This window comes from Amblyomma americanum, chromosome 8 (assembly GCF_052857255.1).
Source record: "Amblyomma americanum isolate KBUSLIRL-KWMA chromosome 8, ASM5285725v1, whole genome shotgun sequence".
In the NCBI taxonomy this organism is placed as follows: Eukaryota; Metazoa; Arthropoda; class Arachnida; order Ixodida; family Ixodidae; genus Amblyomma; species Amblyomma americanum.
Window position 1 is genome coordinate 160,817,895 of NC_135504.1, and position 144,179 is coordinate 160,962,073.

The 144,179-nt window shown below is 46.4% G+C and overlaps 2 protein-coding genes and 1 pseudogene across 6 annotated transcripts in view; 1 reads left to right on the plus strand and 2 right to left on the minus strand.

The window, feature by feature from the left end:
- Positions 1–73,908: 73,908 nt before the first annotated feature.
- Positions 73,909–117,329, minus strand: LOC144102133 (uncharacterized). 3 transcript variants are annotated; one of them, XM_077635435.1, is made up of 4 exons: positions 108,250–117,329; positions 95,877–95,936; positions 79,108–79,174; positions 73,909–74,099 (listed from the first exon to the last, which is right to left on the minus strand). In XM_077635435.1, exon 1 carries the CDS (start codon positions 115,414–115,416, stop codon positions 114,448–114,450), a length of 969 nt encoding a protein of 322 aa, XP_077491561.1. In that variant the 5' UTR covers positions 115,417–117,329; the 3' UTR covers positions 73,909–74,099; positions 79,108–79,174; positions 95,877–95,936; positions 108,250–114,447. The 3 variants fall into 3 exon arrangements, with proteins under 3 accessions (XP_077491561.1, XP_077491559.1, XP_077491560.1); XM_077635433.1 differs by lacking the exon at positions 79,108–79,174; XM_077635434.1 differs by lacking the exons at positions 73,909–74,099; positions 79,108–79,174 and adding an exon at positions 90,810–91,014.
- A 14,651-nt stretch (positions 117,330–131,980) lies between these two features.
- LOC144102807 (uncharacterized) lies at positions 131,981–134,548 on the plus strand (annotated as a pseudogene).
- Positions 134,549–137,471: 2,923 nt separating this feature from the next.
- Positions 137,472–144,179, minus strand: part of LOC144102134 (salivary anticoagulant protein P23-like) — an 8,794-nt gene continuing 2,086 nt past the window's right edge. Inside the window, exons 1-4 of one of the 3 annotated variants that reach the window (XM_077635437.1) lie at positions 144,063–144,149; positions 143,045–143,115; positions 139,819–140,217; positions 137,472–137,720 (exon numbers count right to left, since the gene is read on the minus strand). In XM_077635437.1, coding sequence (XP_077491563.1) covers positions 137,503–137,720; positions 139,819–140,217; positions 143,045–143,087 — 660 coding nt within the window. In that variant the 5' untranslated portion in view covers positions 143,088–143,115; positions 144,063–144,149 and the 3' untranslated portion in view covers positions 137,472–137,502. Of the gene's footprint in view, positions 137,721–139,818; positions 140,218–143,044; positions 143,123–144,061; positions 144,150–144,179 lie in introns of those variants that run through there. The other 2 variants (XM_077635438.1, XM_077635436.1) reach the window with 2 other exon arrangements.

Below are 144,179 nucleotides of genomic sequence, written 5' to 3' on the forward strand. Positions count from 1 at the left end.
AAGTGCGCCAGCACTAGTCCGTCGACTCAGCTGCTTAGCCTTTGCCTGTACGGTCATTCTGCAACCTTGAAGAGCTCGTGGCCCAGCTTGACCACCTGGATCACTTTGTGACGTCATCAAAACTTGCCCTCCGGATTTTGAGCAAACTGCCCACTGTGATAGATGGCAGCTCAGTTAAAGAGTAGCCGTTATAGGTTGTTCGGAAAGAGCAAGCTGTGTTGCAAAAGCCAGGACTATGGCCATAGAGTTTCTTACTATTAACTAGAGGGAAAGCTGGTGCCCCGCCGTTGAGAGTTTGCATGGAGCTTCCTCGAGACCACCTCAGCCACCATGGGCGCTCTAGGCATCATGGGGGGGAGAGCTACCGACTTCAAAAGCGCAACTTTTGGCCAAAAACAATGAACAAACAAACGTTGTTCGATAATCAAGAATGTCCTAACATTCAATATCCTGTCTATATATTGCAACGAACGGGCAGAAAAGCAAGTAAATTATAAGTTTGACCAAAATAAGCGATGGCTTGCTCTCCTATTGGCCAGGTATTGCAGAGCACAAAAGGCAATACTTTTTGCTTAACAGGCGCAGTTTTCCAATGAAACATGTTTTCAAGAAAAAATGTCGTTGCTTAAACAATTTACGAGGTTTCCAATAGAATTTTGGAAAACAAAACCCTTTATTGGCGTCGCGTGCTGTTGCGTTTTTGCTACTATGAATTTTGCGCACTACGTTTGCGCCAATGTCGTCTGTGCCGTGGACGGAACGGTACATATCAGTAGCGCCACTCTCTGTTCCTGAAAAAAAAAATCCGGCTGTCCCGCACCAAGTAACTCATCGCCCCATAATGCTTTCAGCACCCATGATGGCTGAGGTTGAGCGCCGCCAGCTTTCCCTCTAGTTAGTAGTAAGAAACTCTATGCCTATGGCAGCATGTGCCATCGCAGGATACAGGGGCATCGCTTAACCGTTGAACCACCGCACGAGGACTTCTACGCGGACTCCCAGTGATTTATGAATGTAGAGAAAAGTATGACCAATTTCTCATATATGCATTAACCCACTAACGCTATCGCGTCATACCCTTTTGGTGGAGCTTAAGTGGTCCCTTCAATGCTAATGCGCTAGCTCGAAGGCTTTGATTTCGCCGATCTTTGCCTGACGCTTGCTTCACCTTAAAACCCGAGCCTCGACCCGAAACCAAACTTTCAAACCGAAGTGACATGGCCGAACCACGCTAAATCGTCCGTCATTGTTTTCACTACAGCTGCCCGCTGAATTTTTTCACTGCACTGTTCTATGCTGTGGCGCTTAGTAGCACTCCTGAGCTGTCCTGCTTTTAGTTCGCCGTGCTCCTTTGTCGCTTTGCTGCTTTTCACTTTGCTAGATTTTCGGGCTTGCTGTTTTGTCGCGTGTTTTTATGCGACCGCAGAAGACTATCCGATAGTATTGCGTTGGCGCCGTGATGCTACATCAGAGCCCAAGCAGTATGCAGTGGCGTTTTGGTGTATCGGGGGGCCCTGATGCTTGATTTGTGGCGAATGTGTACTTCTCTCTGTCAAATTGTCAGTCATGACTCTTCACATAGACCGTAATTCAGATCACTATGCCGGAAGTAACGTCCGCTAAAGCCGAAGTGACGTCAGAATATCGGAAGTTGATCGCGTGAAGGCGTCAAGTGGCGCTATGCTATCGCATCGCACACAGAATGAAATTAATTTTCGCACAAAGTATTTCTTTGTGCTGTTCTTTCGCCGTGCCTCATCTTCCAGAAATAAGAAGACACTGGAAGATGCGCTGAACGACGGCCGCGAATCTGCATTGGCGTCCCAAGGGGATCCTCTGCATCAAGGATGGTAGCGGAAGCGTAATATCTCCCACTAGATGTCTTCGCTTCCATGAAAGATATGGGTGCCCATCTCCGGCATGTAAAAAAGAGAAGAAGCCCTTGCTACACCGTGTCCAGATAACCCACAGAAGTTCTGGCTTTCTCCGAGCTGTGCATCTCATGCACCTCCCTATTATTACTCATTCATTTGAATTGCTGGTTCCGACCTTTTCTTTCTGGACATTCTCGGCTCTATAGATCAGGCTGTTCACACCAGGTGTACATGCAAAGAGCGGAATGCCACAGGCTACGCTACTGCAAGCTGCTCTGACCTACTCAGTTGACAAGCGCTCTCAGGACACCCACATCTTCACTGGTGGCTGAAGTTCTCAGGAGACCTCCTTATGTGGCCTTCATGTCTCCTCAACAAGCAGAATGCATTCCTATCTTCTCCACTGGAATGGATTCTCCACGACAGAAGCGTTTCATCGCGATAAAGAAGTTGGCGCCGAGCCCCCGGCCGATGGATGCTTTTCTCAGACTCCAATAGAGCACTGTAAACGCTGTCTAACCTGCTGAAGACAACCAGTCACCGGCCAGTTTCTCGCGACACCGCATACCTACATCACTTGGCTAATTCCGCAAGAACCCTGTACGACATTTCAGTCGCTACGAGCTGACTGAAGCATCCTGGATAACGAAGCGGACGTATGAAGCAGCGCGCAAAGGTCTTCAGCGACGCAACTGCAACAGGAATTTCTTCCACGCCACCTAGAAACTGTTAACCATCGGCTTTGTCTGAATGTGCTTTTACAAACTGCCGACTGTATCGTCTCGGACAAGTGAACAGTCCGCATATTTGATAGTTTTTCCTAATCAAAACAGTGTAGTAAATTCGATTTGAATGCCGTATGCCGACGTGCGCGCGCATTATGAACGTAGTGTGAAGTAGTTCACCCATGAGCCATTAACAGTGGACTCTGTATTAGGTCCTTTAGCCTGATTTACGTAGAGGACACGAACGATTAACTCTTTTTTGTCCGTTTGTATACTGTCTGTCGACCAGACAAGCTTTAACACCTTCACTGTTTCATCTTTGGGCACTTTTATACAGTGAACGTATTCAGCCCAATTGCTGGACGTTTCACTCAACCACTTACTATATTTTATCATTACTAAATGATGCATGTGAGCCTATGTTCAATGGCCAATTTTTACCGAGATTTCTTTCTCCTGAACATTTTTTGCCCCCCCCCCCCCCCCCCCCGCATTACGGTCTTTCTCTCCAATTTCTCTCCAACATGCTCTTCAAAGCAGCTTGTCAGCGATTTAGGCCTGATTCGTGGCTTTTCATTAAAAGGTTTCTCTCTCTCTCTCTGCAACGCGAGCGTTTGACTGAAACTACTATGAAGAAATAATGTTACGCTGCAGATGGTTGTTACTAAGTCGCCCGCTTGCCCCTCCCTCCATATCGTCCTTGCCATGTTGTTCGTTCGTATTAAGCAGGAATGAACTATCCCATCCCTGATCTTCTTAAAAATTACCTTTCAAAAGAAACAGTACATTAAGGAACTATATAATGCTGCCGAAAGTAAATTGAATTGGTATTGCAAAGTTAGAGGAGGGGGGTGGGGGGTCTGGTTAGTCCTCTTGCTCACAGACCATGAAAAACTTGGCTGTTATTTTCACCGAAAGATTTTTCATGGCCATCACGCTTGCCAATTTCCCATGAGCCTCTATAGTTCCTATTTTCAAGCAATAGTGATGAAGATTGCAACAAGGCCCTGTGGATCTCGTTAAGCTGGGATGTGTATTACCGTCTGGCGCTTACCCAGGTTCTGGCTGAAGACAAAACAGGTCTCGCGATTATTTTAAGTAGTCAGCTGAAAATTAGATGAGCATTTCAGCAATGGACAACAAGCTACTATTGAGGAAGTGCGCAGGACGCGCCACCGCTGGTTCAAACTCATCGCCTTTACACAAGCGTCATCTAGTTGTCCGAGAATGACGTGCATTTCGCCCGCCAGGGAGCCCTCATGTGAGAGAGTCTGCTCTGGCCCCAAGAGCCCACACGATGAGCCGAAAGCTTGTGCCATTCGCGGTGAATGGCGCCGCTCTTGTAAGATGTTGGCAAGGCGAATTTCCTAAATGTTACAACCAATCTCCGACGACAACCCGTTCTGGCAGTTAGAGATATGGCACTAAAAAAATACAGCGCCTTCGGTGACACTGTCCTTGTGAACTCTCGCGCGTACTTACACTCCTGTTCCCGATACTACATACAAATAAGTCCTGAGACACTTGCCTTGCGGCATGCATAAGGATTTTGGCAACGACTATCAGCGGAGATTAATAAGTTCTAACATGTGCGACAACGTACTTTCAACGCACTGGTAAGGTTGCACCGTAATTGTGCTGTGTTGTCTTCATTGCGTTCTTGCGCCCTCGTATTTCGGGCTCTGTTTTCGCTGCCGAATGAATATTCACCTACAAGTCCAGCTGGCGGTTGTCGCTCTGGCTTACGAAGGTATATTATTACAAGCATTAGGTGGCTTGACACGAAACCGCGGTGTCGTCCAAAAACTCGCAGCATTACAAAACTCGCGACTGGCCGAAACAGTGTCACGTACTCAAAGGTGCGAAAACGCGAAAAGCGAACCAGCATTATCCAGTACTAGTACTTACATCTGCACCAGCTGCAAAGGAGCCGTATAGTGTTAGAATAGAATTTGAACAAAATTTGAATAGAATTAAAACACAATTGTAATGCTTTCGCTTTCCTCACACCAGTTTTTATTTAGGGCAACTGTAGCGTAGTGATCATGAGTGAGGGACTAAAGCCTTCATTCAGCGCACATTTTTTTTTCCATTTTTGGCTCATTCAACACAACGGGCTAGAAAAGCGGAAATGGGACGGCAGTAAGGCATCTAGCCAGGAGTAATCTCCGGCCTTCGCGATATTGAAGGAGATTTAAGAGAAGTTCTCGCTGAGCTTCATCAGCTCTGGGGAATGTTTTTTGGCAAAGCGAAGGTGGAACACTCTCAGATGAGGTGCGATTCTGTAGCCGAAGTGTTACGTGTCTGGTGTAGTGCCACAACTTACATTGTGAAATAGATGAGCTTTCTCTGCGAGGAAGAAATGGGCTTGGGCAGGGCATGCAATGCGAAGGCAAGATAACCGCTCGTCCTTAAGGGTAAAGGTGTAGGTTCCAAAAGAAAGCAAGCGTAAGGTGGCGTAAATTTAGGTGGCCGATCAGAGTTTGCGCGGATATGGTGGCCGCAGCTGGCACAAGACATCGCTAATTTGAGAGACATGGCAGAGGTCTTTGCCCTGCAGTGGGCGTAGTCAGCCTGATGATGACGGTGATGAATCGCGGTCGTGTCGAAGAGCTTGAAGCTTTGTTCATGTTCTTGCTTTCCTTCCAGTCGGACGGTGTTTAAGTCGTAGAAGCCTTGCAGACGGAAGAACGAAGGCAGGCGAAAAAATCTACCGCAGGTAACGTATTAAGGGATCGCAATCCTCCAATTGCTGGAGTTGAGTTCCTGTGAGGCCTGCATGACTCGGGATTCAGAAAACTCTCAGGGTAAAAATTTTTACAACAGGGTTTTGGCCATTGTTGATAAGGGAGATGGGTAAAGCTGTAGAGGAGTGCTTTTGCATCCGTCGTCGCGAAAGTAGATAATAGGTGTCTTTCCAGTGCTCACTTATTGTGCTGGAACTTGGAGGCGAAAGAAATAGTTGGAAATAAAATTGAGGATAAAGCATCGAGCTATGAATAGGAAAATGATAAGGTAATGTAACCAAAGAGAGGAAGAGAGCAGATTGGGTCAGGGGATAAAGTGAATAATGTCGTTGACAAAGTTAAGAAGAGGAAAAGTACATGGACCGAGCACGTAATGCAGAAATCCGAGAAGAGGTATTCAATTAAGCTGCATTCACAAGGGTGATGATCACGTACGTGCATCACGTGACAGAAACGCTATGCTTTTATGCTTTCCAGAGGCGGATCGGTTCTAAGAGGGTGCACATAAATAGTCGATTAAAAAATGCGCCGTATACAGATTTGCAGGTTATGTAGGAGGACATTTTCATTCATTGAGGAGATTGCAGCGAAAGAATAACTCGTTACTTACAAGCCGAAGCTTGAAATGCGTTGGCGAACACTGGCAGGACTACGAGAGTTAGACACGAGGAGAGCATGTCGAAGGGTGCTTGACAACGATGTCAAAATCAGAGGGCCTTTCACATTTCGTGGCCGCATTCTCTCCGTCATATATACCATAGAAACACATGTTGTGGGATACCGACATAAATCAACTCAGGCTGCATTTCCTGCACAAAGAAAACCAGCTGTGTGTAATTCTCTATGTATCTAGAACCATGTCACTCGATAAGAGAGTTTGAAGCTGCTCATGTTTTATATATTATTAACACGTTTGTGAAGTGCGGCCACTTACAGTGGAAAAAAGGAGGTTAACTTTGTGTGGGAAACGAAGGCGTTGGTAAGCAGTCTAAGCAGAACTATCCGCTTAGGTCTAGGATAAGTAAAGGGCATATAAAGGAGGGTGCTTGTCGGCAATGGCAAAATTATGTCGGCAATGGCACCACCACCACTTTATTTGTGGTGGTGGTGCGGTGCATATGATATCGTCTATGAAACGTGAAAGAAGATGAAAGTATCAACAAAAGCGGTCAATTATGGGCCACTCCTGTCCATAATGCAATAAAAGAACTCAAAAACAATTTGAAGCGATGAGTGGAGCAAAATTGCGTGAAGTATACAGTAAAAATGTACAAAGTCCAATTTGAGGGGAAAAGAGGCTGTCAATTCTCCACTTTGTAAACACGCAAACGGAACCCTAAAGAATATCTTGCGGCACAGCCTCTGCACTAAGAAACATGGTCGCACTTTATGTCATGATTCTGTCGCACCCTAGAGACTTGGCTTGACTCGCCCCTAGGGAAACTGATTTATTCATAGCAGGTAATGAAGTGATGATCGGCGAGTCAGGAATGAGAATCTGAACAGCTTCTACGAGTACATATTTTTTTTTGTCAGCAACCGCAAAGAAGTCACTACACTTTTTCCTTCGCAGACGATTCCCTCTCGACCACGGTCCACTTGGCTTGCACGCAACACTTGGCGCCACTTTTCAGCTTTGCTTTTTGTGGCGCAGTTGCAAACTGGCACACTCTTGCTCTTCAACACAGAGCAAAACTGCATATGTAGTCACCATCGTCTTCAACGCCGTCGTCATCCTTCGCCCGTTTGTTCCACACCGTTGTAAGGTTTCTGGCGACAGCCGGTGGTCTGATTCAGCTGCGTATTCAGCCCGGACACCTGCAACCGGGGTCACTGCACGGCGATAGGCATCTTGGTTCCCACGGCCGGTCCTCGCGTGGTTTATTGGACTCGAGACGGAGGATTCCACTGCCGTTTGAAAACCTTGTTCCCGGAAGATCGACCGTGCGGCACGGAGGCAGTTAGCGACCGCCAGAACCGAGCAGGGGTGACTCACCCCCTCAACTGTGCCTGCTCGTCGGCGCCTCGCCCATTCGGACTTCCCGGAAGACGTGTCCGACTTCCCAGCGTGAGAACTGTCATTCGGACGCGAAGACAACGCTCTCTCTGGTGGGGGCGATTGTCCAGCGGCACCCTCTCTCTCCGGCGATGCATGTGACGGGGGCGTGTCCCTATGTGTGTGTGTACGACAACGCAAGCTAGGCCACGCCCAACCTGGCGAAGACCTCCTCGAACCTGGGCAATCCTAGGGACCGGAACCTTTTTAAACCGGACGACGAGTGCCGTGAGGGAGGAATCCTCGATCATCCTCAGATCTTCTCAGATCCTCCGACCTTCCACCATCACCCTCCAATGGGTTCCAAAATCTTGTAAAATATGTAAAATAAACCCCCTGTACAGTTTCCTTCATAACCAAGTCCGACAACGTCATTCGGAGATGGGACCTGCGGCGCTGAGTCAGCTCACTCAAGGACCCCTCGTCCCCAACACCGTCTAATGCCCGGTGGCGTGGTTCTGGAAGACTGCAATCGAGTCATACAAGTGAGCAGCTGTAGGTAACGTCTTGTAGATAGAGGGTGCTGCGCAAGTATGGCGTTAGTTGGGAATGCGATTTCGGGCGAAAGTGGAGAAAATCAGTTGGGCCTGGAGAAAAAGCTGAGAGCTGTTTTCAGATTAGCATTACGTGCTCAGGGCAAAAATACAACCGAGGCAGTGCAGTAGAATAAGGGCTGGGCATCGTCTGAGCCCGTGAAGCACAAAGTAAAACATTGTACAAAGGGAACTCGACGAAACGAGAAGGGCTGGTAAAGTTTTCAAGTACGTGAACACAAAGGCAAATGATTCGCCGGGGCGCAAAAGGATTAGAATAGCAACCACTTTGTGCGCATACACAGGTTTGGACGACTACAGCGCGGTCAATACACGGAAAAGAAAGGTTGACACAAACACAGGCGCTGTTGTCGTCAATATGTGTAACCAACAAGCCAGCCACTACATATTAGGCAGAAACTGAACTGGGAAATAAAGAAATTCAAACACTGGGTAAAAAAGAATAAGGGCGAACGGTGGATTAATAATACAAAAGGCGGTCTATGGACCGGTACAGATATTGGAAAATTGAAAAAGTAAGAAATCATTCTATGAATATTCAAGTGCAGCGCCGGACTCTTTGAAGCGAGGTCAGGGTGCCTTAGAACAGAAATCCACAAAAAGAAATTTAACCAATAAAATGACAGTTAAGATTGGAGATTCTTCGGGCTCCACCAAAGATGCCCCACCGTCCGAGACGGTATAACAGACATCAGGGAACACTTGACTTGAGGGAAGGTAAACTGAAGCTTTATACAGGAGTTTACATATTTACAACAGACTGAGCAGCGACCAGAACAACATTGTACTGGCTAAGGGAAAACTTTCCCTCTTTGGCATCGCCGAAGATGCAAGGGATCTATATCTAGCTCAATACAATTTTCCAGGCTCCGCGGCCCGGTTTTAATGACCTAGGATACTGGCACGCATTTTGCATCACTAAATCACCATAAACTCAACATATGATTGTTTCCATGGTAGGACTTCCACTTTCCGCAAGGTTCACAACCCTCTCCTTAAAATACACAGTGCGAAAAGGACATCAATATTGCAAGAAAACACATAAAATACATCAAAAACACTCCCACGTGTCGCCGGCTTCCTGAAGACTCGTGACCTTGGCGGCTCCCACCTTTAGGGCAATTATCGGCCTCAAACGAGCCGCTGCCGCCGCGAGTAACGAACGGAAGCGCTGAACCTCGTTCCCACGCTGCTCGTCTTCACAACGACTGTTGACCGGCATCCCCTGAAATCAGAGAAGTGGCGAAAACCCTCTCGTTGTGTATGGCGGCATTCCTTTTGTCCGGCTGCGTTTCGTTAGGTTACCTCTTTTCCAGAGAGCTGTTGACGTACAACGTCCTCGGGCGTTGGAGCCAATAGAGAGCCTGCTAGCCGCGTCGTTGAAGACATTACATCACGCTTAATTGCTTATGGCGGCTTCAGCGGGGTAACCGCCATTCTTGGCGCCTCTGGCACGAAGCAACTCCGTGGAGGGCAATTAGCAAACCGTGCAACCCTACCCGCGTCTCCGCGCGCAGCCGCATCTTTCCCGCACGCGGGACCTCAGGCGGTTCAGGGAAAAAGTGCCTCCATCCTTCCCCTTAACTCTTTCGCGGCCTTGGCGGGTCAACGTCTGCCTGCCTCCCCCTTTTTCGCTTTTTCGCTTCTTGCCTACACACACGACGAGGGTTAACGAGGAGGTCGCCGCTTCAGGGCGCCGGGACAGCAACAAAAGGACGAACGCTCCTGACATCGCCGCGGGCAAAATAATGCAGATGCGGAGTGTGGTAAATCGGTAGAAACAATTCAACGTGTTTTATTACAATGCAGTACTATCCATTACCATGTCGACATAAGCACAGTCAGCTTCGCTGAGGCCTTAGATCTGATGTGAGCGAATCTGTGGTAGAAATCATTAATATAATTAGCAATATTCTGTTTTACTCCTAGATTACCCCACTCCAGGAATACATGTCAGCTGTTCAATGTTTTGATCGCATCCATAAAAAACCAACAAACAAGAAAGGCTGTGAACAATGAAACCTTTAAGCGCTTTTATTAACGCGACAGCATTAAGGAGGCAGCGTGGTGGAAAAGCCAGCGTGGTCGTCAGCGTCATTGACTGTGAGCGAAAAATCACCAAAAGTACAACTCGGGTGAGTCACATCGTTCACGTAACCTTGTGACGTCATAATAACCTGTCCACCGGAGTGTGAGCAAACTGCCGTCTGTGGTAGGTGTCAGTCGAGTGAATGACTGTTCGAGAGAGGCTGCTCGTGAATAGCAACCTGGATCACACAAGCCCGACTAGTGGGAGCACCTGCCATCACATGGTAGTGGCGCATGGCTCAACCACAGCACCACTGCGTCATGAATCCTATCAGGACTGCCACTTATCTATGAATGGAAAGTAGAAAATGACCATTTCTGCATATATGGATATTAACCCATTAAAGCACACTGTCCCGTCTTACCTTCAAGGCGCAGCTTAAACGTGCAGCCGTTGTCCTTTGTTGTTCTCTTCGTTGCGTCATTCCTAAGCACCCAGCGATGACGTAGCGTTTACGACATATCCACTTAGAATCATCGACTATACCGGCGAATCAGCGCAAGCATATTTTTTTATTTCATTAATATCATGTGCTTCAGGTGAGGTCGATGTGGCGGAATCAAGGAACGGGGACTTTACTGTTATAATTTGCATATTTATAAATCTTTTATGCACACGACGGACCACCGAGATGCGAAGGATCTATCACACTTACATAGGGTAACGCGGGCGCTACAAGTACATGTCACCGCGAAGAAAAGCGCGTGTAAGGCAGGCTACGAACGTGTGCTCGAAAAAACAGAACACAACACAAAAAACACTGCGCGTTCTAGAAATCTGGGGGACAATTAACTACTTGGCTTTCACTTTGCATGTCTCTTCGCAGACATGGATATGGACGGAGAAGACACACGGCGTCTCCTTTCAACCAAGTCGAACGAACGTGCCTCGGTGGCCTAGGTGTAGCGTGTCCGGACCGGGATCTAAGGGGCGCGCGATCGATTCGCGCCCTCACCCCAATTCTCTTTTCAGTGAAATAAATTTTCTTTGCATTCTCACATGTCATAATGGCGTTCGAGACAAGTTCCTACCTTATCATCATCAGCCTGACTACGCCAACTGCAAGACAAAGGCCTCCTCTATATCCCTCCACTTATCCCTTTCCTGTGCCAATCTGGGCCTCCCTATCCCATAAAACCTCTTAATCTCTTACGCCGACCTAAGTTCCTGCCGCCTCTTGCGACCTTTGCCTCCCTTTGGAGTCCAGTTCGTTAGCCTTAAAGAGCATCGGCTATTTTGCCTTCGCAGTATGTGCCCTGCCAAGCCCCTTTCTCCTTGACTCCGACCAGGATGTCATTAACTCACGTTGTTCCTCAGACCCACTGGGCTCCCTTCCTGTTTTTTAACATTACACGCATCATTCTAATTCTATGGTTTAAAAGGATACGCTGTTCTGTTATGAATATAAACGAACCGGGAAATCAACATACCAGGGACATCCGACAAGTCATGGACTCCAAACGAACACACGGATAGACATTTGGATATGTACATCACTGCCGTTCAAAAGGATATCCTATCATCGTATGCAAAACCAAAACCAAGAGCGGTCAACAACAACCTCTCGTCCGAAGAACGCCAGGCCCTTAACTCTTTAAGTCGGCGGTCCGACATCATCATCAAGCCTGCGGACAAAGGTGGCGCGATCGTCGTTATGGACAAGACCGAATACTTAAAAGGAGGTTTCCGACAATTGGAAAATAAACAATTTTACACCGAACTCACCAGCGACCCCACAGAAGACTTCGAAGTAAAAATTAACAGTGAGATAAAATCTCTCCTCCAAAAACAAAAGATATCCCAGGACATGTTTAAAGCAATGAAGCCGGTCAAACCAGTCCCTGGGCGGTTCCACCTCCTCCCGAAAATTCACAAACTAAACCGTCCCGGTCATCCCATTGTCTCAAGTAATGGCACACTCACCGAAAAAATTTCTGGCGTTCTCGACTTTTTACTCAAGGACATTATACCAACTATCCCCGCCTACGTTCAAGACACTAATAACTTCCTCAGAGTGGTGTCTAATATTGAAATTCCCGATGAAAGCTTATTGGTCACAATGGACGTGACGTCTTTATATACAAATATCCCGCACTCAGACGGCATACGCGCGGCGGTGGATGCATACCTGCGGACGGATCCTCCGGTTCACCTGGATGGGGAAACTCTCGCAACTATTCTGGGTTTAGTACTCAATTACAACCACTTTGAATTTGAGGGAAGGCACTTTCTTCAGGTGAACGGTACGGCGATGGGGACCAGGATGGCACCTGCCTATGCCAATATATTCATGGCGGATCTCGAAACACAATTTCTGGACACTCAACCTTCGAAGCCACTCCTGTACAAGCGTTTTCTGGACGATATCTTCCTCATCTGGCCTCACGATGAAGCTAGCCTATTAACATTTATAGGGAACTACAACAAATTTCACCCATCGATATCGTTCACCCACAGCATCTCCAAAACATCTATAAACTTCTTGGACGTGACAATACAGAAAAAAGGAAACGTACTTAAGACAACGCTCTACAGAAAGCCCACCGACCGCCCGCAGTATCTACATTTTAAGAGCAGCCACCCACACCACTGCAAGACGAGCATACCTTACTCTCAGGCTCATAGATATCGACGGACATGCTCTGAGCTCGATGACTTTGACCGCCATGCTGAACAACTGAAGACAAATCTCTTACTGACAAAATATCCCGCTTCCATCGTGGAAGACGCTATTTGGAAAGCTCGCGGCCTAGACAGAAATAAAATACTGTGTCCCCAAAACTTCCAGCAAGGTGAAAGGCAAACCAACCTCGTTCTCACACATTCATCAAACATGCCACGCGTGAACAAAATCCTCTCAAAACATTTTAACATTATCCAGCAAAGCAGTCACCTGTCCCGCATTTTTAAGCAGCCACCAAGAGCGGTATACCGGCGCAGCAAGAACCTCAAGGACATTTTAGTTAAATCCAGAACATCGCCCAATGCTAACCCAAACCCCGGGTGTCAACCCTGCCGAAAACCACGCTGCAAGGTTTGCTGTCACATTGCTGTCACATGCTGACAACAGGAATTGCAAAAGGTACCTTCTCTGACTTTACTTTCACAATCAAAGAAACTCTAAATTGCGACAGTGCAAATGTTGTCTACATGCTTCACTGCAGCGTGTGCGGCATGCAGTACATCGGCCAGACAGAAACTCCGTTCAGGTTGCGATTCAACAACAACTAGGCCCACGTTCACACACTGCCAAACCTACCCTTTTCTAAGCACCTATGTCTGCCACAGCACTCATTTGAAAGCATCCGGGTCATCCTCCTACAGTCGGGTTTTCAAACCGGCCGCCAAAGAGAACAAAGGGAATCGTATTTCATACATAAATTTCGGACATTAACCCACGGCATTAATGAGAACTTGGGCAATTTTGCCTTCCTCAAAAACCTTTCCAATTGAGAAAGAAGCTCCCGTCTGTTATTTTCCATTTGTTTTCCTTTTATCCTGCTCACCATGCGCCCCCCCCCCCCTCTTCTTTACTCCATGCCGGTTTCCCTTTTTCCTCCTTGTCCTCCAAGCTCCCTTCTCGGAATTGTCAGCGGTGGGACGCGCGGCGCAGGCGCCCTCTGACGAACGGCCGGTGGTTGCTTTCTGCGGCGGCTAGTTGCGGGATCGGGTTTCCACACGGCGTCTGGACGACCGCTTTTCCGCCGCTGAGGCGACACGCTGCCCTCGTAACGGTCACTGGTGCCTCTTGAACAAGGCGTAATGATGCGGCCTTGACAGCTGACAGTAAATTACATTACAAGAGTTCTTAACATCTGCACCGCTGGGGAGCGGGTCATGCTATGTGCGCCTTTGTGTTTTGTTTCAGTGTATTCTGGTGTTTTCCTTTTTGTTCTTTTCTTGTTTTCTGTGTTTTCGTTATTTTCCCCTTGTGCTCGAACTTCTCGCTTCCGCAGAGGGAAACCTTTCTTGCTTTAGTCTTCTCGGCGAAAATCCAGCTCTGCTGCATGTCTGTCACCTCTGTATTTGAACTAGCTTTTTTTAACTTGTTTCGCATCCATTCTCCTTTCCCCTTAGTGGACGCCGACATAGAGAAAGAGAGAGAAAGTGCCTCCTCTCCCTCTGCATTTAGGACCGTAAATGCGCACATCTGTGTATTCATTCGACTTTACCCTGATGAAGGACGGTCCACCGTCTGAAACCGTTGGTGAATAAACCTATAAACCTAGATAATCGAACCAGTTGTGACCTTTTCACTGTGCAAGTTTTCACTGGCCCGTTGAGCAACCCTAACTGCTTCCACTTCTACTACAATGGCTGCCAGCATCCACACAACTGAACGGCTATCTATCCACTTTCCAAAAAATCCTATTAAGACTGCAGTAATCAGAGACTAACTCTTTAAGCACGTATATAAATACTTCGATCCGGCGCAAGAGGGCACCCCCGGCTTCATCATCTACCACTCAGCGAAATTTTCGGACCTCCCCGCACTATTGGAGTACCTGCCCGCCACCATCGACAGAGTGATAGTTCACATCGGAGCTGCCGACATCGCTGCAGCGAACGCCTCTGCCGCCCTGTCCATCATGAAGGCGGTCATCGGCAGAGTCAGCCGCGAGCGACCCTCGATCAGACTATGCATGAGCCTGCCACTCCCGCGCGCCCTGAACCGTCGACGCGGTGGAGCGAAGAGAAGATTTGTCACGTGGTTCAACGGCCAGACGCAGAACTTTGCGGACCAGGTGCGTCGACTGTGCCACCGACGACAGTTTGGCAGTGGAGTGACGTACCTCAACCATGCATTGCATGAGCTGCCACCGTGGAGGGTTCTCGCGGCTGATGGATATCATTTGAGTTTTGAGGGCGTGGCCGTCGTGTGCGATCACCTCCGACGCGTACTCTGCGCCACAGCCCCCGCGACAAGATGGAGCTCCAGTCAGCGTCCGGTGGCTAGGACTCCAAGAGGCGGCTGGACAGGCAACAGGACAGAAACAATGTCTACTACTCGCCCCCTGGTGCAAGGGGTCGAGTCACCCCCCGTACCCCCCCCCCCCCCCCCCCCGCCGCCGCTACATGATGAGACGGGCCTGCGCCGAGATGGCACGCCACGCCCCGACACAGCGCAGCGATTGACTGGCCACACGTATGACCCGCTCCCCAATAACTCACTCACCCTCATTTCTGAAACTGCGAAAATGTATCGAAAAACGGATCAGGTATGAAGCTCACGGAACAACACTAACACGATATTCAGAAGAGGGAAACGTACCCAAGGGCTTGAGGTTGCAACTAACCCCAGCGATGACCACCCTTAATGCTGACGAGGAGGCTGAGTGGAAAGGTATTCTGCACGACAGTTCACTACGCCTTGTGGACCTAATTATACGGCACAGTCAACGAAAAACTATTGAATTGAAGCACATTGAAAAATGCACCCGTCTCGAACCGGATCTAACGGCGACAGAAATAACGGAGCTAAACGAATTCGAAGAACGAAAGACCAGAGAAACAGGCATGGAGAAGCTTAGGAAACTCCGGCGGGACGGTGTTGCACCAGCGCCCCGTTCGATAATTCCGTCTCCTACTACAAATACGTTAGCCCCTGAGCAAAACTGTGCGCCTACTACTGGTCAGCCTTCCATTAGGGCTGACAACGTGGTGAACGTGTCGAGCCTGCCTCTCACTTCCTCGGAACGTGCGTTACTCGCTAAAGGGCTAACCTTCTCCCCCACGACCGGAAAATTCAATGAATTTCTATTATATCAGGATCTAGATAACTTCGCAAGGAACTTACGTCTGCGTGAGTATTTTGAAAACCGCGAAACGAACCGGGAAATCAACATACGAGGGACATCCGGCAAGTCATGGACTCTAAACGAACACAGGGATAGACATTTGGATATGTACATCACTGCCGTTCAAAAGGATATCCTATCATCGTATTCAAAATCAAAACCAAGAGCGGTCAACAACAACCTCTCGTCCGAAGAACGCCAGGCCCTTAACTCTTTAAGTCGGCGGTCCGACATCTTCATCAAGCCTGCGGACAAAGGTGGCGCGGTCGTCGTTATGGACAAGACCGAATACTTAAAAGAAGGTTTCCAACAGTTGGAAAATAAACAATTTTACACCGAACTCACCAGCGACCCCACAGAAGACTTCGAAGTAAAAATTAGCAGTGAGATAAAATCTCTCCTCCTAAAACAAAAGATATCCCAGGACATGTTTAAAGCAATGAAGCCGGTCAAACCAGTCCCTGGGCGGTTCTACCTCCTCCCGAAAATTCACAAACTAAACCGTCCTGGTCGTCCCATTGTCTCAAGTAATGGCACACTCACCGAAAAAATTTCTGGCGTTCTCGACTTTTTACTCAAGGACATTATACCAACTATCCCCGCCTACGTTCAAGACACTAATAACTTCCTCAGAGTGGTGTCTAACATTGAAATTCCCGATGAGAGCTTATTGGTCACAATGGACGTGACGTCTTTATATACAAATATCCCACACTCAGACGGCATACGCGCGGCGGTGGATGCATACCTGCGGACGGATCCTCCGGTTCACCTGGATGGGGAAACTCTCGCAACTATTCTGGGTTTAGTACTCAATTACAACCACTTTGAATTTGAGGGAAGGCACTTTCTTCAGGTGAACGGTACGGCGATGGGGACCAGGATGGCACCTGCCTATGCCAATATACTCATGGCGGATCTCGAAACACAATTTCTGGACACTCAACCTTCGAAGCCACTCCTGTACAAGCGTTTTCTGGACGATATCTTCCTCATCTGGCCTCACGATGAAGATAGCCTATTAACATTTATAGGGAACTACAACAAATTTCACCCATCAATATCGTTCACCCACAGCATCTCCAAAACATCTATAAACTTCTTGGACGGGACAATACAGAAAAAAGGAAACGTACTTAAGACAACGCTCTACAGAAAGCCCACCGACCGCCCGCAGTATCTACATTTTAAGAGCAGCCACCCGCACCACTGCAAGACGAGCATACCTTACTCTCAGGCTCATAGATACCGACGGATATGCTCTGAGCTCGATGACTTTGACCGCCATGCTGAACAACTGAAGACAAATCTCTTACTGAAAAAAATATCCCGCTTCCATCGTGGAAGACGCTATTCGGAAAGCTCGCGGTCTAGACAGAAATAAAATACTGAGTCCCCAAAACTTCCAGCAAGGTGAAAGGCAAACCAACCTCGTTCTCACACATTCATCAAACATGCCACGCGTGAACAAAATCCTCTCAAAACATTTTAACATTATCCAGCAAAGCAGTCACCGGTCCCGCATTTTTAAGCAGCCACCAAGAGCGGTATACCGGCGCAGCAAGAACCTCAAGGACATTTGAGTTAAATCCAGAACATCGCCCAATGCTAACCCAAACCCCGGGTGTCAATCCTGCCGAAAACCACGCTGCAAGGTTTGCTGTCACATGCTGACAACAGGAATTGCAAAAGGTACCTTCTCTGACTTTACTTTCACAATCAAAGAAACTCTAAATTGCGACAGTGCAAATGTGGTCTACATGCTTCACTGCAGCGTGTGCGGCATGCAGTACATCGGCCAGACAGAAACTCCGTTCAGGTTGCGATTCAACAACCACAAGGCCCACGTTCACACACTGCCAAACCTACCCTTTTCTAAGCACCTATGTCTGCCACAGCACTCATTTGAAAGCATCCGGGTCATCCTCCCACAGTCGGGTTTTCAAACCGGCCGCCAAAGAGAACAAAGGGAATCGTATTTCATACATAAATTTCGGACATTAACCCACGGCATTAATGAGAACTTGGGCATTTTTGCCTTCCTCAAAAACCTTTCCAATTGAGAAAGAAGCTCCCGTCTGTTATTTTCCATTTGTTTTCCTTTTATCCTGCTCACCATGCGCCCCCCCCCCCCTCTTCTTTACTCCATGCCGGTTTCCCTTTTTCCTCCTTGTCCTCCAAGCTCCCTTCTCGGAATTGTCACCGGTGGGACGCGCGGCGCAGGCGCCCTCTGACGAACGGCCGGTGGTTGCTTTCTGCGGCGGCTAGTTGCGGGATCGGGTTTCGACACGGCGTCTGGACGACCGCTTTTCCGCCGCTGAGGCGACACGCTGCCCTCGTAACGGTCACTGGTGCCTCTTGAACAAGGCGTAATGATGCGGCCTTGACAGCTGACAGTAAATTACATTACAAGAGTTCTTAACATCTGCACCGCGGAGGAGCGGGTCATGCTATGTGCGCCTTTGTGTTTTGTTTCAGTGTATTCTGGTGTTTTCCTTTTTGTTCTTTTCTTGTTTTCTGTGTTTTCGTTATTTTCCCCTTGTGCTCGAACTTCTCGCTTCCGCAGAGGGAAACCTTTCTTGCTTTAGTCTTCTCGGCGAAAATCCAGCTCTGCTGCATGTCTGTCACCTCTGTATTTTAACTAGCTTTTTTTAACTTGTTTCGCATCCATTCTCCTTTGCCCTTAGTGGACGCCGACATAGAGAAAGAGAGAGAAAGTGCCTCCTCTCCCTCTGCATTTAGGACCGTAAATGCGCACATCTGTGTATTCATTCGACTTTACCCTGATGAAGGACGGTCCACCGTCTGAAACCGTTGGTGAATAAACCTATAAACCTAGATAATCGAACCAGTTGTGACCTTTTCACTGTGCATATATATATATATATATATATATATATATATATATATATATATATATATATATATATATATATATATATATATAAAGATATCTGGTATATATCATAACGATACTGGTAAATACTTTTTTCTTGAGGGATATTTGTAAGCTGCTATTCAATGCCTGATAGTACCTGCCAAATGCGCTCTCCCCATTCTCCTATTTATTCCACTCTCGTGATCCGGATCTGAGCTGACTACCTGCCCTAAGTGAACGTATTACCTTATAACTTCAAGCAACTCGCTACCAATCATAAACGGCTGTTCCTTTCCTAGAGTGTTGTACATTTTTTTTTTTTGCACACAAGTGTTCAGACTCATCTTGGCTCTCTAAGTCATTGATCATTCTTTGGAATTTATGCCCTGAGCATCTAGCAAAGCCACAATCAGTTAATCGTACATTACTAACGTATTCTCTATTAACTGTTTTCCCCATCTGTTCCCAATCCAGGTCTCTTACTACATCTTATAAACAAGCCGTGCATAGCACTAGACAGAGAGTATCTCTCTGAGTGACACCCTTCCTTCTCGGGATTTCATTGCTCAGCGTATGGAGGGCAAAGGTAGCTGTGCAGCTGCTATAGATATCTTCAGGACCTCTTCTGTACGGCTCTTCTAAACCCGCATTCCGTATTGTCTGCACGACTTCTCGATTCTAGTGAGTAAACTAATAATTGGTCTTTTGGGGAAAGGAAATGGCGCAGTATCTGTCTCATATATCATTGGACACCTAAACCACGAAATAAGAAAAGGGGAAAGGAGGGAGTGAAAGAAGAAAGGAAGAAAGAGGTGCCGTAGTGGAGGGCTCCGGGATAATTTCGACCACCTGGGGATCTTTAACGTTCACTGACATCGCACAGCACACGGGCGCCTTAGCGTTTTTCCTCCATAAAAACGCAGCCGCCGCGGTCGGGTTCGAACCCGGGAACTCCGGATCAGTAGTCGAGCGCCCTAACCACTCAGCCACCGCGGTGGGTGCGTAAACTCATTCTAGGTTCTCGCGCTGAAAACTAAATGGCAAGAGTGGTAGCGAGGGGGAGACAACGAATAGGTAAAGGCAAAAAATTGTACTTTTCTTTTTCTAAGATAAGAGAAAACGCTGCTATTTTTGGGTCGCGTGCACTAAGGGCTTGCTAATATACATCGGTGGCTCAGAGCTATCTTTGCTGCTTCAAAGATCTCTCGTTCAAGCCTTCCTTCATGCTGTCCTATTAGTCAGCTGTAGGTGGCATTTGCAGTCCTTACAAGGGGTGGGGATTCCAGCCGTTATCTATTGAATTGTCATGCTTCCTTAATTGGTCGTTTAGACAGCGACCCGTCTGACCGATCTAGATTTGGCCACAGGTCAGACGGATAAAATAAACAAGACCTTCATTACACGGAAAAAAATCCTTTGATGCTTCTTACCCAGGACGGAAGCTGGTGTCTTTAAAGCGGCGCACAAAATTCATGGCTGCGTACGCAAAGAACGAAGGTTCGATATTAGGTGGTATTTAAAATGGTTCAAGTTTATTTATTTTAGTACCTTTTCTAGTAGCGTTGATGAACGAAGGCACAAAAACTGTGGACACGGGGCGGCGAAAATCCGTACGCTTAGTACATTTCTGATAACTTCATTTATTGATTCGTTTTAAAATATATACTCCAGCAATTCGAGTGCTTGGACAACTACGTATTTTTTCGGACTTTTAAACAATTTAAATTTCTCATACACGCACAGGCATAAATGTGTGCAAAACGGTTTCCTTTCGTACATTATTACACTGCACGATATTCCATCCATTGCCCCTTCTGACCCCAAAAGTGGTCCCTATTTGTCATCCTGCCACGCAGTTCAACGTGGATGTGCATGATTTACTTCTTCCAGCTGCAGCAATATCACCTGTACTTGTTTTTTGTTGTTTTTTTTTTTGGTCGGTTTAAAAAATACAGCAGTGTAGAGGAGAAAATTATCAGCTTCTCCGCACGTGTACAAAAGTGTGTACGCGGCAAAATGCCTACGCCACCGCAGGCTCGAATACAAGAAGGAAAAATCTCAGTACATGACTTGCTAGCACCACTTAATTACTCCTGAGTGAGTGAGTAAACGTTTACTGAGGAGGATGGTGGCTGGAGCACATGTGGGTGGGCCCTCAGTGAAAGGCTCCGGAGGCTTCTGCCGACCATCTGGCGATGAGAATGAGAGCTGTCGGGTCGTCGTTCCGTGCTCTGGTCAGCTTCAAATAACACTGCTCCAGGGCCGCATTGCGCGGCTTTAGATGAGGGGCTTTCAGGCACATGTCGATGTGACATGTGTTAGCGTTGGGTGTCGTCGCACCATGGACATTTGTCTTCGTAAATTGTTGGGTGTAGGCGATTTGAACCGTGTAGGTTGGGATAGTTGTTTGTTTGACAACGCCGTAGGAAATAGGAGTCTTCAGAAAAGAGGGAGGGATGAGGAAAATGGTAGAGGCCTCTATTGAGGCGTTGAATGTCGAACCGGGTGGCGAAATTGGAGGAGAGAAGGTACAGGGAAAAAGAGGATAGCCCCACTCGGTGAACAAAGGTGTCCGCCCTGAATTTGCTATCAAGGCCCTCGTGGTAGGGCACCCAAGTGATGAATGACATGGGTTTGACGAAGAGTGTGTCCCAGGATGTGTAGCGCCTGTCGTGGGGCACGGCTGCTTCTAAGCACTCAACAAGCGACATGACAGTCTTAATATGTGAGTGTTGTTGGAGTGGGTGTCACACATTTTTATGGCGAGACCGATGGCGGTCGCTTCAGCGGCGGTTGAGTCTGGGGCTCGGACAGAGGCTACCAAAAGTGGTATGTTGGTGCTACCTACGGCAACACAGGCGAGAGAGATATAGAGCAGTGGTGGATGAAAGGCAGGAAGGTTAACCAGTTAAATGTTCCGGTTGGCTACCCTGCACTAGGGGACCGGGATGAGGGGGGCATAAAAAATAAGAAGTTGAGCAATACGGTCCGTAGCAAGCACGACAGACAGTGACGCAGGCACTGTAAGCCACAGGCTGCCGCTGACGTAGCCTGCACACCTTGAGAACTGCCGACTGCTGCGACCTGAGTAGCACAGATCGAAGGCCCTCCATCACAAGGCAGCGCAGACGTTCCAGTGTCAAAAAAGGCTGCTTGCCGTTGCGGCTGATAATCTTGATGACAACGTAAGCATCGGACTTCTCATGAGGATGAGGCTAGAGAATGCGTTGTGCCAGCTGTTGGACACCTGCAAGCACTAGATTCAACAAATCCAGCATCTGCAGTGCATTCTGTGCAGCTGGAATGTGCAATCTGGAAAGCAGCACACGCATGACATTCACGATTGGCTTCAGCATTGCAATCACTCGCTCATCTGCGACCTGGGCCGGTTTCTGACCTACTACCAGACCAGCAGTATTCTCAACATACTCGGTGCGTGGTGACTGTTCAATCATTGAGGGTGTGCAGTGCTTCGGAAGCGATGGCCAAGTCACTTGCCGGTCCCGGTCTTGGATCGGAGCTGGGACTTGTGCTTGATTATCATTAGGCTCGGTACTCTGAGCACGAAATACCTGCTTGGTCACTGCGGGTGTGTGTAGCTCAGGCAGGGATGGCCAAGGCCCGTCTGCGACAACCGTCTGTGCCTCGCTAGTCATATGGCTCCCAATCTTTAAAGGGGCTCTAAAAGGGGCTCTAATAAACTTGCAGTATGACTGAGTCGTTAAAGCACGCCTCTTCACGAATAATGTCAAGCAAGATATTTTATAATGCGCTTTGTAGAAGTTCAGTTATCTGCAGTCGAAATTTCAGTTTTTGCGTCACTTTTTGCCCGCTGGAAGGTCCGCTCTCTTGCCGCCAGCCCCACCTCCGGGGGAGAGCTTCCTGGCCTGCCGGAGCTACACGGCTAGTTGGCCTTGGCTGCGACCTTGGTAGCTGCCTGACCTCTGAAATAATCTAACCAATAGCCGCCTCTCAAAATGTATACGTAGATGCGAGCGACGGAGGATGGTGCGAGCATGAAAAAGTCGCTGGGAAGGGCTCGTCAACTTTCGCGTATGATTTTGGGTTTTATCCTGCGTGCAGAAGAAGTGTATTATTTGGCTGAGGTTTTCATGACAACACAATGCAGTGATTGAGCGAGCTGATGTGCTCTCCCCAGAAGGCGTTTAAGAGCCCTTTTTATGTAGTATGCGGAGGGAGAGGACAAGTTGCGGAATTTCTTGGACGATGCTTTCCAATGCTCGCTACACATTTAGAAGGTCTGTGACGAGGGCGACGACGTCGTCGCAGCTTAGCGGCAGCTTCTCTGTGTGTGGAATTGTCTCTTGTCATTTGCTTGAGTATCGCTCTTTTCCTGCTCAGGCGAGGACAATCTTTTGAGGCAGCGTCTTGAGGGCCGCGGTAATTGGCACACGTAAGGACTGTTGCCCGGCAAGAATCGCCGTTGTGTGGCTTAGTACACCGTGGAAACACGAAGAGGAAGCTGCACACACTACTCACGTGTCATATCTTCATGCAGTTCAGGCACTGGAGAGGCTTCGGGACGAAAGCGCATCTCTAATGTTTGGGCAAATATTTAGCGGAATTTCCGAATGTAGTGTAGATTTGTAATAAGGCAGTAATTACTCATTGGCGTCCACCCAAGTGCAGCCATACGGCTACATAGGAAAGCTACACAACTTTCTAGGAAATTTCGCAGTTAAAGAAAAATTCGTCCCCGTCCGAACCAGTACGAACTTTTCTTTACTATCGAAGTTTCTGGAAAAGATGTATCCTTCGTAGCCGTACGGCTGCGCTTGGGTGGGTGCCAATGAATAAATACTCTCTAAAAACAGGTCAGATGGCTGCAGCTTGCTCTTGGGATTTCGTGGGGAAAACAGCATTGCTGTCATGACTGTCACAGAAGGCAACACCTCGTGTGTTTAGGTGCTGAAGCACGAGCAGGAGCTAGTATCTTTTTTTCGCTATGCCGTAGTCCAACTCAGCGCTGGCCCCTTCCACCAGAGCAGGTGCCACCTTTCAAGGCATGCGTTTCTGACGGCACCATTTGGTAAAACTGTGTCATTCTGCCTGCAATGCAGCCCTTTTTTATTGGGCACATGTCTGGATCCGCACGTTCTTTCAGAAGGCCGGTGTCACTGCCATTACACTTGCCGGTGCTGCGAGAAGCTCTTTAATCACCGCGCTTACTGCAAGCTTGAGTTTTCCTACTAGTCTACGGCACCTCTCCATTCGTTCCATTACGCCGGCACGGTTGTTCGTTCTATCTCGGACGCAGTCGCAGTGCCTTCATCCGTAATTCGACGGTCGCACTGTTCTCGCTCGTAATAAGCGTGCGTTCCTTATAACTGCGGCCGTTATAAGTGGGCTCGACTGTACATGACACAGTTCGGCAGCAGTGCGCAAGCCGTTCGCACATCGCTCATTGTTCCTGCTTTCTTCGCAGCCTCATCTGTGGAGACCGCTTTCTGCCTGCCAGCGCGTGGGACCAAATGGCTGACGCATCGTCGGCTGAAGACGGAACTGCTGGAACTGCATGTAGCCCTCTTCCGGTGATCAAGCGCGTTTAACGTTGTACTTCCGCACCAGCTGCCTACAAAATATGTCCCTGCAAGAGGCTTCCACACAGTTCGGCAGCATTGCGCAAGCCGTTCGCACATCGCTCATTGTTCCTGCTTTCTTCGCAGCCTCATCTGTGGAGACCGCTTTCTGCCTGCCAGCGCGTGGGACCAAGTGGCTGACGCATCGTCGGCTGAAGACGGAACTGCTGGAACTGCATGTAGCTCTCTTCCGGTGATCAAGCGCGTTTAACGTTGTACTTCCGCACCAGCTGTCTACAAAATATGTCCCTGCAAGAGGCTTCTACACAGTTCGGCAGCATTGCGCAAGCCGTTCGCAGATCTCCCATTTTCGTTTGTTTTTGACTTGGTCAGTGACCCAAACTTCACCCTGTTATTATACATCTTTCATTGTTCATGCTTCCTTCGCAGGAAAGCGCTAGTATACGCTATTGCTACTACAGCTTTTATTATCCGCCCGTGCACTGCTTCCAAACTTCGTTTGCCTTGTAAATTTGCTGTATGTGTGTTACTTGAACCTTCCTTACCATGACGAAGGAAATATCGAAGGCCCTCGAAACTTTCAAGCGAGAAATGAGAGTGGAATGACATTCACTGAAAGATAGTACAGAGTTTTGCAGTGACACATGTGACGAAGCAAAAACTATTAGCTCGGAGGTCAAAGCACTTAGGCAACAAGTTAGTGAATTGCTAAACCTTAACGAAAATTTGAGAGCCGAAAACAAGCGTCTACGCTCAAAGGAGCTTGAACAATAGAGCCGCTCGAACAACTTGGAAATAAAGCGGTGTGAAAACTGTCGATGACCCTGCTGCCATCAGTAAGACAATTGGCGATACAGTTGGGGAACCGATCACTGACTCAGATATCGACATATCCCGCACTGTTAACACGCAAAACTCTGGAGAGCAGAACATTGTTAGTTCGTTCTGTCCGTCGGGACAAGCGGCATGCTATCCTGGCAAAAGGCAAGAAGCACAAGATGACAAACAAAACGCTCGGCTTTGCAGATGATGACGAAGTCTATGTGAATGATCATTTGACTCCAGCAAACAAGAAGTAACTCGGCGCTGCCGTTGCGTGCAAAAAGCATATGAAGTGGAAATTTGTGTGGACAAATGGTGGAAAAATTTTTGCAAGGGAGTCTGAAGGAACCGATGTCCTAAGGATTGTCGATCTTGACGATTTAGACAAAATGACCTAAGTAAACTTTTCCGTGTACTGACTTCTATTTCTGCTCTAATTTTATCATGCGGTATCATTCAAGTTTCGATTACTACAGCTTTGACGATTTGAATTCCTGAATGAGGTTAACTGAAACTTTGTTTCGGCTATGCATGTAAATGTTCGGACATGCGTAACAAGGGTGACTCTATTAACCTCCTACTTTCGTCACTGCACACAAAGTTTGATGCTGTTTTGTTTTCTGAAACCTGACTCTCCACGCAGTATGAATCTCTTTACCTTGATGGTTATAAGTACAATGGTTTTACGAGGCTTCATGGAAGAGGCGGGGTTCTTGCATTTTATGTGAAAGACTGCTACATTCCTACAGTAATGGAAGAGTTTTCGACCATAGCTCCCAATTATGAGTGCCTCTTTATATCCTTGTCGCACGTTATTATTGTTGCATTGTACCGACCCACCCCCCCCCCCCCCCACCCCCACGGGTAATAAGCAACTTTTTTTTTAATTCCTGGAGCGCCTGCTTGACTATCTAGCTTCTATTAAACTTTCGTTTATACTTGTGGGCGATGTGAATATAAATCTAATGGCTACAGATTCCAATGCATGCGAATTTAAGAGTATCTTGTCATCTTATGCTTCCTGTAACTTCATAGCTTTGTCTACAAGAGTGACTACGGAGACAGCCCACTGTGCTAGATGTATGCACAACCAATAAGATGTCCCCAGAGCCCCTATCGGGTGTGCTACTGCGGATATTAGTGATCACCTGCCTGTATTCTGTTTTATTCCTTTTAAACTAAACAAGATAACTCTAAACAAAGCTGTACCCAATTACAGAGACATCAATGACTCCAGCCTTCTTAGATTTAAAACTCTAATATATAGTACAACTTGGGATTTCAAAAGAATTTATAATGCAAATATAGCCTATGCCGCAATCATCAAGCTCCTTCTGGCGTGTTATAACGATGCCTTCCCTCTTCGTGTAAGAACGGTTATTCGAAAGAAGTATAAAAAGCCCTGGATGAAACTTACTGTACCAACGCATTCTGGTTAGGAGTAACGTGTACCATGATTTTATTAAGAGCCGTGGCATAGCTCTACGAAAAGAATTTAAGAAGTTTAGAAAACACTTAATACCGATCTTAGGGCCCCAAGACTAACTACTACATCGAGCGGTTTAGAAAGTCCAAAATTATCAGGGAAAAGTCTGGAGAGAGATAATCTATTCACTATAACTTGCTCGCGAGTTGAATGAAATTATAACTTCAGATGTTGCGCTCAGTGGTTCCAGCTTGGCAAAAGCAATGAACGAGCTCTTCGTCACAGTAGGCACTCCAAGAAATGATAAACCCGAACTTAGCAGTGACTACCTGATTACCATTACACCATTGCCTTATTCTGTAGTGTTTGCGCCAACAACTCCAAATGAGGTGGCAGCATTATTCACTAGCATTAGGAATTGCGTATCGCCTGGGTATGACCACGTAGCAGCTTTACCGTTAAAGTACGTCTCTTCATCTATATCTGGCGTGTTGGCTCGCATTACAAATATTAGGTTTGAAACGGGGGTGTTCCCAGACGGCTTGAAGATTGCACGCGTGTGTCCAATCTATAAAGGCGGTGACAGGAATGAAATCTCCAACTATATTCCTTTTTCACTATTACCTGTTTTATCAAAAGTATTTGAGGGTGCGATTAAGAGCAGAAAGCAGAACTTCTCCGACAAACATAACGTTATAGCTTCTACACAGCACGGCTTCTTAAAGAACAGGTCCACCGAACAAGCACCGCTCAAAATTAAAGACAAAATTATCTATACTATTGAGGAGCAAATATACACCTTGGGTTTGTTTCTTGATTTTCGCAATGCACTTGACTGCGTACGGCATACCATTCTACTCAATAAGTTACAAGGTGCATGGAATAACCCTGGATCTCCTAACTATTTGGAAAACCGCTTAAAGTATGTTCGAATAACTGAGAGTTGTTCCGACAGGGTAGCCATAACCCAAGGTGTTCCGCAAGGTTCTACATTAGCATATACCTTTATAATTCCTAGTTTACATTAATGATATATCCCAAATATTAAATTCACCTGATCTTGTAATGCACGCAGACGACACGAACCTTTGTTCTCACTGCCCCTTCACTGCCATACGTGGAAAGTATTACCTATATTTACCTAACTAGATTACATATGTGGTTGCAGGCAAATAGTCTGACCCTAAACCTCAAGAAAACTACCTACATTATATTTAGGCCCACCAACGTTGTTTAACGCTACGCAGTCAATATTCATTACGGGAACACAATAAATGATAGAGTCACCAGTCTCAAATTCCTCGGTGTCTGGTTTTCGGAAGCACTTTCTTGGAATATTTACGTCACTAATCTTATATGTGATGTATGTAAAAAAAGTTCGTTGCCTTTATAGAACCTCCCATCTCCTACCTAAATGATTGAAGTTATCTATGTACTATGCACTTTTTTATACCATATTTTCGTATTGTTGTCTTGTCTGGTGCACTACGACTAAAAGCAGTTACAATAAATTTATACTTGTACAAAAGAAGGCATTACGAGCAATCTAAGGGTATCACAGTTATCCCCTATATTTGGCTACAGCACCTCTATTTCTGAAACACAGTTTACCTAAAGCAGATCAGGTAAATTTTTATCGTTTGTTCCAACACATCTTCAAAAACCGGCTGTATCATACCATTCCAGACCATTCCTCATCACAGTATAGCCTCCCAGCACACAGTAAAATAGTCCCTAGGACGCGTACCAACTACGGGAAACAGAAAGTGACCTAGTAAACACAAGAGGCGGTACTCCTCCGCTGCGCCCAGACTGGCCAGCTTCTGTCGCCAGCAAAGCTCAACCTCATCAACCCGCACTCATACCCGACCCCTCAATGCCCGGCATGCCCGGCCAGAGGCACGGCCGAACACCTTTTGTGGCGCTGCCCTGCTTTTGACGTGGTGCGGGAGCGAGCACTTCAGTCCCTGGGCGGGCACCAACCTGACATCTTGCAGGAATGGGTCGATCCACCATTACACATCGGATCATCGGACGCACTCCGGCTCTGGCGGGCTTTTCTCCTATACTTCAAGGCAGCAGAAGGGCCTGGCCGTTTCTTCCTCCCCCTCCCCCACCTCCAGCCCCATGAAGCCCCTCATTTCTGCCGCAAGGCTAGGCCTATTTTATGCAGAAATAAAGACGTATAAAAAAAATTAATTTTTTGGTGATCTTGGTTTTAGAGTTTCTCTGAAACATTTTAACACAATAACCAAGCGCTACTAAATGAAAAAGGACATGTTAAATCCTTAAACGTTTGTGCTTTGACGTTCTGACACAATCTTAGCTTACCTAATAAATACAGCCCCTTTTTGTGTCTGAGCAGTATAATTACCGTTGAAAAGTCTTGTGCATTTCACCAATTTATTTTCTGTGCGCAAGCTAAGTGAGGTTTTATGTCATTTTGTTGCTCGGCTGTGACCACATTTCATGCAATGTGCGAGTCTCCTTCTCTTTGCATTGCTTTGTAATACGTTGAATGTTTGTTTGATTTGTAACATGTTCAATTTTTTTTTACCGCTTTGCTGTACTGCAAACTGTACAAGGAAGCTGGGGCCTCGTCAGGCGCTATACGCCTTCTGCCTCAGCTTCCTCTTTGTTTGTAAGAAAAAAATAGTCTTTGAAGTTTGAAAATGGTCGATCTTTAAGGATAAGTTCAACTGGTTAGCAAATAAATATATCACAGCTGTCAACTTTCGCCCCAGTAACCAAAAGCCTTGCTTTAATGAGCATGTTTAAAAACTCTTGAAAAAAGAGAACCATCTTGACCGAGTGGATAGAAATAACGGGAACTCACTTCGATGGAAAATCTACTACGAAGGGGGAACAAGTATCTGAATAAGATCCGCAGATAAAAGCCTTCCTTCTATTATATTAAACTCCAAAATTTGATGCGCACTAAGCAAAGAAAATTTTTGCAGATCGTAAACCCTGAATCCAACTCAAGGGTTTACGCACCTATGACTCGCACCACGTGGTCGCCGGTACTGAATGTGCAGACGCCTTTAACTATGCACTGAAACAGTGTTCAGGAAGACAACTGAACCACTTCTTTCTTTTTCTTTGCTCAATATTGAACGCATGATGCCATGCAGTATATCTTATACAAATGGATTTCATCAATAATCCAGGAGACTAAGCTATCATCATCATTTGGAAATGACGATATTAACTCAACCTTTATGAAACACACGACACATGGCTGCGTCATACTTGTCCTTGATGTTTTCACAGTCACTATCTTGAAGAACCATGCCAGATGATTGTAGAGTGCGAAAGGTAGTTCCAGCCTACAAATCTGGTAACAAAAAATCTCTACTCAATTGCCGTCCTATCTTGCTAACCAGCTTCCCAAGGATGATGGAACATGTCATTTACTCTCACATCACTGCTTTCTGAGACTGTAATAACGACTCTTTTTAGCGCCTATAAAGAGGACACAGTAAAGGACGAGGAAGACAGGACAGGGTGCTACTTGCAAGTGTTTTATTCAGAAAAAAAGCGCCTGACTTATATACATATAAAACGGGAAAGGAGGATCAGATACATCGGCACATGCAGGGCAAAAACCACAGAAGGCACGAAGGAGAGGCGAAGACGACTCAACTCTTATCTAACATATCTTGAAACGAAAAAATTGGCTGTGGTTTAGCTTTGGTTAAACCTGGAGTGACGCGATAGCTACAGCTGGCTGAGTGAAACTTGGTCACGTGATGAACCACGTGATCAGCCACGGCGCCGCGCCGCTGGAAGCTGCTCCGCACCACGTGACCAACCACGTGGCAGGGTGGCGGCGCAGCCACAGGGTGGCGGCGCCGCCAAGTTGACGGCTCGAGATGCTACCGTAATGTAGCACGCTACAAAAATCTTTATCATACAATGCCACAGATGACGTACTGACACATGCACTCCCAAAATTCCTAATATGGTAGGCCTCAACCATCTCCCGTGCAAGCATGGCAGTGCACCTGCACAGGATGCTAGTACCTAGGAGCCTTACATCGCACGATTGCTTTCTGCTCTTTATTCTTCTATTTTCTACACTCAGATTAAGACAATTTTTTAGGTCACACAAGAGGTGAAAGGGGAAAGTGGAGGAAAAGCTGTTTGAACACATCTTGACGAGAGCTCCATCTCCCGAAAGGCAACAGTAGCAGCTTGCATGCTACGCGTTACAATACCACAAGACTACATACAAGACTAAAAAAGACCGCCACCGTCTGGAAGACGTTGAAGTAGCGAGCGTTAGCTGCTTGGTTTACTAGACGAAGAAAACGAAGAAGAACACGCCACTTTTCTCGAGAAACGGAAAGTAATGCCCTTTGAAACGGGGCGGATTGCCACCATGGTCGGCTACGCATGCACGCACGTACACCGCCTAGCGGATGGATGGATGGATGGATGGATGGATGGATGGATGGATGGATGGATGGATGGATGGATGGATGGATGGATGGATGGATGGATGGATGGATGGATGGATGGATGGATGGATGGATGGATGGATGGATGGATGGATGGATGGATGGATGGATGGATGGAAGGAAGGAAGGTAGGAGCGCCCCCTTTGAAACGGGGTGATGGCCGTTGCCACCACGCTCAGCTTTTTTCCCTTTATTTTTGTTTAACTGTGTTGTAAGTTATTAACATTCGCCATTTTCTTTAAATATGTCTTCCTAAACTTTCAACCTTAATTCCCCTCTCTGCTTTTGAGCCACCAATCCTCCAGTCACCTTTTGCTAATTTCCACCGCAGATTTATTTACATGACTATTGTTATTTCTAAACCCTAGGGCTGCAGGAAGAATCGCTGTGTTTGCAACGAGATCGGGATGGATACCATGACATTTTAGTATGAGGTGCTCTATTGTTTCTACAGGTTTACCACAGACAGCATATGTGTCATCTTTTTTTGTTAAATTTCTTTCTGTAGCTGCTTGTTCTAAGACACCCTTGCCTAGCTTCAAGAAGTACGGCACTGCCCCTTGAGTTATAAGAAAAAGCTTCCTTCCTCATCTGCCTTTTCCAGTATCGCTATTGTTCTACAATATGCTTTCTTTATAGAATTTATCCAATTTTTTGCTTTCCGCGCTCTTAACTAGTCGTTTAATGCTTTTTTGTTTCTCTGTCCTTGCGTCTAGCATACTTACTGGTCAGCTTCCTAGTTCTCTTTAACCAATGAGAGTCAGCGCCAATGTTCTGGATAGGTATTTAAATACCTTAGCTCCCCACCTGTTATTGTCCAATTTCCACAGGCGTTCTTCGTATAGTATTTTACTCTGAGCTTCTCGTGCTTCGAACGATGCCCAGCCCATATCCCCCTTTACTGCCTCGTTCGTGGTTTTCCTGTGGGCAATTAGTGCTAATATTCCAACAACTCTCTCATTTACTTCCAATCTCGACTGAACTTCGGCCCTTAAGCACAGAACCGCATTTTCAAAAATAAGCCTCGGCACCACTATTCCTTTCACATACCTCTCAGTACTTCATACCTGATGTACCCCTACAATGCCCTATGTTTTATTATTCCGGCTTCTGTTCGCCCTGTGGCTATGAGAGACTGCTCGTGCTTTTCCGTGTATATCTGCCCTCCGTTTGCATATACCCCGAGATTAGGGAGCCTACATGTCGCGCCCCCTCCCGGCTTAGGGTGGTGACTTCCTTTGACACAGCACATGCCGCCTGCCGCTAAGACCCATGTTGCCAGCGCGTGTGTTGTCATGGTTACGGGAAGACGCCGCGCCATCTTGTTCCCCGCCGTGCATAGGCGCGCATTAGCTGCTGCAGCAGTTGCGTCTTCATCGCCGTTCATCGTTGAGTGGGACAGTCATATGTTGTCGGTTGTTGCACTAAGTGCGCCAGGAAGCTTACGCAGCAGCAATGCCCGGGTGTTGCGTTCCGCAGTGCTCGAACCACTGCAGGAAGGGCACACGGATGTTTCGTTTCCCGGCTGACTCCAACCGAAGAAAACGTTGGCTGGCACAAGTAAAGCGAGACTGCTGGGAACCCACTGCTGCTTCTCGCATATGTTCTGTGAGTACCGTACCTTTTTCTCTTTTGTTACCTGCTCGCTTGTTATGTTTGGTGTACTGTGCTTCACGTTTACGATAATTAAACCACGGCCGCCTCGAACGGCGTGCGCGGCGTGGGTTTGATAACAGGCTACGCATTGCAGGCGTGGGTGCAATCTTCTCGTTAGTTTTTAGATGCGCTGGCGGCGTGTCTCGAGCACCAAGGGCGAGAAGCAACGGTTCGCATTCGCCCTCGCTGACTGTAATTCTCACGCGAGTGCACTCACGATATATAGGCGCCCGCTTCCTTGTTTGCGCTGTAATACATGCGCCAAGACTCATGTCAGAGAACATGACTGAGGTAGTGAAAATAAATTTCTACATCTCTCTGACATTGTACGCGTTCGCTGTTTCGTGAGCGCTGTGGTCGGAGGAACTTATTTTCAGTCAGGTCTGGTTATCTAGGCACCGTTCTGCTGTACGACGCTATTCGGTAGAAAAAGATTGGAAACCCAAGATCAGACTAAAAGAACACATTTTGTATATGCCCGGTTACTGGCATGCATATGAAGCCTTTAGGAAGCCCTTATCCAGTTTTTTTAGCTTGGCACTATAGCCTGGTAAAAGACAGCATGTGAAAACATTACAGCAGGTAGAAACAGCTCTGTAGTTGTAACGCTAGTCATGTTCCGGTTTGCAGCATTTGTCACAGTTATGTGCAGGTATGAATATACTTCTTGATGCTTATGAAGTACTTGCTGCCATTCATTTCAGGCACATTTTGAAGAAACAAGTTTCGAGCAAAACAGACAGGATGGCTTAAAGAAGCTAAGGCCAGATGCGGTTCCCACACTTTTTACTTATCGAGGTAAGCTTCTAATTTTGATCCATCTCTTAAATACAACTCTGCCTCATTCATATGAAATGTTTGCAAAGAAATTTGTCTACACGTATACGGTAGTGCTGTGGTTGCTTTGTGCAAGCTCAAAAATGTGCGCTCATCTGCTTTTAGAAGGCTGCAAAGAAAGGTTCATCACCATCAGCATTTCAAGGTCCATAGCAGGACGAAGCCTATCCTACTGACTTCCCTTTAACCGGTTCCTGTGCCATCTGTGGCCACATTATCCACACAAACTTCTTGGTCTATTGATATGGCTTTTATATCCAAGCATTCCTACAGCGCATGTTTGCATCAGCATCTAGATCCCTAGCTAGAAATTTGTTGGGATCCATGCAATTCATTTCTTGTAAAACTAAATCGCGGGCATAAAAAAATATGTATATTGCACGTTATTGTAGGATCATGCATTCGAACAGCACCTTCAAACATAAAATCACCTTAAGCCGTTTTTTAACGGCTTCTGCATTACCTCTGGCTCATTTTTCACTGTAGATTGAAAAAAAATGAATGAATGACAATTGAAATCTTCCGTGTAAGCCATAAAGGTATAAAGTATGGCACTAAACAAAACTTTTGCCACCTAACTCTCTGCCTACCCCTACTATATTTGCTTTTCTTGAACACCCACTGCTTCCCTAAGGGACTACTGTTTATCTTCTCTACACATTGAATGCACTCATATATATGATACTAAGATCCAAAACGTAACACACAGATATAGCCTTGTATTCAAAGAGCACAAGGCCACCTATAGTGTGTTTATACTTTGTATAGCATCGTTTTTTCTTTATAATTCACCCGACGCCTGCGAGAAAGGGGGCGTCTAGAATCAAACAAATATCCTAAAGCAGACTGCATACTGTGCTGTCTCATTTGTTCTATGTCACCTGGCACAGAAGCTAAAATGGCAAAATTCAGGACGATTAGTAATTCTAGTTGCATCAATGGTACCTCAGCTGCTAACACAACCTGCTGTTGAGCACAATTTTGCACGACTGAATCATTGCCAGTTGTAGCATGCTTTCCGACGCTGTTAAATATGCACTGGCGGTAAGAAATCTAAAGCCCCCCAGTACAGCTTTGGGATCTTAAAACCCAACTGATATTACTACTCCTGAAGTTTATTTGGAAGTTTTATGCAGGTACTAGGTTGCTCTTCTGTAAATGCAGAATTTCTGCAGTTCTTGAGTGTAGTGCTACCCTATTGACTGAATTTTTTATTTCAGCCATCCCGAAACACCGGAAGCCTCCGAAGAAGCGGTCTTGCTTTCGTCCGGCCACGCCAACGCAAAGCCCAGTACTTGACCCCACCGGAAATGAACCATGTGGTAGTGCTGCTCTAGAGCCTGTCTTCGCATCAACAGCCGAACAAACACAAGACTCGGCTGTGAGTGACAGCATGAGTTGCCAGGACACTGTCAGTCCACTACAATGTGCTCAGGTACCAGGGTATGATCTACCTTTAACAACCACCTTGCTGCCGCCCAAAGCTGTCGACACTGTTATCTATGCAGACAGCGTTGCCCATTCCTTTCTGAGAACAGATAAAGCCAGTGGGGAAGATTCCACTGATGCAAGTCGACTTCCTCTGCCCGCAGCTTCACCCATGGAGGCCGAATCCTTAAGCGCTGAAAGGTCACAGTATAGTAATGAGCGATCAAGTAAAGAAATACCTCAAGCTGCATTCACACTTGGTTCAAGTACGGCTTCAACTGACTTGTCTCTTCAAAGACAGAATGCTGAGCTGAGAAAGAGAAATAAGGACTTGGCCCAAAAGTACAGAAACCTACAGAGGCTTCACGAGCAAACAAAGAGAAAACTGCGCAGTCTTGTAAAGAAGTCACAGTCGCCACAACAAAAATTGATAACCTTGGAACAATTACCGTTCCTCAAACACGACCAGAGAAGGGCTTTGACGGTGAAAACTACGAAGGGCCTTAAGTGGTCTGAGAAGACTATTCGAGAGGCCCTTCAAATAAAGCACGCATGTGGAACAGCAGGCTATGAATTATTAAGATCATTATCATATCCACTGCAATGCAATAGGACATTAATACGAAGGCTTCAAAATATTAAATTTTTGCCTGGAGTTCTTCATGAAGTTTTTAATGTCCTGAAATCCAAAGTAGCCACAATGCAAGACATAGAAAAAGACTGTGTGCTCTTCATGGATGAGATGGAAATCTCCCAAGGATTTGACCACGATCGCTCGCTTGATTGCTTTTTTGGGAGCACTACATTGCCGGAGTCCGCTACAGATGTTGCCAACCATGCTCTTGTGTTCATGGTTGGTGGCGTGAACACGAGATGGAAACAGGTTATCGCCTATCACTTCACTGGAAGGTCGATAGATGGCTCTATTTTGAAGGACATTGTGTTCCACTTGATTGAGCTTTGTTTTCAAATCTCGCTTAGAGTGCTTGTTGTCACAAGTGACATGGGAGCTGCCAACCGTGCAGTTTGGCGCCTGCTTGGCTTGTCCAACCACATAAACTCACAGACTGTCTGCTGTATTCCGCACCCGCACCTCCGTGGCAGGCAACTATTCTTTATGGCTGACCCCGCCCACGTCTTGAAGAACATCCGTGCCCAACTACTCCGAGTGGGAGAATTCACTCTGGGTGAAGAAACTGTTAAGGAACAAAGTCTTCCTTCTGGCACTGTCAAGGTGGAGCATGTTGAAGCAGTGTTGAAGTACGACTGTCAAAGTGAGCTGAAGATTGCAAATAGGCTGTCGGAAATCCACATCAGCAGTGGACATTTCACTACCATGAAAGTGAACATTGCTGTGCAATTGTTCCGTGAGGCTCCTGCTGCTATCCGATATTTAATCCAACAAAAAATTTTGCCCCCCGAAGCAGAGGCTACAGCGTGGTTTTTTAACCTCGTGAGCAGGTGGTACACCCTTATGTCGGCCAGACATCCGGTTGTTGCTCTGAGCGATATAGATCCTTCAAAGCATAAAGAGGCCACTGCGCTTTTGGAACTGACGTGCAGCACTTTCCGTCAAATGAAAATGGGAGCAACGGCACATTGGAAGCCTTCACAAGCTGGCCTTCTGGCATCGACCACTGTTGCTCTAAGCCTGTCGCAAGACCTCTTGGACAACCAAAGCTACAAGTATGTGCTTCATGGCCGGCTCGTACAAGATTGTCTCGAAAACATATTCTCTGTGTTGAGACTCAAGAAGCCGGTCCCTAGTGCATACGACGTTAAGTGTGCACTGAAGCTGATTTGTGTTGGACAGTTCATGCACACACCTACAAATTCTAGCTACGAGGTTGATGACAGCTTGCATCTAGCTGACCTCCTTGACCCAACTATCCAGAGACATGAAGGACAAAACCAAGAGCCTGAAGAGCTAGAAAACCTGTTTGTGTGTGCTCTCACAGAAGCAGAATGTGACATTCTTGCTTATCTAGGAGGATTCCTGGTCAAGTCTGTCATGAAGTCCATTGGTAACTGTAGTGACTGCAAAACTGCCCTTGTTGGAGATGCTACAAATCAGTATAGCAATCTTATTAAGCCTAAAGAGTACGTGAAAAATTCTGAGAACCTCATTTATTCAACGCAAGCAGTGATTAATGTCCTTATAGAATGTGAGGAGCAGTTTAAGACTTTTGCAGATATGAAGGAAATCATGGTGCTCAAAACCCCATTTGCTAGCATTCTGAATGCCCTGTGCAAGGCTGTCAAGTTGAACTTAGGTTGCTGTGAAACACATCATGCTCAGGCAGGGAAGTCCTCCTGATAAAATATGTGAGGACAAGACTGAGGATCCATCTACGACAGCAGCATGCACAGAGGGTGGATGGAATGTCTAGCAAAACATGTGCCGCAACAAACCTGGTCTGAACTCTGAGAAGGATGGTAACATCATATGCTTAGATGCTTGCAGTCAGCTAGTTAATGATTTGGCCTTGCTTTCGTTGTTTTTCTATAGTTTGACACAACTCAAGAAAATAGGGGAGATGTCCTTAAAGAATTCTATCCAGCCAATGGCGCCAACCGATTTTCATGACACCATGTTTAATGCTGGGAAGTTGCATCGCTGGGAGTGGCAGATGAACGGCAGTTAACCGTGGCTTAATCGGATTGACCGCGTTGTCATGAAAATCGGTCACTGCTATTGGCTGGAGGGAAACGGTCGGGGGGCATCTGCCACTACTTCCTTGGGTTGTACCCGAATATAGCACTCTGACACTTTCACTGTGTATGTCGTGTGTACTTTGCTCGCCTGTAAATTGTTCACGTCTTTCAGCATATTTTTATGTCACCTCTCTGTAGCAAGCTGTTGCTTGCAGATTGTGTGCACTAACCAATGAAGCTGCTTTGCTTCAGTCAGCATTTGGAAATAGCAAACTGATTTACAGTGCGTGCCACTAGTGTGTTCATCAAAGGTGAAGTTTTTAGGAGCAAGTGTTGGAACTAGATGCAAATGTGTAAACCACTGTTTCAAGTCTTTTGTGAAGTGCGTAACAGTCTTATTTTTGTGGCTGGAGCATCACTACCATGCCTTGCATTATTTAGGGGCTGTAAAACATACGCTCCCACAGAGTTGCCGTGGTGTTTCTCATTATCATTTGAGTTGTTTGCATTACTAGTCCTGCTAATTTAGCCCATTTATTATGTCCTCTGTACTGCACTCATGCAATTTGTTCATGGCTATCAGTATATTTTGTTTTATGTAGAAGTGTTCATTGAGCAACGAAGCTGCTTTACTTCGGTCAATGTTTAAAAATAATAAGCCTGTTTGCAATTACACCATCAGTGTGCGCACCAGATATGTTTTACAGGAGTGACTGATATGTGTACAAAAATTTCACTGGTTTCACAGATGCTGATAATGGAAGAATGTAATTTCATATGCACTTTAGCTGGCTGCGGATGCTTATATATTCTGTCAGTTTGCTTGAGAAAGAATATGAGCACCTCCCCTTTAATTGACAGTTGCCAGAAGTGTGTCGGCAATAAAAGAAGCTTCTTGAATGTTTACACGAAGGCGTCTGAAAATGTCATTTGGTTTCTTGATTTTAGGTTTTCTCACTTGTCCCATTGTTTGTATTGCTCCTCTTTCTCTGATTCCATTCCAGCAAGTCTCATGTTACACTCTGAACATTTGAGCCTCCTACTGAACACCCTGTGTAAGTTAGTTTCTCAGCACACGTGGAAAAATGGTAGGCAATGTGAAATGAAGCACTGCTTTAATGTTAACTCAATGGCAATCTGTACAAAACTAAGACGCTTACAACACTCGATCTTAATTTGTTAACATCAGCCTCAAGATTCCCTAAATTTTTTTAAGTATGTTTATACCTTTTGCTGAAGCTACAGTGTGCTAGTATGGGGTTGCATAGCTCATTGCGTAGAGCATGTGTAATTGCTCACAGAAGAGCAAAATGCACAAACTAATGGTACATTGCACACGCAAATGCCATTGTGATGTCGGTAATAGAACTACTGGGGCACTTAAGTCTCTTCCCGTGCTGTGAATGCATAAGCATTAGGTGCTACTGTTTTGCTTCTGTTGCGTGGTTTTATTTTGAACCTACATAGACCAGCGTTAGCTCGGTTTACCGTTACATTTTCGATTCTACTCATCGAGACCTTTCAACGATATATGACGATGCTATAGCATTAGGTTCAATTTTAAATCAAATAAATAATTAATGGTAATTAAGACCTGCGATTACTCCGGTGGAATTATACTCGACATAAGCTATCCAACGATATATAGCTTGATGATGGAGCATAACGATTGATTTTTAATCACGGTTATCTAATTAATGGTCGGTAAGACAAGATTAGTTCAGTGCAATTGTACTCAACATAAGCTATCCAGCGACTTAGTGATGTAGCGTAAATTTCAATTACATTACAATTAACTAATTACCGGTAATTAATTCAACCTACAATTAGTCCGGTGCAATTATACTCGACATAAGCTATCCAACGATAGAACACTTGCGGCGATTATGCCCGACATAAGCTACACAGCCACTACGGCCACATTCTGTACAGGCCGCGCATGAACCAAGTAATTGATAAGCATTAAAAAGTGGGCCTGCGTAATCTTTTGATTACCGTCATAACATTAAATTCTGAACGCCCAACACCTAAGCTCGGTTAGTGCTCATCGTGAGGAGGAACCCTTTTTACGTAATTGATAAGCGCAGCCTTTTGGCGCGATGACGCGCGCAGAGGAGAGACCCGTTCGGAGTGTAATGCACCGTCGCTGAGAACTGCTCTATGTCGTCGGAACGGCGTCATCTGTTGGTACTAACTTCGAAAGAAACGCCGATAAACTAGAATATAAACTAATGTTGTAGATCGCCCCAGCAACCACGCCACTGAAAGCCGGGGATGCTCTCTTCAAGGGGAACAACATGGCTGCCCGTCATGTTTAGCGGCCGTTTTCGGCAACACTGGGAGAGATGTCACCACCCTAAGCCAGGCGGCAGGCGGCATGTATGTAGGCTCCCTACCCGAGATCGACGACTAGCGCCATCTATCAGAAAAATTATTATGCACGTATACCCGTTGCTGAGTTACACTCCCGCAAGATGCGTCCCAAACGGAATTTGCTTCGTTTGGGCGGTCGAAGTGGGCCTAGAATTCGGCTTGCAGTGCGATATGGTTACGCTTCAATTAGTGATTGCATGTATAAAATGTTTACTTATTCTTTAATTGTGGTTTTATTTCTATACTACAACCCGTAGGGTTTTATTTGCCTACCAAATTCGGTACAGAACTGTCCCCGGATGGGTGCCCCTTGTTGTCGGAGTATATATAGCGGACAAAATGTATACATATCTAAAGCGGTCCCGTAACGGGACAGTTTTCCTACCCGTTGTAGGATATCTTTTGGTGAGGGGGGAAAAGGGATAGGGGGGCAAAACCAATTTTAATGGCCGCCATCGTGGATTCGAGAAAAGAAACTACGCTGCCATTTCGTCTCCTGGCGTCATACTCATATAGTTCCACATCTATCCACCATATTGTACCGCGACGTCATCATTAGCACGCGGCAGGTGGTTGCTTCTACAATACTATTGTAGATGGCGCAACAAGTCTCAGTGTGAGATGTGCTGTTTTATACTTGCTGCCACAGATGACGCTGTGATCGCAGCGCGGTAGGCGACCCCACGAAATCTCGAAACGTAATGAGTAGTTGTTTCCACAGATGGCGCTGTGATCTCAGGGTGGTAGCAGACCCCACGAAATCTCATGACGTGTTTAGTAAGAGCTAACGCTCTTGAAATTTCAAAGTTAGAGTTGCAGGGAAAAGAACTCTACCAGCTTAGAGGAGAAAGAGTGAAGTGTAGTTATTTCCTAAAAAGCAAGATTGGATAAATTACACGGCCCATCGAGATGACATCCGCCACAAAGCCTCCTATCTAGAACACCTCACGATCGAGATCATACCGAACGACCACGTAGGGAACAAGCAAAGCATCTTCCTCAGAAATCTGTACAGCAGCTCTAAGGATACCAGGCAAGGGATCAGAGGCATTCTGGGCAAGATTGCGCACATCGCCAAATATAGTCCGCTGATTGTAGGTGGAGATTTTAACGCCCCACACCAGGCATGGGGCTACGCGTATCCCTCTAGTAAGGGCGATCGTCTTGAAACGACAACCTCTGATCTCGTCTTCACGCTGATCACAGACCTGGAAACTCCAACTAGATGTGGCACTTCCACATGTCGAGACAACCCACCGGACCTCACCTTCGTCCGAGGCCTTGAGAAATGTGCCTGGCACAACTCGAGCATAGACCTTGGCAGTGACCACTATATTCTCCGAATTGATGCAGAGATACCGGGAAAGAAGCAAAGGGAGTACAAACTCATCGACTGGGAAAAATTTCGTGCAATACGGACGCAGCCATCCGACTCATCAGGGGCAAACACAAAGCACACGATAACGAGCTGGACCGAGCAGCTCAAAGCGCACATCGTAGCCTCGGAACGAACGATTACTACGGATGCTAAGGTAGAGAGAATGGACAGTCGTCTAGCGAATCTTCTCGAAGCCAAATATTCCATTCTAGCCAGGTGGAAGGGTCAACGTTTCAACAGAAGACTACGAAGAAAACTTGCCGAACTTAACAAGACCATTGAAGAATACTGCGTGGTTCTCTCCCGACAACAATGGGATGAAGTGTGTAACTTCCTCAACGGGCAAATACGCCGAGGAAGTGGGTGGGTGTTCATAAAACACCTCCTCGATGTAAACGGAACAAAGTCTAAGTCTATGCAACGGATCAGGCTAAGCAAATTAGTGCACCGTGCGATGCAAAGCTGTACTGCCGAAGCACTTCTGGATGACCTTTCTAAACGGTACTTACCGCTTAAATCGGGGACACCTAGTAACTTACAAAGGACGAACTAAGACGGTGCCCCAAACTCAGAGCTAGATAAGGACCAGAAAGTGAAGTACGCTTCGCAATTCACGAACTAAACAGTAACTATGCGGCAGGCCCCGATGGTATCACAAATCGGGCTCTCCGAAATTTAGAGGACAACTCGGTCACGTTCCTAACGCAACAAATCAACGAAGCCTGGAAAACTGGCCATCTACCTGCAGAGTGGAAACATGCCAACATGGTCCTCATCCCAAAACTGGGCAAGCCGCTGGGCCTACCAAACTTGAGGCCAATCTCACTAACGTCCTGCCTAGGAAAGCTAGCCGAACACGTCATCCTGAATAGACTACATAGAAGAAAAGGAGTACTTCCCCTACAATATGATCGGATTTAGGCCGGGCCTCTCAACGCAAGACGCTATGCTACGAATCATGAAAAGTCTGCTGGATCACCCCACACGGGACACCAAGGCGCTACTCGGACTCGACGTGGAGCACGCTTTTAACAACATCCACCATCAAGCCATTCTCAAAGCCATATCTGACCACAATCTCGGAACACGCTTCTACCACTACGTCAAGGCGTTTCTGGAGGATCGAATGGCCACTCTCCGGATAGGCGAGCACGTCTCGGAGAGCTTTGATCTGGGCGATAAGAGAATACCACAAGGCTCCGTACTTTCACCATTCTTATTTAGCTTGGCGATGACAAAGCTCTCTCGCGCACTGGGTGAAATTGCCGATGTGGAGCACGCCATATACGCAGACGATGTCACCATCTGCAGCACCGGTGGCAGCGATGCGGAATTGGAAGCTCGCATGCAAGAAGCCATCTCAGTTACCGAGGCCCATCTCACCCCAATGGGACTTCGCTGCTCTTCTAGAAAATCCGAGCTGCTCATATACCACGCCACAAGACCAGGGCGTCCGTCCAACGACTGGCGCAAACACCACACTCCATGCAAGAGTTACACATGGACGGAAATCGCATACCTACGGTTGACAAAATACGAATTCTAGGACTAATCATCCAAAGTAACGGCCCCAACTGGGCGATGCTGGACAGCATCACGATCAAGATTGCGAACGCGATCCGAATGTTTCGGCGCATCATGAATAGACACAGGGGACTGAGCGAGGACAACGCCATTAGAATGGTCCACGCTTTTGTACTCTGTCACATCACATACGTGGCTGCAATGCTTAACTGGAAAAAAGGACATCGGAAAAGGCTCGAAGTACACATACGCCGAGCTTTCAAGACAACGTTGGGGCTCCCCGATAATGCCTCCACTGATCTACTCTTACAGCTAGGAGTCCACAATACCCTTGACGAAATCATCGAGGCTCAGCACACGGCACAGATCTCAGGCCTATCAAGCACCAAAGTGGGCCGAGAGATTCTCGTCAAGCTCGGCCTGAACACCATAACAGGAAGGGACAACGTCCTGCAGCTACCTAAAGTCATGCGAGACGCAATTAAAGTGCTCCCCTTCACTAGAAATGCACACCCGGTCCACAATCAAGGACGAAGACTTTCCCGCGCCAAAGCCCTCGCTGCGGACGCAGCAAGGTTTCCCGACGAGACAGCTTTCGTGGATGCAGCCTCCATACCGGGAAAGCATGCCTACTCGGTAGCAGTAATCGACGGGCACGGGCGAGCGCGCAACTCACTCACGCTTTACACCAAGAAGACAGAGGTAGCTGAACAAGCAGCCTAGCACTGTCTACAGCGACTCTAGAGCAGCCACACGAGCTTTCGCCAAGGGCGTAATAGACAAGACGACACTACGAATCTTAGGCAGAAGTAACATCACCAATCACTCCATCGTATGGTTCCCCGCACACATGGGTAGCTTAGGGGGTGGTCTGCGGAACCTCAACGAAATCGCACACGAGGCGGCGCGAGGACTCATCGACCACGTCCCTCCGGTTTCATCCGCTACCCCACATATCGAGTATAGGGATCAGTTATTCACGCACAACGAGCTCACTAAGCACTTTTGTTTAGGCAGACGACAGTTTCCCCTCCCGGATAATAAATTAACCCAGAGCCAGTCGGTCACGTTACGCTTGCTCCTAACGAATTCATACCCCAACCCCTGGCGCATGAAGCACATCGACCCAGACTACGACGGACAACATGTCTGTGAACAGTGCAGTGAACGTGTAGACTTGAACCATATGCTGTGAGGTTGTGCATCGAGTGAGGCCTACACCAAGAACAAGGATCATTGGGACAAAGTGCTAAAGAGTGCTTCACTTCACGATTAGCTTCGGGCTGTCCAGGAGGCCCGCGCGGCGGCGGAGAGCTTCGGGCTCTCTGTGCCGACGTAGGAGCTGCCCTCTACACCTGGCGCCTAGCCGAGTATCGTTCAGGACCCCTACTATGGGATATAAAGTTTTACCACCACCATCATCGAGGTGGCTCAGTGGATTAGGGCGCTCGGTTACCGAGTCGGACATCGCAGCCGCGGCGGCCGCGTTTTTATGGAGCCGAAACGCAAAGGCGCCTGTGTGCTGTGCGATGTCACTGCCCGTGGAACATCGCCTGGCTTATTTCTTGTAATAAATAATTTCACGGCATTTCTAGCCATCTCCAGGAAAAATAAAAATTTAATGCCACAGCATTTATATTGTTTTCCAAAAGCTACTGGCGTTCTTCGAAACAAAATTCCCTAATTGGTCGCGACGGTTGTGACGCAATCAGCACTGGCAAATTGGAATATAGAGGACGAGAATGTTTCAGTACCTTCCACTAGATTGTAGAAGCGCTGCTTGATGGGCCAGTTGGTGCATGATAGCGGAAAAACCAGCAGAAAAGGATGCGATCACCACAAGAAGGAGTAGACAGGACTATGCTAGTAACACACAAAAATTTTACTCGGTGCAAACTCTCACAACAGAGCCGGGTGCACAAGCACGTAAGCTGCAGCGCCTAGAAAACATAAGAAAACAAAAAAGACAGTTTTTAGTGCAGGTCTGTTAACTCAAATGTGAAAATCTATGTCCCCTTCGTAAAATAGAATTATCTTGATTAAAACCACGCCGTCTCGTACAGTGCTGAATATCATGTTTTAAATGCTTCCAGGATTTCTCGCTCTATCTGCGTTCTTCCGCAGCCGATGATTGTGACATCTTTGAAGAGGGAGTTACAGTCTTGACAATAATTGCAATGTTTAGGCAGATTGGCAGTGCTATCCGGTTGCAGCGAGGGGCGGTGCTGTCTTAAGCAATCTTTAATGCATTGCCCAAAAACAGCTATATACAAGGCCGGAGGGCTCGCCTGAGTGACGTAGGGTAGGTCAAGTAGAGGTTAAAAAAGCAAGCTCCTGCGCACCACAGTAAAAAAGGATTGCTCTTAAGTCGGATTAAAAAAGGAAATGCGAAAGTCTTTCCCCTTCTTCTCTTTTACCTTCCCTTTCTTATTTTTATGTTATGAGGAGTAGGCTTAGCTATGTCGACGTCCTTGGCTATTGTGACGTCCGTTTCTAAGACGAGCAAACTATGTCGAAGTTGATGGCTTTCTAGACGTCCGAACGCCCTTCATGGGGCTCGAAACCACGACTTTTGCGGGACTCAAACCCAGGACTTTTTGCTATCGCTATCGTCACTATTAGCATAAGCCTTACCATATTCACCGCTATCACCTCCTGTCACTATCGCCATTATCATCACTATCATCTTCACCATCATCGCTGTGATCATGGCTATCACTATCTCTAGCACTATCATTATACATATCTAGCCCTATCACTATCAGTATTTATCATTATCACTATCACTATACCATCACTATCACTATCTATCTCTACCATTAACTATCATTATCACTGCCATTATCTATATCTGCACTAACTGTAAGTGTCCGTAGCTATCCTCCTCCTCCTACTATCACTAGTATCATTACATATATGTTGCTTATGAACTGTTGCCTAATCAATTTTCACATCATATATTAATTACAATACGAAGTAGGATTGAGAGTTCACACGGACACTTTTGCGGACATCTTCCGTCTACAGCTTCCTCCTGTCGTGTCAACCAGTATGAGGCCGGGATGAGGAAAACATCGGCTGATTTATCGCCGGTAGTGCCGGTTATTTTTGCGCTGCCTTCATCTAGCCGTAACAAACTAGCGCGAGACTCCAGGACAAGGAAAAGGCCCTACCAGGATGCCCCTCGGTGTCGTCTTCACCATCGGCCGCTGCGATCTGTGCTATGTGAGACCGATGCTACTGCTACAGCATGCCCGCTCCACCCTCCACCCCCTTCTCTCTGCTGGTGAAGGAGCCCGGTGAAGCTGGGGGACGGAAGGAGATAAGTCGCTCCGGTGGAGCATCAGGGGAAGATGGCCTCTTTGGGAGCCGACGGTACGGGGCAGGGAATCCGCACAGGAATGTGCACTGGGGGAGAACGTCCTATATAATGGCTGGCTTCAGGCCGTCGATAGAAATGCAGTCAGGACGTTCAGCCTTTTTCAAACGTTTAGAGCCAAGTGGGTTTGGTTTAAAGCCTTGTAGTGGGACTCCTACAGCATTCGTGGATGTCTTGCACGTTGGAGGAGCCTGGACCAGAAATCTTCACAACTTCAGGAAAATTGGAGCACTGGAAATGCATTACGAACCACACAGTGTGTCTCAGAAGCAAATAACCTGGCCTACAAACTTTTGGCGAACACGGTGGGTGAACGTTCACGACGAAAAAATTCGACTGCATTTCGACAACACAAAACGGGCCGTCCTAGGGACGCCGAAGCGGTTGGCGCACGCAGTCTCGCCGGACGAAAACGTGAGTGCAAGCTCAGGAGGCACGTCCGAAGATGGACGAGTCTGGTGTATAGGTGCAGGAGCTCTGAGACCGTTGCTGCTGCTACACGTCCACGCCACTCGTGAGCCAAGAAAGGCGCTCGCCTTAATAAATGTCCGTTCTAGAAGCGCGCCGTCGACGATACGAAGGACGCTTTGAAATGTTAAAGATGAGATTGCGCGCCATGGACACGAACCACGCCGTGGAGAAAACGAACGACGGTTTGAAAAGATGGTGAATGAGTGCAGACGCCGTTGTAGCGCTCCTGCGCGTTTCAGCGCTTCCAATAGAAACCAGTCATTGTTTTGAAAGCTATTTCTTCTAATACCTGTCAATGCTGTTTAACGACACCACACAACATCGGTTTTCCGTGTGTTCTCGTTCGTCTCTCGCAGAGGCTGTGCGCAGACACTTCTTTCGTGCGTGGGTTTCTTAGCGCGAACAAAACACCTGTGTCCATTAATGATTGCAGGACACTTGGCCATGGCCAATAAGGGTTGTGCGCCCAATTGAGATTGTATTTATTCATTAGGCCGTAAATCACGCATGCACGATTCCCTGGGGACGAGGAACGGCATCAACAGTCGATACGCCCTATACTTCGTGAGTTCAATTCTTTGAAGTATTCCAGAGTGAGTAGCCTCACACGACTGTTTATTGCTTTAATAATAATAATAATAAAATTTTTATTTCCACCTTTCAGTACAAATGCGGGCCTGCCAAAGCCTTAGAAGGCTTGAGTGGCAGCGCCCGGCAGCAGACGGCACAAAAATCATGCACCGAGCACACAAACAAAAAACAAAAAAGGGGAGTGATAAAACTAAAATGAATTCGAAAAGCGCGGACGCAAAAATGCACTCAAGCGGAGAGAAAACAAATAAAGAAAACGAAGAAAAATGTAAAATAGTATCAAAACATAATGCTGGAGCTAATAAAGTAATTTGTCAAGGCAAGCTTTCACTATTTTTTTAGAGTTAGCAGGAAACATTTCTTTAGGTAACCGGTTGAGAACAGAAGGAACATAATGTTTTCGCAGACGCTGGCAGTACCGGGTTCGCAATCTAGGCATAAGAAAACGATCAAGAGTTCGCAGATCTTTGAGCGGAATATATGGTGTACAAAAATCGCTTGCCCAAATAAGCTTAAAAAGTACTGATTCCGAAAAAAGTTGAGAGAAGTCAGGAATGTGTAATAGTTCAAAAACGCTACTGCCTTCATTTCGCGCCTTACCATATAAAACTGATTTAAGGATAGATTTCAGAATGCTGTTGGCCTTCTTTCGCCAAAAGGCGGAACAGAAATAAAAGCAGCGAAGACCATGACTTAACGCACTGTAGGCTAACGCGTATACAATTTGCTTGCGTACAAACATAGGGCAAAGGGTCTTAATAGAGTGCATCAAGCAAGCAATTTTCCGAAGCTGAGAACAGACGAAAGACAAATGGGTATTTATTCCAAGACATGTCGGAATCAAAGAATGCACCTAAGCATTTGACCGTTGACACAGGTATAATTAAAGGGCATTTGCATGGGCACAATTTGGTCTGTGCAAACGAATAGACACATCATAAGGAATTCTGTTTAAATAATTATTAAAAAATACTCATTGAGATTTTTATTGTTAACATTAATTAAGTTATTCCTGAACCAGTCCATAATCAGCTCGCTGTCGTGTTGGATGAGAGGTAATGCTGTCCTAAAGTCATTATGTCTAGCAAATAATAGTGTGTCATCAGCGTATTGAAAAACACGGCACGGTTTACAGACAGAGCTCAACTCATTGACATATAAATTAAACAAAATAGGTGAAGTATAGATCCTTGAGGAACGCTGGATTTAATCCGCGAGCAGGCCACTTCTAAATTTACCTACTGCAACGAGTTGTGAACGATTAGATAGATAGTGAACAAGAAGAGACAGAAAAGGACCCCTAAATCCATAATTGTTTAGTTTATCTAACAACACAACATGATTAGCCGTGTCAAACGCCTTGGACTCATCCAAAAATAAAGCACAGGCAAATTAATTTTCTTCAATGCAGCTATTTAGAAGATCACATAGTTCATCAAGCGCGTTCAGCGTACCACGACCCTTAATAAACCCGAACTGATTGCCAGAGAACACGTCATGAGCGTCAAGAAAACTGACCATCACCGTCGAAACGCGTTTTTTTATTACAAGCGCAATGCATGGTAGGATCGAAATACCACGATAATTTTCAAGTTTATTTTTTACTCCATTCTTATAGATAGGGATAACCACCGCCTTCTTCAAGCCCTCAGGTACTATTTGGGTGGCGAATAAACCATTAATAATCGCGAGCAAAACGAGCTTTATTCAAAATTTCTAAAAAGTGCATCGACTGAGATACCGTCCCACGCTGGAGATTTTCGCCTGCTGAAGCCACAAAGAATGCAACGTAGATCGTCTGCAGTGCAAGGTGGCAGAAATGCTGATTCAAGCACAGATTGCATGCTGCGAGATGGTAGACTGGGAACTTTTGAATGCACAGCCAGACCAGCAGCCGAAAAAAAGGCATTGAACTCATCAGCAAGTGTCAGAGAATGCCCCAAAGTTACGGGAAATTGAATCAGCCACATTCCTAGGTGCACAGCCTCGCAAGCGACTAACAACATCCCATGACTTAGCTGGCTTCCCTTTCGACGCCACAAGCCTTGCTTGCAAATACTGACGTCTTTTTGATCAGAGTAATGCATTAGCCCGGTTGCGGGCTGCCCTCTACACCGCCCTCAATTGAGTGTTCTTAGGTGAGCGCCTACAACGGGCCCAAGCCATTTTCCTTTCTGCAATAGCCGATAAAACGTCGTTGTTAATCCACAGAAGACCACACTTTCTTTGCTTTATGATTGTAGTTTTTTTACACGAATCCATCAACAGCATAAAGATTTCAACAAATGAATCGTAAAGCGCGCTTTCAGAAGTGCGAATTGGGAACAGATCCCAGTCGTATTTTTCCAGAACGGAGTCAAGTCGAAGTCTGTCAATGACTTCGGTTGTGTCCAATTTATCTAGCTTCATAGCCCTTAACCCAGTTTGTGGAAAAACACGACAGTCAACAAATAAATGGTCCGACATTTTTTGTTCTATGATAAATGAGCAGGATTCATTGTGTTCAAGGAAAACGTTCACGTGGTGAAGGCATGACGATACTAGTTTACTACCAAACATTTCAGCACGTGTAGGAAGGTTGATTGTGGCATCAATGCCGGCATCAGCAAGTGTGTTTAAGTAATCGACAACCAATCGTTTTTTAGTTTTTAGAAGGTCAATATTGATGTCACCAATCATACATATACGACCCTGTGGGAATTCTTAATTCTTAAATGAGCAACATGCAAACCGACCTTTATGAGCTACTTTGCCTGTCGTCTAAGTAATCAGGAAGTATCCGAGGAGATTACCCGTGCGTTCGGTGAGGGTCCGAACGCAAGTGGCACCAGACGGGCATGGAAACAAAAAATCGCCGAATATTTAACCCGGTTAAACTTGAGGAACCAAAACGAAAGCTTGAATATTAATCCTGGTAACGCTTGGCTAGACTTTGTTTTTCCTTAGTCGTTAAGACTGATGCTTAGCCAGGCTCAACTTCGCAACCTCTGAGACGCAGACCGCTCACGCGGCGTCACGCCTGGATCACCCACGACCACTGTTGCGGTTAAATTGTCGAGAGCTGTTGCAATCTGTTCGCACCGGCTGAGAGACAGCGGACGCTATCTAGACAGAAGAGCGCACGGCTTCGGCATACCTGCTGTAGAGTGACGTCATGGTTGTCACATTACTAGGCAGAGGCGAGCGCTCGGATTCCGCGGCGTGGCGGCGGCGGCTGAGTGACGTGTAGCTGCCACGTGGTTCCTCCTCGGTTCAAGGACAAACTCATGCACACGGCGCACACAGCGAAGGAGCTACGGAGGGGAGTAGTAAAAGCTTCCGCTTTTAAAATTACAGGATGTCACTTAAGTCTGCTTAAGAGCTCAAATGCGGAACCATTTCCCTGTCCGCTGTTTCTCCCTCCATTTTTCATTTATTTTTCAGTTTCACTCTTTCTTTACGTTCTTATTTTTCTTTAACTGTTATTTTTCTTTTCTATCTTCACTTTTTTGTTTTCGTTTCGCTTTTGTTTTCTTTCTTGTTTTATTTTGTATTTTGCATCTTTTTTGTTCATTCTATTACATATATGCTGCATATAAACTGTTGCTTAATACTTTTAAAGTAATTTTATTTACCAGGCAACATATCATTGACATTTCATGCGGACCACTTCCGTCCACGCCAGTGATAAGCCACAAAGGCTTATGGTTTGATATGTCGCGGCAGGAGTGCACGATTTGTTCGTAAATAGATATCGTGTGAACACGAATTCAGATATTCTCTTTTTATTTCAGCTTTTGTATCCTAGTGTTGTTCAAGCGCCCAATGCAATCAGGGTCACGCGTACTCGAAAACCATCTGCCGCGTGGTCTGTACGTGCGCCATTCGTAAAATTCGTAAAATTAATGCTGAGTCGGCGCAAAAATCCAGCAACTGACACCTCGATCGCAAGGATGGTGAAATTCGCGCGAACCGTGGCTTCAGAACATCGGGCGATAACCTCGTTGCGCCGCCGCCGACGCGCGAGAAAACAGGAGAGGGCATCACTCAGCACGCTGAAGGCTACGCCCTCTCCGTCGACAATGGGTACATTTGACTCAAACCTTCTCGAATAATCGCGGCCCGAGCGCAGACGTTTCCTTTGGCGCCTCGCCGGCGAGCATAGTGGAGAGGGCAGCAACGCACAGAGGGTTGATGATGATGATGGTGACCTCAGGCTTAATGGCACATACCCACTGGCCAAGGTGCGTTGCTGATAGAAATGCCCTCATGGGCAAGAAGTGGAGGAATTGGACAATTTTTTGTCCTAGACACGAATTTGGGAAAGAAATGAGAAAACAACGGAAATGATGGAGCTGTGAATTCACATTCTACAATAGGAATCTACCTGATGCAATTTTATATTCGTGAATATAATCGCACATTGATTTCAAGGCGCTTGCCCTGATGGAGAGGTGAGTCGGAATAGATTGACGACGCCCTAGTCCAGCGAGGGGGATCTCCAAATAAATTCTGCGGAGAGAAGCGAACCGTCGGCAAAAGAGGAAAAGGCGATCTATGGACTCAATTTCACCGCCAGGCACGCAGAGGTTGGTCAGAGAAAACCCCGATAGACGTAAATAGAGAGTGAGTCTCAGTATTCTTCAGCGCCAGAGGGTCATGGATACCTCATATTGCCTTGAACTGCGCACACGCACACTCCAAGGAAATGCCAGGTGTTGAAAATCCCCTACAGCAAGGAGAGGCTCATGGCTAAAGTAGTGGAAGCGTGTCAGGTAGATAGGTTTGGGACGAACGGGAAAATAGAGCCACGAAGGGAGACTTTGCTAAAACATCAGCCCCTTGCATTAGAAGCAATGCCACTGTGCCCTGGGACCGAGTGAAAGCGTGCTTCTTTAATATGTGGTGGAACAAAAAATTGAAGGGCCAGGCTCTTAGGAGTATCCATGGAATTTTCTTCGAGGGCTGTCAATAGGGAAAGGCTACCTGAAACCATAATAACCTGAGGGATACCTAGTCGCTCTGCGGGGTTTCCTTCTCCACTTTTCTAGAATCCTGTACGATGCGCTGGCGAGATTGCTTCCGCGCTGCGTCGGTTTCCCGAATATGCGTCGAATTTTGTGACACATGGGCATTCTAGGTAATTGGACGCGCATCCTCTTCAGAGTGATAATTTGTTCAGATGCGCGTGGCGAAACTTATTTCCCAGAGGAAAGCGCGACACGCCGAACTGAAAGTTATGGGGTTATGACACTTTGTACGAGATTAGAGACAGTCTGTAATTTTTTACTGATATTCAATAAGTCGAGCTATTTTTAAGACCTTTGCAAAGGAAAAGCAGCCGCTCTTAGCCGCATTACCTGCCAAAGGCCTCCAAGCGCAATGCTATCACTACAGGGCTCTTGCCGGGTTTCCGATTTTCCGAGATAGGGATCCTTACAAGAGGCGACGACCAAGGACACCTTGCCAAAAGTAATGTTTCAACACCCCAACCTTCTACAAGAATTAAATGGCAAAGTTTTCACATCGCCAGAATAGTGCTTTGGGAACTTTTCCACGGATCTTTAATGTATCTGTGTCTCGTCTTTGAGAAAGGGTATGTGCTTTCAAAAAGGGGATAAAGGATAATGGGCAAAAATTGCAGTCGAACGTGTGAAGAACAAAAAGGGCAGGTTTCCTTTGAATGGCCTCAGCTTTGTTAATTGCAGGTTTTTTTTTTATATCGACTTCTGGGTACAGCTGCATACTCACACAGCGGGTAGACGATGGAATTATGTATTACAAGCATTGTTTCCAGAGGAGCTATCGATGCAGTGCGACTTAACTTGCCAAGCTTACTTCACGCTTCACAGCATCAGGTAGCAAAGAGGAATGACATTGGTTTGCCCTGATGTCCGAAATGGGCAAAAAATGCATTTTCCTACTCATCAGTGCGTGGAATAGCTTTGCACTGGTGCTGTAATCCACAGTTCCAGTATCTTTTTTCTTTTTCTGAGCTTTAGTGGAGCGTTTAATGACTGGCCTCTGCCGCGATGACGACAATTGCGAATTTTAGCTCTAAAATCGCCACTGCTGGTAGCGTGCGCACACTCTTGGCATTATGTGGCATATGGCGGGTGCCACGTTCGCTGCACTGCTAGTCGAGAAAGTAACATTCAATAAAACAGCAGACATACGGTACAGCAGTGTAAGGCCGCGCCCAGGGATAAGGGAGAGCTGGACGACCTTTAAAGGGTGCGTTTTTTTTTTGCAACAAAAGAAGGTGGCATAACGAAGTGGATTTTTATTTGCCTGATGATGTAGATGAAATTGTCGCAACATTTCCCGCATCTCCCTTAAAATGTATTCACATGAACACGCGTTCTGTCAGAAATAAGGTGTCATCCCTGGAGGAGTTATTTACTGGTTTCTCTTTTAAATTTTCGGTTATTATGTTAACAGAGACATGGAGCACTAATGAATGTGATATTTTTAGGTTGCCTGATTATAATACCCACTATCTAAACCGGTCGGACTCTCGAGGGGGCGGAGTGTCATTGCTGATCACAAATGATGTAGAATGTCAGATCATTGATTCTTACACAGTGCTTTCACCAGACTATGAAATGCTGACCCTGTGCACTGCTAGACATGTATTTTCTGTGTGCTATCGACCACCGAATGGGGATTTGCCTGCGTTTCTGCAGTTCTATGATCAGTTCCTGGCTTATGTGGTTCAAAATCATAACTCTAAACCTCTAATAGCTGGTGGAGATTTTGACGTCGACATGAGTGTGAACAGTCCATCACCAAATGCTTTCAATATGATCATATTATCGAATGGTTTTGCTAACTTAATTGACACACCAACCAGGATTACACATGAAGGCCAGTCCACTCTTGATTTATTTATTACCAATTCCTTGGGGTCGAATTTTAATCTGGAGTTTTGTCATGTTCTATCAGCGATCATTTGCCAGTATTCTTGTGTGTAGAATCAAGCAGGTCAATAAGAAAAAAATCCCCACCAATAATGTACCAACTAATAACAGACACAACACTGAATTCCTTTCGTGACGCCCTGTTGTCAGTGGAATGGGACACGATCGGTAATCTCACAAATGTCAGTGAAGCGTACGATAAGTTTATGGATATACTGACCCAACTATACCACAAGAGTTTCCCGTCAAGAACACGCAAAAAAAGTAAAAGAACACGCAAACCATGGCTTACTCCTGAATTACGGAGTGAAATGAAAACGAGGGACAAGCTATATAAACATTTCCTTCATACGCGATCAGCAGATGATCTTGTCCAAATTAAAAAGCATCGTAATAAGCTAACAAAGAAGTTGCGAAATGCACGATCAGCATATTATTCATCTTTGTTGGATATGAGTGCCGTCAAAACAGTCTGTTATGGTCGAGGTTGAACACCATCCTTAATCGTGGTCACTGGCATAAGCCTTCATTGAAATTACAAGTTGACGGAAAAGAATTATCCGGTGCAGAACCAGCTGATGCTTTTAACAATTTTTTCACTAGTATCGCTTCTGCTCCCTCTATATCCTCTCATGCTAGCAAATACGTTTCCACTTATATTAACAACACAGTGTACCTTCAACCCGTAACAGTGGGTGAAATCATAACCGTTATACAAGCCTTAAAGAACTCTAGCAGTTGTGAAATCGATGGTCTTCAAGTACGCCCAATCAAACATGTAATTGATATTATTGCTCCCATCCTCACCCGCATTTTTATTATGTGTTTAGAATCAGCAACTTTCCCAGCGAGAATGCAGTGCGCAAAAGTTACTGTTCTGTTCAAAAAAGGAGATTGTAATGAGCTGGGAAATTACAGGCCGGTATCTATTTTACCGATCTTTTCAAAGCTGTTTGAAAAAGTCTTGTATTCGAGGATGACAAATTTCATTGAAAAACATAATCTGTTAACACCACACCAGTTCGGTTTCCGTAAAAACAAATCAGTTGAATTAGCGTTGCTAGAGCAGAAAGAATATATATTAACGGCGTTTGAAAACAAAGCAAGAGTTGTTGGCATTTTTGTGGTATTTTCTAAAGCCTTCGATTTAGTTAACCATAACATTTTGCTGGAAAAATTAAGTAAGTATAGAATACGAGGACAGCCACTAGCTCTTATGAAATCCTACCTATCCAATAGAGCTCAAGTTGTGAAAATAGGTGCCTTTGCATCGAAAGCTAAAGCTGTTAGTTGTGGAGTGCCGCAGGGAAGTATTTTAGGACCTTTACTTTTTAATCTCTATCTGAATGATATCGTCACTATTAACCCTAAAGCAAAATTTATTATTTATGCAGATGACACTAGTATTTTTTTTTTTGCTGGGAATGATATTAATCTTCTTGTTGAACAATATAACAGTGCAATGAAATCCTTAGAGGAATTGTGGAGAGTAAATGCAATGAAGGTAAATGAAAGCAAAACAAAAGCGATTATATTCAGGCCGAAAAACAAGCACATACCTCAGCATCAAGATATTATAATAAACTCACGATGCATCGCTTTAGTCGAGAATTTCAAATGTCTGCGTGTCACCTTTTCCGCAAATATGTCCTGGGATAATCACGTCAAGCATGTTCTAAGCAAAATAAGTCAAATAACTGGTGTAATAGGTCGTTTAAGGTATATCCTTCTCACACGCATCAAACGTTTGCTTTATCATTCACTCTTTCAGTCACACTTGAACTACTGTCAATTAGTATGGGGAAACACAACATCCACTAATATAGAACACATCCACCTGTTACAGAAAAAGTATCTCCGACACACATATAATGCTTTTTATACTGCTTCCACCTCAACTTTTTTTAGCAACTCTGGTGTAATTCCAGCTCACAATCTCTATAGATATCGCTTAAGCCATGTATATAAACAAGAAGTCCACAGGAATATCAACAATATACGTAACCTATCCCAATTACAAGACAGAACTCCAAGTTACCTTACAAGACACTTCGAGGATTGGTCAGTACCAATGTCACGTTCAAGTTACGGGAAACAGTGCCTAAGTACACAATACCAACACTTTTGAATTATTATAATTCTGCCCGTTTTGACCTCTTCACGGCAACGTACAAGGACCTCCGGCAGATGTATTTGGTTGCTAGGTAATGTTACCTAGCCTTGCTGTTGCTTTCGTTTGGATTTGTAGAAGTGAGTTCCGCTGTTGTTTTCTGTTCTTTTTGTTTTGTGTTGTTTTCGTTTATGAGTACTAAGTCTGTATCATAATAAATATGTATGTATATGTTTGCATATCAAGAATATGTTACGTGTTGCCGCCGCTCTGCCAAAATAAGGGATTGTGGACCCGTCAAGCTGTCCAAGGACAGCTTTCTTTCTACAATCCCCCACTTGGCATTGGCGACGACAAAGAAGCACACCGACTGAATATACCGCTTGCATTTTGCAGATTGCACGAGCTTATTCTTTAGACGGACGAAAGCCCTGCACGTGCCAAAGCAAGCGACGGAAAGAAGCCATCAAAAACCGGCTGGTGTGTACAACGCTACCAACGGCAAGCCAGGGGATATCAGCTCTGACGTCACAGCTGCCGAAGCTACATAACCCGCCACCGCCTGCCGGAGGCCCTCAATTGGCATTGGCGACGACAAAGAAGCGCACCGACTGAATATACCGCTTGCATTTTGCAGGTTAGTGTAACGACTTTATTTCTAAACCTTATTGCCCTTCTGGTCGTCGCCATTGCCAAGTTGATAGCAGCTGTGTGTGTCGCTGTGCGTGCGTGCATCAGGGGGTGTGTGTGTATCCTTATCTGCTGTAGCGAGCCTAGTCCCGATGGCAAAGGAACTAGCCAAGATAAAAGAAGAGCTAAAGCTAGAGTTCGCTCAGTTAAAGGAAAACTTTCAGCAGGAAATTAAAACTGCACGCTTGTCGCTCGAAAGGGACGTACGAACTGATATCCGAGAGCTTCGAAATGAGCAAAGAAGTTTGACCGACAGTCTTGATTTTGCGCATGCTGAAATCGAGACGCTAAAACAACAACTTGCAAAAGAAGTGGAAAAAAATGCGAATCTGAGCACTGAAAAAGCCACTTCTGAGGCAAGATGTGCGGTTCTAGAAAAAAGAAATGAGGAACTTGAAAAACGTGTAGTGTTACTGTAACAGTACTCACGGAGCACGAACCTAGAAATTCAAGGAGTAGTACAGCAAGCAGACGAAAGCATACCATCAATCCTTTCCAAGATTGGAGATGCTATCAGTGAAACCATCTCTGAGAATGATATCGAAAGATGTCACCGCGTCCCCGCTTGTGACAACCACAAAAGAGGGAATATAATCATTCAATTTAAGTCTCGTGCTAAGCGCGACATTGCACTCGCAAAAGCCAAAAAGACTAACCTAACGAACAAAGACCTTGGATTTGATGACTCTGAAACTGTGTATATTAATGAGCACCTCTGCCCTACCATGAAGAAGCTCCTTAGCTTGGCAAAAAAACAGAAAAAGGAACACGATTGGAAATTTGTGTGGGTTCGTGATGGAAAAGTATTTGCGCGGAAACATGAAACATCAAAAGTTCTTCGTGTCCAATGTGAAAACGACATTCAAAAGATTAAGTAGAACGGAAAGTACAGCCTGCCTATACTACTTCATCGTTCGAAATGGCTTCACAGCCTGCTGAGGTTGGCGATCTTATCAAAACTAGAAATATAAAGGGTATCAAGTGTTTTCACTTGAGTATAAGATCAAGCCGCAAGAAAGAAGATGTCCTGACTACATTTCTTGCTCAGTTTAAGTTTACTTTCGATGTTATTATGCTAACAGAGACGTGGTCTACTGCAGACTGTGATGCCATATCAGACAACAATTATCAGACATTTGCCTTGAACCGCTCCAAATCACGGGGTGGAGGAGTACAACTGAACATAAAAAAATACATTCAGTGTGACCTACTTAAGCAGTTCACAGTAATTAATGACTGCATTGAATGTTTAGCTGTAGTTAATGAGCCATATATTTTTGCTGTAGCGTACAGGCCGCCACATGGGTGTGTGGGGGATTTTATAGATCACCTTGAAGCCTTGTTCGAATTCACTAATAAAAATAACTACACATTAATTCTAGGGGGAGATTTCAACATAGACTTACTCAACTCGTCTACCTCGGAACACTTATTCCAAATAGCACTCGCCTCTCATGGCTTCAGTAACATGATTCACATGCCCACAAGGATAACAATCAACTCAAGTACACTAATAGATTTATTTATCACAAATTTACCTGAAGATGAAGTATTAGGAGGAGCACTTTCGTGCAATATCAGTGATCACTTGCCGATATTCTTGCTTAGCAAAACGTCCCCTAAACGTACCCATACCATAACTTTTCCGGTTAGAAAAATTCAAAACATTAATGAAGTAACCATCAAGGCTTTCCGTTTTAAATTGACTCAAGCAAACTGGAGTCAAGTTTACAGTTCGTCATCACCAGATGATGCATATAATAATTTTCTTAGTATCGTACTAGAAGCATATTCGCAATCATTCCATCTTGTTACCGTAAGAAACTCACAAAAAACACGTAAGCCATGGATTACTAGGGAGTGTTTAAAAATGATAAAAAAGAAAGATAAACTCTTCAAAAAATTTTTGAGCACACGAGACACTGAGGATTGGAAACTATTCAAGAAATGTAGAAATAAAACAAATGCCATACTGCGGAGTCAAAAACGGCAGTACCTATATAACTTTTTTGAAACAGGTCATAACATGAAATCAGAAATCATGTGGAAGAGGTTAAATGAACTACTTAATCGAAAATCTTCTAACCAAGATCCCCTTGAGGTAATCTTAAATGGGGTAGTTATTGATGGACAGCAACTAGCTGAAGCATTCAACAACCATTTTGTAAATCAGGTAACCAATGCTCATTGTCCGGAATCAGTGAGAACTATGACCAGGAATCCAAACAGTTTCTTTCTTTGTCCTGTAGACGTCAGTGAAGTATTTGAAACATTTATGTCCCTACGTAACAGTTCTGCGTGTGACATTGATAGTTTTCAAGTAAGGCCTATCAAGTCCGCACTGGACCTGCTAGCTCCACATCTTACCTATATCTTCAATCACGCCCTTACCACAGGCGTTTTCCCAGCTAAGATGCAAACTTCCAAAGTGATTACAGTTTTCAAAGGTGGAGATCGGAACAATTTGTCTAACTACCGTCCGATATCGCTGCTACCTATTTTTTCAAAAGGATTAGAAAAAATAATTCACACTCGCATTAGCAAATTTGTCGAAAAGTACAACATATTAACACCAACACAATTTGGCTTTCGGAAATGGAAATCAACAGAACTAGCCCTACTAACGCAGAAAGAAATAATATTAAAAGCTTTTGAAGAAAAAGAAATCATAGTTGGTATATACATAGATTATTCAAAAGCCTTTGATCGACTCAATCACCAAACATTGTTAAAAAAACTTGAAATATATGGAATAAGAGGAACAGCTCTATCCCTTATAACATCATACCTTGAACATCGAATGCAAAGCGTTTCAATAAATGACCACCTGTCATCGCGCAGACCAATTAATACTGGCGTACCCCAGGGAAGCATTCTTGGGCCTCTCTTGTTCAACCTTTACGTGAATGACATCACTAGAATTAGCCCGCTTGCTCATTTCATATCATATGCAGACGACACCGCCCTATTATTTCGCAACAGTAACTTGCAACTGCTAGAGGCTGAAATAAACAACGTCATGCGTGATCTTCATGAGTGGAGCACTGAGAACTCCCTTGAAATTAATGCTAAAAAAACAAAAGCCGTCATTTTTTCGCCCAGGCAGTTTCAGATACCGCACACTTTTGATATTACATTAGGATCAGAGGCAATACAAGTCGTAGACACAATTAAAACATTAGGAGTATATCTGCACAAAAACATGTCATGGGACAACCATGTCAATTATATTTTAACAAAGATGTCTAAATCAGTTGGAATTTTGGCAAAATTTCACTCGTTCTTACCGCAAGCCGTGAAACTACACATATACAATGCATTAATATGTTCTCATATAAACTATTGCTTTCTTGTATGGGGTACAACAACCTCAACTAATCTAAATCGCATACATGTACTGCAGAAAAAGTCCGTTCGTCATATTGTAGGGGCCGATCCACAAGCACATACAGAAGAATATTTTACTCAGCTTAAGATAACAAGTGTGCATTGCTTATACTCACAGAGATTGGTAAAAAAATACAAACAACAACTCCGAAATAACCAGATAGAATTTAATGCAATAGCACAAATAAGCAAGTCAACAAGTTGCCGTGACTTGCGATTTTCACAGCCTTGGGAAATTCCTTTTTCCCGGACAAAGCTAGGACAACAAATGTTGCGCCACTCACTTCCAACTTTACTAAACACACTTCACTACAATCAAATTGACATCAACCGCACTAACATTTCCAAGGTAAAGGCTTTTCTCACGAACAATACTGCCCACTTTTAACTGATGTCATCATTCTCATTGCCTTATTGTATTAGGCTTCTGCTGCGGTGCAATAAATACTTTCATCGTTATTTTATTTCCTAACTTGCTTTGTACATATTCTATCTACAATTGTATAATTTCACTGTGTGAATTGTCTTGTCGAGCTTGTTCTGTGTAATTAATACTTCTTTTGCCTTGTTCCCCCATATTATTTTTATATCTACTTATTTCTATGAACCCTGCACTTAGAATTGCATATTGGCATTGTGTAAATTGTTTTGTAAGATTTTCTGTGCATAACTAACATTTTTTTTGTTCTATTCTGCAATCTGTAAATGTATCGGTTGTTTTACTAAAATTTTGTCCTCACCAAATGCCATGTAAAGGGGGCTCGAACGTAGTCAAGTGAACTTGATTCACTTTTTGTTCGAGCCCCCTCCGTTGCTTCGAACGGAAATAAACTCAATTCAATTCAATTCAATCTGTTTTTGATGGCAAATAAAGATTTTTCTTTTTTTTTTCATTTATCAACGCGCACATTTTTTTTATTCCCTTAACTTGCGGTCACTGCGGGCCTCCGGTCTACGCTCCCCCCCTACCCGCGTGCCTCCCCTCCTCCTACCCCCGCAAGCAGTGGCAAAGGCGCAGGAGGCACTGGCTGCTTGACCGCTGTGACGGCCGAAGATACCTGGCTTTATTAAGCGCACCAGGAAAGCATGCGAGGCGCACACAAGGAGCACCTAGTGCCGCTTGGTCTTAGGCAGCATTCCCACTGCGGCAAAATTCGGACCACCTCGCATTCCGCGATGGGCCTCTTTTTTTTCTTCTTTTTTTGGCATTCTCGATGGCACCGAAGCGTCGCGGTTCTCCGCCGTCTGACATTCCTGCGGCGAGCCAGTGGATCAGTGGTCATGCCAATTAGCTGAAAAACAAGTTTTCATTCTTCAAGAGGCGACGCGCGGGTGCGGCAGGGAAGGGGAAAGCATCAAGCAATAAGGGCGAGAACGCCCCCCCCCCCCAGGGAGAGGGTTTTCAGAATGTTTTCTGTGTGTGTTTCTTTCTTTTAGCCAAGCCCCGGGCTCGAAGTTGGGTCCAACGTTCAAGGGCTGTGGCTACTACCTCTATTGGTTATCGAAGCTTAGGGCGGGCCTCGAAATAGGCCCACCCTAACTTCTTTGTTTGAAAAAGCTTTAAAATTGCATGTAAAATCATTGGAGAGCAGTCTTGTCTAGTTGAGCTAGAGGCTCCGTGCAGTGGCACGTAATTGCACAGACCTAGACTCTAACCTCGGGTCGATGAGTAAGGTCTTGTCGAGTTTCTCTGTGTGAAATATTTTCTTCTAAGTTACAGTTTGACTTTCTGTGTGACTCAACTTGTAACGCAATTTGCTGATGTACATCCTGTAAATATATTTTCTCTTTGTCTCCATCATCTGGCATCAAACATTGTCTGCTCCTTCAACACCGTCGAATTCACGTTTGGAGAGGTCCTGTGCCCCTCCGAAGAAATGCAAAGAATTATCTTTGAATTTGCTAGCAGTCTTCAAACATGTTGAGCGGCAGCACGTCTCCTGGTTAACACAACGACGGAGAAAGAGTGCACCGTAAGGAGGCGCTCGCGTAAGTCGTGGCTCGAACTCTTTTCGTCCAGGTCTAACATTAAGAGACCGGAATCTGGCAGAGTGGGAGAGGGAACAAACCCAGGCTAATGACATCCTAGTCGAAATCAAGAGAAAGAAATGGGCTTGAGCAGGGCATGTGATTGGAAGGAAACAACGGCTGGTCCTTAAGAGTAACCGAGTGAATTTCAAAGAAGGCAAGGTAGCAGGGGGCGGCAGAAGGTTATGTAAGCAGTTGAGATTAAAATGTTTGCGGGGATACGGCGGGCGCAGCTGGCAAAGGACAGGGTTAATTGGAGAGACATGGGAGAGGTATTTGCCCTGCAGTGGGCATAGTCAGGCTGATGATGGCGACAGTGACGGCAGCGGATAATATATTCCGTGGGACTATGGCAAGCATATTCTCCCATGACGCTCCGTGTAGCGATGACGCAATCATCCGCGGTGTCCGCAGGAGCTTGCGCACGGAAAAAGTAGCGGAGACGCGCTGCAATGCACTTAAACGTTGTCGTGTCATGTTCCCTAAGTGTGACAAAGCTGCACTGAGTGGCAATATTACGAATCGTCGTCATCGGTGGGAGCACGCAGCTAAACACTGAGAAAGTTTTGATGCGCTAGGTAGAACATATCCTGTAGCCCAACGTGCTCTTGGTCGTAGTGGACAGTCATTTAACGCCACGCTGGAACATCGCAGCCGCTGTAGGCCACCATGTGCCTGAAGACGGCAGGCTCCGATTGCTTTCCAGGGATAGCAAGATGCTGTGACAATAGGAGAGCGGTGTGTTTGAATGCCGGAAACGTTCATGGGGTTAATGGATCAATATTCAGTAGCGGTGAGTAAAAGAATCCCGCGAAACATCTTTGCAAAAAGCACTGTACCACTACGAAAGAACCTAACGTATACGATACGAGTTACGTGACGCACACCATCTGCCCTCGTAGCTGTTTCTTCGGAGCACACTGAGATATGAGTAGGGGCGCAGAGCTTGGACCGCAATGCCGCGTTGTGCTTCCGAAGGCAAATGTTTCAACATCAGCTCCAGGGTGCTTTCACTTCTGTTTCCTTGCCTTAACTACGTCAACCGCGCTGCAAGCCGTAGCGACCGTGTATCACACTTGTCAAGCCATCTTTGTGTGGGCATCGTATCAGGCTATTTCAATGAGAATACAATAATGACCTCATTTGCACAATAATATTCGAGGCAGCGGAGTAATTATTACAGCAACTTCACAAAGTGCACAGCGTCAAAACGGACGGCTCTGGAACAAGAAAAGATCCCGAAATTTACATCCTGGAAAACAGAGACTTCATCTTCATCTCTGTGCGCGTTATCTTCAGCGCAGGGTTCGCAACAGGCGCAATTCAGCAGGACACGAGAAGTCAGCGGCCAGTTCACACCCGGATCTAGAACACTCTGCTCCAACTTCTTGAGCCGGATTGTTCAACGATGCCGAAGGGCGCTCCGTTCAACAGTGCGCCGCAGCCTCAGGAAGCGGCCCACGAGGCATTACCGGCTTGTGCGCCTCGACAAAGTGCGGCCGGGTCCGCAGTGCCCGTTGATGACGATCCCAATGCATTTCATCGCTCCAGTGTGGGACTTATTCTGTGCTGCGTAGTTCCACCCCACCGCTCGGCGCACCGGCATCAGAGAGCTGCTGATTCAGCACCGCCCCACTGTGTGCCGCCGCCACGGAGCGGGACTGGTTCTGTGTTCCCGAATACTGCTCCGCACCACGGCATACTGCCAACACATAACGTAGCAGGTTCACCACCGCCCCACTGTGAGGCGCCGCCGCAGAGCGAGACGGGATCTGTGATGTCTGCTTCAGCCCCACCGTACGCCGTGCCGCCAGCGTACAGCGGAGCTGCGTCAGAGCCGCCCCATTGTCTGGCGCAGCCACAGAGTGGAGGTGGTTAGTCGTTACGTGCTTCTGCTCCACCTCGCCGCACACTGCCAATGAAGAGTCCATCTGGTTCAGCACCTCCCCAGTGTGTGCCGACGCCATGGACCGGGACTGGCTCTGAGTTGCCGACTCCTGCTCCACACCACGGCACACTGCCAACGCATAGCGCAGCAGGTTCACACAGCCCCACTATGAGCCGCCGCCGCAGGGAGGAACTGGATCAGCGACGCCTACTTCAGCCCCACCGAACTCCGTACCGCCAACGCAGAGTGTGGCTGGTTCAGCACCGCCCCACTGTCTGCCGCAGCAACAGAGTGGAGCTGTTTCGTCGTTACGCGCTTCTGCTCCACCTCGCGGCACACTGCCAACGCAGAGTGCAGCCGGTTCAGCAACTCCCCAGTGTGTGCCGCCGCCATGGATCGGGACTGGCTCTGAGTTGCCAAATCTTGCTCCACACCATGGCACACTGCCAACGCATAGCGCAGCAGGTTCACCATAGCCCCACTATGAGCCACCGCCGCAGAGTGGGACTGGATCACTGATGCCTACTACAGTCCCATCGTACGCAGTACGCCAGCGTACAGCAGAGCTCGGTCAGAACCGGCCCACTGCGTGCCGCAGCCACATAGTGAAGGTGGTTCGTCGTTACGAGCTTCTGCTTCACCTCACGGCACGCTGCCAACACAGCTGCTGGTTCAGCACAGCCCTAGTGTGTGCCGCCGCCACACAACGGGACTGGTTCTGTGTTACCGAATGTTACTCCACCCCACGGCACACTGCCAACCTATAGGACAGCTGGTTCACCACCACCCCACTATGGGCCGCCGCCGCAGAGCGGGACTGCATCAGTGATGTCTGCTTCAGCCCCACCGTACGCCGTACTGCCAGCGGACAGCGCAGCTCGGTCAGAACCACCCTAGTGTGTGCCGCCGCCACAGAGTGGGGCTGGTTGAGTAGTGCCCAGTTCTATCCCGCCACAGAATGCGCCGCTACTCCACTGCGCACCTCGTTCAGCAGCGCTCATTTGTGCACGGCCCCCCAGCGTGCCGCTTGCAGTGGCCAGTTGTGCTCCGTTTTGCTGCTCGACGCCGCCAGTGCGTGTGGCTGCTCCAGCACTGCCTGTGGATGCACCTCCTCGTAACGTGCCTTTGCATGTGGAAAGGGGCAATTCACCACTGCTCGCAAGTGCCCATTCCTGGCACATACCGCAAGCGCATGATATGGTTCGTTCAGCACCGCCGATATCTGCATCATCTCAAAGCGTACCGCCGCGGCATATGGCCGCTACGGAACACGGTGCGGATGCTCAAATGCAAAGCGTACCACCAGCGCTAGAGGGAGATTGCCTTGCTCTGCTTTTTGATGAAATGCACAACCCTCTGATGCCAGAGACAGCGCAGTCGGCACATCGTGCGGCTGTACCGCCGTATGCCATGCGACCCCAGTTGCAAAGAAAGCACCCAGCTCGGCCCTTTGGCGCAGAAGCCTAAAACGTGCCGCCACCGCCGCAGGAGTCTGCACATACAGTACGACACGTGGGCACAGTGCTACGTAGCCTGCGTCCGCAGCAGAATGCACCCCATTTGGTGCTGCCCTATGGATATGCTGCACAGCGGCGTGTCGCCGCCACCGCGATCGGCTGCCCCTCCTCGGTACCTGGTCTAGGCAGCACAAGCACCCACTCATGATGGCCAAGACCACCCCCGCGTATGCCCCCACACCCGTAGATGGGTTCAGCCATAAGCCCGACATTTGTTTTTTTTTGCGTTTCCAGGAGACGTCAACGTAGTAAAAGGGTTCAAACATACAATAAAGGTGATAACGGTGAAAATTGTTATAGTGTAAGGGCCCCTTAGGAACTAATGCCCCATTGAGGCCTTTAAGAGAAATTAAATGATAAATAATTATCTGTGGCAGCGCATGGACAGTATCGAAGATAATGTAGCTTCGATACAGACTATCCATGATAGGTCAGGACACTTGTGCGTCCACGTTGCACATCGAAATTTCCAAGACATCCTCGTGTAGGCTCATGTCGTCGTAGTACATTGCGAATAGCGAGAGGACAGAGCACTTTAGAGGGCGTAGCGCAAGTGAGAACCCCGGCCACAGCAGACACGGCTCTTGAAGACGTGGCAACGACGTCTTTACTGCGAGTTCTCGCTTCGAACGGGAATAGAACGAGAATATGATGAGCAGGTCCTCGTTGCCATATAATCTCTTAGTATAAAGAAGAGAAAAAGCTGGCGGCCCTGCACATCATCCACTAAGGACGCCCGAGTCATGACCGGAAGATAGAGGCTTCATTTTGGCATCCGTGATGCCGAAAAAAATCGCAGCACAAATGATACGTATACACAAGAGCAAGAACGAACAATAGAGGATGGTGCTGCACTTCCAACTCATTTAACTTTATAATAATCTGCGTTTAAATACATTAAGTTCTCGAGACGTAGAATTTAAGCACTGTTCTTCAAATAAGCCCTTTCGTTCTCAAGCAACAATAGTGGAGGCTTGCTGATGCAATTGTCACTAGCCTTCATGACAACAGAACTTTCTATGATTTTAGGTTCAAGCTTGTCCTTAGTGTAAACCAGAAAGTGCGTCGTTTTGAACATGGACTTACAAGTGCACGTCCGACAGTGTAGAGCAAGATGGCCACTGATACCATTCCTTACTAGACGGAAGTGTTCTAGCGCCCTTTCGCCAGAACGACTCCCCATTCTGCCAAAGTAGTTTTTTTTTTACAAGGGATGCTATAAACGACCTTTTTAACGCACCTTATCAACTTAATGACGTGCTTAGTATTGCACGGCACCTTCTTCTTTCTTGTTATCATGGGGCAAGTTTTGGGCAGCTTGCCTGAGGCAGAAAAAGCAAAGTTGGCGTGTATCGACCGGCCATTGTTTAAAGGTTGTTAGATGATGCACAAACGGAATGGCGAATATTTTCCTGCTTAATTTCGTTATCTCCATGAAGTTTTATTTCCATTTCTTTTCTTCAGAAGACTCTCACAAACAGATGAAATAATAGCAGTAGGGAAAACAGGCATGCTCGGCGCTAGAACAGCAGGCTGACAATATCCCTAATGGTAATTGAAGGTTGCAGCGGCTGCTCAGGCAACATGGAGTAATATTTTCTATGTGTCCTCGGCTTCGGCGTCGTGAGCAAAAATTCACGAACAGGGCTCTGGAATATGGTCCCCAGAGAGCAACCTAGAAGGCAGGTGGGCCACCTATGTCAAGTGACGTTGCGGCGCCATTGGCGACACTGGCCTACATATTGGCTACCACTGTCTTCAGGATTTCGGTGAGCATGGGGGCTCTGCTACGATGCAGACCACAAACCCGCTTCATCTCTCTTTTGCTGGTTAGTTACACGTCTCTAAACGCTCGAGCGATGTTTATCTTATTATGCTCCCATGCCCACTGGTGCTTTTCGACTATTCCCTACGAGCGTTTCTTTGTGCTAACACTACTCTTACCGCGAGATGTGAAATTGAATCCGGGCCCTAATCATGGCAAAAATACCTGAGCGGCCACACAGAATTACGCACTGACGGAGTCTGAAGATAACGAGATTCTTTCATTGCTTGGTGACCTCAATGAACATACCTCTAATGTTGAGGAAAGCCAAGCGCGCATCCCTGGCTCATTTTGAACCCTGATAGGCAATCAGCCTATATTAAGAGATAAAGTTTGTGGGGACCAGCCCTGCAGCCCCCTGAGTTTGTTTTCCCGCGAGGCAGCGGCAGTCTCACCTCGAGGCTGAGCGCATTCCTTTGTCAGTTACATTAACTGGCAAGAGAGGGCGCCAGCATCGCTGCGCGGGAAACTGCCGAAGCCAGCGCGCGGGAGAGAGGGGCTTCGGCTGGGATTGTCGGCGCGGGCGGATGTGTCGCTCGCGGCTCCGCTCTTCGCCGGCGGGGCGAGGAAGCGACGGGGAGACAGGCTCCCGTACTTGTCCCATCCGGCCTTCGGAGTATTTATGTCTTGCCCTAGCGCGGGCGAACATTCGCTCGGAACCTTGCTGGTGAGTCATACGACCTTGATTAATTAGCGTACCTTGTTGCTAGCTCGCGTTATTTTTTCTGTAGAAATAAATGCCTGTTTGGGTCAGCCAATGTGTCGTTCCTTTGATCCTCCAGAGCAAGGCCCGCCGTGGTCGGCGAGCGCTCGGTAGCGTACGCGACCACGGGGTGGGGTCCGGGCGGCTTTGAACCGTGTCAGCCGCGATTAAGCGGGGAGAAACTATTTTCTCCCCGAATTAAACCCCACATCTGGCGCCCAACGTGGGGCCTGCTCTTAGAACATTGGACGACTGTCAGTTCGGTTCGAGGAACGCTCTTTGTCCGGACTTGACAAGTGCTAGGCCTAGAGTGAATTTTGATCGCTAGGACCGGCGGCATGCTTTCTTGAGTGCGAGGTGTATTGCGCTGCAGCATGCTTGAACTTTTCGACATGCTCAGCGCATTTTTTCCCTGGAGATTCTTCGCGAGAATCACTTGGTCCGCATCGAGGGAGCGCGAGGCCTAGCGCCCACGGAGTCGCCGAGCCAGAAGCGAGTGAGTACCGAAGCCGCGTGGATTGTCCGAGTTTCTGTATATATTTTCTCTACTGTCTCTTTTTCGACTCTGGAAGTCGCGGCTCCGGGAGCCGTGTGGCCTGGGGCCACGGGTGCCGCTACGAGCTCGCTGGTATTGCAGCTCGGCACCGGGTGCTCCGACACCGTCCGATGCGGTGGGCGCCGACCGCTCAGAAGCTGCTTGGTGCGGTGAGCGTGGTAGGACCACCCCACAAAGCTGACGTCTCCTCGCGGCTGCGCGCACATAACCCGTTTCGGGTCTTTGTTGTAGTCACGGTCGTTGTCGGAGGGGTAGTTAGGCCTGAGGCTTTTCGGAGCTTCCTGCACCACGTTAGAAGAGACACGACCACCGGACCGTGTCGTTGAGAGGGGCGCACGTTGCTGCCCGCCCGTTTTTTTTGTAACCTCGCACGAACCGAGCAGTCTCATTCAACTCAAGAAAGGGCTTTGTTCACTCGAACTTTGCGTTTGCACAGCCGCCGACACGTTTTGCTAGCGAGTTAGACATTGTGCCACGAGGCCCTTGCGGATGCCGTTTCCCCTCCCGTGACCTACGTTAAAGGCACGCCGAGAGCGTTTCGGCAATTTTGCAGATCCGGAGGAGCCACCCAGGCTTGCTGTCCGGTGTACATCGTCTTGCTGCCACCTGCTGCGACGGAGCGGCCTGTATCCTGTTCGCCGCATCCATCCGGGGCAGCTGTGGCGAGACCAGTCAGCAGTCACCTCCGGCTGCTGCTGCCCTGGCGACTACTGCAGGATCCTGGCCTGCAGTTTTCCCACCGGCCTTCGATTCGCGGGCCTGCGGACACGGTAGTCCGCGGGCCATGCGAGTCGTCCCAGCGGAGACCTTCACGTCGCCTTCGGAATACCGCGGAAGTCTGCGTGGACACTGTCCGCGTGACCTCCGCTGCGAGACGTGCCTCAAGGACATGAAGACCAGGAGATTCCTCCATAGCATGTACTTTCAGGCGCGTGGGTCTATTTAAGGTTGGGGGGATGTGGGGACCTGCCCTGCAGCCCCCTGAGTTTACTTTCCCGCGAGGCAGCGGCAGTCTCACCTCGAGGCTGAGCGCATTCCCTTGTCAGTTAAATTAACTGGCAATAGAGGGCGCCAGCATCGCTGCGCGGGAGACTGCCAAAGCGCGCGCGCGGGAGAGGGGAATGGGGGCTTCGGCTGGGATCGTCGGCGCGGGCGGACGTGTCGCTCGCGGCTCCGCTCTTCGCCGACGGGGAGACAGGCTCCCGTACTCGTCCCGTCCAGCCTTCGGAGCATCCCTTGCCCTAGCGTGGGCTAACATTCTCTCGGAACCTTGCTGGTGAGTCGGACGACCTGGATTCATTAGCGTACCTTGTTGCTAGCTGGCGTTATTGTTTCTGTAGCAACAAATGCCTGTTTGTGTCAGCCAATGTGTCGTTCCTTTGTTCCCTCAGAGCAAGGCCCGCCGTGGTTGGCGTGCGCTCGGTAGCGTGCGCGATCGCGGGGTGGGGTCCGGGCGGCTTTGAACCGTGTCAGCCATGATTAGGCGGGGAGAAATTATTATCTCGCCGAATTATACCCCACAAGTTGCAGGCAGTCATCAGTAGACCGGATTCTGTTGAATGCACACTTGATGCATTAGAACACTGGCGGAATGACCTTGTCTCAGTGAAAGAATTCACCCATAAGTTAAGGAGAACGAAACGCTCAAGGTACTTTTGAACGATCTTGAAGACAGGTCGGGCAGGAATAATCTAGTGCCTTACAATATTTCAGAAAAAGCAAGTAAGACAAGGCCTGAATCGTAAGAGAAAGTAAAGAACACAATTTTATATGATATGTTCATTAATGTACAAGACACCAAATTTATTCTGGTTTACGAGGTTCGCGCAGTATTTTCCGAAAAGCCGATGCCTATTATAGTTAAGTTTACTAGTTATAAAGTGAAATAAAATGCTCAATGGCAGGGCAAAATTTAAGGTGTCATACATTACGGTATCTGCAAACTTCTTACCAGGTACCAGGCATGCATGCAAAAAGATAATCCAATTCGCTGAAGAAACAGCCCACAACGAAAATTTTAGTGTGCGATGTAATAAGGTGGTCCTAAAAAATAAATGCTTCCTGTACTGCCCAACCACTAATAGTGGCCAGGAGAGCAGAAGCGCACGTGATATCGCGAGCGAGCCACAATCAAGTTCCTCTCCCTAGCTAACTGGCTTTACGCGTAGATGTACACAAACGCCCCAAAATATGTCTGTCTAATATCCGCATTCATTCGTATCCATTACTGCTTTTCCTGTGTAGCTGGCACTGCGTCATCTGGCATAATTATGTGAAGATAATTTGGGCCACAGAGTTCTGCACGCGGGAACGAACTTTTGCAGTGTCTTGCTTGCACAATCCTAGCTGCTAGGGTTAAGGTGGCCAGCCTGAGCTGTGTTCTAAATCTCACGCCCACAAGAACAATTGTAAGTCGCATTAGTGTAGTTACTGTTGTTGTCAGTGTCTGCGTGAATGAGCAGGTGGCAACGCGCAACGCCCTGACAGAGTGTAACGGAACAAATTATTACCAGCGTCATAGACAACCCTTCATGTATTGTACGACAATTGTGAGCGTCCACGTGCAAGGCGACAGTAGTGCCTCATCTGTAGTCTCGGCATCAACAGTATTCTCTTGGTCATCAATGATAAATTATGGAAACAAGCCGAAGTAAATGTCTTGAGTCCCTTCGAATTGACTTCGGCAGAGGGCGACGTCCATTTCCAAAGTTTAGACGTCCTCTCTGGACATTTTCTGGAGATCCACGAGAGCCGTGTATTTCTCTATGTAGAGCACTTGATATCCCAAAAAATAAACGTCGATTAGCTCAGGTAATCTAGGATACAAATAGAAAGCTGTCAGCGTTCAATGTGTTCATTGGTGTTGGCGTGAAGAAAGTTCTAGACTCCAATGATTTTGAGGAAAGGAACTGCGCAGACTGGTTCCCTGGGTCAATGGACGCCTCAATCGCACTTTGAGATACGTGGCGGTGTTGATAGAGAGAGATGGCGAGGTGTTCGCACTGCCTATTCATTTGCTGAACGCAATCAAAGCAGGTTTTTTGCAGTTGGACACCAACGCGACGTACTGTCAGGCGCTAGCGTGGTGTCGCTCATACTGAGCGCGATAGTACATTAAAGCGAGATTGAGGTGTCCACTGACCCAGCGAGCCAGTTATGCGCCCTTCCTTTCGTGAAAATAAAGAACCTCTACAAAGTTTATTTTCATTCCGCAGATCACCTTGTGATTCCTCAACAAAAGTCAGCGATTTGTTCTGAATCCAATCGTCAATTGACAAATTCAACTTATACGTGCGACCTTGCTTTGCACTTCGAGTGCTTCATTTCTCCACATCTCCACTAACAAGTGCATCTTCCTACCACTCCTGGAATCATCATCATCGTCCTTATCAGCTTGACTACGCTCACTACAAGACAAAGGCAGCTACTGTATTTCTCATTTAAACTGTTTCCAGTGCTATCTGCGGCCAGCTTATCCCCGCCCACCTAACTCTCTCCCATGCCTGCTACGCTTGCCTTCTCTTGATATCCAGGCGTTGCCATTAACGAGAATCGATTATCTGGAATTCGCATTGCATACCCTGCCCAAGCCGATTTCTTCCTCGGCAACAGTATGACTGGCTAGAAAGTGTGATTGCAGGTAAACAAATGAACATCTACTATTTTTTGGGGGTGTGTTTAGATATCTAGTAAATAATTGGGGGGGGGGGGGTGTCACTTGAGCTCTGCGCTAAGGATATGACGCGATAGCGTTAATAAGTTAAGGCCCATACACGCTTAATTGGTCATTACCAAATCTACCGCGGTGCAGCGGTTACAGAACGCGCCACTGCGCTGCGATGGTAGGTGCTGCCACCACCCATGTGTGTTGTACGACCCAAGTTGCTCTTCCAAAGCAGCTTGGGTTGTCCTTCGGGAAGGGTTGCTCCGCGAGAAGTTGGTCTTGCAGAGCAACTTCTCGCTATCGACCATTAAGTCTGCCACCTGCCAACGTTGCTAGCAGGTGGCACACAATCCGCGGGGTAGGTTGTGATGACCCCACAAGGTCACGTGACCTAGGCTGTCCACTTTGGTTGCTTCTCTGCGGGTTGCTGTCTGGGCACCCTATGCCACCCTATCTATCGCTCACATCGCCAAGGCCGACGCCGGGTTCTTTGCATAGCGGGGCCTTCAACGCGACAGCGTTGAATATAAAGAGCTTGTGCAACCATTCGTTTTTTGAGTGCTGGCTTATATGAGAAAATTACCTGACATGTAAGGATGCACAACGAAAATTCGTTTAACATTTGGGAGCTGACATTTCTCGACTATGCTATGCGTGCAAATTGCATAAGGTTGCAAACATATAGTTTGGGATACTTCGAGGTGATTGGGAGTGCAACGGGGCGAGATAGACTCATTCCTGTTTTGCTAAGAAAACTCACGGTCGGTAAATGTTTCATTGTCCTTCTATATAGCTGCGCGTTTGATTATAATTTCATCGGTAAGTGTGTGTAGTCTTTTTAGCCTGCAAAAGAAAAATAAAAGGATGAATGGGCGCCGAAAAGGTAATGGTACTCAAACTACAATAAAAAAGACAAGCTAGCTGAGTCGCGGCGTGAGACGTGCAGAGCCTTTAAATTTTAATTAGTGTTTATTCATTATATTAGGTGTTCGTAAATGATGCGTTTATTTATTTTATTTGTTATCTAATGCTCTTATCTATTACAGGCTGTAACAAGGAGGATAAAGTATAGTTCTGATCGAAAGTCCTTAGGCAACAGGATGAGCTCTATGCTCAGCTCGGTGGTCCTTGAGACAAGAGAAAATTTAGAAGCATAAACTCTCGGAAGGCAGGGCATAACTGTATAGGAAAAATTTGTAAGGTTTGATCCAGGTAACATGAACATAGTGCACTTGTACAAGTACAAAGGATATCTTGCCACGGGAATTCTAGAAATTTGCAGATTTCTAACAGAGTGCGGACGACATGGCGTACAAGAATGCAGATTCTCTTCGTGAATCAAAATAATAGCTTTATTCGATTTTATTCTCATTCATGTCTTGAATTATAGCGGGAATAGCTGGTTGTAGTGGTGTGGTTACGGGCACAGTGCTTCTTCTCTGGGTTAGCGAAAGGCAAGGATTCGCCAGATCAGTAATAGATAAATGGAGGTTCTGTCAGTGTGGGTGTGTCATCTCTACCTCCTATTGCCAACATTGTCACGGCCACTGGAAAGAAGAAAAAATGGAACATAAGCAATGCCACATGTTTGTTGTTTTAGTATGGAATATGCAGCGGCGCATGACCCACGTACTCATATTTAGAGACCACATCCAAACAAGCATCATCAGCACCTGTTATTGTGTAATGGCAACCCAAATAAAACACAGAGCTAGAGGGAAGCCTCAGTTCACCAGCTAAATTTTAGAGAACAGCACTTGTATTCACCTGGGAAAAAAAAGAGTCCATTTATCGAGAGTTTTTCTAATGAGCAGAGTCCTCCCTCCAGCTAGTTGTTCATTTTTTTATATAGATATACTTCAGCCTAGGTCGCATGCAAATTCAATCCAGTAGGCAATTTCACGCTCCAAGTGCACACTACCAGCAATAAATATTACACATAAAAAACCACACTGCAGCACCTAAAATAGTTCAACGGCAAAGAATGACGAAGTCACCAAGAGTGACCGTTCCCTACTATTGAGTTCCAACGCAGCTCACTACTCGGAAATAAGCTGTATTCGATAGCATCAGTGTACGCGCTAACGTAGGCTGATTATTAAGATTGTGATGCCTCTTAGTTGCTTACGGTGTATGCAACGAGATATGATAGCCTTCTGAAAGACAGCAAGCAGAATGGACTGTAAGCTGCAGAGAAGCTTCAAGGATTCAGTTATCGGGCAGGGCGGAAGCGGACTGAAAGGTCAGCGATAAATGAGATTTTCGCCCGCTAAAAATGCGTTTTTCTAGTACTGTCAACAAAGGTCGTAATATAAGTGATGGCTTTCGCGCGTCTGGAATCACATGCTGAAACCGTCCTTTTTAAAACCGCAATTCTAAAAAGGGCCGCCACTGTGGGGCCACTCTGGCGCCTATCTATGGAGTTTCGGAGGGTCACTGCTTCCCGCAGCAACCACAGTGAGCGGGCACGCATTGCATGCGTGCAATATGAGTGCCGCGAACGCTTATCGCAACAATTTCTGGCACAATGAACGAACGGACGCGAGTGGAGATCACAATTTTCTCAGTGCATCGGCTTTACTACTGTAACCGAAGAGGCATAGCGCTGCTAAAACATCCTGCGAATGCCCGTTTTCCGGGTGCGGTCGCAACAGACGATGCAGCTTTCGTTTCGGGCAGCTCTTAAACTGTAAATCTGGGTGAGGTAAGAGGGCCGTTTATCCGCACCTGTCCACACATTTCGGTATGTAGGGACGCCCTGTCGCCTCCATTACGAGGCTAAGAAGCGAAACCCCGCTGCTCGGTTGCTTTTGACAAAGGGGGGTACGCATACGTCATGTCCGGTAAGCTGCCTCATGGAACAGTACGCCAACAGGTGCACGTGTCGTGTGCTATACAGCTCTGTAAACGCCTATAACAACAGTAGTAGCTCGCTAAAAAGCACAGAGCACTGTCATGGTCAGTTTTACAACTTGCTCAGCATTTTAAGATGCATAGCCAAAGTAAAACTTCTTTGCAGTTGCAGTTTGCCTTTAAGTTTCGGGAGGGCAGCGCTGATGAGGGCACTGCTAAGAAGGTCATGTATCTCTTTCTGCAATGCTATTTTCTTAGTAGAGCGGGACGTTAGGTCAGTTGGTGTAGCGACATATTCAGGAAAACTTGGCGCCGATTAACAAAGGACGGGTGGGAGAAACACACACACACACACACACACACACACACACACACACACACACACACACACACACACACACACACACACACACACACACACACACACACACACACACACACACACACACACACACACACACACACACACACACACACACACACACACAAACGCACACACACACACACACACACACTGCGCTCGTGTGTGTGTGTGTGTGTTTTTCTCTCCCGTCCTGTTTTTATCTGCGCAAAGTTTTCCTGAATGTGCCATTTTCTTAGATCTAGTAATCAGAAGCAGGAGTGCAGAAAAAAATTCCTCTCGTCGTTTTGAAATAAATACACTACCCAACATCATTCTCTCAGTGGGATAAGTAAAAGGTAGGAAACGGTAAAAATTAGGAGAGTGCCAAAAGTTCCTCTAATTCATCACGAATGATCTCAGCGTAACAGGTTAGTCTGCCACGAAGTTTCGAAGCATAAAATGTTTTTAGGCACTCATTCTCAGCAAACTAAGGCGACCATTGCTCGGGAGCTACGGCGAATCTGAAGTCTAACAAGCTTCAGCGTACGAATGGTATAAGCAGAAAAAACTTCCCAATTGTACAGCCACACACAGTATTTGTAATCGTTCCCGCGCAAACAGAGCACTTGCGTAGTGGCTTTGAGGACACAGCCGTAGCCGTAGCGCTTATTATCTATTGTTAAGAGCGTGAAACTGGACGTGGCTGATGATAAGCAACACTTACATGTAAGACGGGTGCTGACTACCCGCTTTGAGTTGGCAGTCGACTTGATGTTCGTAGTCAGGATCCGTCTTATCTGTAAGTGTTGCTTATCGACATCCACGTTTTCTATCACGCGATTTCGAATACTTCAATCTGACACAACTAGCGCAAGCCAAAACTTTATTTGCGTTTATTATCTCTGTTGCGTGGAAGGAATACAGTCACAGAGGACCTCCTCATACATCTATTCAACCACACAGGACCCATTCTACGATCCCGTGATTAATTTTAAGGTCATTACTCCGTTATTGATGATGGCCTAGCCCTGTTAGGCCAGCATATACGTAGTGTAAGCGGAAGAATTAATATATGAAAGGCGCGCATTCAATACATGCGCCTCTTAACATGTTCTGGAAGAAGGGGTCATGCAGGGGCAAGGCGGCCTAGTGTTTTGTGCCGTGAGCGTGCTTAGACTTCTCTTTTCGGAACTATTTCCATGCAATAAAGAAAAAAAAGAGCCGTCGTGGTGGAGTGGTAGCGTCTCCGCTTCAACCGCCAAAGGCCCTGGATCGAGTCCCTGACTCGGCACAGGGTTTTTTTGTATTCAGTGAGTGTGCGGGGGGTGGACCACACGTGGTTGGCCACGTGATCGGTCACGCGGTGCAGAGCAGCTGCCGACAGCGCGGCGCCGTGGCTGGTCACGTGGTTCTTCATGCGGTTGTTCACGTGACAAGGCACGTGGTTTGTCACGTGGTGCTGTTACCAGAGGGTGCGGAGACCGGTGAGGCGCGCGTGCGCTCCGCCACGGTAGGTCTGCGCCGTGTGACGTCACTGCTCCTCGCGCATGCGCACCACAGCTCTCCAGGAGCCACATGAAACTGCTAAATCTCCGCCAGTGTAGCTAACGCTACAAAAAGTATTTGGCTTCGTACCGCAAAGTATTAAACAGAATTAGTTTTATCTATCAAGGTTAAGACCTTCGTCCGAACACTGACAGAACTCCCAGTTAAATGCACAGCCTCTAGCTCACCCCTTTTATCGGAACAGGAGACAGTGCCATCATACGCACTGGCGATAACCCTGATGTGATATTGAGATTATAAGAAGGCACGAAGATATAATGCGAATAACAGTGTAGGCACGCGAAACTGCTCAACCTCGGCCAGTGTAGCTTACGCTAGAAAAGATATTTGGCTTCGTACCGCACTGTCTTAAACAGAACTAGTTTCATCTATCAAGATTGAGAGCTTCGCCCGAACACTGACAGAACTGCCAGTTAAATGCAAAGCCTCTAGCTCACCCCTTTTATCGGAACAGGAGACAGTGCTGTCATACGCACTGGCGATAACCGTGATGTGATATTGAGCTTATAAGAAGGCCCGAAGGTATAATGCGAATAACAGTGTAGCCACGCGAAACTGCTCAATCTCGGCCAGTGTAGCTTACGCGACAAAAGATATTTGGCTTCGTACCGCAGTTTCTTAAACAGAACTAGTTTCATCTATCAAGGTTGAGAGCTTCGTCCAAACACTGACAGAACTGCCAGTTAAATACAAAGCCTCTACTCAGCCCTTTTATCGGAACAGGAGAGAGTGCCGTCATACGCACTGGCCACAACCCTGATGTGATATTGAGCTTATAAGAAGGCACGAGGATATAATGCGAATGACAATGGCAATATCGGGAACCATTTTGAGCAAACGATTTAAGGTGTGCTAATAAGGTCTGAGTTTACGAGCAGCTTTCTTGCGGACTCTCAGTAACACAGCCTTATGCCTCTAAGCAGCACATCCAAGACTGCAAACAAAATCACGGCGTAGTTTATCACAGGCCTTCGCCAACTTATCGGAGTAACTAAAGCTAGGCCTGTCTCATATGATATTTTCTCCGAAGCCGAACATGCGATATGGATATGAGCATGGATACTGCGGCCTCGAATACCAGAGTCCTGATGTGAGCCTTATTTTTGTAATATTTATAAATGATCTCACTAACAACCCTTCTTAGTAAAATCAGACTTTATGCAGACAAATGCTGTATCTACCGCATTATTTGTTCGGAAGCAGACGCAGGGATTTTACATGACCACAACTCTGCGTTTTCGTGGTGCGAAAAACCGAATATGGCGCTGTCTTTTCAAACGTAATCTCGTCCAGTTTACGAAAAACAAAAAAATCTCTAAACAGACTATTTTATTGCCAGCGCAGACATTACTCTCCGGCTTGAAGTGGCAGTCCTGCCTGGTGTGCCTGGACGATGTCGTTATATTTTCGACCACGTTTGACCAACACTTCGAGCGGTTGCGCATTGTGCTACACGCACTAAAATCCGCACAACTCACCATCAAAGCCGCGAAATGCAATTTTCGCTTTGAAGAACGTCGCTTTCTTGGTCACGCTGTCAGCGCACAAGGTGTTCGCCCATACCCTGACAAGACCGCTGCCGTCTATGGTTTTCCAGGCCCAAGTGACAGGAAGGCCGTTCGCCGGTTTTTGGGTCTGTGCTCGTATTATCGGCGCTTTGTTCAAGATTTCTCGCGAATCGCCGAGCCGTTAAACTCACTGACTCGAGACGACACGCCCTTCGTGTGGGGAAGCGACCAAGAGGCTGCATTTGTCGAGCTTCGCAACCGTCTACAACGTACTTCGATACTCACCCATTTCGATGAACACGCTGCCACGGACATGCACACTGATGCCAGCAATGTCGGCCTTGGTGCTGCACTGATCCAGTGGCAAGACAGTGCAGAACGAGTCATCAGTTATGCCAGCCGAACACTTACGCGCTTTAGGTATGTTGTATAAAATATCAATGTAAATATATAAATGGAATTGAAAAGACCTTCGTGAGTGCCTTGTAATCGTCATGTCGTGATGATATTGAATAAGCCCTTTGATGGTCTTCTGTCGTTTCGTGTGCGTATTTTCGGAATTTTTATGGCATGTCCAGTATAGAAAGTGTGAGCAAAGTGCCCGCATAATACGGATCATTGAAAAAGTTTGCCCGACGTCTACGCTTCTCTTCAACAAGACCTTTTAGCGTAGCAGACGTAGTATTTGAACCATAGGCCACCTCATACGAAGCACGCAGTGCCGAAGCGAGGCACCTCTGTTTGTCGGCTTCAGCAGCGGGCGTAGCAATTCGCCGCCGCTAAGCGTTTCCTAGGGCGATGCGTTTCGCAGAGCTCTGCTATCGACGCAGACGATGAACCGCTCTTGCTGCTCTCTCCTCCTCTGCTTTCATCCTCATGGTAGCGCTGTGTGCTACCACTTCGCTTTCCTCGTCGCGCTCTCTTCGCCATCACCATGTACTCTATTAGACCTCCCCTTCGCTCCGTAGGTTAAAGGGACGACAGCGACGCCGTTCAACCTTGGATCGGGCACTTGAGATCTGCGCTCTGCAACTTCCTGCAGGGCTGGTGCTAGGCAAGGAGAAAAGGCTTTCTAGACCCCGCCACTTAAACGAACAGAGAAAGGAGATTTCTCCCATGAAAAGCAGAAATAGCCTATTTGACTTGGCATAAAGGTGGGCTCGGTAGCTGTGCCATGTCGCAGCCTCCTCATCCACTGGTTTTCGCTACGCAGGTGCTCGCGCCTGCCTTTGCCTACATCTTCCCAGCCATCTTCGACACTTCGTGGCTTGTTCTACCGGACCCAGAGCGGCCGGTCTGCGTCGGGTACAACGGACCATTCAGTTTGAGCAGCGCAGATGCATCGGTGAAAAGAGCGCCCCCTTCCTGGACCCTCGACATCGGATGGCAAGCGCAACCGCCAGCGACAACATCGACCCTGTCAACATATAAAGAGCACCGCCTTCCGCCCGCGCTCTGTGGGCTCGGTAGCTGTGCCATGTCGCAGCCTCCTCATCCACTGGTTTTCGCTACGCAGGTGCTCGCGCCTGCCTTTGCCTACATCTTCCCAGTCATCTTCGACACTTCGTGGCTTGTTCTACCGGACCCAGAGCGGCCGGTCTGCGTCGGGTACAACGGACCATTCAGTTTGAGCAGCGCAGATGCATCGGTGAAAAGAGCGCCCCCTTCCTGGACCCTCGACATCGGATGGCAAGCGCAACCGCCAGCGACAACATCGACCCTGTCAACATATAAAGAGCACCGCCTTCCGCCCGCGCTCTGTGGGCTCGGTAGCTGTGCCATGTCGCAGCCTCCTCATCCACTGGTTTTCGCTACGCAGGTTAGTCCATCATACTGCCTCTTTTCTAAAAAATGTAGTGACCGTTGCCTGGTACAGCTTCCGAGCCTGCAGTGTTGCATTTCTATTGCTGGTGAATGCTTTTCTGTTGTAAAATATCTTCTTCTTTTGTCCGGAGATGTTGAGATGAACCCTGGTCCGGACAAACTTGATAGTGTTCTTGCTGAACTCAAGAAGTTGTCAGCCGGTCAAGGCCAAATAATCGCGGATGTACAGGACCTTAAAGGTCAGATGCGTTCTGTCGACCAAACCATTTCCGACCTGAGCAAACGCCTAGCAGACCTGAAAAGCCTCTTTCAGGACATTGCTACCCTAAAATCTGATCTAGAATCCGTCAATTCCATTGCCGCCGGGACGGCAGCTCTTGTTACTAACCTTGAGGCCCGAATAGACGACACAGAAAACAGATCACGCCGCAACAACCTGATATTCTATGGCCTTCCAGACTCCAATCCCCGCGAATCATTCATCGAATCTGAAGAAATAATAATTAAGCACTGTCAGAATAAGTTAAAGTTAACCTTAGAGCCCAGTCAGATAGAGCGTGCCCATCGCTTGGGACGCCATAACGAGGACCGCCAACGGCCAATTATAGCAAAATTCGTCTCCTTCAAAACCAAAGAAACTATCCTTTCCAAAGGTCCTATGCTGAAGGACACGAACTATAGCATTGGAGAAGATTTTACCCGCTCTGTTCAAAAAGCCCGCAAACATCTTGTCGCATTTGCAAGAGCAGAAACCGGACCGTTTTCTTTGCGGTACAAGACCCTATTTCTCGGCAAAAAACGCTACACTTTTGATGCTGCCACCGAAATGGTGAAAGAAATAGCATAGCGCTCACCGCACAATCGTCACTTATCTAATCCACGCCATACCTCCCCTCGACAGAATATTTCTTTTTCGGTTATCTATACTAATATACGCAGTCTGCTTTCAAAGTGCGATAGTGTATCCAGCCTTGTATCTTCAACAGGCTCTAACCTGCTTGTGCTGACAGAGACTTGGCTGACCGATAATGTGGGCGACACTGAAGTTCTGTGCAACTTACCTAATTTTAACCTTTTCCGTGCCGATCGCAAAGTCCCCCGAGGAGGAGGCGTCCTTATCGCTACCAGCAATCAACTACAGTGTTCCCACATTAACATCCAATCTGACCTCGAAATATTATGGCTGCTTTGTCGCGCCACGCCAGTGTCTATACTAATTGGTGTTTGCTATAGGCCCCCCCACAATAACCCCGAATTCCCTCGAAAGCTGCACAACATTCTGAACCAACTTACAACAAAACACCCTAATGCACACGTGCTTCTTTTTGGAGATTTTAACTATCCTGACATAGATTGGAATAACCCTCATCAGCCTATTTTTAGACAGCATGAATCACAGGAGTTTGTGGATGTGTGCTTAAATTTTAATCTTACTCAATTAGTAACCCAGCCTACACGCATCGCCGGAGACACCGCAAACATTCTTGACCTTATACTATCTAGCCACCCCGAATGCCTCAACTCCATTACTTATCTCCGGGAAATTAGTGATCACAAAGTCATCCATGCGTCTTTTACCTTCACTCCAACAATAAAAGAAACTTCCAAAAAAACAATCACCCTTTATAACAAAGGTAACTATGAGGCTATAAACAGGGCGTTGGAAGCTTATTTCCCATCTTTTCAGCACTCTTTCCCGGAACAAACCATCCACGAAAATTGGTCGATGTTTATTCATAAAATCAACGAACTTACTAACAAATATATTCCCAAATGCAGCTTCCGCGCAACCAAACAGAAACCATGGTTTACCAAGGCTCTAGGAAGACTAGAAAACAAAAAGAAACGCTTGTTCCGCAGTGCTAAACAGACTGGAAATGACTACGTATGGAAAAAATATTACGCTGCCGAAAAGACATACCTGGTCGCAGTAAAAAACGCTAAACGCTCATTTTATCATACTGACCTTCCCAACATACTTAAAGATAACCCGACTAAATTCTGGCAGCTTTTAAATCCGCAATCTATACGCACTATTACCTTAACTGATGATTCCGGGCGTGCTGTTTCTGATGTCGAGTGTGCTAACATATTTAATTCTGCCTTCGCATCTGTATTAACTCATGAACAGGAACCGCCCCCCCCCTCATGACAGCAAATGACCAAAGAAGTTTAATGCCAGCCGTTACTTTCTCTGAGGCCGGCATATCATGTCTCATAGATAAACTAAAACTGTCATCATCTGCCGGCTTTGACGAAATCAACACCAAGGTACTAAAAAACGTTAACCATACTTCTGCCAAATTTTTATGCCTGCTGTTCTCACAGTCTCTTTCTACAGGTGTCATACCCCATGACTGGAAAGTGGGGAAGGTCGTTCCGGTCCACAAGTCGGGTAACAAAGATTCACCACTTAATTACCGACCCATATCACTCACCAGCATACCATGTAAACTCATGGAACACGTCATTTATTCTTTAACAATGCATTTTCTGGATTCAAATAACTTTTTTCACTCATCGCAGCACGGATTTCGCAAAGGATACTCATGTGAAAGTCAACTAGCACTTTACGTTCATGACTTGCATGCCAATCTTGATGCTAACCTCCAAACTGACGCAATTTTTCTCGACTTCGCTAAAGCATTTGACAAGGTACCTCATAACCACTTATTTCTGAAACTCTCTCGCCTAAACTTGCATCCCGACATACTAGCATGGATAAAAGAATTCTTAACTCACCGCTTCCAATCAGTCGTTGTCAATAACCAAATGTCTGACCTCCTACCAGTCTCCTCAGGCGTGCCCCAAGGATCCGTCCTTGGGCCACTCTTGTTTCTAATTTATATTAACGACCTACCTGAGAAATTAGATTGCCATATTCGGATGTTTGCTGATGATTGTGTTATTTACAAAACAGTCACTAACACCTTTGACCAACAATCCCTTCAAAATAATTTAACTCATGTACAAGACTGGTGTAGTGAATGGCTAATGACACTTAACACAAGTAAATGCAAATATATGTCGTTCCATCGTCGTCGTTACCCTCTTCTGTTCCAATACAGCATATCTAACGTTCCTCTCGATCTTGTCCAATCATACAAATACCTTGGTGTTCATATTTGTCATGATCTTACATGGAATACGCATATTTCAAACATCATATCATCCGCCAACAGAACACTAGGATTCTTAAAGCGTCACCTACGCTCTGCACCTCAGCATGTCAAGCTCCTCGCATACAAATCATTAGTCCGATCAAAACTAGAATACGCATCTCCCATCTGGTCTCCAAAGCAAGCATATCTCTGTAATTCAATTGAAGCAGTTCAAAACCGAGCAACTAGATTCATTCATTCATCGTATTCTTTTGATATCAGCATATCATCCCTCAAATCACAGTCCAGCCTACCTACCCTTGCTCATCGCCGCTACATTGCTAGTTTATGTTTGTTTCACAAGTTTTTTTACTCTGAGCTACGACAGGAACCCTACATCTGCGCACCACCACCACGCATCTCCCTCCGCACCGGCCATCAGCAGCAAGTGTCACGACCTCGCGCCCGCACCACTACATTTTCTTCATCATTCTTCCCCCGGACCGCGAACGACTGGAACGGCCTTCCCCGTGAACTTGCTGCTATCACATGCCAATCATTGTTCATCGAAGAAATCACGCGTGTACTTGCTTAGTGATAATCTTATATTTGTATAACTTTCAACTTATCTGTTTAGTCTTTCTGTTTTTCATTTCTGTGTGCCCCACCCCTTATGTAATACCCTCTAACGAGGGTTTTTAAGGTATTAAAGTGAAGTGAAGTGAAGTGAAGGCCTATAGCGCACGCTGTTCATCGTCCTATAAAATAAACGCTTCATAGAAGCGCAAATAGGCCAAGACAGTAAGTAAATACCAGGGTAGTAAGTAAATACGCTTTACCATAGAATGTATTAGGCACGTGTTGAATCTGCAATATCTCCTTGAAAATATGAGCCTGCCGTTTGTCACTAAACGCCGCGCAAAATGGCTGCTCAACAAGCAATCTTAGCGTTCGAAACGTGAGTGTTGCTCCTTTGTGTTTTTGTGTGGTAAACTGAAGCTGTGTTATTGCTTATGTGGAAGACATATGCTCCTTACCTAATTATACCTAGCCCCCCTGCGACTCATTCGAGCTGTACCCGAGCTCATGAAGGGGAAAACGCTTCAGAACTTTGATTCGCGACGACGTTCCAAGAGCCATATTCTTTCTATCCTGCTCAAACAGATCCCACTTTTGAAAGGCTGAAATACCTTCACGTAACCACGTGTCCTTTAACCATGTAGTTGAAGCATGTTGAAAATTTTAATCTTAGAGTAGACTATTGTTCAGCTTCAACCTTCCTTCTGCTACAGCTTTGCCGAAGTTATCCTCTAATTTAGGATGCCGTTTACGCTAATAAAGGATATCTTAACATTCCGATAAACCTACGCTGGTTGGCGGCGATTATACGAAGGCCATAAATTACTTTTGGTAAACCCATCGAGCTTGTGGACGGCGTTTGGTAGGCGATGACTGAGTCACATTACCGCTCCCGTTTAGGATTCCAGCAGTTCGCTAATGGGCTTTAATATTCTCGTTTTATCGTACGTTCGGCGCTCAGCGCATTTTATCTATAGTTTTATAACCAGTGGCAATCAGGTCTGTTCGCTGAAATTTATTCTCTTATCGGTATCAAGCCATGTTCTCTTCCTTTTTAGAAATGGCTATATTACACTGAAAATGGGCTTGTTTTTCAACGTTCTAAGTGTGATTTTATTAAGTTGACAGTTCATAAAATTCCATTCGAAGAATTGCTGCTTGAACAGTGTTTCTTAAAGCAAATGTTCTTGGCAGAAACATTTAAACCGCCAACTGGTCCCGATAAGCACTTTTGCTTTACTTACGGTTTAGAGAACTCCGAACTAGAACACTGAAATAAATGCTAACGACTGCTCTTTTCTCATTAGATGAACGCACTCGTAAATTTCGCATTCACCCAGGGTACTCGCAGTACGCCTGCTCCTGTTCTGTAATGTAGGCAAGCAAAGATGCCTTTCTACAAAAGCAATGAGTTCAGTTAAAAACAAGTGCCATCACATTCGTACTGCAAAGGCCTCGGAGACAAGGTATTATTCACGTGCTGAAGGGAAAGACGATCACGGGTCACTCTCGCTCTGGGCTCTCAAGCCACCCACTTCTGACTTACGACGTTTGACTTGACCCCGTCCCAGACTTGACCGCGACCTTCACACGTAAGAACTCGGTGGAGATGTCCGGCAAAACCTCAACGACTACGGACCGTCAGCTCGGACCTCGCAGGAGTCGAAGTCTTGCCGGTCCCTTCCGGGACCGCAACGTTCCTGGACGGAGACGCCGCTTTCAGGTCCGCTTCAAACAGTTCCTGGCTGTATTACCGTGAGCTTCCTCCTTGGCGGGCGCAGCCGTTGAGGACGTGGACGAGTCGCTCACCCATTACCAACCAGTCAGGCGTTACAAGTGGGACACGTACGCACAGCTTACCAATATGTTTTTTTTTTCTGCTCATCCTTCCCTGAGACGGGAGCCATCAAGATGCATTAACTTCCTGGGCACACTATGTGCAGGAACTAAGTGCTGCGATGACTGCTGCGAAGAAGAGACGAACCCAACAGGCACTGGCACCTCACCTACCAGAGAGAGACCCGTGATCTTATTTCTCTTTAGCCTACGAATCTCATTTTAACATCTTCGTGGGCGTTACAAATTGTTTTTTTTCTAAATCTTGTCCGCCTCGTGCATGATTTAACAGTAAACACATATCAAGGCGTATTTGCACCCTCAAAGGAAGCAAACCACAGCTTTTCCGATTGGGGTGTAAGAAATAAGCAGTCACCAGAATAAGTATGACCGTGGTTGCGGAATGCTCTCTATTTAGATAGGACTGTAAACTTTCCCGGTGCAGTAGCTTGAGCATATCGAAGTTCTTAAATTCGCTGAATCAGCAGCCACTATTTATATCATTCGCGAACAATCAATACGCGCACAGACACGACAGCCGAGATAACTTTCCCAGATCGACGAGCAGTAAATGGCAAGACCGTGCGTTGACTGTAATTGGAAAAAAGTCTAAAATGTAAATGTAATAGAAGTTTAGCTTAGTGAGATCCCATCGAGCTTGCGAATATAAACCACGGGTTCCACGCTCATAACAGTGGTTCGTAGGCGATGCTTCATTTATCAGCTGGAACCAGCATTACACATGTATTTTCTGCTTCTTTGAATTTTATCTGGAACTTAATTACAGCCGGCTGCGCTTGCTCCTTACTTTTCGTTGTTTTGCACTCATTATCTAGATGACAGGGCAGCGCCGAGAACTCGTTGGTGATATGTAAAGATAATTCGGGTCCCATATCAATGAGTGAAATCCTGATGAGCTTTTTGATTCTTCTTGTATGCACTCCCCTATATATTTTCAAGCACTGCATTTAACTCTTCTTGCTACTGCGACCACTGCAGGAAGCCAAATGATTTTAATATACAGGCCCATTTCACTTCTGTGTCTTTTATTCTTTTTCTTTTTTATCTCGCTCTTTGAAAAGCTTCCTCTTTAGGAATGGAACGCGATACCGTTATCTGGCCGTTCCTGCTTATGGCCAGCTGCCATCCCCAGCCGCGCTGGGACAGCGGGAGGGGTGCCGGTTCGCCGCTTATCGGCAGCCGAGTGTGGGGAGGGAGGTGCGGGTTCAGCCTGTCGACCGAGCAGTTGTGCAAGGCCTCCCTTGCTGGTCATCATCATATTCAGCCTGACTACACCCAATGCAGGGCAAATTTAAGGCCTCTCTCTCATGTCTCCCCAATTAAGCATGTCCTTTGCCAGCTCTGGCCACCGTATCCCTGCAAACTTCTTAATCGCATCCGCCCACTTAACTTTCTGCCGCCCCCTGCTACGCTTACTTTCTCTTGAAATCCACTTCATTAGCCTTAATGACCAGCGGTTATCTTCCCTTCGCATTACATGCCCTGCCCAAGCCCAATTCTTTCTTTTGATTTCGAGTAGGATGTCATTAACCCACGTTTGTTATTTCAGCCATTCTGCCCGATACGCTACCTGTCTCTTAACGTTACACCTACCTTTTTTCTTTCCATGGCTGGCTGCGTTGTCCTTAACTTAAGCTGAACCTTTAAGATGAACGTGGTAGCAGCCCAGCCAACTATAAACCTGAAACCCGAATGCTTAGCAGTGTAAGGAAATGAATCCCACCAAGGCTGCTGAGTGATATCGGTTTCAGGTGCTGAGTACGAGCTGAGGATTTTCTTTCATTCGAATGCGACCGCTTTTCGACGAAGACTATGGCCAGAGCATTGGTCTTCTGAAACCGTTTTTGAAACAACATCGTGTACTCATCCTCTAGTTATCCAACTACTCGCGAAGAAATTACTAGAGTTACGTGCATCATTAAGGCGGCTACAGGCTCTGATCAAGTGCATCACGATATTCAGGCACAATTCACTTAATCCACTTTATATGCAGGTTTAAAATTATTTTAGAAGACATGCGCACTATTAAAAGACCCTGAAGTGCGAAAAAAAGCGGTTGTTTACAATTTTCGAAAACTTAACCAGCAAAGTAACTGGAACAAATTTTCTACAAAGAATTACAGAACCATAGACCTTGCTTTCTACTGCATAGAACCTGTCGCTCTTGAGAAATCTTGTAAAGAGATGTGATTATCGTTTAAATCTCCTGTAACTTGGCATGCGCTTGTGGGGTTTAAAAAAACAGATTTTTGAAAACTGGCCTACTCGTTAGCTTTAAAACACGTTATGGGGAGCGCTTATACACATACAATTTTACTTTGTTAGTGTGTTATATGTAAAGGACTACAACATCACCTCGAAGCTCGCTTTCCTACGCGACATGGAAGTTGTGCGTTCGCTTCAAGACGCTTAATTGCTTTAGCGACTTCCTGCATGACACATCAATTATAACACTCATAGAAACCGCCATTTCAGTCAATTTCATTCATGAAAATGATGTACCGCTGTGGTGTATTTTAAATGCCGTGCTTTTCATTGCCAAACGAAATTCTAAAGGCAAAATAATTCTGAACCTCACTTTCTAACCAATTTATGTCGACCTGCAGATTCCACGCTCCTAATCAAGTATATTGCTATTCCCTAGTGAATATTTGCAATATTTTTCTTCGGTCCACTTCGACCAATGCGAGAAAGCAATGCACCATACCAATTATTTTATCGCGTCCATCCAGCTGTAGGAATCGGCGACTTGAGAGTCTGGCATGGTTTGAAAACGGGGAAAAAATAAATAATAGTCGCGTTGCGTAGGATCTTATGGTTCGCGTCAGCTGGCTGAACGCAGAACCGCGGTGCCCTATATCGCTTGGCCCAGTACTAACCACAAACTAAATATTGGAAATTTATTCTACGGTTTAGCCCCGAAGCCACCGGCGAGCTATGAGGGACGCCGTAGTAGAGGGTTCCGGATAAATTGAGGCCACCTGGGTTTCTTTCATGTGGGGTCACATCGCAGAGGAGCACACTGGCGCCTTTTGCGTTCCGCTTCCGTCAGAACCCAGGCCCTCCGGCCCTGCAGCAGAATGCTCTGACCGGTGAGCGACAAAAAGAAAAAAAAAGGGAATTCCTTCCAGTGGCAACAACGGCGAAGCTCATACTGCCGCATGCAGAATAAAGTGCTTAAACTGAATGCTGCTTACGAAATGAATGCCGTAAGCGAAAACTGCTGCCTTAAGAAACAGGAAGGTTTTCCATGAATGTATCTGCCGATAACGGCCTTGTGCACCGGAAAGTGCGCACTAAATATATTAACCACTGGCTTTTATTTTTTATATATTTCCTCTTTCTTTGTTAATCTTCTTTTGTGATGTTTCCAGTACACAGGACAAGTGAATATTCAACTGCATTTCTGATGATGTTGCAACTGCTTTTGACGCGATAACGTTAAAGACGAGTGAGCGAAAAGTCACGAGCATGAATACGGCAGGTGGTGCCCAAAGAGCAACCTAGGAGGCAGGTGGGCCACCTAGGTCACGTGACTTTTCGGCGTCAACACAACCTGCAACTGGATAGTCAGTAAACTGCCCACCGTGGAAGGTGGGCAGTTAAATTATTTATTGGTCGCTCAAGAAGACCAACCTGCACTGCGCAAGGCCCATCGCTGGGCAGTGGCGCATCACTTAACAGGTGCACCACTGCGCCAGCAGGGGTATCAGTACTCCCAGGTGTCTATAAACGTTAAGTAGACAATTGCATTCTCCATATGTGGGGATTAACCCATTACGGTATCTCGTGATACCCTCAAGACGGAGCTTAACTTTCTCCTTCAATTTTTTTCCACCACCGATTGATTCCTTTGCTGATTCCCTTACTACGCGTGCCTTTCTTCGCGAATGGGCGAATGTTCCCCCGCAGGATCTGAACCGAGTGCTAGAGTCCATGAAGCAAAGATTCGTGGCGTGCGTGGCTATGGAGCGGCAACATTTTGAGCCTAATTCCTGATTAAATATTTGTAAACCAGAAAATGGCAGTGAAGCAGTTGCCTGATTTTATTGTTTTATTTTGAAGCTAAAGATTTGCTATGCTTTGTTGGAAAGATAGTGTCCACAAAAACGTGTCCGCAGCAGTTGTGTGGAACTCACAAGAGGTAGCGTCAAACGAGTGGTTGTAATCGAAAGAGGGTGATGTGAGGATGCTGCACAAGCAGACAATTTCCGGATCGGATGAACAGTTAATAATTGCAGCCAAAAATGACCAAAAAGTGTGCGGGGCCAGAACAAAAGTGGCACTAGATTTGAAAATGCCTGAAGTGCGGGACCACGTGCCCGGATGTGGGCGGGACCAACGCGTGGCGCAAAGTTTGAACACCCGAAATGAATACTGAGCTGAAACGAGGGAAAATGCGCAGATAATCGAATGATGATGATGATGAAAGAACTTTATTTGCACCCGTCAAGGAATCAGAGGGCGAAAAAGACGAGTCTTGACCGCCGTCATCTTCCTCCCCTTTCAGCAGGCTGGGATCCCTTGGGATTCAGCGGTGTCCAGGGCCAGACGGATGACTTCTTTTTGTTCTTCTTCTTTCTGGCTGGCCATTAAAGCCTCCCAGGACTCTATATTCCTGTCTGGTTCGTTGTGGCTAGGGCATGTCCACACCATGTGGATCATGTCTGCTATTTCATTACACTGTTTACACCTGGGGTCTTGGATCGCCGGATGCCATCTGCTTAGTGCGAGTGGGTTCGGAAAAAGTCCCGCGTGTAACTTTCTCCATATGACCTCTTCCTTTTTGCTGAGGCCCTTGCATGCTCCAGGTAATGTCTGTCTTCCTAATCTGTAATGGTTAAGAATATCTTGGTACGTGTTCAGCTCCTCGCTCGTCTGAAGGGACTCTCTACTCGACGAGACCGCATTGGGGTCCCGGTGTGTGAGTCCTCGGGCCAATGCGTGCGCTGTCTCAATGAAAAATGTCCATAGTGGATTAAGGTGAATTAATAGTGAATGAAAGCTGAATTAAGGTTGAATTAAGGGTGTATTAAAGGTGTTACTGGTTAACTAAGGTTAATTAGGAATGAATTAAGGGGCATTGATGGTGTAACGGTTCTTGTGCCACTCGAAAACTCGTGCCCGCGATAACGTCTCCCAGCCGTAAGTGTCACGAAGGAGCTCATACGTCTGTGTGGCTGTCTTGCCAACTTTCACACTGAATTTTATGTTTACACGCTGTTCGAGGTTGACTTCCATCTCTCGACATTCACTCACAGTAGATTGCGGGAACTACTAGTGACAACGTATTTTCTACATGTAGTCCCATGTAGCGGCTGTCACAGCAATTAACATAAAAAGTTCAGATTAGCCTGAAAAGATGGCGCTACACATACGCACCAACATTTATTTGGGGAATCATTTCCAGAGAAGAAAATAAATCCGTCTGGAAACTTTACGGACAAATATTGCACTATCAGCGCCACTTTTTTTAAATGTGTAATGCTTAAAATATATCACCCCATATGCACCACCTCGTACGGATATCGAGCTCTTCTCGCTTTGCTTGCTACTTGTATACACACTACCCGCACAGACAAAAGCTGTCATTCGCGCTAACTTTAACGCTAAAAACATTTTCTCCGGAAAAAATGTTACTTATCTTGCAGGACCTCATGTTCAAGTTTTAGCCGTCTCTAATGACGTGCTTGTTGTTAATATTTCGAACCCCCCCCCCCCCGCCGCTAATATACAAGACCTCGTACGCCTCAAGTTGCACTAATCATAAAATGGCGAGAATTGGGCCTAGTAGGTGTCTTTTTCGTTGTCTGAGGAAGAAGTTGACATCCTTAGGCTATCGCGATGAGTGTGTTGTTTGGATCTAACTGCGATTGCTCACACCGGTATGTTCTTCCGTCTGTTTGCCATTAATGATGCTCACGTCATGTGTATAAAAGATCACTTCTTTCCACCATTAAAACCAGTTCGCGCTGTGTGTTAGTGCTTGTGTTTTGCCTCTCGTTCTGTAAAAAGTTAAGCGCGTTGAACCATCTTGCACTAATCGGTTTGGTTTGATTTTGTGGTGTATAACGTCCCAAAGCGATTCAGACACTATGACGGACGCCATTGGGGAGGGCTGCAAATAATTTCCACCAGCTGGTGTTTTTTAACGTGGACTGAGATTGCGCAGTACACAGGCCTCTAGTAATTCGCCTACATCGAAATGCTACTACCGCGGCCGTGTTTGAACCCTCGTCTTTCGGGTCATTTGCCGAGCGCCATAACCACTGAGCCAACGCGGCGGCTTGCACGACAAAAAAGTGCAATACTGATTAGCGCTCGCTTCTGCTTGATTTATCAGATACACAGGTGCCACCTAGTCTGCTCCCAGCTTATCATATAGGGCTATTCGCGGAAAGTGACAGAGAATTGTCAACTGTCTGATCGCAGGTTTTTCAGTGCCAACCTTCGTCGCAGTTCGAGCTGCTTATCACAGCCAAGTCCATTCTTTAAATTCCGCGGTTATCTCCTCTGCCTTAGGTATCAATTTTCACAATCAACCGCGGCCTTCAACGCCTGCCTTTGATCATGGAAGAGCATAATCTGACGGCATTTTTTCACAGTACAACAAAAACTTGTACTTGGTAAAACAAAAATTTCCAGAAGGATCCATTTGGTGGATGGTTGATTTCCGCATGAATGGTCCCGTTTGTGCGATCTTCGTCCCCATTTTGTAAGCATTTAACATCAAAACTCTCTCGCATTCAACCTATTATAAACCTCATTCTACGTACACATCCAAGCTCAGCCGCACACATGACAATTATATAAGGAAGCTTTGCCGTACTGCCATTTGCAAATTGCCCTTTGGGAAGCCATACAAATATGTATTAGGAAAGCCCAGATTGCCTTCAGTAATTGTTTCCCTACAATACCCTGAGGGCGCACATAATGAAATGTATCAGGACAATATAAAGCTGCTTCTACGTACTAACAGGGCTGTAGATGATTTCTTTCATTGGAGCTCTCTTTCCATACTCGAGCTTGGGGCGCTATTGAGCAGCCTCAGCGCATCTCAGTTAAATATTCAACATTCGCTGTTGAGGATACTGAAGCAGTAATGCTTTAAATAGATCTGAATTATTCTTCAGGAGCAGATTTTATCTCTCCTTTTCTCTCGCCTTATTTAACAATCGCTTTTTATATTTTATTCTGTGTTTTTTTTTGTTTCTGCCTTCAATCTTGGTCACTCCGCAAAGAACCAGCAGAAATATTTTTATTCCCGAATCGAAAGCACCGATACGCATTTCGAATTCCTGTAGGCCGATACGCTTTTGGTGAAGTGCTCGAGAGAGTTCTATACCTTAAATTGGGTTACCGCTGGCTTCAAAACGATTTGCTTCGATGAAATCGTAATGGATTCACACACGGATGAATTTCTGCTAGAGCCCTGTATCATTTGTCTTAACTGTTATTTAGTTAAAAATAACAAAAACAATCCGTTAGTTTTATGTTGACTTTACTTCAGAGGTGCATTTGATAGTTTCCAAACGCTTTAGGTTCCACACTTTCTAAGGAAGCAACGTTTTTCTGACATCTGTGATAATGACTATTGGCTTTTGTGGCTCAAGGGCATCTGCGGCCAAAGAGCGCCATGGCACAAGGTAATTTCAATTTTTCAAGGTGGGGTCAAAGACCCATTCCCCAAGCATTTCACCCTACAGAAGCCGAGCACCAGACCAGGGGAAAGCTTGTACCCATTGTATCACCGGTGGGTGCCCGGCGGCACTGGAGATCGAACCCGCACCTCCCGCATGCGAGGCGGATGCTCAACCACTTGGCCACCGCTGCGGTTTTATTCATGACAACTGTGCTCCCCTTTGCCCACTTTTTTACACAACGTGCATTTTAACTATCAATCCCCTTTTTGAACGCATTCTGTCCCTTCTCATGGCATATCGCAAGACTTCTGTTTCCGCTACTGTGCAACATGTCAGTTATGACCTTCTCAATAATCCCGCCCGTCTGTCTGTCTACATTGAGAGATATGAAGATGACTTCAATAGGTTGTTCTCTGTAAGACTAGTCGCGTATTATCAGCAAAGCGATCAATTGTCTTAACATTAATCCAAAATTAGGGCAGAGTTCAATACAATGAGTTATTTCTTTGCTATTATTATTAACAAAATTATCTTTTATGGAATACTGGTGTTACACAAGCGGAAGCCTACTATACAACGAGAGACTTCTAGCCATAAGTGTGAACCGCGCGTTAAATTATTAACACTTTGTTTTGACTCTTATTCGCCGACAGTTTTTGAACGTTCATCAATTACAAACAAAACTTTTGCACCTACCACCAAGCTCCTTAATTAGGTCCTGTTGTATTCTTATTTGCGTCATAGTGGTTAATATGTTATTCTTACGACAATTTCATACCCATCAATACTGGAAAAAATTATTTTTGAACGGGATAGAATTTACGAACGAAATCTTTATCATAATTGTAATATTTCACTATAACAATTAATATATCCTCATATTTCCCGTCGGCAGTCTTCCATTTTTTGCTATTAACGTTTTTGCTATCTCTCAAAAGCGTTCCCCATTCGTTCTCTATGGCAGTATCAACTCCTCGATGCGAGCGATGGGAAGACTTCAAAAGAGGGATTTTTCTACTCATCGAAAATATGGACCTTTACCTTTATTATTTCTATACCAGTACCTTATAGTTTTCCAATATGCAAAATATTTGTCCAAGGGTGTTGGACATGCCCATGCTAGAGATCGCGTCTTATCGCTTCAATGAATATCAATTCGCGCTCTCACTGGTTCCTTTACCACTACTTATACAGTTGGTCATCATATTCTTGGAAACGATATTCCATTTAATTAATTATACTACATATGCGCATGTATGTATGTATGTATGTATGTATGTATGTATGTATGTATGTATGTATGTATGTATGTATGTATGTATGTATGTATGTATGTATGTATGTATGTATGTATGTATGTATGTATGTATGTATGTATGTATGTATGTATGTATGTATGTATGTATGTATGTATGTATGTATGTATGTATGTATGTATGTATGTATGTATGTATGTATGTATGTATGTATGTATGTATGTATGTATGTATGAGCATGTATTTTTAGTTTAATTTCTTTGCGCTGCGTTTTGGTGGTATGACAAGTTTTACTCTCCAGCTTAACTGGCTTTTTTACAAAACAGTTTTTCACATAAAATGATTCTTTTTAGCGCCTAGCGACATTTTGCTCATCTTTAAGAGGTTTTAAGCCCTGCAAAGCTCTGCTGATCCGGGGCCCTTATGTTGCCTTTATTTAACACACTGAGACAACCTATAAAATAGAAAAAAAAGAGCAGTGAGCTCACATGAGCATATTCCATATGTCGTCAACTGATCCAAAGGTGTCTGCATCATACAGACCGTGCCGGTAACAAAGTGCGTCCTATCGATAATGAGCCGCTTGCTAACGCTCCCGGAGGTGTCCTGGCAAGTCACTGCTCTTGTACAGCGTCCGATAAAACTATCGTTGGCGGTGCTTCTCCTGTGCGAACCGCTACAAGTCTAGGAGGTTGTTTTTCTGCGTTATGACAAATATGCATCGTTGTGGACGATGACAGATTTTATGTATTATTGCTTTTAAATTTCTATATTGCAGGAGGAAACGCACTTACCGAAAATGAGAAAAAGTATATGCCGTCCCGCTTATGTCCTCATACTGTCCATGCTGAGTGCTAGAAAAAGATAACGAAAAATACTGCTAAATATAGTATATATACCAAAAACAAAGCACTGTGTTGATGCGATTGTTTAGTGACAAGTAATGTCCACTTTGTGTTCAAGAAATACTACACTTAAGACGAAGATAGAAAGTGCATCTTTGACTGTAGACATCTACGGATATCAGCAGTGATAAAAGTATACATGACTACAGATATCAAATTCAATTTTTCAGTTTGTTTAGTCAGAACCAGTTCATAGTGCTTGGAGCGCGGCAGAAACAAAGTTGTCGGCTTGACGGGAACCGCGCTCCCGTTCAAACATCGGAGGTGGCGGCAGCTAATTTGGCTAGCGATACCTTTCGCCCGAAAAGATATTACAATACTAATTTTCTATTAATCAATATGAAATATTTAAAAAACCTTCTTCTCCGCTTTCCTTGGTGTTGATGGCTGCTGGATTCATTATTATATTTTACTACTAAAAGGGCTATAGAGCCAAAAATTCTTAATGAGCAAAGACCCGCTTGAAGCTGAAAACATTAGACTTTTTTTTTGTCAGTGCCGCCTACATTGCGTACGTATGTTAAGCAAACTTGATTTGATTCGAAAATAGTCCAAGTTGCGCTATAAGATGCTAGAATAAGACACATTGGTGCAAGTTCAACCCAGTCGCTACATCGCTAAGTTCACGTAGACCGTGGTTTTAAATGCATTGATGCGTAATACAGGAGACAGGTGAAGTAGTGATGAGGGCATATATTTTATTGGAGTGCTTATTTTCAATAAGAACCACCTTGTTCTCAATAGTGACCGCCAATAAGAAAAAGTGATTGTGTATCAGCCACCGGAGCTTTGACAGGGAATTTCTTCTCGGAACTTAGCCTGGTCTTTTGGTCAAAAGCTACTGTTGCAGCCAGGTCAGATCAGCGAAAAAAAAAATGTTTCTTTATATTGGTATGTTCAACATGATGCAGGTGACGAGAACAAAGAGGGCTTACTGCAAGACATACCGCCTGCTAGAGCAGGCAAAATGTCCAGGATGACCTATACAATACTGTCACGTAGTGGTGACGGCAGTCGAAGCAGCGATGAAGACGGACGAAACGGTCTTCTAAAATAACTGTTTATTGGGCTGACTTGCACCCAAAATGGACTGAATCCCTCGGCGGCGGCGAAGCGACAAGCGTGCTCGGCGGTCGTCGAACAGAATGCCCGCCGCTGTCGGCCGTGCTCAATTTAAAGCTGATAGCGAACATTCGAGATAAAGGGCGCAAAGTTACTAGAACATTCCGGAACAACTTAGAATCAGCTTTGCCTGGCTGCGATCAATCGAGATAAATCTAGTCGTGTCTTGCGTCGCAAACAAAGCGATAAGGTGGTGTCGCGGCAGATTTGAAAAACGAACAAACACTGCAAATATTGGCGGCAATACTCCCCTCTCAAAGAAGCATCGACCCGATGCATTAAAACAAATAATGCGACTAGTAAGGGGGAAAAACGGATCTTGCGAAAATAGAGCATGGAAATGCAGCGGCCTTTAGCGCGCATAATACGGCTTCAGACGGACTACATGGACAACTTCTGGTCGTACGCGGCGTCGCTGGGATGCAGTCATTGCGTCAGGGATGACTTCATAATCCAGTTCACCCAGCCGACGAAGAACCTTGTACGGGCCGAAATAGCGGCGCAAAAGCTTTTCACTCAATCCACGGCGGCGATTCGGCGTCCACACCCAGACTTGGTCTCCTGGCTTGTATTCCGTGTTGCGTCTTCGTAGGTTGTAGCGTCTGGCGTCGGACCGCTGCTGATCTTTGATCCGTAATCGGGCAAGCCTTCGAGCTTCTTCTGCGCGTTGAAGGTAGGCGGCAACGTCGACGTTCTCTTCTTCTGTAACGTTGGGCAGCATGGCGTCTAGCGTGGCCGTGGCATCCCTGCCATGGACGAGCCTAAAAGGCGTCATCTGGGTGGTCTCCTGCACTGCGGTGTTGTAGGCGAAGACGACGTAAGGCAGGATGACATCCCAGGTTTTATGTTCGGCATCGACATACATAGCGAGCATATCGGCGAAGGTTTTGTTCAGGCGCTCGGTCAGTCCGTTGGTCTGCGGATGGTATGCAGTTGTCCTCCGGTATCACATCGGGGGCGCCGTGTCGAAGAAGAATGCACTCCACGAAAAATTTGGCCACTTCTGCTGCTGTTCCGTTCGGTAGGGCTTTCGCCTCGGCGTAGCGGGTCAGGTAGTCGGTCGCTATGATGATCCACTTATTTCCAGATGTTGACGTTGGAAAAGGGCCAAGCAAGTCCATGCCAATCTGCTGAAAGGGTCTTGAGGGAGGTTCAATGGGGTTCAGAAATCCTGCTGGTCGTGTGGGAGGAGTCTTTCGTCGCTGACAATCTCGGCATGTTTTCACATAGTGTGCGACATTGGCAGACAGTCGGGGCCAGTAATACTTGTCTTGAATGCGGCGGAGGGTGCGAGTAAACCCGAGATGTCCAGCTGTCGGCTCGTCGTGTGAAGCCTGTAGAACTTCTTCGCGGAGACAAGTAGGTACAACAAGGAGGTAGGCTTTTTTGTTCGCTGTAAAGTTCTTCTTCACAAGGACCTCATTCTGCACACAGAAAGAAGACAGTCCTCGCTTGAATGAAGCGGGGGGTGAAGAAACCTTGCCTTCCAGGTACTCGATGAGGCCTTTTAGGTTGGGGTCCGAGCGTTGCTGCTGAGCAAAAGAGTTTGCGCTGATGGGTCCCAGGAACGCGTCCTCATCGTCGTCCAGCGGCGGTGCATCTACAGGGGCTCGTGAGAGGCAATCGGCGTCAGTGTGCTTGCGTCCGGACTTGTAAACGACGGTGACGTCAAACTCCTGGAGACGCAGACTCCATCGAGCGAGTCGGCCAGATGGATCCTTCAAATTGGCAAGCCAGCAGAGCGCGTGGTGGTCGCTGACCACCTTGAACGGCCGTCCGTAGAGGTAGGGGCGGAATTTCGACGTAGCCCAGATGATGGCAAGGCACTCCTTCTCAGTGGTCGAATAGTTAGCCTCGGCCTTGGAAAGGGAACGGCTAGCGTATGCGATGACCTTCTCCAGCCCGTCACTTTTTTGAACGAGAACGGCGCCTAGTCCCACGCTGCTTGCGTCGGTATGAACTTCAGTATCGGCGTTTTGATCAAAATGCGCAAGGATCGGCGGGGACTGTAAACGACGCTGAAGTTCCTTGAAGGCTTCTGCTTGCTACGCTTCCCATTTAAACGGCACGTCTGCCTTCGTCAGTTGGGTCAGGGGCTCGGCGATGCGCGAAATGTTTTTCACAAATCGTCGGTAATATGCGCATAGTCCGGGAAATCTGCGCACTGCTTTCTTATCGGCCGGCGGTTGAAACTGTTCAATAGCAGCTGTTTTCTGCGGGTCTGGGCGTACTCCTTCCTTGCTAACGATGTGGCCTAGAAACAGCAACTCTTCGTAGGCAAAGTGGCATTTCTCTGCTTTCAAAGTTAGCCCAGACGACTTGATTGCGTCTAGTACTGTTCGAAGTCTTTTGAGGTGCTCTTCAAAGTTCGAGGCGAAGACAACGACGTCATCTAAATATACCATACAAATCTGCCACTTCAGGCCTGCCAGCACTGTATCCATTACTCGCTGAAACGTCGCTGGTGCGGAACAGAGACCAAATGGCATCACCTTGAACTCAAACAGCCCATCCGGAGTTATGAATGCTGTCTTCTCGCGATCTCTTTCGTCGACCTCAATTTGCCAGTAGCCGCTCTTAAGGTCCATCGATGAGAAATATTTGACGTTGCAGAGGCGGTCCAGTGTGTCGTCGATGCGGGGGAGGGGGTAGACGTCCTTCTTTGTTATGTTGTTCAAGCGGCGGTAATCCACGCAGAATCGAAGTGCGCCGTCTTTCTTTCTCACTAGAACAACCGGTGCCGCCCATGGGCTGTTTGAAGGCTGGATAACGTCGTCGCGAAGCATTTCTTCGACTTGGTCCCGGATGGCTTGTCGTTCTCGCGGAGACACACGGTAGGGGCTTTGACGGAGAGGTCGGACGTGGTGATCCGTTATAATGCGATGCTTGGCAATTGGCGTCTGTCGCACCTTCGGCGATGTCGAAAAGCACTCACTGTAGTTTTGAAGCAGATTGCGGATCTGGTCTTGTCTGTTCCGGTGCAGGGCTGGGTTGATGTCGAAAGTGGGCGAGTTTTCTTGGTCAGGCGGATCTTCTGCGGAGGGGTCGGAGAGGGCGAAGGAATCTCGTACGTCAGATATTTCGTCGTAGAAAGCAATCGTCGTTCCTCTGTTAATATGCCGGTATTCTTCGCTGAAGTTAGTCAGCAGTACTTCGGCCTGGCCATTGCGGAAATGTGCGATGCCTCTTGCGATGCTGACTCCTCGGTCTAGTAGCAACTGCATGTTCCCCTCGATGATGGCTTCAGTGTTTATGGCTTTCGTGGCGCCTACGGTCACGATAACGCTTGAACGGGGTGGGACGCTCACTTCTTCCTCCAGGACACTTAGGGCAACGTGATTTTCCCGAGTTTTCATCGAAGCGATGGCTTCGTCCGTCGAAAGCGTGATCAGCTTGGATCGCAGGTCGATGATCGCCTGATGCTCATTAAGGAAATCTATACCCAAGATCACTTCGCGGGAGCATTGCGGTAGCGCAACAAAGGTCGCAGGATAGGTATGTCCTTTGACAGTCACTCGCGCTGTGCATCGTCCTGATGGCGTAATGAGGTGGCCCCCAGCGGTGCGAATTTGTGGGCCGTCCCAAGCCGTTGTGACTTTTCTGAGCTGCGCAGCGAATGTTCCATTCATCACCGAGTAATCGGCTCCTGTGTCGACTAGAGCGGTAACTTTCCGGCCGTCGATAGTCACTTCTAGGTCGGAGGTCCTGGCTCTTGCATTGCATGTCGCTCTCGGCGTCGGGTCACGGCTTCGTCGCGTATGCGAGTCACGGGTTGGGCGTGTGGTCGAAGCTCCTCTGGGTGGCGGCGTCGATTTCAAGGTAGCTTGCGTCGTGGTCGAGGTTCTCATTGTGTGCGGCGTCGGTGCAGCGAGTGTCGGTTCTTCATGCGGCGTCGCGGGTGCAGCGTCTTCATGGGGCGTGGTCGGTGGAGGATCTTCGGCGTTTAGCTCGTGAGCAACCTCACCTCCAGAGGTTGCTGCCTTTAGTTTCCCCTACGGGGGCTGGGCGACTTTCCTCGTACCGCGGCTGCGTAGCTGCGGCGTGGCGACGCAAAGCGCGAGGTTGACGGCGATGGTGAGCGCGAAAAGCGGTTCGGCGTGTACTCTTCTCGACGCAGGTACTCGTCGATTTCGTGCGGACGTTGTCCGAAGCGTGGTCGTGGGGCGTTAACGGCAAATCCTCGAAGACCGATACGTCGGTACGGGCAGTGACGAAGAATATGGCCGGCCTCACCGCAATGGAAGCACAACGGCCGGTTGTCGGAAGACCTCCAGGCGTCGCATTTCCTGGGGCTTGAGCGTCGGTCATAGGTTGGGCGGGCGGGGGCTGGGAGGCGGCGTTGTGGAACGATTGGCTCATCTCGGGGAGGACGTGGGGGTTGTCGCTGGGGCTGAGCAGTACTTACTGCAGCGGCGTAGGTCATGTCCTGGGGTTCTGTGGCCGTCGGGGTGCCAAGTGCCTGTTGCACTTCTTCCCGTACCACATCCATCAGAGTCGCTGCTTGAGGCTGTGGGGAAGATGGCAGTAATCGGCGTAGCTCCTCTCGGACGATTTCGCGGATAACTTCCCGCAAGCTGTCGCTGGTGGTGGCCGGCGTGTCCGAACGGATTGCACAGGCAGCGGAAGGGCGATTGTACTGCCGAGCTCGAACGTCGAGGGTATTCTCAATCGTGCAGGCTTCTTGCATAAACTTCTCGACTGTTTTTGGCGGCTGGCGGACGAGGCTTGCAAAGAGTTGTTCTTTTACGCCGCGCATTAAAAACTGAACTTTCTTTTCCTCGGTCATCCCGGGGTCGGCGCGGCGAAACAGGCGCTTCATCTCCTCGACGTAACCGCGGACGGGCTCATTCGGAAGCTGGATCCTGGACTCGAGGAGTCGTTCGGCTCTTTCTTTCCTCACGACTCTGGTGAATACCTTCAATAGTTCTCTCTTGAATAGCTCCCATGTCGTAAGGGACGACTCGTAGTTTTCGTACCGCGTGCGTGCGGAGCCATCCAATGAGAAGAACACCTGTACAATTTTTGCCGCATCATCCCACTTGTTGAATGATGCCCCGCGCTCAAATTGATCCAACCATTCTTCAGGGTCTTCGCCTAGGGATCCATTGAAAGTTGGCGGCACCCGCGGCTGCTGCAGTATGATCGGTGTCGACATCTTCGGCGAGGTTGTGGTGCTCGTAGCCGCGTCTTTTCGCTGTCTTGTGCGGTCCGGCAATTTCCCGAACTCAGGCTCCTCTCCCTGGAGACGTCGGCTGGCTCGCTGAGCTGCTGGCTCGTACTCGGGTGCGAAGCGCTCAGGGCTGGGTTCACGACTTGAAGGGGGCGTCCGGAACATGGAAGTTACCCCGCACCTCCACCAGATGTCACGTAGTGGTGACGGCAGTCGAAGCAGCGATGAAGACGGACGAAAGGGTCTTCTAAAATAACTGTTTATTGGGCTGACTTGCACCCAAAATGGACTGAATCACTCGGCGGCGGCGAAGCGACAAGCGTGCTCGGCGGTCGTCGAACAGAATGCCCGCCGCTGTCGGCCGTGCTCAATTTAAAGCTGATAGCGAACATTCGAGATAAAGGGCGCAAAGTTACTAGAACATTCCGGAACAACATAGAATCAGCTTTGCCTGGCTGCGATCAATCGAGATAAATCTAGTCGCGTCTTGCGTCGCAAACAAAGCGATAAGGTGGTGTCGCGGCAGATTTGAAAAACGAACAAACACTGCAAATATTGGCGGCAATACTATAAATCTAACTCGTAAGTGAAGGGAAAAAAAAAAAACAAAATATTTCAGAGCGTATTTTACATCGCAGCAATACACTTTCTAGATAAAACCTACAATCCTCATCAAACAGCGATGAATGTGCTGTATTAGGCCCGGTGTGCTTCAGGTAAAATCTACGCAGTTATGCAAGCCACTTTTTTTTTCGTTCCGTGGTGTCTCCTCCTTCGCGGTAAAATTCGCTCCAGTGAATAATTCACCATTGCCTTGCATGCCTCCGACACACAATTCTCAGCTGCCGCCATAAAAAAAAAAATAGAATGGCAGAAAGAGGTGCGTGTACATGGGAAGATATGAGCGATAGCAGGAAGCTCTCTGACATCTAACGCACCAGGCAAATGGTTTTGAAATTGCCCTCTAGTTACGGCATCAGAGGAAAACACGCACAGCAATGTGGTGAGAACATTTGAACAGGTACTTACGTCTGCTGCAAAACTGGCGGAACGAAGCGAATCATTGTAGCGCGCGGTAAATGTGAAAGCAAGCGTTGACTCAGCGATGCCATTGTTCTAGCGATATCTCCACAGCTGAAGTGTATCCTTGACATAGAAGATGAAATTTTTCGAAATTACGAGTACGTGAGCAGTTTTAATGAACAAAGTGCAAAAATTTCCGTTCCTCTTTTCCAAAGTATGCATTTGTTTTTGCGTAAAAGTTCCTTTTTTATTCTGCTATCACCTTAAACTTGAGTATTTCTTCACACAACTGAAACGATTCTCTCTCTGGAGCTTTTGTCCACATTGCAGCCCCTTTTCATTGTCTTTAGTGCAGTGAATATCTTTCAGTATATGCATAGACCACGCGATTTCCTGCTAATGGTAAGGAGGGTTTGAGGGTTTCATGAAGTAGTCTACATTTGATTAGCGGGAGCTGAACCAAGTTGGTTTAATTATTGGCACATTGTGTTACCGAAACAATAAACAGCGTTCGCAGTCTTCCCTACGAGCGACACTGCGAAAATTGGGAAGCGGAGTATCGTGCGGTCCGTCATACATACATTGATTCATTTCAAACGGTGAAGAACCCTTTCAATTACTGCGGTAAAGGAAGGCCTCGGGTATACCTCACGCGAGAATGAATTCCTATCCATGGTAGGCCTAGATTCCGTTTCTATCGGCTTTTATTCAACGGAAAAACAATCGGCGACTGTCACAAGACAGCTTTTTGAAAATTTTATAGTTTTTAGAACGCTTCTTGAACCCTTGAACATTTTCCTCAGCCCTTAAGGAACATTTCTGCGCCAGCCCGGCAATGTTTATCGTCTTCAAGAATTTAGAAGGGGGGGGGGGGGGGAGATACTTTATGGAACGTGACAAAGACCAAGCGTTTGCAGCTACAGCTATTGTCAGTAACTTCATCCATATGAGAGAAATGTGCGCCTGTAATGAGCCGTAACATCTTATTGCACTGCAATGGCACTCAGGACAGCATCTTTGGTAGAGTAAAATGTTTTGCCAAAACACCATCGTGTGCGGAAAATTTCCTCGATGGGCGTTGCTCAGGCTTTTGCAAGAAGTAAAACTGCGTTAGTCTTTAACGATGGAAATAAATGCTCGTCAGATTTTAAAGAGAATACTCCTCAAGTCATTTCTGTGGATCAGACTTGCACCAGTTGCATGCAGAGAATAAGCGCCAGTCCAGAGCACGGTGCTGGAAGTGGTCCACCGTACAAATTCTCTATTCAAGATTCAACCCGACAACCATTATTGTAAGCCTGACTACGCCCAGGGCAGGGCAAAAGCCGCTCCCTTATCTCTCCAATTCACCCTCTCCTGTGCCTGCTGCGGAAACCGCTTCCCGGCAGACTTCTTACCTCATCCCACTAAAATTTCTAACCCCCTGCTACGCTTGCCTTCTCTTGGAATCCACTCCGTCAGCCTCAAAAGGGGTTCTGAAAGGGGCACTTTTAAGTTGCGGAATGCTTTGGATGTTAAAGCACGCCGCTTCACGAATATTGTCCAGAACGAATTTTTTAATGTGCTTTCCAGAAGCTGAATTATCTGTGGTCAAAATTTGAATTTCAGAGTCTTCCTGCCTTTCCCTCTCCTATCGTCACTTTTTGCACGCTGGAAAGTCGGCACTCCTCCGCCGGCGCCACCTCTGGGAGCGGAGCCTCCTCACCCGCCGGAGCTACGCGCATTATTGGCCGCGGCCACGGTAGCTGCCCGGCGTAGGGACGCATTTAACCAATAGTCGCAACTGTTTTGCTTAATTCTATCGTCATCTTGCTAACATGCCCATTCCACGACATGGTTTCTTCGAACCATACGCCTAAAAATTTTTCTGATGTCACACGCTGCAAAACTGTACCTTGAAAATTTATGACTAGCTCAGTGTCACAGGCTTTGTTATGTGGCTTGAAAATGATATACTTAGTCTTTTTAACATTCAGGGTTAATGTATTAAATGCAACCACTCTTCAAGTTTGATCAAGTAAGTATTTATACCAGTGTTCGATTGAGTTACGGTTTGTGCAGAGAAAAAAATATTTGTGTCATCAGCGTACATGACAAATTTCGGGGAGAGAGGTAAGTTGCACATGGTCATTGATATACAGAATGAACAACAAAGGTCCCATGATCGACCCCTGAGGTACACCATGTTTTACCGTTGTAATCGAAGACGTGACGTCACCAACTTTTACACACTGTTTCCTGTCTGAGAGGTAACTTTTGATAAGATCAAGGGCAACGCCACGTCTGCCATAATCTTGCAACTTTGAGAGTAATATATTATGGTTTACGCAGTCAAATGCTTTCCTGAGGTCAATTAATAAGCCTACAGCGAATTGTTTGTTATCAATATTCTTAAGTATTCCATCTTTGATTTGTAATAAGGCCATTTCAACTGATTTTCCTTTCTATAAGCCGTACTGCGAACCACTGATAGCATGGTATTTAGTAAGAAAATTTGTCAGTTGAGCGTTAATAACATTCTAAAAACCTTAGAAAATATGGGCGAAAGAGATATCAGGCGATAGTTTGATATATCACTAACACTTCCCCCTTTGTGGACCATGGTTATAAGCGCTTGTGTAAGGTCCGAAGGAAAGATACCAGTTTCAGTCATTTGATTGATTATAAATGCGAGTGGTATGGCTATGATCGGTGCTACATGTTTAATAGGGACACTGCTCAAGTCATCTAGTCCAGTAGCGACATTCTTTCGAATTCTGGCAATGAAGCTGATGACTTCTTGGGAAGTTACTGGGTATAATATAACTGAATTCTCAAGCCTTGGGCGAAGTATTGAAAACGAATTAGCACAGTCTCTGTTGGGAGAAATGATTTCACCGACGTTAGGAAAAAACTCATTCATTGCATCTAAAGCCGCTATATCAGTCTTCCCATCAGCAAAAGCTGCAATATTAAGAGGACACTTAGCTTTAAGGTTATTGGATGAATTATTGATTTCTTGCCATAGCTTTCTTGGGTTGTATATTTCAGCAAATAGACACTGATAGTAGTACATTTTTCCCTTCCTTAAATCGGCATTTAATTTGTTGCGAAATGCCTTCAATTGTTTTAGTTGAACAGTATCACGTGATTGGAGGAAAGCGTGGTACATTGTTTTTTACTTTTATTCTCCTATGCAAGGTGGTCATAATCCAAGGCTTGCGTATTTGTTTCCTTGGGTTAGAATTGTGCACCAAGGAAAAACGTTTCTCATAGCAGGCCTTAAATTTGCTGAGAGGCGATACGCTTGACTAGGATCGCGTTCGGCATAGATACTTTCCCAGTGAATATTTTCTATCTCGGTGTAAAATTTCTCGAGGGAGTAGATCTTATGTTACGATAAGTAGAGGTATAAGTGACTTTTTGTTTGACAATCATTGTCGGCAGACATGTAAAAACCGGGAGGTGGTCACTGATATCAAGGGAAAGCACACCTGATAAGCACTGGTCACAAGGTACATTTGTAATGCCGATATCTAGAAGTGTGGAACTGGTATCGGTAACGCGGGTGGGCAAGGGAATTGTATTTGAACAAGCGAAAGTTCGAAGTATGGTTTCCAGGTGCTCAGAAGATGAATCTTCACCCAGCATATTGATATTAACGTCACCCATAACCAAGAAGGCTCCTTGCATTGAATGGAGGCCTGACAGCAAAGTCTTCATGAATTCAAAAAATTGAGACTTGTATCCTATTGGTGGCCTATAGACAGCTGCCATAAGAATATTTTTCAACTGTACCGCAAGGCACTCAACACTGGATGTAATGCATGTTAATTCGTTGACAACTTCACTTGTAATTGAGGCTTTGATATACATAGCAATTCCACCGCCTTGGTTTGCGGGCCGCACGATGCCGTGATAAATATATTCTGGTATTGTCGGTGAACTATCAGTTACAGAAAGCCAGGATTCTGTGAATAATATAGCATCAAATTTATCTGATAAGTAATCGAAGTATCGTGCACTTTATTTATAATTCTTCGAGCATTTAAGTGAAATGCCCTGAAGTAGTGAGACGGTATTTTAAATGCTTTGTTGAAATTGTCCAGTTCATAGTATTTACACTGTGGTGCGGTAGCCATATCGCTGTTACTGCGACAGTGAGTTTGGAAAAGCATTGCAGGTCCTACTATTGCATTTTGTTCAAATCATCTTGGCAGGTGATTCTCACCATGTCTGATGATTCTGTTTTCCTAGCACAAAATTTTCCGCCTTGTGTCCAAACAAATAGCCATGCTGCCTTTCGTTTCTGTGCTACTGCGGCTCCCAAAAGCTGTTTGACTTGCCTAGTCAGGTGTTCATTGACAAATACAGAATCATCGGTTTGGAAAACCATGTCTCTTGACTGGAAAAACGGACCTTCCTGGCTTTAGCTAATACCGTATTTCGCTTGTCACGTCGCACAAAGCGTACGACAATGCTCTTTACATCAGACTTGTTGGTTGGTACTGTGTGGCAAATGTCAACATCTTCCCGAGTTACGGGCTCCCCTACTTTTTCACACATCTTCTGCACAGTGTCAAAAACGTCTCCGCTATCAGGCACACCCTTGATTTCAAGGTTATTGGCCCGTGAGTACTGTTCCAATTCCGTGATTCGCATGTGCAGTTTCTGATTTTCTGCAGCGAGTTCTTGGTTGCAGTTGCGTGTTTTGGCAAGTTCCTCACGTAGCGCCTTTATTTCTGCGCAGAGTGTGTTGACACTGTCACAAGATTCACTGCAATATTCTACACTCTGTTTGAAGGCGCGAAGTTCAGCACGAATTTCCCGTTTGAAATCCTCAAGCGTCTTACTAAGCTGCTTCACGTTTGACATGGCAAATAACTGATTGGAAACACTAGGACGGTTCTTTGGCAGCAGTGCGCGCAACAACAGTAAGGTAATAAAAATGAGGAAAACGATCCTCACCTGCACGAGGAAGAAATTGGAGTGTTGTGAAAACCGCACGCACTGAAGCCAAACTGAGGAGAGCGCGCGAAAGCGGCCCGTATATGTAGGCGCGGTCTGTGGCCTGGTAGGACACGGCGCAGGCGCGGCAGCGCCGACGTTCACCAGCTGATCCCAGAGGATAACGGTGCAACGATGCTCGTCGTAATCGACGCTTCAGCTTGTCATACGGCTTTCCCAGCGCAGCTTGTACCTTCGCAGAAGCCAACGGATCGTGCCGAAGGAAGTATGCGCTCCGCACCTGCACAAGCAAGAACTTGGATTAGTGTTGTGAAAACCGCACGCACTGCTGCCAAACTCACCGCCAGCGTTTGTTGCCTCACCCACTCTGCCCACTCCTGTTTTTTAACGTTACACCTATCATTTATCTTTCCATAGCTCGCTGTGTTGTCATTCACTTAGGCTGAACCCTTTCCGTTAGACTCCACGTTTATGCCCCGTAAATGAGTACCGGCAACAAGAAAACCTGCCATATGTGCTTCACTCCATTTTTATTCTTCTAGTTACTTTAGTCTCGTGATCCAGATCTACGGTCACTACCTCTCGTAAGTAGACGTGCTCCCTTACAACTTCCAGAACCTCACTACCATTTGTAAACAGCTGTCCCATTCCATGACTGTTGCACATTACTTTGGTTTTCTGCGTATTAATTTTTAGAACCACCGTACTGCTCTCCCTGTTGAACACATTGATCATTCTTTGCAGTTCATCTCCTGAATGACTTAGCATGGCGCTGTCATTTCGGAATCGCAGATTACTAAGGCATTGTCTATTGACTCTTATCCCCATTAGTTACAATGCAGACCTCGGAATACATCCTGTAAACAATCGCTCAACGGCATTTGAGAGATCGTCTCGCCCTGCCCGACACTCTGCCCTAATGGAATTTTATTGCTGACTTTATAGAGGACCACGGTAGTTGCGCAGTGCTTATATAAATCTTCCAGTGTTTTCAGATAACGCTATTTTACTCCCTTATTCCGTATCGCCTGTACCACAGCTAAAGTTTCCAGTGAGCCAAATGCTTTCTCATAATCAATGAAGTCTATTGTAGAGGCTAATTATATTCTGCGCATTTCTCTCTCACCTGATTGATAGTGGGAATATGGTGTATTGTTGAATATCTTTTACGAAAGCCTGCCTGGTCGTTTGGTTGAGTAAAGTCTAAGGTTGCCCTGACTGTATTAGCGATTAGCTTAGTAAATATCTTGTAGGCAACGGACAGTAAGGCGATCGGTGTGTAATTTTTCAACTACTTGGCGTCGCTTTCTTATGAATTCAGATTATGTTTTCGTTCTTCCAAGCTTCTGGTACGGTCGAGGTCATAAGGCAATGCTTATACAGGGTGGCTAGTTTTTCTAGCAGAATCTCTCCTCCGTGTTTCAACAGATCTTCTGTTACCTGATCCTCACCAGCTGCTTTTCTCCTTTGCATTGCTCCTAAGGCTGTCTTTAGTTCCTCTTTCGTTACTGGCGGGATGACGCATTGCTGTACGTTACTGCCTCTCTGATTTACGACCCGATTACATCGGCTACTGTACAGATTTGTGTAGAAATCTTCGCCTACATTAACTATGTACATTGCCAATTGCATTGCTGTCTTTATCTCCGAAAGAAAAATCTATTTTTTTTCGCAAGCCTAGTCTCCTCTTCACCGCTTTTAGCTAACCTCCGTTATTTACAGCCTTCTCGATTCTCTTCCATATTAAACTTCCTAATGTCGGTTGCCTTAAGTTTAGTGGTAAATTTTGATAGCTGTCCCAGTTATATTCTCCCTGTCGAGTTAGATACCCTCATGCTTTGGTGTTTCGTGTTTAGATCTTTGTTCTTCTGAGAGAGCTTGCCGGTATCCTATCGAGCCATTCTACCGCCTACTTCTACTGGCCACTCGCTAAAGATAGCTGTCAGATTACCGCTCGTTGCTTGAACATTAAGGTTCTCCTTTATAGTTACCTACATCTACTGCCCACTCGCTAATGATAGCTGTAAGATTACCGTTCATTGCTTGATCATTAATGTTCTCCTTTTTAGTTAAAACAGGATATTTGTTCTGCTGCGATATCCTGATATTCTTTACCTTCCCTCTTTCCGCTAACTCTTTATTGGGCTTCCGTTTCAATAGTTTATTCCGTTTCCTCTCCAAATTCAGGTTAATTCGAGGCCTTACAATCCCGTGGTCCCTAGAACGTGCCTCTCGGAAGACCTTCACATCCTGCAGGTTGTCAAAGTGAGCGCATAGTATGAAGTCTGTTTCATTTTTTGTCACCACTGGGGTTTTTTAACGTCCACTGCCTGTTCTTTCGTTTTCAGAAAAATGTATTCTTAATCGGCCAATTATTATCTCTGCAAACTATAAATTAACTCCCCCTGCTATTCCTAGAGCCTATGCCATATTCGCCTACTGCCTGGTCTCCGGCCTGCTTCTTTCCAACCATCGCATTGAAGTCGTCCATCAGTACAGTGTACTGTTTTTACTTAGCTCAATGCTGATTCCACGCTTTCGGCGATCTGCTCAACATAGCTGGATGCAGGTGCGTAGGCCTGCACTGAGTTTGTACCTCTGACTCAGCCTAAATTCGATAAGTTGCACCCTTTCGTTAGTACTGTGCAACTCCTCTATGTTGCCAGGTATATCATGATTGATGACGAATCCCACACGTAGTTCTCGTCTCTGCGCTAATCCACGATAGCACGGCACGTGCCAGCATTTGAGCACTTCACACGCCTCATCTGTCCTCCTGCTCTCGCCAAGCCTATGGCATCTCGTTTATTACAAGCTAGTTCCTCGAACAGCACTGCTGGGTTATCCTCACTAGATCAGGTTTCAGCCAGTGGTGTGGCCTTAAATTTTAAGAGCGTTAGCTCTTACACATCACTTTTCGAGATTTCGTGGGGTCTGCTACCACCGCGTGGCAAGGAAGACGTCACGGTCCAATATGGTGGATAGAGGCGGAACTATGTGAGTATGACGTCAGGGGACAAAACGGCGGTATAGTTTCGGTTTCTCGAATTTAAGATGGAGGTCATTAGCATTGGTGGTGCCCTCTCAACTCTTTCATTCCGCCCCCCCCCCCCCCTCACCAGAACAATATCCTAAAACGGGTAGGAAAATTGTCCCGGGGACGACCGCTATACATGTACTGACTGACTGACTGATGTATCTGAGAGGAAGAAGGAAAAGGAAAGAGCACAGGCCTGCCTACTGGCTCAAGCCGAGCCACGCTCGCTGCCGCGTGCTGAGTAGGACGGGTAAAGGATAGGAGAGCAAAGAGTGAAAGAAAAGACGCGCCGCGCTAATATGCCCATGGCCGATCCTGGAGGCAGTGCGATAGCGGGCCGACCCGTGCCAGAGTGCTTCAAGCCAAGGCCACCGCCATATTCCAAAAATAAGTTTAATATGTAAAGGAAAGTTTATTGACACTCCAAAACCAAATCTACACAATCAAAACCCGTCTGTACATGACCACGACGAGTGTAAAATGCTAATCACCTAAACATCGGGTGATCACAGAAAAGGTATACAAAGCACCCATTTGACATCGATAAATTCTGTTAAAATGGCGCGGCTCTGTACAGAAGGATCGGCCCTCCGCGAGTAAACTGTGAGCGGGGGGGGGGGGGGGGGAGGGGGACACTGGCAGGGCTACCCCTCAGGACAGCTACAAACACACCACAATCTAATTGCACAAAAGTCAGAAAAGAGGGGGGGGGGGGGTCCAGCTAGTACCGTAGCATTGGCATAGCTAGTCGGGGCCCTCCCGTACGACAAAGAAACGGGTGTGCCAGCGCCGGGGAAACAGCGCCTCCCCATCCGTTGCAAGCCGGTCAGGCAGGTATTGCCAGATGAGGAGCCGCAGAGTCCGCAACGCTGGGCACATTAATTGCTATCGCCGGCTGCCGCCGGGCTACGGCCAGACAGCGCCGACGCCATAATACAAACGTAGCGCAGACAAAAACTAGTTTTTCAAACTGGATGCGAGGTTGGCGGACACCTGTCCCGGCACGAACAGAAAACATGCGGTAAACCAATCGCCGTGCACATTGCCCGTGCGACGGGACACATGAAGAAAATATGGCGCGCCGTTTCTTGCGCTCAACATTGAGCGCACTGGGCATTGGGCACAACGTCCCACGATGCGAGTCGTTCTCGCGTGGGGAGGACGCCCCATCCACTCCTCCACTCAAAGTCGCGGACATCAGGAGCGAGTCGACTTGTACGCCATGCATGTACGCCACTTGCGTACCGCGGTGTGCCGCTGGTCGTCGGGACCAAGGCGCGCGCACGCGACCATCTCGCTGAGCTGAGATGCGGGCGCCTCGCTCAGGTCAAGCTCCGGTATATCAGAAGCTACTGACAGTAAACCCCGCTGCTGCTCTGTAGAAGACCAAAGGCCTCTCTGCTTGCGTGCCTGTATGTCGATAGAGGGTGAAAGCACGACGCGCCGTGGTCATCCAATAGAGCATGTGCGAACGCCCCAGATACGACTCATTTCCTACAAGCGCGGTTGCAAATTTAGCTCCGAGAGCCCGCGCTACTGTAGCTACACAGGGCAGCCCGAGCCCTTCCCTACAAGACGGCAGCTGGCAAAGGTGTCGGGCGACCTGCGCTGTGCCACCGTCCCAGAAAAAGGCGCCCACGAGGGACACAAGCCGAATCCCGGTACGGCGCGGCATCACTGCTACGCGGGGCACATAGTGCGCAAAGGCGCACGCGCGGCCAATTACAGCGGCTATCGTTGCTTCCATGGAGAGGCTGAACTGCGCCGACGTCGCTAGCGTACTCGTCGTGCGCGCCACAACTTCATCCCATGTCCGGGATGACACACCGATCTGCTCGAAAAGGACCCCCAGCACCCGGACCCCGTCCACGAAAGGAATGGGCACAGGCAGGGGATCACTGAAGGCCCCAAATAGAAGTGCCCGGCTTTTGTTGGCGTTGAGCTCGGCGCCGGACAGTGCCGCCTAAGTGTTAAACACGGCCAGGAAGCCCTCAAGACTCCGGGTGACTCGGACGAAAACGGAAATATCGTCGGCATAGGCCGAGACGACGATCGTTTCCTGTCCTGTCAATGGAAGGCCGCGGATGCGTTCGTTGGAGGCAATACTACGCAGCAGAGGGTCCGAAGACAAGACGAACAACGCCGGAGAAAGAGGGCACCCCTGGCGCACGCCCCGTGCCACCGGAAAGGGATCGGTGACCGACCTGTTCACCTAGAGTTCGGCCGCAAGGCCCGAGTACAACAAGGCAATACGCTTAATTAAGATGCCAGGCAGCCAGAAAAACCGCAGAAAGGAAGAACAGGTAGCAATGCTCTACCCTGTCAAAGGCCTTAAGGGATATAAAAACCCTGCTAGTCCCTTTCGCGTGTGCGCGTGTGAACACATCGCGCGTGAGAGTGAGCGACGCAAAGATCGAGCGGCCAGGCACAGCGCAAGCCTGGAAGGGGCTAACGACGTTTGGCAAAAGAAGACGCAAGCGACTGACCAGGAGCGAGGCGACTAGTTTGTAGTCAGTATTAAGCAGGGTTATTGGCCCCCCAAGCCGCGGTTGATGACGACGTCATCCCCTGCTTTGGCACCAGCACGATCCGGCCTGCACTGAAAGACAGTGGTTTAGCTCCCTCCTCGAGGAAGGCGTTCACCAAACGCGTGAGGAAGTCGCCGAGCACATCAAAAAAGGTGTAGTAAAACCCGGCGACTAGACCATTTGGTCTTGATGCGGAGACGCGACGATTCATGTCGCTTAAGACTGCGTAGACCTCTTCCCGTGTGGCGCGAGCACAAAGGGCCTATTCCGCGTCGTCGGGAGGGTCGGTGAGGGTGGCGCAAAAGGCGTCTATAGCAGCGTCAAACCCCTCTCACTCGCACAGGCCTTGCGACGCAAAGATATGGGCAAAGTGGTCGCGGAAGACGTGTTCGATGTTCTCGACCTGCTTGGAAATCGCGCCATCCGGCATCATTACGCTTCCAACACAGGCCTGTCGGTCGCTCTTGTGGCGGCAGATGTTCGCGTGCATGAGGTCAGCGCGTTCCTGCGACCGCATGCGGAGGTTCTCAGCGGCGCAGGAGGCCTTTGATCTCTCCTCCAGGATGCAGTGGTACCGGACGCGAAGAGTGTCCAGGTACTCTCACATGGCAAAGGTGAGCTCACCGCATTGCTTCACGGTGCGCATGTGGCGCAGAACGTCGTTGAGTGCAGCAGTCTTTCGGGCGCGTTTTGCTCTACCGCCCGAGTGAGAAGTTCGCGCCATTGTGCCTTGAGGGCATCCCAAATCAGGGGGCTGAACTCATCAACGTGGGCAATAGAAAGTGCCAAGTCTGCACAGATGTCGCGAATGCTGAGGTCGTCCGCGAAGAAGGAGACATCCATTCTCCAGGTAGAGGGGCTCGCAATTCGGCCCGAAGCGCACCTCAAAGATGATGCGACCGGTACGTGGTCACTGAGTGCTCCGACACCGGGTGGAAATGGCATCATCTCGTAGGACTCTAAATGCGGCACGATAGCTGCAGGTAGGTACACCCGGTCGATCCGCCTGGCGCTGCGGCCCCTAGCACGTGTGGCCACGAAAAGGTCCCCGTGCAGCTCAACCAATGCGTCCGTAAGGTGTAGCTGGCGAACCAGGTCGCCTAGCTCTTTGGCATGGTAATTTGACGCGCCTTGACTGGGGCCCGGAATGTCGCGAAGCGTGTCCAGGACGCAAATAAAATCCCCTAATAGGACATGTTGCGCGGATTCCAACAGGCGGGATGTAAGCGAGCAGAGGCTCGGCACCGCATCCTCCACCGCGCCGCTGGAAACGGCGCCAGCCGCCTGAGACGACTCGGCCGGCCCGGGTTGATCGCCGGGCACCTGGGGCGCCTTGGCAGCCGCAGCCGCCACCGCCGCCGCGTAGGAACGCGGCCGGACGCAGTCGAGTGTGGGATGGGCGCCACCGCAGCGCTTACACACGGGCCTGCAGTCCGCTCCCACGTGCCCGTATGCGCCGCACCGGCCGCAGCGCACCGCGTTGCAGGCAGCACGGATGTGGCCCTCTCCTCCGCAGCGGGAACAGACGCGCCTCATGCCGCGGTACTCGATCATGGCTCGAGTCCCGGCCACCGTCAGAAAGTTGAGTGGAGACTTCGTCATCTCTAACTTGACGAGGCGCGGCCCGTTCCCGATGCTGTTCTTGCTCCAGGAAGGCCGTCTCGGTTACTGCCCGGACTTTCCCATACGGCGTGAACGTCGCGATCAGGTCTGCGTCGCTGACGCATGGCGGAAGACGGTAGACCGTCACATGAACAACCGGAACTCCCATCTGTTCCAGCGGCACTTTCCCGGCGTTCAGCAGGCTGCCTCTCGCCAAGATCTTTGACACCTGAGCCATGGAAGGCACGACAGCCAGGAATCGAAGACCTACGAGGTGCTGAAGGTAAGTCAGTCCCCAGACTCCGACCAACTCCTAGGGGATGCTGATGAGGAGGTCGGCCGGAACAGATTCCTGCACTCCAAACAAAAAGCATTGCGTCTTTGTGGGGGCGCACTGCAGGGGCAAGGTCGCTCCATGGTCCGCCCAGGTCACCACGACAGGAGCGCGGCGCCGGGCAGCAGGCAGGACCTCCGGGACGCAGGATCCGGGGGCCCGTCTGGTCAGGAACACTGGAAGCTTCGCTGGGTCGACGGGGTCCTGCAAAAACAACCTTAGGCTCATCAGTGGTGGTGATTTTAACATAAACATGTTAGAGGAAAATAACTGTGTTCGTGACTTTAGCACAAAACTGGTTTCATCTGGTTTCATAAATGTGATTAAAACACCAACTCGAATTACATGTTCTACATCATCCATGCTAGATCTCATTGTTACGAATCTTGACACTGAAATTTACAATGCAGGCACAGTTGCCTGCGACGTTAGTGATCACTGTCCTACTTTCTTAACATATCGCACTGATTCACTGGACAGGAATGTGAAAAGGGAAACATTTTTTGTTCAGCGCATTACCGAAAGAAAGCTAATCTCGTTCAAGAATGAAATCATGAACCAAGATTGGTCTGCCGTGCTAAAAAATGTGGATGCGAATGACGCGTATAACGAATTCATAAATCGTTTTGTGTGCATCTATGCTAAACATTTCCCTTTGCAAACTATCGTGCCAACAAAAAAGATTAAGAAACCATGGGTCACTCGAGAACACTTACAAATGATCAAAAATAAAAATCGTCACTTTCATTCTTTCTTGCGTTCACGTTCAAAAGAAACTCTAAAGGAGTTTAAAATATTGCGGAATAAGCTAAACGCTGAGCTTCGGAGAGCCAAATCTTTATACTATGAGCAGTTATTTGCAGACTGCGCTCGACAACGCCCGGATGCTGCATGGAAAGCAATAAACACTGTTTTGGGTCGTAAAAGTAAAAGTTCCCTTCCGGATGTTTTAACACATGAAGGTGGTGAATTGAGCGGTAAAGCGCTTGCGGATTACCTTAACAATCATTTTGTGAGTATTGCAAATCCTTGTGACTATCCTCCAGATACAACTGGAATCTCCGCTAGTACAATGAAAACAATATACCTTCAGCCTACTGATGAGCAGGAGATTTATAACACTTTCATGTTGCTCCGAAACAGTAAGGCGCTTGATATTGAAAACATTCAAATCATGCCGATAAAGTATGTATTGACCTTACTTACATCCGTACTTGCTTACATATTTAATTTAATACTGGATTCGGGTGTCTTTCCTGAAAAAATGAAATGTGCCAGGGTTTCTGTAATCTTCAAGGGCGGCGACCCAAACTTGGCAACAAACTATCGCCCAATTTCAGTCCTCCCTGTATTTTCTAAGGCACTAGAAAAAATCATTTTTGCTCGTATAACTAACTTCTTTAACAAAGAAAACATAATAACAAATGCACAGTTCGGTTTTAGGAAGGACAGATCGACGGAAACTGCTTTACTAACATTAAAAGAAAATATTTTACGAAACATAGAAAGTAATTTGTTCTCGTTGGCTGTTTTTATAGATTTCAGCAAGGCTTTTGACTGTCTGGACCATAACATTCTTCTATCCAAAATACAAGCTTACGGGATCCGCTGCACGTGTCTAGCTTTGCTGAAGTGCTACCTCAGCAACAGGTTTCAGAGAGTGTTTGTCAAAAACTGCAGCTCATCCCTTTTTCCGATAAAGAGTGGCGTACCCCAGGGAAGTGTGTTAGGTCCGCTGTTGCTCAATACATACGTTAATGACTTGGTGAATATTGATAATACAGTAAAACTAGTGATATATGCTGATGATAGTACTATTCTTATTTCTGGCCCAAATGCTGATGGTTTAATCATGCAATGTAATGAATTTTTAGCTAAGCTATCCACATGGTCCAAGTTAAACAGACTTCAAATCAATTGCACTAAAACTAAAGCTATTATATTCCGCGCTAAAAACAAATTAGTTGAAATAAATCACGCTATAACCTATGAGCACCAAGAAATTGAAATCGTTGACAACCATAAAATATTAGGTGCACATTTTTCCTCACATCTAACCTGGGATGCTCACATTGATCACCTTCGTAAAAAACTTTCCTCGATTACAGGAGTTATATCGCGCTGTCGTACTGTACTTCCACCCAAGATAAAACTTCAAGTATATCATGCTTTGTTTAACTCTCATTTAAGATACTGCAGTCTAGTTTGGTGCACAACCGCAAAAACCAATTTAAATAAACTCCTGGTTTTACAGAAAAAAATCATCCGTTACATAGCAAATATTGAGCCCATGGAAACTACAAAGGGTGCATTTGAATCATTCAATATCATAAGTGTAGACAAGTTGTATGAATTTCGCCTATTACAGTCAATCTACTTTTCCTCCCCTGAAGTTACTAACCTTCTAAAGTCCTTGGCATCCTTAGAGCGACGAAATATTAGCGTGCAAACAAGAAATGTTGATGCGTGGGCAGTTCCTCATTTTCGTACATTTTATAAATATCAGTCACTTACCCATAACCTCCCTACAATACTAAACAAATATAGACACACAGTGGGCTTGAACAAAAAACAATTACATTCCTGTTTTGTGCAGTTGTGATCCATCAATTTTTGTTTGTTGTTTCCGCGTATGTGCTTTTCAGTTGTTTTATTTTGGTTTCAGTTCATTACTGGTAGCTTTATGTGATTGACATCATTATTACCTGTCACAGTAACTGTTTTATTATTTCCCTATTACTGTCTACCTATGTACTATTCATCTATTATGTTTCTATTCTCTACGCTGCTGCCTTGTAATGGTCTCTTGGGCCTCGTCAAGCTTTTGTGTAGCTTTTAGCCCAAGAGACCATCCAGTTGTCTTCTAGAAAAATAAAGATGTATGTATATTAAATCAGGTATCGGGTACTGACTGTCTGACTGATGTTGCTGAAAGAACAACAACGGGCACCCATTAGGGGACAGTTGTATACCGAATTCGGTTGGCAAATAAAACCCTATGCCTTGTGGCATAGAAATAAAACCACAATGACAGAATTGTTAAGCATTGTATACATGCAATTACTAAATGAAGCCTTACCATATCGCGCCGCAAGCCGAATTCTAGGCCCACCTTAACCCCCCAAATGAATCAAATTCTGTTTGGGACGTATTTTGAGGGGGTGCAACTCGACAAGGGGGGTTGACGTGCATTGTAATTTCTCTGATAGATGACGCTAGGCCATCTATCGTTCCGCTAGGCGGCGTTCGTGCACGCGTAGCTGAGCAAGGTGGCAATCCACTCAGTTTCAAATGGTATTAAATTGCGTTTGTTAGACGAGCGGCACGTTCTTCATCGCTTTATTCATCTAGTAATCCAAACAGCTAACGCTCGTTACTTCAGCGTCTTCCAGACGGTGGGTGCATTTTTTTTCAGGGCTGTTATGCGGCACCGGTCAAAAAAATTAAAAGAAAGAGCCTTCGCCCAAATGATATCTTAGTAACTTGTGCTTTATTGAAGCCGAAGGGTTAGATGTTTCTTTCAGTGTAAAATCTATACAAAAATATCAGTTCACGCAGTGCCCCAAGGACTTGATTTGTAAAGAACATTTATTTCTCACAAAAGCACTATAACAAGAAATCGCGGCTATTTGCAATGTTATCGCGCAATACACAACTACACTGAAGCTTCTGCTCTACAACAAAGTCGGCACCTGCGAACGATTGCACTTGTCAAAATTTCTACCCCATTCAAGTGAACCTGCGCCCGGCAGCAGAAGCGCTTTCAAAAAGCACTTTTTATTTTCGCGATAGATAATTGAGGACAATGCAAAGGATGAAATGGTAGGCTGACGTGAAAGACTATATTTAACTGGGTGAACTGTGCCTACAGTTAAAAGTACTGTCATCCGTCCTGCAATGGACAGTAGAGTGTGTGTACTGCAATAACTTCTGCTTCTTAATCTGGAGACGCGACAATGTACCCCTTTGCAAAAAGTAACCAGGCTGCCCGGTGTGCTTCTCAGTTGCATAGCGAAACGCTTATCGCACCCATCACACTATATATCACTGTGAGGCAAGGAGAACCCTTTTCCTCAATTTCGTAAACCTTTTCGTTTTTAGAACGCTGTAGGGGCTCCACAATATAAGGGAGAACCAAGCCATGCAGCCTGGCTACTTTTGGCAAAGACAATCTCTTCGAGAATAAACCGACACTGCTCTTATTTTCGTTTAACGTTATAACATACCGATGTGGTGTGTAAATAGCATGGGCGAAAAAAAAAACCTAAAGGAGGGGGATGCGACGCTTAGAAAATTTCAAGGGTGTTCTTACACAGTGACCCCCCACCCCCTCCCTTGGCTACGCCCCTCGTTCTAGCGTCAAACTTTGCCAGATTCAGTTCAACTGGGGGACGTAACTGTCTCTTAAAAAATACCGTGTCGACTTTCTTGGGAACGTTCGTTTACCATGCCCTTTTTCAACTGCGTAAAAAAGAAGAGGTACACATGGGCGGTTGACAGCTGTAAAACTGCACAGGTTTCAAGCAAGCTGTGAAAACTGTGTCTAAAATCAAGGCATTATCCTGCATCTGGACAGGCAATACGATCACACAACGAATTACCTCATAATCGGTGTGCCGAGTGATTAAGCGTAAAATTCATGTTCCATTAATTACATGGCTCCAGTGATCTTTTCGCGTTTCCTGCAGTTAAACACAGTGTGCATTGTATGCGGTTGTCAAGCACTATAGAAAAATGGCGCTTCGAGAAAGTGAAAACAAAAACGACGTATAAGAGCGTTTTCGGTAACGCCTTATACAAGGATTGATATCTAGTGGAATGCCACTTTAACAATTTCGAGATAAAGAACGAGCTAAATAGTCTTACATTTCGCCCTTTGCATCGCCTGAAAGCTTTAACGGTGCCTTTTGCATAGGGACCATCAGTGTAACAGTAAGACGGCTGCATTGGAAATTGAGCCGCTCGCACTTAAATTCGCAATTACTGCGTCGTTTTGGTTTTGATATCTTCAATTTGACTGCAGAGTTTTCACCCGAAAACAATCAGCTTTCAAGAGATGAACGTTAGGAACTTCCACAGCAAAGCATTTTGTCACATTAATCCGAGTCGAGCCGCGATGTCTCAGTGGTTAGAGCGCTCGGCTACTGATCCCGAGTTCCCGGGTTCGAACCCGACCGCGGCTGCCTGCGTTACGACGGAGGCGAAACGCAAAAAGCGCCCGTGTGCTGTGCGATGTCAGTGCCCGTCATAAAGATCCCCAGGTGGTGGAAATTATTGCGGAGTCCTCCACTACGGCACCTCTTTGTTTCTTTATTCTTTCAGTCCCTCCTTTATCCCTTCCCTTACGGCGCGATTCGGGTGTCCAACGAGATGCGAGACAATTACTGCGTCGTTTCGTTCCCTCAGAAACCAATTTTCAGTTTTCACTCCGAGACAGGCAGAGTACATTGGTTAGAGTTATTACCATGTTTAGGGTGTTCCAGACAAGTAGAAGCGGCCAGTCGACACAAGGTAATCAGAGGCAGCGAAGCTGGTAGGTAGCAAGGCTTTCACCGAAGTTGCATTCATAAAGTAAGTCACTTAGCATTGTGACCTACAACGGCTGCGAAAAAGTGGGGGTATACGCGAGCCTCCCTAGAATTTCATAAAAGTTTCCCTTCCGTTTGCGCTCTCAAGTTCACAGAAGGCGTAGTGCTCAAATACCAATGCTGCTCCGTTATTCATTGCCACGAACGTCGTTTGCAAAGAAGCCAAAAAAATTAACAGTGGCTTAGCTCGGCTATGTCAGGATATACGTAGCGTGAGCTACGCTGAGCCTTCTGAGTAGCAATTTCGCTCTCCTCCATGGCTACACCACACTGGCAAACGCCCCGCTATATGCATACCCCCAGTGATACCTCTGCGCATGCGCACAAAATGAGAGGCGCTATCAAGCGGCTCCAGCGCAGAGTCAGACTTGGCTACTGCGCAACGGAGGCGCACAGCTGCGCACGTGCGTCTGCCGCAGCTATGCCGTCATTCCTCTGGAATGCGCAGACCGGCGAGGCGCGCGCGGCGGCGGCGGCTATGGCGGGCCAGCTGTGCGCCGTGTGACGTCACTGCTCCTCAAGCATGCGCAGCACGAGTCTCCAGGAGCCACGTGAAACTGCTCAACCTCGGCCAGTGTAGCTCACGCTACAATTAGTGCTTGAAGCAATCACAAGAACTGAGCAAGCGGCATGCTCATATATACGAGGCGTTTAAGGAAATCCTGTCACTTATATTTAATTGTATAATTTTTGTAGTAACATAAACACTGTCGAGCAGACAGGACAAAACAGATGAATAATATAAATTAATAAGGTGATGACTGAACTGCGCAAAGCTAACTTTTGAACTAATTCAGTTAGGAGCCTGATTTAAATTCGAGATTGTTGCTCAGCAGTTACGATAGCCGAGTCAGTTTAAGAATTACGAAGGCGCGATGACCCTCGTCTCTGCGCCTCAACAAAATTCTGGCCATCTCTCACCAAAGGTGAGAGCTTTCGAATATAGCGCTTCCTTGGCGAGTTCAGAGCGACACCGACATCCCACGTCACTCCGTGGAGCACATGTCGTACGAACGTCTCTCTCTCTCTCATGTTTCTAGAGGCCAGTGTACTCTGCGATGTCAGTGCACGTTAAAAAACCCCAGGTGGTCGTAATTTCCGGAGCCCTTCACTACGGCGTCTCTCATAGCCTAAGTCGCTTTGGGACGTTAAACCCCCATAAACCAAACCAATCTCTCTCATGTAGACTGCAGCCGCTAACAGCGGCGAGCACAGCTGCCGTGTTTAGCCTGCTCTCGTACTGTGCCGGGTTCGATCCCGGCCGCGGTGACCGCGTTTCAATGAGGCGAAACGCAAAAAGGCGCCCCTGGGCTGCGCGCTATGAATTCGTTTTTAAGGTGTCAAGTTCGTTGACGTTATTCCATAGCCCCTTAATACGGCACACCTTTTAAAGCGAAAGCTTTACTACGCCAGCGAGCGAGCCATTACGGCTCGTCGCGCCGTATGTCGTATGCCGTATGTCGTATGCCGTATGCCATGGCTGACCTTAGAGCCGCCGTTGCCTAGCAACGCCGCAGGCACGCCCCAACAGATGGCGCCGCCGTCGACGCCGCTGCCTTCGACGCTCGCTCCACCAGATGTGCTCCTCTGGCGTAGACGGAGAGGAGGTGCTGATTACCCACTAGCCCGAACCCTGACCCTTCTGAGGAGGTGTCGCTCCGCGGAGGGTATATGTGTGTGTGCGTGTGTGTGTGTGCGCGTGCGTGCGTGCGTGTGCGTGCGCGTGCGCGCTTCGCCTCAGTGTATTGTAGTCGTTATGAAGAGCGCGAAAGAGGCGCGACAACGACAGAACGAAGCGAGGAAGAGACAACGCGCTCAAGAGACTCCATAAGAACCCACCGCACGACTCGAGAAAAGTCGTAACGAAGATGCAGCTAGAAGAAGTCGTGCCACGTCCCGGAGTGACTCTTCAACTGCGGAAGAGACCGGTTTGAGTTCTCGAGAGCGTCGGAATGAGACGCTGCGTAGACGACGTGCCGAGGAAACGAAGCTTTCGCAATTCAACTAAGGTTAACAAGAGCTAAAGCATACCGAATTTTTTCTGCTTTCACTCACTACCTTCCTCCCCTCAATATGCTGTTAACGTGTCCACCGATAAGCGAGACATTTATTGCACCTTTAATTTTCTCAAAACAACTTTTCATTATAATTTTTCGCACCTCACCGTGAACGGGACAGGCACGTAACAGTTGCGACTCCGAGTAGCGTACTATATATGGTGGTGTGCTCTCGTAAATGTGCGCGCTTTTCGAATTCGCGCATCTTTGGGCGGGAGATGGCTAAAATTTGCAGAGCGACAGTGCCCAGGATACTCACTGTTTCGAATTTCTAAAGGCTCATATGTCTTCTACTAACAGCCAGCTACAAATCTCTGGTCACCTCAAGGCGCCCAGCTGTATAAGCTAACCATCTCATTGCACTGTAGACAGAAGAGAGTAAAAAGCGCGTAAGTTGTCCTCTAGCGCACTCCCTTTTATTAAAGAAGTCCGCTAGAGGAGAGCTTACTCCCTTTTACTACCACATAGGCGTGTTCGTGTTGAAAGTGTAGTTACCATTACACCTCTTTTGTCATGTTCACCAACACTGCTGTTACTTTACCATAGAAGCAGTCTCTTCGCTTCAAAAGCCTTTTGTTAAGTCTTGGCGACTTTCCCTGGAACATCTGGTATGTGCGTCTTTGCATCTTTTCTCGCTAGAAACCTGGGATGTAGGACGAGAAAAGTTGACGTGGATAATGAAATATTGGCCGCTGCTCTGTTCAACTATAGTTCATCAAGAAAATGACATCATAGAAGATTCACGAGGGGTGTTGGGGCAGGTGTACGAAAAGCGATTTTGTGGAGCATATTCATTCAAGTCTGTTGTATAGCTTGTGAAATTTACAAAGCACGAAACTTGGTTCAATATAATGACGCTGCACACGGTAAAACCTCGACAAGATTTATTTTGATGTACCTTCGAAATACGGATAAAGCAAAAAACAGGCCTCCAGATGGGTCTTCGCTACGTACAATAGAAAGCTATAAACTCGGTCATTTTCTGAGCGCAGCCCGGTAAACAATACCAGCCTACGATTTCCCCATGAATAATTTAGTGAAAAAAAATCTTTTATCGAAGGAACAGCACATAACCTGGCGCTTCATATCTTTGCCATTCTTGGAGGACGTTTTCCACTGGCTTCCGTAAGAGCTACTAACATTAAAGAAATGCTCTACGATTACCTTACCTATTGTGGGTAAATTTAAACAGCTGAGATTTGAACTGAAGAAGAAAGGTGTAAAACTGACAAAAAGAAGCGATATGTTGCATACCATGGGACCATATAACATCAGAGTGCTTCTTGGTTTGAAGAAAAGATATGGGATTGTTGTCGATTTTATTTTTAAGCTGAAATACAGGCGCGCTTCGGGCTGTGGGCAAAAATGTTATGGAGGCTTACAGATTTCATGAATAGGCTCCAAATTCCTAACAAAAAGTGCTTTTGAAATTGTACTGAATTTCTCCAGAATTCCCTAAATATGTGCGGTTGATTCTCTGTAGAGTTGTGTGACATTTATGCGGAATAACTGTTCAACCCCAGTTGAAAATAGGCCACCGTCTCGGTGTTAAAACTCCACTCTGGTCATATTCCGTTGATATTCTGTGGATCACACGTTGAATACAAAGTGAAAAGCAATATATGATTCATGTGTTGACTCTCAAATGAGCATTCTTTTGCAAGACCATTGGGCGCAGAGTACATTCTGTATTTATTGAAATGCCCATATTAAGTGAAACAAAGATTTCAACACTGAGCAGTTTATTCGTGTCTTCTACTTAACTTGTCTGGCTAGGAGGTAGAGCCGCCTGTATTTGTTGCGGATGATGGAGGCTTCTGAATACTTCAGGCACATGCTTCCCGGAAGAATTGTATAAATGTGGTACGTTATGATTTGCTTCCAGAAAAAGGCAAAATGGAAGCAATTCAGCACACAACTATGAGAAGGACCTGCTTTCATATCTATGAAGTCTCAGTCCACCCGACAGAAATGAAAAAAAAACATTATCTCTCAAAAGAACTTCCAAGTATATCCACGATACCATGTATACACTGAGCAGAGTGTAAACAATATAGGCACTAGGAACATAGCATAGCTGCTGCCTCTCTTGACAGCAGCGGCTGTGACGACGGGTTCCCTAAATCTGCTCATTTTAAACACAGGACACCACCACCTTTCCCGGTGGCTTTGGGTCTGCATCTTCGGCGGATCACCGTTGCCCGTGCCGTATCTCTTCGATAATCGCACGTTTCGCCGCTCATCTATAAACTGCCATGGCCTCCAGTCTGACGTAAGCGAGCCGCGGACCAGGATTGGCTGCCTGAAAGAGGCGCCGACTACAAAAGGAACTGTGCCTCACCGCTGATCCTCACTTTACAGCAGCGGCTGTGCCGACCGGTTCACTAAATCTTCGCATTTTATACACAGGTTTGTGCGATCATTTGTAGCCAATTTCTAATTTTTCTTTTTTTCCCTGCCGCTTTTGCTGAAATGTTTGCTGAACTGCTAATTTGAAATGCCTTCTGAAGTGACAAAACTGTTGCAAGTTTTTAGACAAGAAATGCGAGATATACGCAGTGCACTAGAGAAAGAACTTCGAAAAGAATATCAAGACCTGAAAAAATCAGTAGATTTCTTTAGTGAACAGTTTGATGCTATGGCTGAGCTCAGTGCAAAATTTGAAAAGGAAAACTCAGCGCTAAAGAAACAAAATGCCACACTATCACAGGATTGCGAAGGGCTGGAACAACAACTATCTGACCTTGAAGACCGGGTGACAAACCAAGAACAGTACTCAAGGAACCAGATCATTGAGATTTAAGGTGTTCCGGTAAGCGACGACGAGAACCTGCCTTCAATCTTGAGCAAACTAGGCGACGTCATAAGTGAATCCATTTCTGATTGCGATGTAGACATATGCCATCGTGTGCCAAGGAAAAACAAAGGATGTCCTAACATTGTCGTGCCGTTCCGCTCTCGTGCGAAACTGGAAGCGGTGATTGAAAAGGTCACGAAGAATCGAATTTGAACCTCTGATTTTGGTTACCAGAGTGCTAATGGTTCCAGTTCTTCCCCGGTTTTTATGAATGAACACCTTTGCCCCGCCTTGAAGAAACTTCTTGGACAAGTTGTTGCGCGAAAGAAGGAAAAAGAATGGAAGTACGCGTGGACAAAGGGCGGCAAAATTTTCGCGCGCCAAACAGACACTTCGAATGTACTGCGCATATCTTGCGTTGCTGAAACCGATAAGATGAAATGAGGATCTAGGAATCCGAGCATTTTTCCAACCGCCATTCACACCGATGGCTAGTTAATCGCTGAACCCTGCGGATATGACTAAATTTTATCGTAAGAAGCCGTGCACATCTATTCTTCGTGTTAAACACTTAGCGCGCAATAAGTCTGATGAGCTGTGTGCCTTGCTTTCACTTTTTGGCTTTCCATTTGATGTTATTATGCTTTGTGAAACATGGTACCGACACGAACACGAAGTAATACAGATCCCGGGTTACACAAGACACTACTTAAATCGCTCAGTCAAGAACGATGGAGGAGTACTTTTCATGGCCAGAGAAGGTTTTCAATGTGATAAAATCGACGACTTTACGGCGGTCACACCGGACTTAGAAATTTTGACTGTCATTCATAACAAAAGCATATTTTCTGTTTTATATCAGCCTCCAGCCGGGATCGTGGCAAAGGTTTTTACATATATGGAAAACTTCTTATCCTGGATAAATGAAAACCGTTAGGACCTCGTCCTGGGCAGCGATATAAATATTAGCATGTTGAACGAAATACAGCTACGTACTGATTTCACTCGACTATTAGATGGTGATGCATGTTTTAAAACAATTACTGCTCCAACTCGCATTAGCAACGACTGTGAAAGTTTGCTTGATGTTTTTATTACAAACGCTGAATCTCGAACTATTAACTCCGGAGTTATCAGCACTCATATTAGGGATCATTTTCCAGTATTTCTTCTCTTGGAATCGTATGTCTCGGCTAAAGAGCCGAAGCAGTGTCCCCCATTGACTATTCAAGATATTAATGCGTTTGCACTTGAGGAGTTCCGCACAAAAATATCAAAAATAAATTGGCTCGACGTGTACAGTCTTACGTTGGTGCCGCGTACGAGTCATTTCTGCGTCTTTTCAAAAAAGTTTACTCAGAATCTTTTCATTCTAAAACATTGAAGCCTAGAAAAGCAGGAAAACCTTGGATAACCTATGCACTTCTGTAAAGAATCAAACGAAAAGATGCTCTATTCAAACGTTTTTTGGACACAAGAGACACGTGCCATCTATCCGAATTTAAGAAATTCGAACTAAGTTAACTGCTACTCTCAGACAAGCCAAGAAAGATTACCTTCATAGGTTGTTTAATCTTGAAGCTATAAAATGAACGGATATCACGTGGAGAAACCTTAGCACAGTGCTTAACATTGGACGTCAGCATTCAGCGGGCGTACGAGAATTGATAATTAACCGGGAAAGTTCATCAGGCGCACATTTAGCAAACGCTTTTAATAATTATCTTGTGTCCCTTGTGAATAGTTTTTATGATCCACGCTCCGCAGAGTACCTCAATGCTAGAAATTGTGACAGTGCTTTTTCACTTCCAACTAGCGCCGAAGAAATTAATCTCACGTTCTGCGCTCTGAGAAATAGTAAAAGCTGCGATATTGATGACCTACAAATACGCTCCGTAATACACGTTTTAGATCTGATATGCCAAGTTCTTTAGCATGTGTATAATTTGTGCTTTGTAAACGGTATATTTCCCAAGCACATGCAGCTCGCAAAGGTTGCAGTGCTCTTCAAAGCCGGTGGTAAAAACAACCTGCCTAACTACAGACCAATATTCATTTTGCCTGTATTTTCAAAATGCCTAGAAAAACTAATAACACTGAGAATGACCGCTTTCTGCGAAAAACACAATATTACTGACTGTCAGTTCGATTTCCGAAAGGGTCGCTCGACAGAGTTAGATCTACTAACACAAAAGGAACTAATACTACCAGCATTTGAGCAAAATTTAGTGACACTAGGCGTTTTCATCAATTTTTCAAAAGCCTTTGACACAATTAACCACATCACTCTGTTAACAAAACTTGAAATTACGGTTTAAGGGGTCCATTACTTACCTTAATCAAAAGCTATCTGCAGTTCAGGTGTCAGAGGATTTAAATAAATAACTGTATTTCCGATAACTTACCCATTCATTCTGGCGTACCTCAAGGAAGCATTCTCGGACCTTTTTTATCTATATTTACATAACGACATAATAATTATTGACACCACTGCCAATTCATCATATCCGCTGATGGCACTAGTCTGTTCTTTACATCTGGTTGTGCAAGGGACCTGTTGGTTCTTCCGAACGCTGCTTTAAGTGAACTTAATTGATGGTGTTCATTGAATTCACCGTCTATAAATAAAAACAAGACAAAGGCTGTACTTTTTCATCCTAAAAACAAAAATGTCCACAATGACGGCCATTTGCAAATGGATTCCTCGATTATCAACTTTTTGCTATCCACTAAATGCCTCGGGGCCGTATTTCAAGAAAACGTACTGTGGAATCTTGGGGGACACTGTGGAATCGCTCGTGTTGTCGGAATACTAACGAAACTTCGAATTTTTTTTCCCTTGAGCGTCAGATAACTGCTTTATAACTCTCTCTTCCTGTACCATTTGAATTGCTGTCATTTAGACTGGGGAAACATCGCGATGTCTAACATCAAAAAACTCCTTTTGCAGAAGAATGTTGCGCGCTATTGCCAATTCTTCATATGACGCTCATACGCAGCCTCTTTTCAGCGCCCTTAATTTACAACCGGTCACCTCCATATATCGTAGTATTTCACTCAAGCGTTTCACTACAGCGAAAAGACAGGACACAAAATTTTTCGAACATTTATCTCTATTGACAATAATTTCTAACCTTTACAACACACGTCACAGAGAAACATGGTATGTTTCTAAAGCGCTCACTAACTACGGTCAACAAATGTTACGTCACGCACTGAAATCTTTGTTAAACTCGTTAGAAACTCAATACACACATATCTCTCCTTTTAATGGGCTCATTGTGGATTCCTTTTTTGTTGTTTTGCTTTGTTATACCCTGACTCCATGAATGCTTAACCAGTTTTCTCTTCTTGTAAATAACTTATTATTTACAGATATTAATTTCAAGGCTGTATTATTTGTATCATTTTATACTATTCGCTTTCTTTAATATAATTCCATACAGCATTCTATCATTGATTTTTTTTACCTGTGTTTGTTTCTGTTATGCAATGTTCACTAATGCTTTTTTTTCGCTTATTCATTATGGTATGTTTGTGTTCTCTTTATTGCGCACAGTGCCATTTCTGTAGGGGGTACAGACCCCGTCAAGCCGAATTCATTTGGCTTTTTGTCTGTACTCCCGTTATCTGTTACATGTATAGATGTAAATAAACTTGAAGTAATGCATGACTCGCACCACTGTACATGCATCATTTAACCCTCATTAAGCAGTCCACACTGGATGACATTCTTCACACATTTTGAACGAAACAACTGAACCTCTTTTAGGCATGTAAATTGCTGAAACACACACACAGCTCAGTCTGATGACAAGCAACTCGTTCTCTGTCTCAAACACAATTTGGTCCAAGTAGTGAAACACACTTGAATCGCAGACCATACCCGTAAAACAAGGTGCGTAATGACGGCGCCAAATTGATTTAAGACTTTACTCTGATGGATTTTGCATTGAAGCACGAGGGGCTTCCGTCTGCGAGCAATCTGGAAGCGCACTTCTTCGAAATCTTTAATGCTTTTGCTCATGATGTACATGATCGTAGCATGTGGCGAAGAAATGTCCGTACCGTTGATGTAAGGTGACAGTGCACTCACAGGGCCCAGTAACATCTTAGTGAGGTATTCTGATACGTCTACAGTGTGCTTCACGACGAATGAATTCATGGTTTCAGAAAAGAGGGCTCTTTGCAGAAACGGTCCCAAGGTTTGTTGCCACATAGACCTCTTCAAAATGATGACCCTAAAAGGGGACCCTTTTTTTTAAAGTCTGCTGTGAAAGAAGGCCTAAGTAATGGGTATTTGTGCTTCTCCATTTGTCCTGAAGTGTTTGTCATATATAGATCATAATCACACTATCGATCAGATGATAGAGAAATGCGCAGAATATAACCAACCCCTATATGCAGCCTTCATTGATTACAATAGAAAGCATTTGACTCAATGGAAACCTCAGCAGTCAATCAGGCATAGCGGAATCAGGGTGCAGATGAGCCTTATGTCAAAACACTAGAAGATATATATAGCACCTGCACAGCTACCATAGTCCTCCATAAAGTCAGCAATAAAATTCCCATAAAAAGGGCGTCAAGCAAGGAGACACGATCTCGCCAATGCAATTCACCGCCTGCTTACAGGAGGTATTCCGATGCCTGAATTGGGAACAGTTAGGGATAAGAGATAATGGAGAATACCTAAATAATCTGCGATTCACTGATGGCGTTGCCTTACTCAGTCATTCAGGAGATGAACTGCAAACCATGATCAATGAGTTAGAGCAGAACGGTGCGTCTAAAAATTAACACGCAGAAAACCAAAATAATGTTCAACAATCAAAGAAGAGAACAGCAGTTCACAATTGTCATCGAGGTGCTGGAAGTGGTAAAGAAATAAGTCTACGTAGGTCATGTAGTGACAGCTGATCCGGATCATGAGAGGGGAATAAATAGAAGGATAATGATGAGTTAGAGCGCATATGGCAGGTTCTCTCAGATCACGAGCAGCAGTTTATGTATATTCCTCAAAAGAAAAGTGTACAAAAGCAGTATCTTACCGGTACTCACGTACCGGGAAGAAACGTGGAGGCTAACAAAAAAGGCTTCTTCTTGGTCCTGTGGTTTTTAGTGCGAAAGCGCTGCTATTCGAGGTACAACTCAGTTTTGTCTGGCATTGCGCACTTGGCCTTCAAGCCCGGTCAAGGTCAAACCAAGCCGATAACCCCAAGGCTAACAATATATGGTTGTGTCTAGCTGCGCATAGTTATGATGTCTTTTTGAGAAGGCAGCTGAAAAATACGGACGAGGTCCTGAGGAGAGGACACAAAAAGAATTTCACGACTCCCTCGTCCGTGTTTTTGCGCTGCCTTCTAGACAACATGCATCGCCAACAAGCCCGGCAGCTTGCTCTTCATGATATGTCTCTATGGTATGGTCATAACTTATGTCCAGCAACCACGTGACCGGTGACCAGTGCTTTGACTTTTGATCTTTAGAGCTGAGATTGGCATCGCCTGATGTGATGTCATGCGATGAAGTGGCAGTGAAGTCACACACAATTTGTTGCTATATATACCGCAGGCTTTGCTTTTGCTCGTCTAATAGTTCAGCCGGGTTTTACGGTGTTTCCTGTAAGGAAAAATGCATTTTGGGCAATGAATCGTAATGGTTTGGTTCTCAGTAAATGGCTCAGTAAATGACACCGACGAAGAGCAGTAGTTGTGGGATAAGTGGACGGTACAACAGAAATGGGAAGGTGGTGAAGTGGTGGCGGCGACGATAAAAGATAAGGCGAATGAGTCCACGGAGCTTCCCGGCCGAAGGTTACCAGGAGCCGACGGCCGCAGCCCTGGGACGCGCCGAACTGTACGGGCAGGGGGCTGTTTCCTCGCAGGCGGGCAGTGTCTGGGGTCGGATGGGGTTCGGAAGCTCTGGTCATTTTGTCCGCTAAGTTAGTCGTGTCTTGTGGTGGGGCAGTGGACAGGGTGGGGGAGTAACGTTGATGTCTGTTTGGGTCTGGCAGGCTGGAGCACGGCCGGGCGACACGGATCATGAACAAGTATGCATACATACTGGGTTCAGAATTCTCGTTTCGGCAAGTTGGCGACTGTTCATGTCTACTTCACAGCGCGAAACATACTAGGACGAAAGACACGAAAAGACATGACGACGAAACGGCGGCCGCGAGGCGCCGAGACAGGCGCTCGTTCCTGTCGTTTCGTGTCTTTCGTCCTTGTATGCTTCGCGCTGTGAAGTCGACAATACATACTTGTTCGGTTTTGTTGAACCAATTCATGAATTGATTGTTTTAGCGTCAAGCACTGCTACAGTTGCATCGAATTAGCGTACTTGCACGGGTTAACAACCCGGCTTTTGATTTCGTTGATTGGAAAGGGACCCTCTTCATGTAAATCGTGTGAGAATGAAGGTAATCATTTAAAGATTTAACATGCACTATGGTGCGCAGCATCGGTTGTTGAGGGTTCGAGGACAGTTTTTTTCTACATCAGTTTTTTTCCTTGGCCGAAAATATCAGCGCACAAGCATCTGTACATTTATCTTCACCCAAATTACCGCTACTATGGCGGGGACCGAACCTGTAAGCACGCCCTGGTAGCGGAACGCGGTATACATGGAGACACAACAGAGGGTACATTTGACGCATCACTTTCTGGCTGCTGACGGATGCCTAATACCTGAAATTTACCACCGCTTGGTGACCCCATTGGACATTCGTCCTAAGATACTCTGAGGAATTACAACCGAGAGAAGGAATGGTTACCGGGCAATGCGGCGTTCTTCGTTCCACTCATGTCGCAAGAGTCACTGCACGCTAGTAATAATTCACTTCCTTTTTCGTTTCGCTCATGCAGTGTTAGTACAGGCAAGGTGAGAGCGACAAAGCTGTACGTAAGCCAAATAATTAGGAGTGGGCTAGGAGACAGCGAAAGCGGCAGCATGCTGATCCGCTTCTTATTCTTCACGGAGTTCTGCGCCTGCCTCGCTGGTGCCTTCGTCGGGACTACAGCGGCGCCTTGTTTCCTTCCGCAACGGACTTCAGTTCCATCGCCATCACCAATCCTACACGTGGATGACCTCTGTGCGAGCGTGGACTGCCCTACCTTTCCTGTAAAAGACAGCACGGGTGTTCCCTCCACTGCGCAACCTGGCCGAGCATCTCCCTTCGACGATGTCATCTTCGATCTACCGGTCATCTTAAAGCCAAGTTCTGTGACGTCATCCACGGATCGTATAAAAGCAATGCCTACACAGCGGTCTGCCAGTGGGCTAGGAGACAGCGAAAGCGGCAGCATGCTGATCCGCTTCTTATTCTTCACGCAGGTAAATTTCTTGAAAACGCACGTTGCGTCCGCTCTGATGACAAATTTTTGATGCTGTTTCCTCGCCCACACAATCGCGGTGTTCATTATGTGTCTGTATCGTTGTATTCACAGCTTGTTTACTGCGTTGCTAGTGTTCTCTTAAGCGGAGATGTGGAAACTAATCCTGGACCCTCTCACAGCAATCCCGGTTCAAAACCAGGCACACGTCTACATCTTCTTCCGTTAATGTTCAAGTAGCAATCACTGATGACGCTTGCTCCACTTCCAATCAGCCAGCTATTAATGAAATGCTTGCCGAATTGCTTGCGGGCCAGAGAAAAATGGCCGAAGATATTGCAGATATAAAACGTTTCCAGCAGAGAGTGAACTCTCGTTTTGAGGCACTTGAATCACGAGTCTCTGCTCTTGAGTCAAGCTCGCCGACCTCGAACGGCGACGCAAGCGACGGGGCCGTGCAACGCCAGTTGAATTCGTTGTCTGAGGTTGTTAGCAAGCTTCCTTCAAGAAATGATGAGCTGGAAAACCGTTCTCGCAGAAACAATCTTATATTTCACGGTCTTGCTGAAGCAGATGAAGAAACTAACAAAGCTCTGTTCATTGCGGTGACTAAGGTATTCATCGACAACCTTCAGTTGGATTGTCCTAAAATAGAAAGGTATCATCGGCTAGGTAGAAAGCAGGAAGGGCGCCCTCGTCCTGTCATCGTTAAGCTACTTGACTTTCGGGAAAAAACTCAAGCGTTAAAAAATGCTCATAGGCTCAAAAATTCAGGCATTAGCTTATCCGAGGATTTCTCTGCTCACGTTCGATTGATCCGGAAAAAAATATGAGATGCAACGCAATCTTATCGTGACAGTGGCTCGAAGGTTCATTTGCGTTATGAGCACGTGTTTATTGATAGCGTGCGGTACAACTGGGATGATGTTGAGAAACGTTTGGTCAAAGATTCGAAATCAACGCCCCCGGACACTGCTGCTGCTAATGCTACTGCTGCCAAGCCACCCGCAGATTCTGACTGACGGGACACCGCCGCCAACCTTCGTGTTCTGAACATCAATGCCAGAAGTTTAGTAAACAAGCTTCCAAATTTTATCTCTTTAATCCTAACTCATTCGCCTGATGTCATTGCGGTCACCAAAACGTCGCTACATGATGGTATAATTGACTCTGAAATAACTCCTCCAGGTTTCGTTGTAATTAGGGCGGACAGGCAGCATGGGAAAGGAGGCGGTGTCGCTCTCTTCATTAAGTCTAGTCTGAAATTTGTTGAAATCTCGGTCCCTGTCGAAATAGAGTCAACTTGGTGCAAACTCTACGTAGGTAACAAATCATTTGTTATCGGTGCGGTGTATCGACCACCAGGCACTTCCGTAGACCACGTGCATTCTTTAAGTAACTTCTTGCATTCTCATCATATCAACAATCCAAATATAATTATCCTAGGAGACTTCAATCTTCCCGGAATTCAATGGCATACATCATCCATTACTGGTCAAGACATTGCAATCAGTAATGAACTTGTCAATTTTTCTTTATCATTTGGATTAAAACAGATAGTTGATAAGTCCACGAGGTCTTCGGCAATACAGGATCTGGTGTTTTTAAGCTCTTCTCTTTTCGCGACGAATTTTACATGCGAAGTCGTCGAGGGGATATCCGATCATAACGCTGTTCTTGTTTCGATCCCATGTTCTATTCCTTCCTCAAAACTAACTTATTCAACATTTCCGGATTTCAGCAGAGCAGACGACGTGCCTATCCTGGATTTATTAACTGACGCATTTGAACAGTTTCAGCACCTCAGCATATCATGTGACGTGAATTCTTTAGTAACATTTTTCGAGAACATTGTGAAGGTCTGTATTCAGCGTTTTGTTCAATTAAAAACTAAAAAGCAAAACCACAGTATGCCCTGGATAACAAGAGACATACTGCATCTTTCTCGCCGTGTTGCCAGACTACGCGTTTCCAAGCGCAATGGTAACCCTGAACTTTTGCAACAGTTCAGCGACGCTAAAGAAGAACTCCGTGCCAAAGTTCACTCGGGAAATGATTTTTACTACAGAAATTCCTTGCCGCAATTAATGAAACACAATCCCCGCAAATTTTGGGCATCCATATTGCCACAGAGCACTAGTCCCAATACCTTCATTATTGATGATAAGCCGGTCTGTGACTCATTAGCTATAGCTACTAGTTTCAACACATATTTTCAGTCGGTATTTACAACAGATAACCTTGAAATGATTACTTTTCCTAGCAACTCTCAATGTTCTGTGGATGATATTTCAATAAGCGTCGAAGGTGTTCTGAACCTCATTCTGAACATAAATGTGAAAAAAAGTAGTGGTCCTGATGATATCCCTAATGTATTTCTGCATCGCTACTCTCTTTGGACCAGCCGCTATTTGACTACCATCTTCCAGAAATCGCTATCAGTCGCAACCGTCCCCGTAGCCTGGAAGCTTGCAAAAGTTATTCCCCTGTTTAAAGCTGGCAGCACCCAAATCTTGTTCAACTATCGGCCCATTTCGTTGACTTCACACTCATGCAAATTACTAGAACATATCATTCATAAGCACATTACAGAATTTCTTTAAGCTAAAAATATCTTGTGCAAATTTCAGCATGGGTTTCGGCGCGGGCTCAGTACCATTTCACAACTTGTAGAATTCACGCACGACATTGCTAGTTCCCTCGACACGGGCTCACAAATCAACGCTTTATTTATCGACCTTTCTAAAGCTTTCGACACCGTTCTCCACAGCAAACTTCTTTGTAAACTTAATGCAATACTCAAAAACCCGTTACTGGTAGACTGGATATCAAGCTTTCTTTCTAATCGTACACAGTATGTTTCTTTCAACTCCTGTTCATCTGAAACTGTTAATGTATCATCCGGTGTACCACAAGGATCCGTGCTCGGACCACTGTTGTTCTTATTATACATTAAGATTTGCCAGAAAATATTATTTCTAAAATTCGGTTGTATGCAGACGATTGTGTGATATACAGTTCAATTAACACCCCTGAGGACCACGCGCAACTAAATCAGTCATTCGTGTCATTCTGCTCATGGTGTGAAACATGGCAAATGCAAATAAACTTTCGTTAATCTGTATACATGTCATTCTGTAATCTCACAATACCATCTTCTTACACCTACTCATTCAAAGATAACTCTCTGAATCAAGTGTCCGAGTACAAATATTTAGGTCTTCTTTTTTCTTCTAACTTGTCCTGGTCAAAGCATATTAACACAATATCCAATAATGCAATGCGGAGGCTCGGTTATCTAAAACGTACACTTAGTGTTGCCCCTCAAGAAACTAAACTGGTAACATACAAAGCTTTAATTCGTCCACTTTTGGAGTATGGGTCAATAATCTGGGATCCTCATAAACAGTCCGATATCAGTAAGCTGGAATCCGTCCAAAGGAAAGCAGTACGGTTTATTTGCCGACGGTATGACAGAAATTTTTCACCTTTATCCACTCTTCCTGCCATAGGCCTTTCCCTCCTTTGTACCCGCCGCGACAATGAGTGTTTAAAATATTTTCATGGTATTGTTAATTCATCCCGCTTTGCTTCACTGTCTGAGTATTTGCATTTTTCAGCATCTTCATCTACAAGGAGCTACCACCTATTGAATGTAACACCCATTCACGCGCGCACTGCTGTGTTCAAATTTAGTTTTTTTCCTCGTGTTATCGAACGATGGAATTCTTTACCCGGTGATATACGCTCCCTGGAACCAAACCTATTTTTCAATGTTGTTTCAAATCTGTGATTAGTCTGTTGCATTTCTGTTTTGTATTTTAATGGTGTTCACTTCTGAATATGTTGTCCCTCTCTGCCTTTTTTTTCTCTCCTCTTCCTCTCACTCCTACAATAGCCCGATCGGGGCTGCAGTATATGTAAATAAAATAAATAAATAAATAATGCCGGTGGAAATTCTTCGGGCGGGTATTTATTAAAGAAAAGGAAACGGTATGATCACGGCGTTCACAGCTCGGTTAAGGGCGTCCCGGAAGCCGCCGTACAGCAACCCCGTCAATTGCCCTTGTACGTTGGACTTGATCGCCTCGTGGTATTTCTTCTTGCGGTCCTTGTTGAGTCCAAGGTTGGAGCTCTCATTGATCTTGAGGCTTAGCGACTGCACGCTGACGCTCTTCAGGACGGATCGTTGAGCTGAAATTCCGGCCAGCAAGTGACAGCTTTAAGCGAAGAATTATTTAGAATCAAGGTTGAGATGACAGTTTTACGTGGGCAAAATATTAAACAAAAACCACTGGTGTTTATACTGGTTGTTTATACCCATCCGGCAGATGCAGACAGCCGCTTTGTACTCTTTGGTTTAAGCAGTCTGCTTTACTCTCCTGACTGTTAAAAAACGCAGAATGAACAGGCAAGAACTTCTCCACTTGCGGATAGCAATCGGCGAATGGGGCGTACAAACAGCTCAATAATATTAATGGAAACAGGCCTGAATATGTAATGCACTTGTTTTAATCTGCGGATCCATAACAAATAATCTGATATATGGGAGGCTTTTTCATATATGTAATTGTTGCGGATAAGGTTGCTAAGGGGAGCACTGAATTAAAAAAAAAACTCTATATTCTCGAGAAAAAAAAAACAGAGAGGAATGAGACAAAATTTCCGCGGTTCAGTAGGGACGTCTTGCGAAGAGTTCTTTTTTTTGGGAGGGGGGGAGGCGCTGTTGAGACAAAACGAGTGTTACTGCACTTCAGAATTGCAGTACACCAATTTTAAATGACCACAGGTGAAGCTGGGATTGAATATGGTCAGTTTGTTTATATGTTCCACTCATTACTCGTATTTATCTTGTGGGCGAGATTAATACCCAAAAGTAAAGAAATTCACTTTCAACATGCATCGCGGTGATAAAAGGTTTAGTATCGTGTGAAACGATAACATTACTCTCCCAGATTTGCAAGCTTCACTTTTCATATCTGCCATTTCATGCTCTTGGTGTGTATTCCTAATTACGTATGAGACCACGTCCGAAGAAACGAATATGCCATGCAGTTCATTACTGTATTACGAACTCTAAAGCACCCCACGACCGAACTTCCCAGATTGCTCGGCTAGATGTCGATCAGATCACTGAGGAAAGCGGAAAGTAATCGTTCCAAATCCTTCTTTTTTGTACACTGTCGCTGTTATACAATGACTGAATTGGCAGAAACATGCAATAATCTCACAGCACGCAAAGTATAGTATTATATCCCAATGTAAATAAGCGAGCCTTTTGCTTCAAAATTCGGGCAGGAGACAAACATGGGTTTTTCATGCCTCTGTCCAGGACAGAAAAGATCAGAGTCTGCACCAGCAACACGTACCACTCGTTGTGTAGGTAAAACAAAGCACTCCAGCCTAACCGTGCAATTGAGGGCATTGTGATTATTATTTTATAGAAGAAGAGTGTGGCGGCAGCTGAAGTTTTTTTTTTTTTTTCGGCGCAGACCGTGCTTCTATAATGGTAGGGCACAGCCATGCATGAGACGGCGGAACAGACTTAAATGCTAGTCCTGCAGGCCAGTCTCATACGGTGAGCTCGAAAGAAGATAATCGTTCACCAGTCACTTTGTAAAACTGGTTAATGCAGTAGTGATTAATTTCGTATCAACGTCAAAGCGCTGGGAAACCGTATTTTCAAAGTGCGCTGTGTTACGACCTTTTTTTTAGGTGGCATGGGTTTTCGGCGCTCTTATTTAACAGAAGGCAACACGTGGAGAGTTTCTCTACGTTAGCAGGAAGTACACGAATAGCTGAACATTTTTTTTTTCTTGAAGCGCAGTTATATTCAAAGTCTAAATTACATGTTATCTGTTACGATCAGTTTCGACACAACATGCCCTTCTGAAAATTTTTTAGCACGTATTGAAAGTGGCACCAATCTACTTGCCCTCAAATAGCTTTTTCACGATTCTTTTGAGGTAATTATAATGCGGCAGGACTAGTTTTTCCTCTAGTGAAATTTAGTTTCCAATATATGTTTTTTGTTCAACTTCGCAATGGAAATTCAGTATGTGCAGCTCTGTTGACGTCGTTCATTTTAAGAAATAATTCTGCCAGCATTCATAAAAGCGCATGTCTGACACTAAATACGGCAGTATACCTGGACCACAAGTTCTTCTAAGGTGCCCCCCTTAGGTTATCATCAACCTTCACGGTTCTGTGGTGAGCTGGAATACAGTTGAAAACAGTTCCTGCTCACAGTACGCTGTAGCGTCCGACCGGCGCCTGCGTAGCATTTACTTACACCGAGCACTTGTGACCTCGACGACAAAGTTGGTGTTCTCAACGAACATGTCGACGCTGTAGCTGGTTGACCCGAGTGCCTTGTGTCCCTTGGCTTTGACTTGGTACGCCGCCCGGACGCCATCGAGGGACAGGTGGCACCTGAACGTGCTGTTCGTGCCCTCCCAAAAGGGGGCGCCGCAATCGCCGCGCCGCCTCACCTGCGAAAGCCCAAAGACTTTGCCCGACGTAAAGTCCGCCTTCAGGTCACGGTTGGTCAAAAATGTTTTCTTCACTTTTACGCTGAAGTCAGGTATCTGCGCTGGGTCAAGGTTCAAGCTCCGGAGCTCCGCAGGGACGCGGTCTCTTAGCACCACGTCCAGAAAGTTGTTTGCATCTTGCGGGAGTGCGCAGAAGGCACCTGGAACGAAGTACGTTGAGTGCATTGACCGCGGAGCTACCGCCGGCCCTTATCAACGCGATTATGCCTAGCAACGGCTTTCACGGTCATGTCATTCCGCTCTGTGTTCAACGGGAAATCCCTTCCTCAACTTTCACATTCTGACGTAAAAATTGAGCTGTAACATGTCAGTCTTATTGCTTGCTTTTAGAGAGTACTTTCGATTGTGCGAGTTGATTCATACTGCAAAAAAAATCCGGTGTACTTGAGCAAAATATCGGGAAGAAAAGAGACGTGACGACCGGAGAGAGCGCTCTGTCCAGTCTTCACGTGTCTTCTTCCGCATTTTTTTGCGCAAGTATAGTGGATTTAATGCTTTTAGAAAGAACATTAAGCCTCGCTTACAGACTGATGTAACGTTTTATAGATCGTCAAAGGTTTAAAGGGACACTGAGGAGAAATTGAAGTTGGCTTGCATCGATAGAATACCAGCTCCTGATCACAAAAACCCCGCTCTTACTGATAACAAAGCTCTTGTAAGGTAGAAAATAGCAAGAACCAAAATACAGGTATCGCCGCCACAGGCCAAACTCGCTAGTACAAGCGTGGTGACGTCGTAGGACAAGAGACGCCACCTTGGAGAAATTTTCCTTCCTTCATGGGCCGCGAATCTCTGAGGCTGACAAAGGAAGATCGCGCGGTTCAATATTGAAGTAAGTTTTGTTTTAAAACCGATAGTGCACTTTTATCACACAAAGAAGGCAGGCAAAAGGCAACCTGAATGTTGGAAGCAAAGAAAACCGATGCTTGGCGGCACCACAGGCGGCCGGGAGAGTTTCGATCTTTTATGGCGCTTCGCGTCTATGATCTTTGCGTGCCCTGTGGTTTTGTTTTTGACGCGCCTCGATTTACAAGCGCCGAACAGCAGAGGAACTCCAAGTGCCGCTTCAAGTGCTAGTTAACCTTTGAAGGAGCCTGTTAAGGCTTGTCAGATGATCGCCACGGTCGATGTAAAACTATGATGGCACGATGGTCTGTAATCTTACAAGGCAGCACTTGTGTCTTCGCACGCTCGCCCGGCGAAACATTCCCGGCTGTGCCGATCAACTTCAAACTAATTAACGGGAATAATTTATTAGGGACGGGAGACAAGGTACAAAAAGTTCAGAAAATTGCTGATGGCCTAGCTCTGTTAGGCCAGGATATACGTAGCGAAAGTGCGGAGATTTCTGCATCCGAAGAGTGCATTCACTAGATGCGCCTTTATTGGTAATTGTTACTTGAGCCGTTGTGGCAGAGAGGCAGCGTCTCCGCCTCAAACGCCAAAGGCCCTGGTTCGATTCCGAACCTCGGCACAGGTTTCCTTTTTTCATTCAGTGAGTGGGCGGGGGGTTTCAGTAGCTCCCATAGATGCCGCCACCGAACACGTTGGTTAGCGGTTAAGCGCAGGCTCTGTTAAAAGGCGCGTTTATGCTCCGGCGTAACACGCGCGCTGCACGGCGACGTCTCGTCGGCCAAAGCGAATCCCCTATATACTGCGCTTGACTGCCGACGCGTTCGGCGGCTTCGGCGCACTCTGACCGCACTGGCGGGGAGCTTGGAGCATGTCCCTATTTCGCGCCGAGTGCGCCAGCCGCCGCCGGCCCGACCAGTCTGATTCGGCTCCGCGGCGAGGTGCGCGTTGTGACGTAATTCAATAACTTCGGCAGTTGGGCGGAGCTGTTCTTTTCGAGCTCTCGGCTAATTTGATCCATTCACGGTACACATCTGAAGGTACATGCAAGTGGGCGAGAGAGTCCTATCCAGTGGACCTGTTGGATCTAGCGGAAGCCGTTGAAGCGTCGTGCGTCGGCTTTAGTTTCAAGGCGCCCACTTTAAACGCGACTGCCATTGAGAACCTATTCGTTTTTTGTGGCAATAAAATAAATAACGTGTCCCTTGCATACGTGGGAGACCTCGACTCCGCCTGCTGCCGCGTGCAACCGCGCCGTTCAAGGAATCCCAATCCGTTGGCCCCAAAGCCCTGGCCAGCCTCCGATGGGCGCGGCGCGCCGACCTTGTCCTGGCTCCTCGCGACTCCCTGCACTGGGATTATGATATTTAGTTTGCAACGGCTGCTATCTGTAGAAGGGGGAAACGACCCGCCGGCGCCTAACCTAACCGTGCTCCCTCAAAAGCATCGCACGCTCTGTGGGGCTGAGGTCGCTGAAATGCAGGCCTGAGATTTGGCGAGAACTACGTAGTCGTGTTCGGGAACGGGATCCATCGCAACGCTGGCAAGACGCCGGTGCAAACGTAAACAGAGCGACGGTAGCGACCCCCCATAGCAACGTGCGGCGGCGGTAGCTTTCATTTCGGCAGCTTCTAGACCGCACCGCTAGCCGCCAGAAATCACGGAGTCTCCGTTTACGTCACGTTTCACGTCACTCCGTCCTGTGACATCATAAAAGTTCTCCGTGTCGTCATAAGAGTTCTCGAGTTTGAATCGGAGCGGCGGGAAAAACTTTTTCATCTTCGAATCCAAATTTCTTTGAAATAAATGCATCTTTCGCTGCCGGACAAGCGGCAACAAAGCCATGAAATGCCGAACTATCAGATTTTGCTAACGAAAAAAATTTGATAGGGTTCTCCTCAGTGTCCCTTTAAACTTTCAGGCATGCGCCTAATTCCCACTTACGGCCTCTATTGATTAAAAGCAGTTTCAAGGCGAATGCTGCTTTGACTTTGCACAAATTTAAAAAGTAATACCGCATTTACTACTTCGTGCCCTCTTGCATGCAATTCTGAGCATATGTTTGTTCTAACAGCATGAAGAGAGGCGAGTTAAATCCGCATTAAATATTCATACTTGCTGCGCACAGGAGGAGGACCACAGGAAACAGTGGAGACATTTTCCTTGCCGGTTGTTTGCCAATGAACCTGCACGCCCAGTGAACACACACGCATACATAAAATAAATTGGCGATGAAAGGTAACTCAGGTGTATGAAACGTTCTCAGTTTGTTAGCGAAACTACCAAATGTTATAAAATTATCAACCACCATATCTCAACTACTTTGAATTGTAAGTTTCTGAAAGCATGAAAAGGGGCTTTGTCACAAGAGCATGCTTTCCCGAATCTTTCTCCCTTTTCCCGCATTTTACTGAGCAACCGTTGGTGTGGCGAACACTCCATTTGTATAAAGAAAGACTTCGCAGCCCTTGAATTAGCTTTGGTGCTCCTTCCTGGCTAGCGCCGTCAAGGAGACGTAGCAGGTTCTTGTCGTTTTCACCAAACTGCTTAAGAGAGAGCACCAACAGCACGGTAAACGACGGAAAAGTTCTGCAGCGAGCATTGCATCCGGCAGGTCGTCCACGCTTTGAGGACTACCACCAGCCGAGAGCAGAAAGTGCGTGGCATTTGTGTCATGGATCCCACCGCACGCCCCATCAGCAAATTTCAAATAAGTTGAGGAGCATTAAATATTCCAGTAGAAAAAAATAAATACAACCGGACATCCATTTGGCTGTGCTCAGAATTCCTATAATAATTACTGTTTGAGAAATCGCTGCCCCACGATGCCTTCAAGGAGACTGGTGTAAAAATTCAGAACAGCGCCAAACAAAAAGAAATAACGGCCCCCTTTATCAAAGTATAAATGTGGCTAAACGATTACAACATATTTTATAAAGCTTCTTTCAATGCATCTCTTTCGAAATTAATAGCCAACTACTTGTTTTAATACCTTGCTAAAGCATTAGACCTCGTCGAATAGACTCTGTATTCAGCGTATACTTTAGACACAAGTGCAATGAGTAAGCAGTTCGCATGTTATTTTCTTGTTTGAACTGACGCAGTACCAGCAATGCATTAGAGTTGGTCTTACCTATTGACGGCTTCTGTGAAGTGTGCGGCGTTTCATCCAAAGCATCAGAAATGTATAGGTGCTCATTTCCTTCCTTCTTGTATTCATAGGGCGGCTGCCATTGTTGTGCTCGGTACA

What these genes read in the sequence shown, in the direction of transcription:
- LOC144102133 (XM_077635433.1), bottom strand. Translation starts at nt 115,416, where the DNA reads ATGACGAAGTCTCCACTCAACTTTCTGACGGTGGCCGGGACTCGAGCC.